The sequence below is a fragment of the Adiantum capillus-veneris genome, chromosome 6 (genome assembly GCF_014529385.1).
Source record: "Adiantum capillus-veneris isolate H3 chromosome 6, ASM1452938v2, whole genome shotgun sequence".
Classification (NCBI taxonomy): Eukaryota; Viridiplantae; Streptophyta; class Polypodiopsida; order Polypodiales; family Pteridaceae; genus Adiantum; species Adiantum capillus-veneris.
In genome coordinates, this window is record NC_140936.1 from 112,454,739 (window position 1) to 112,598,917 (window position 144,179).

The 144,179-nt window shown below is 44.9% G+C and overlaps 2 protein-coding genes across 5 annotated transcripts; both read right to left on the reverse strand.

The window, feature by feature from the left end:
- Positions 1-19,763: 19,763 nt before the first annotated feature.
- Positions 19,764-102,114, reverse strand: LOC147456100 (integrator complex subunit). Of its 4 annotated transcripts, none has more exons than XM_086514667.1 (10): positions 101,942-102,114; positions 101,256-101,837; positions 75,241-75,458; positions 22,567-23,064; positions 22,388-22,484; positions 22,224-22,315; positions 22,007-22,127; positions 20,571-20,656; positions 20,400-20,451; positions 19,764-20,333 (listed from the first exon to the last, which is right to left on the reverse strand). In XM_086514667.1, exons 1-10 carry the CDS (start codon positions 101,954-101,956, stop codon positions 19,782-19,784), a joined length of 2,313 nt encoding a protein of 770 aa, XP_086370793.1. In that variant the 5' UTR covers positions 101,957-102,114; the 3' UTR covers positions 19,764-19,781. The 4 variants fall into 4 exon arrangements, with proteins under 4 accessions (XP_086370793.1, XP_086370792.1, XP_086370791.1 ...); XM_086514666.1 differs by having other exon boundaries at positions 22,567-23,085; XM_086514665.1 differs by having other exon boundaries at positions 22,007-22,315.
- LOC147456101 (uncharacterized) lies at positions 40,984-44,139 on the reverse strand. Its single transcript, XM_086514668.1, has 2 exons — positions 42,996-44,139; positions 40,984-42,889 (listed from the first exon to the last, which is right to left on the reverse strand). Exons 1-2 carry the CDS (start codon positions 43,082-43,084, stop codon positions 42,511-42,513), a joined length of 468 nt encoding a protein of 155 aa, XP_086370794.1. The 5' UTR covers positions 43,085-44,139; the 3' UTR covers positions 40,984-42,510.
- Positions 102,115-144,179: the final 42,065 nt, after the last annotated feature.

Sequence of the window (144,179 nt, forward strand, 5' to 3'; positions counted from 1 at the left end):
ATTTGTAGTGGAACCAGCATTTGCAATGGAACCACCCTCTTTCTTCTTAGCCTCTTTGGCCTTCAACTTAGGACACGACTTGATCAAGTGATCATTGGCTTTACAATAATGGCAACGCATCTTCTTTTTGCCCTTATCACCAGAATTGCCAGACGAAGTGCTGCCACCAGAAGCATTAGGAACAGAATTTTTGCCACTCGCAGCAGAACCATAAGAAGTGGCTGCATTATTGTTACCACCCTTTCTTTGAGAAGCAATGAAAGCCTGTTCAACTGCACGCTGCCTAGTCCTGTTTTTTCTAGAAAGTGACTCTTGCAACAGCAATGTGCATAATGCATCAAACTTGACAACTTCAGGATTTCCTTGGGTCATCAGTCTCCAAGTACTAGCAAAAGTCTGGTAGGAATCTGGTAAGGCATCAAGAAGAGTCTGCACAAGGAAACTGTCCGAAATGACTTCACCTGCAGAAATGAGTTGCTCATTGATATCCTTGACACTAGTAAGGAAAGTGTCCATATCATCTTCCTCATGCATAATCTTCGACTCTAGCTCTTTACGCAGCAAAGCAATTTTAGCCTCATTGCGGCTTGCATAAAGACCTGCTAGAATATCCCAAGCCTGTTTTGCAGATTTTGCTGAACGGATGTGAGGAATAATGGTGCGCTTCACAGACACGCAATCAATGCATGAGCCTGCGCATCCTTAACATCCCAACGAGGTTGTTCTATCGTAGGCAAAACAACTCTAACAGCTGCAATCCTTGCAGCAAGACCTGCAACATCCTCAATATCGCCTCCATCTTCAGAACCAGGACGTACATCAATGCCCTGCACAATGTTCCAGACACCTTTTGACACAAGAACATGTTGCATCATATAAGCCCACATAGGGTAGTTGTCCCCATCCAACTTGTCCTCAGCAGCAAACATCTTGAACACATCTGTGTTGTTGTTGTCAGCCATGGTAAATGCTGCACTTGATGTGAAAACTGCCCGAAAATAGGAGAAATGGAGCGGGAACAACTTGTGCTATATAGCACAAACCGTAGAAGACTATAAGGCACCTGTTATGCAGAAAATGGCACTGACAGAAAATCTGCACAAAATGACGAAATAGCCTGTGCAGTACTGCCTGTAGTGGAAACGGAGGCCGAAATGAGCCCAAATCAAAATTCTAAGCAGACCAAGCTCTTCGAGCTGACCCAAAATATTTGTCGACCTGCGAACGCTCACCAAAGCTCACTGAAATCGGAGAAAGTGAGCAGGCGTGTGCTGGATCAGCTCGCGACTAAGCCCGGGAGGACGTGACCTGCTCTGATACCAATTGTTGGAATTAGGGTTGCAGAGAAACACACACAGCTTGGAGAAGATGAAGGAAGCTCAAGGCACACAATAGAGAGTGTGTTACTTAGTGTGCAATGGAAAGATAGATAGCCCTAGAGTGATGGGTGTATATACAATGCACGGGGGAAAAAACCTCCTAAAGAGGGAAAAAATGCCCCAGCGGTCCTAGTGTGTTCACACACATCACTACCACATGTATATGGTAACAGCGGGATAGATGAGTGTCCATGTAGACTAGCTCACCATTTCTTGGAGGACTTTTGAAAGTGCATGGCAACATGTCATAGCTTAGAGGATTTTGTAAAGCCCTCATCTCCAAAGGCCATATTGAATTGTTGTATAAAAGCTAAGACTTTGTCGATGGCACCGAAGGTACCATCGTAAGTGAGGAAAGTGATGTTCTTTCCTCCCTCTTTAAACTTCTTGAGATTATTGGACCTTTTCCATGTAGCATAGGATTTCCAATGTCTTCTCCTCTTAGGCTCCTTGAAAGAGTAGACGCTACTTTGATTGGAAGGGGAGGATGATGAAGATGGAGAAGAGAGTGACCTCTTTCTCTCCTTTTTCTTCTTGGGATTTATTTCTTCTCTCTTGGAATCAAGATGAGAAGAGTTATGTGGCGGTCTTTTCCTTTGTGACCGCCGTCTTCTTGGAGCCACATCTTCAGAGAGACTCACTTCTATTTCTCTCCATTGGTGTACGCTCTTCATTTGGATCACGACATCTCCTTTTTGGAGGAGATGCATCCCCAACTTGATGTTGGAGCTCTTCATGTGGATTGTTCTCATCACCCATAGAGAGTCCTCTTTTGGAGGTCTCATCAAGGGTCTTTCTAGGAGCTCTCTCTTCTTGGGAAATTGGAAGAATACCATGTGTGTGAAGTTGTTGTTTAACTTCTCCTTGAAGAGGGGGATTGCCCATGGCTTGTTGAAACCTGGAGAATAGATAATTCACAAACCGACAGCCATCATTAGTAGCATCATCATGTGGAAAATGAAATTCATCAACGTTAATCCTACTCTCTTCATTATTTCTAGCCATGCTAAACAAAAATTATGTGTGTTGTTGCAAGACACAATTCCAACCTAAGTGCTTGGTTGGAGTGTATAACAAGAAACAACATTGGTATAGGTGGCCTCTAAAGTGTGTTGTGATGCATGCTCATTTTAATGTCGCACATGTAGTGTGAAAAAATCAGTGATCTCCCTCTGTGAGTGTCTCCTACTGTCTAGTCTCCTCAAGAGGCTCTCCCTACGTCCACGTAGCTCCAGTAAAAATAGCTCAAGGCATCTCTGATATGGATATGGTGGCCCAAAACCCTCTATGGATAGGCAACGGAAATGGCCTCGTATTTCATAGTAGGGTGGACAGTTGACTGATGTGATGTAACTCTATCTCTGGCTCTATATGGCATAGTTGACAAATCCTACCCTTTCTTGAGATTATTGGACCTTTTCCATGTAGCATAGGATTTCCAATGTCTTCTCCTCTGAGGCTCCTTGAAAGATTAGACGCTACTTTGATTGGAAGGGGAGGGTGATGAAGATGGAGAAGAGAGTGACCTCTTTCTCTCCTTTTTCTTCTTGGGATTTCTTTCTTCTCTCTTGGAATCAAGATGAGAAGAGTTATGTGGCGGTCTTTTCCTTTGTGACCGCCGTCTTCTTGGAGCCACATCTTCAGAGAGATTCACTTCTATTTCTCTCCATTGGTGTATGCTCTTCATTTGGAGCATGACATCTCCTTTTTGGAGGAGATGCATCCCCAACTTGATGTTGGAGCTCTTCATGTGGATTGTTCTCATCACCCATAGAGAGTCCTCTTTTGGAGATCTCATCAAGGGTCTTCCTAGGAGCTCTCTCTTCTTGGGAAATTGGAAGAATACCATGTGTGTGAAGTTGTTGTTTAACTTCTCCTTGAAGAGCGGGATTGCCCATGGCTTGTTGAAGCCTGGAGACAAGATAATTCACAAACCAACAGCCATCATTAGTAGCATCATCATGTGCAAAATGAAATTCATCAACGTTAATCCTACTCTCTTCCTTGTTTCTAGCCATGCTAAACAAAAATTATGTGTGTTCTTATAAGACACAATTCCAACCTAAGTGCTTGGTTGGAGTGTATAACAAGAAACAACATTGGTATAGGTGGCCTCTAAAGTGTGTTGTGATGCATGCTCATTTTAATGTCGCACATGTAGTGTGAAAAAATCAGTGATCTCCCTCTGTGAGTGTCTCCTACTGTCTAGTCTTCTCAAGAGGCTCTCCCTATGTCTACGTAGCTCCAATAATAATAGCTCAAGGCATTTCTGATTTGGATATCTTGGCCCAAAACCCTCTATGGATAGGCAATGGAAATGGCCTCGTATTTCATAGTAGAGTGGACAGTTGACTTATGTGATGTAACTCTATCTCTGGCTCTATATGGCATAGTTGACAAATCCTACCCTTTCTTGGTATCCTCTAAATCTACCAATCTCAATCTCTTAACTGATGTGACGATGTGCACATCTGTCGAATAGCACATCGTAATCCATGGGATAGATGAGTGTCCATGTAGGCGGGCATAATCACAAAACCATCATCTATAAGCTCAAGGAAATTGTCTTTGTAGAAAGCCATCTTCGTGCGAAGCACATGCATAGGTTGTATCCATGTCCTCGTAGTGTCTAGCTGAATCAAGTCCTCTCTAATGAGCTGAGTGATCGTCGTCCATGTGAGAGAAGACAAGGAGGTGCGTCCAACGAATACTGGAAAGGGGGTAGTCTATCCATGTCAAAACCATGCAGCCTGAACCAAGCTGTCATTTGTGCATACCAACAAGAGGTGTCTCCCTGTGAGGCAAGCTGTTGAGAAGACTCCAAAGCTAAACATGAATATCTGTCTCTAGGGAGATCCCAGATACTATGCATGAAAGAAATGGATCTGGTGATTGCCTCGATGACCAGTGGTGGAGCAGCGAGATCTGTACGGATAATCTCATGTGGTACAGAGGGCTTGGCCCTAATCATCCGAGAAACCATAGAGACCAGAGGCCTCTCCATGCACTTCCATCCATCAAGCTTGCCAACCTGGCTATTGGCGGTCCACTGATGGCCCCCAAATCTGCACCCCATAAAGCATAGCTGATGTGACAAAAGTGTTAAAAAGCCATAGTTTTGTTTGAGATTCTTGAAACTGAACCTACGAACACATCCTCTCCATCTTCCCTGAGGCAGCGTACGCTCTAGTCAACCTAGTCTCTGCTGCTCTCCTCAAAGAAAACACTAGGCCACTAAAGACCACACCAAGGTAAGTGTATGCATCTGTATACTCCACTGTCTCCTGACCATATGCAAAGGTAGGTGCAGATCGCCTGGCCCATTGTGGTGTGGTGTTGAACACCATAACTTTGGTCTTGGCAAGGTTCACCGATAAGCCACTATCACTAGCAAATGTGTGCAATATATCCAAATGTCGTTGCATTCCCTCTAGAGAATATGAGATCAAGACAATATCACCTGCATATAGTAGCACAATGAGACCCAAGTCCCTGCTAATTGTGCTCCTCTGTCGCCTCTCCTCTCAATGTATTCAAAAACCTCACCCACATATATACCAAATAAAGTAGGGGAGAGTGGAAAACCTTGTTTCACCCCAATAGTGGAGTGAAAAAGATCAAACACCCCCTCGAGAGTGTGGACCTGACCCACAACTGTCCTGTACATGGCCATGATCCCCCAAATTAGCTGCGTGGCTACACCCATCTCCTATAACCTGCCAGCAAGAGAGTGATCGTGCTTTATTTTCCACAAATCCTACTAACGTAAGTTGACAGTGTCCTGTGTTTACAACGCCATGATATTCATGTCTTAATTTTAATATGTTTTTTTTTTTTGCAAAACTCACCGAAAGAAGTGAGTGAAGAATAAATTGCATAACTGGAAAAAATACATAAACATCCCATGCACAGACCGTGCCATGGGAACCAAAAGTATTCACATCCATCAACCCCCACCCAGTCCAAACAGGGGAGGCCAACCCCATGCAACTTGAGCATCAAAAACTAGAAACAAACATAAACCAGAATACATCAGATAACTCGTAGGCAAAGAGAAGATAAATCCAACTACGAGGGGAGCCATGAGCTCTACCACCGAATGGCTGGCACGAGGATGCCACCATGACCTGCCCATCTATCACATGTCCAATCCATGTCCTCCCATCGACATAAAAAAAGAGACATCACAATCAGAGACCCAAGTAGACCAATCAATCACTAGAACCCAAACTAAACCATTGACATCCACAGTCCCATGACATGCGCCACACCCCATCTCAAGGAGCATAACTCCCAGCCACCAGAAGTATCCATGCAGCATGAACCAAAGGTACCCCCAACACGGAACCCCCACAAAGCCAGAACAAAACAGTCCCCGACACAAGATCAAACCCTACAGTGCAGAAACCTCAACTAGAACTAACCTTCAATGCCTTCCCAAGGGGAAGAGGTAGGAAAGGTCATCCACCCATGCCAAAAATACACCAATTTTGAGCTCCCAAACACCAATGCAGAGGTGGGAGGCAACCGGTTGTTGCCTTCCCAAAGCACACCCTATCTCCAAGCCATCACCACACCCTCATCCGTGGTTATAATGCCAGCAGATCACGCTACACCACCCGAGGGCCTGTGAAGATTCTCCAGACAACCCTCCTGTAGGGGCCCCCACCCTGTGAGTAGCCACTGAAGCCAACCTGCAACAAACCAACGAGAGGGTTTGGGAGCACCGAAACATAGGCTACGCGTTAGGGTTTATGTTTAAACATGTCCCTAGCTTTTAGATTGTATTAATCTTTGATTTAATATCTCTCTATTGTGTGCATTCTTGTCATTTGTCTAAGTGTGGTTGTGTCATTTGAAGATTCAACAAGAGTATATATCCTTAGAGAAGAAAATAGAGAGAGAGAGAGAGAGAGAGAGAGAGAGAGAGAGAGAGAGAGAGAGAGAGAGAGAGAGAGAGAGAGAGAGAGAGAGAGAGAGAGAGAGAGAGAGAGAGAGAGAGAGAGAGAGAGAGAGAGAACTTGAAACCTTTCACCAAAGCAACTTTTGTTGTTTCTTAATTGGTAACGTCTTTAATATGTTACGATTGTGATGCCCTAATTTTGAGCCGTGTACCTCATAAAAGAACAAAAAAACATGCACGTCTCCTCGTATGGGGGAGTTCGCACAGTCCTCCCCAATTTTATAATACAAGGGAACGTGTCTAACAATATCATTGTGAACTTTGTTGCCCATATCGGCGTCTTGCGTAGTGTCACATGCCTCCAAGACAAAGATTGCATCTGGAGAGATGTCGTTGCTTCACATCCGCTGAAGGCTTCTTAGTCTTACCACATTTGTCATACATGTTGACCAAGGCAATGCCAATCATAGCGGGTTTTTTCAACAACCCCTGAGTAACGATATCATTGTGAGTTCTTTTTCCCATTCTAGTGTCTTCCAAATTTCCAGATGCCTTCAAGATGAAAGCATAGGTGATTACACTTTTGGAGAGATGCGCTCACTTTGTATCATTTGAAAATAGTCCAAAGCTTCCTAGTTCCATCCTTGTTCTACATATCCCTCATTTAGTAGATGCGATTACATGCATAGATGATTGCATATGGAGAGAGGTCCTCGCTTTGCGTACATATTGACCAAGACAATGCCAAGCACGACATCTATTTTCAACAGCCTCTGACTAACAATATATTTCTGATTTTTTGTGCCCATGTCAACATCTTGTGTAGATCCACATGCCTTCAAGATGCATGCGTAGGTGATTGCATGTGGTGAGAGGCCCTTGCTTCGGATCTGTTGAAGCGAGGGCCTCTCTCCACATTTGGCATACATATTGACCAACGAAGTGCTAAGAAAGACATCTTTTTTCAATAGCCTCTAACAAACAATTGCATGCGTAGGTAATTGCATCTCGAGAGAGGCCCTCTCTTTGCATACATACCAACCAAGACAATGCCAAGCACAACATATTTTTTCAACAATCTCTGACTAACAATATATTTGTGAATTTTTGTGCCCATGTCAACATCTTGCATAGATCGACATGCCTTCAAGATGAATGCATAGGTGATTGCATGTGGAGAGCGGCCCTCACTTTGCATCTATTGAAAACGGACTAGGGCTTTCTGGCCATGCGCCTAAGAGGAAAAGCTTTCATTCCAAGAGAAAGACTCTGGATAGGAAGCTCCTCAAGCACTGGCGTAGAGCCACATGCCTTTGAGATGTAAGCATAGCCTTCAAAGTATAGCTCACTGAATGTGGAGAGATACACTTGCTTTGCATCAATTGGAAGAAGCGTAGATCGTTCTGGCCCTACTCTTGCTGTACACATCCCACAATTAGTGCATTCCAAGAGGCGACATTTCGGACAAAGCATCTTCCAAATTTCCGCATGCCTTCAAAATGCAAGCATAGGTGATTACATATAGAGAGATGTGCTTGTTTCATATAGAGAGAGGTGCCTACCAGAGCTTCTTTGTCTTGTCCCTATCGGGTATACCCCACAATCAATGCACTTGAAGAGACGACATTCTGACAACTAGCTACATCATTTTGGCCCTATCTGTGTTGCTCATATCTCGTAATCAATGCACTTAAAGAGACAACATTCCGAACATCAAGGCAGTGCCACATGCCTTCAAGATGAAAGCATAGGTGATTGCATCTGGAGAGATTTCCTTGTTTTGTATCTGTTGAAAATAGCCCAAGGTTTTTTCCCATCTCAACATCTTCCAATAACTTTGCAAAGAACTCTAACTTGCTTGATCATTGGCACCAACTCCACCATGCAAAAAATGTAAGTCAAAATTTGAGCTTGGATTTGTGTAAACATGTAATGATTTTGTGAGGGAAATTGGAGGCCAAAAGTCACAGAGCAAGTAAGGATTGGCTTCTAATATATACCAGGAGGAAGATTGAGATTGAAGTTGGGAATAGGAAGAGTATTTTTGTGGTGGTGAATGGCCAGATTTGGTTGAGTCTATGTTAGGATCCTGAGCATGACAGCTAGAGGAAGGCAAGGCAAGTCTTGGATTGATCCAAGAAGCATCCCCTTACTAACAATATTCGTTAATTTTGTTGCCCATATCAACATCTTGCATAGTGCCACCTTCCTTCAAGAAGAAAGCGTAGGTGATTGCATCTAGAGCGATGTCCTCACTTTGCATTGGCTAAAAACAGCCCAAGGCTTCTTGGCCTTGCCACATTTGGCATACATGTCAACCAAGGTAGTGCAAGCATAACACTTTGTTTTCGACAACCACTGAGTAACAATATCATGGGGAGTTCTTTTGCCCATTTCAGAATCTTCCAAATTGCTTCGCATTCACTGAACACGGCCCAGAGTTTTTTGTGTTGAGCGGTGACATTCCGGACAGAAAGCTCCTCAAGCAGTTTTTGGTGCTTTCTCGAGAGCACCATATATCATGTATGTGATCATCGCTCCTATGTACTCCCACATGCCTTCAAGATGCAAGTATAGATGATTATATCAGGAGAAATGTCCTCACTTTGCATGTTCAAAACAGCTAGCCAGAGCTTCTTGGCCTTGTCCTTGTTGGGCATTTCCCACAATCAATGCACTTCTAGAGATGACATTTCGACAACCAACCACAACATCTTGGCCCTATCCCTCTTGCCCATATCTCCCAATCAGGGGACTTGAAGAGACCACATTTTGGACATCAGGTCAGTGCCACATTCCTTCAAGATGCAAGCATAGGTGATTGCATCTGAAGAGATGCCCTCTCTTTGCATCTGTTGAAAACAGAACAAGGCTTTTTCCCATCTCAGCATCCTTGAACAACTTTGCGAAGAACGCTAACTCGTTTGATCTTTGGAACCAACTCCTCCATGCGAAAAACGTAAGTCAAGAGTTTGAGCTTGAGCAATCAGTGTGTTTCAAGAGACGACATTTCCGAGAGAAAGATCCTCAAGAACTTTTTGGTTCTTTCTCGAAAAGGCCCAGGGATTTTGCCCATCTCAACATCTTCCAACAGCTTTGTGAAGAACTCTAACTTGCTTGATCATTGGCACCAACTCCTCCTTGCAAAAAAATTTATGTTTGCATCTTTGCATATTCCAAATTGCGACATGCCTTCAAGATGCAAGCATAGGTGATTGCATCCAGAGAGATGTGCTCGCTTCATGTAGAGAGATATGCTCACTTCACATCAACTGAAAATGGTCTAGAGCTTCCTTGCCCCAGTGATGTTCGGCACATCCCACAATCACTGCGTTTAAAGAGGCGGCATACCATACAAGAAGCTCCTCGAGCGCTTTTCATGCCTTTTGAAGAGCACCATATTTGGCATGCACATCAATGTCTCTTTTGCAATTTTTGCAATTGTGTCAAATTTCATGTTCACTTATGTAGGACCAGCTTTTAAAAAGCTTTTAATGCACTTGAGAGTCGATGCTAACAATCCAAAAAGCGTGGATCGTGGCTTCGTATGAGCGGAGAATAGTGTAGAGCTCTTTTGCCCGCCAATGTTTGGCACATCCCGCTACATCCATCTAGAGCTTCCTAGCCCTATCATTGTTAGTCATATCTGGTAATCAATGCCCTAGAAGAGATGGCATTCTGGACATCAAGGCAATGCGACATGCCTTCGAGACAAAAGCATAGGTGATTGCATCTAGATGGATGCCATCCCTTTGCATCTGCTGAAAACAGTTGAGGGCTTTTGCCCATCTTAGCATCTTCCAAATTGCCAGATGCCGAGCATGGTGAGAGTGAGAGGACCTATGTAACGTACACCCAAATGCACAAGAAAGGTATAACTCTGAGCACCTGTCCCTTTTTTAGCATTTGAAAATCTCATGGGAATGCAGGCGCTTTAGAAATGGGCAGAAGGGTACATGCTCAGGTGCACAAAAAACCTAAGCTCAAAAGTGGTCAATTAGTGATGACCATTATAATGAGCATGTATGGAAAATGTGGTAGCCTGGTGGATGCCCAACATGCCTTGGGTGAGATATTAAGAAGGGATGTCACAGGAAGGAATGCATGGGTTGCTGAATGTGCTTGCCAAGGTGACTGCAAGTGTGTCTTCAACATGCAGGAGGAAGGGGTACAACCAGATCAGATCACATTCCTTAATCTCCTTACGCTGTGTAATCATGCAGGGCTAGTGGGTTCAGGCCGTGTATACTTTGAGCTCATGAACAAGTATTATGAGATCATTTCAACCAATGAACACATCAATTGTTTGCTATACCTTCTATCGACGGGCAACGTACATGCTGCTAGATAAGATTTCAAGATCGTTGAACTTGAAGAATCCTAATGCTTTGACTTTTACCTTGATGTCTAACATATATATAATCACTGGTCATGAAAACTGTAATTCTAGGTGAAGAGAGGTCATCTAAATCGACTATGTATATGTATAATGAATATTTTACCAAACACAAAAAACAAAGAGAGAGAGAGAGAGAGAGAGAGAGAGAGAGAGAGAGAGAGAGAGAGAGAGAGAGAGAGAGAGAGAGGTTGTCAACCTTGCTGCTGATTGTTTGTTGGCAATCCCCATGATGCTGGTGATGCTGGAGTTTGATGAGGCCGTTATGATTCTTGCTGATTGCTGGTTGTCAATCCCCACCATGTGGGAGATAATGAAACAAATTGCATGCGAGAGAGAGCTGATGGAGATTTGCTTTATAAAGTTGTTGCATGCATGCTCCAAACTAAAAATGCTCCTACGTGCATTTTGTCATTAAAAAGTATGCGCCTTGTGGACGAACCTCCAACCAGAATTTCGAATCCAAGTCTATGCTAACAAAGTAATGAGGCCAACCAAGCATGACTAGTTTAAGGAGTCATGAGGGTCTTTTGCTTCTTGATATGTTTAGGTGCACAACATTATCCCTTATGATGCCTATGCATCTAAAGTCTCATATACAAACTAAGACAATACAATATAGATAGAAAATCTATATGTATTCTATAATGGCAGAGGGAGTGCCCTTTACACGTGTCAAAGTCTACGAGATGAAGGCTAAATTCTAAAAATGAGAGAAGCTCCTGTGCACTATGCACACAATAAAGAGGGGGGGGGGGGAGAGAGAGAGAGAGAGAGAGAGAGAGAGAGAGAGAGAGAGAGAGAAAGAGGCTGCCAAAGGCGTCCGGCCATACTCGTACACACTATGGCAGACAAAAACTTTGAGGGAGAGAGAACCTTGTAGACAATGATACACGTGTCCCACTTCCATCTTTCTAGATGTGTACGTGATGGTGCAACGCTTTTTAACAAAGACATGAGATGTATGAAAATGATGATATCATCTAGTTTTCTAAAAGGTGATTGTTGAAAATGGGGAATTGTGACTTGTGAAGCTTACGTTGAAAAGGTGTGGACGCTTGCAAGAATTTTCTTTAAGCATGCCTAAAGAATGGGCTTGTCCCTAGGGCAACACAAAATGAGAGACACACATTACACAACTAAGCCCAAAGATGCTCAAACCCCAAGGAATTGGAAAATTATATAAACTATGTGAAACAACACCAGGTGGAAATTGAGGGAAACAAAACAAAATGCCATAGAGACAAAAATAATAATAATAATATAGAGGTTAGTGGAATTTCATTTTACTATGGCTTGCTAGCTTTAGAGAAAGCTCATATCCATCAAAATCTTCAGATAGGAGAAGGAAACTAGGAAAGAATATCTCCTTTCAACTATCCTCATGACTTTTAATATGTTCAAGGCGCGTGTGTGTGTGGTCCCATAAATCATATTTGACCTCTGAGGACGATAATAGAATCTCTCTCTCTCTCTCTCTCTCTCTCTCTCTCTCTCTCTCTCACACACACACACACACACACACACACACACACACACACACTTTCATAAATATATTGTCCATTACTCATTAAACATGACTCTTCTTATGGCATGCCATCTTAAATTCTTTTAACATTCTCCAAGCTTGTTCTAATATATTTCGTGTGTATATTGAAGGAAAAAAGGAGTAATGTATGGTCTACCAAAGAAACCAAAGTAGAACCAACAGAAGACTAAGCTCAAGACACTAGAAAATAGAAGCCTCTACCAATGAAGCAATTGGGAACACCCGAACAACGTGTATGGTAGTAGGATAGGATTGCTTTATCCAAAGCCAATTCAACCTGAGAAATGACCCTCTCAAAATTTGGATGAGAAGGAACAAAACCCCATTCACATTTTAGAATATTTATTCCTCAAATCCTTCTCAAAGCACTGTGAGAAAGATTTAGTATAGTTTGATTTTGGGTGATAGCATGAAAAGGTGGTCAATTTTTAGGACATATCTAGGTAGTTTTGAGGTGCTTCTAAGGTGTCATTTGTTCCCTTGTCTATATTTATTGGAGATTAGAAAAATCTCAAGAAATGCAAAAGGGTATGTCAAGAAGGCAGTATGTTTTGAACCTCTCCCGTCCATGATGCAATAGATTCTCACTCACGGATTGGCTCCTCACATTGCTACATGCGAAGCTACGGAGCAAGAAGTGTTCCATGTGCTACTTCAGTTTCCTGCACCCAACGTGGACATAGCAAGAAAGAAGTGCACGCACTTGCTGCCTCTGTGCCACAACAATATTCACCTCGTATGTAGAGTACACCATGTTGTGTGTGTGTGTGTGTGTGTGTGTGTGTGCATCACTTCAACTTATTTTGATGAGCATTGTGTTTGTTTGTACAGGGAAATGAGGACTCCTCTATGAATGTGCACCATGACAAAGAAGGCAACGTCTGATGTGGGTTCAACTAGTGTGCATTCATCTAGTAGCAAGACTAGGAACACAACATTGGACAGAAAGTCTGAAACTGCCGGTGACAAAAGCATTGGTAGATATCAACTCTCTCTCTTCAACTATAGGTAGAAATGTGCATTTCAATGACTTTTTACATTGTCAAATTTTGTTTGTAGCATTAACTTCATGGAAGTTTCAATACCCCAAGCAAAAACGATTCTGCTATACATGAGAGGAGTTTCATGAGGAGCATGGATTGCTTTGGGGTTCTTTTGTGACATGGCTATTTTTTATGTTATGGTGGTTGTTCCCAAGGCACTTACCATGGTTGTTTCTTATGTTATGGTGGTTTGTCTTTTTGTTATGGGAGTTAGTTATGTTATGGTGGTAGTGCCCAAGGTACTCAACATCGTATTTTTATTTGTTATGGTAGATTTTTTTGACATAGTTTTTGTTTATGATATTGTGGCAATGCCCAAGGTAATTTTTTAAAATGTCTTTTATTTTATGGTGGTTTTTTTTTAATTGAATTTTGTATACTATAGTAATTGTGCACAAGGTACTTGTCATGGTAGGTTGTTCCACCATATAAGGTACTTTTCATTTTTGTTTTTCTTCTGTGGTGGTTTTTTTTTTATTGAAGTTTTTATATTATGGTAATTGTGCATAATGTACTTGTCATAGTAGTTTGTTCCACCAAAATAGGTACTTTTCATTTTAGTTTCTTCTATGATGGTTTCTTTTTTTATTGAAGTTTGTATATTATGGTAATTGTCATGGTAATTTGTTCCACCATAGAAGGTACTTTTCATTATTTTTTCTTCTATAGTGCTTTCTTTTTTTATTGAAGTTTGTATATTATGGGAATTGTGCACAAGGTACTTGTCATGGTAGTTTTTTTCACCATAGAAGGTAATTTTCATTTTTGTTTTTTCTTCTATGGTCGTTTCTTTTTTATTGAAGTTTGTATTACGGTAATTGTGCACAAGGTACTAGTCATGGTGGTTTGTTCTTCTATGGCGGTTGGTTTTTTTTTGGAGAGTGTATGTGATGACCGTATTGAGTTTGAAAGAGACACCTTTAGGTGCAAGGGAGCATAAGAGGATCTTCTCATCCATAGAGAACCTTGCTCCCAAAGGTGGTGCTTGGAAGAGAAGAGTTATAGCTACAAGGTGCATTTTTGAATATCCTATCACATTTCTTACATGTATGAAGTCGCTTCTAAGGTGATTGTTTTGTTTTTTATTCTTATTGTGCAAGAATTTCATCCAAGAGACATGTGGTAGCCAAAGCCAAGAGGATCCCATTCATTTGCTTACTAGTTTCCTTAAGAAGTCAAATATCATAGCACTCCTGCCCACACCAAAAGGAAAACATATCTATTTTGTTGTAACCAAGGAGGTGATGCGTAAGTTTTCTAATCTCGTGAGTGATGTTGATTTGCAGAAGGAATCTGATGAAGTTGGAATTAGTACAAAGGGTTACATTGCACTACATGGCCTCTTCAAGAACGCTTTGAGGGAACGATGAGTTACTGAGAATGTATTCCCAGTGCCACACAAGGTGAAACTTGCTAGAGGGGCCTCCAATGAAGATGTTTTCTCAGGTCTAGGTCACTATTTTCACATCAAGGAGACAATGCCCTCATCTATCTTTGTACAATCTCCACAAAGTGCTAAGAAAGCTACCAATGCAAGGAATCGTGCTGATAATATTGACAAGGGGTTTCCTTACTCTATATCAAATAATATTTTGTCCATTTGAAGAGGCTTCAACAAGCAATGGTTGTCTTTTATGCACTACCTTCTAATGGTGAGGAAAGAATCATGTGACATTTCGCTTTCATTGTCGTTGTATGAACTTCACTTTTTGCCTTTCTTCTCTTGCAGTGTTTGGAACTAAGTTGGTGTTTTTTTTCAAGCTTGAGGCATGCCAAATTATGAATCAATGAAGGCTAGAGAGGATGAGTGTCATATTTTTATTGTTAAGACCTCAAGAATACAAATCTAGCAACAAAAAATTTGTCTTAGAGGATGGAGCCCCACCCTCCAAGCGCTGCCACAAAACAAAGTTTTACAGCAAGACGGGCAAGCGGCACTACATAGGAAACCTTGCATACTGCTTCGTTTAGCAAAACCTTTGCTGATATTCGACATTATTAAAAGTGTGTGGAACTTCTCATCCGAAGGGCTCCTTTTGCGCGGACATGCGGGGAGATTGTGCAAAGCTACAACACCGAGTTACGCATGCAGCCCATCGGCCTCGAAGGACTCAAGAAGCCGCAGAGGCATACTTGGTGGGTTTATTTGAGGATACCAACTTGTGTGCCATCCATGCCAATCGTGTAACTATAATGCAAAAAGATTTGGCACTAGCCCGTCAGATACGAGCGAACTTGTAGCTAGTAATATGTACAACAACACCTTTCTGCAATGGATATGTAATGACTTCAAATTTGGAAATGAAATGATGCTTACTCATTTTGGAATGTATCGCTTCTTATGTCATTTAAGCTCATTGTATTTAATTTGTGTTTAATAATTTTTTATATGTCTATTGTACATTGTCGGGTGGTTCTTGCACACCATGCCATTGAACATGGAGGGGGAGATGGTGAGGGGGGGAGTTGTGGATGAGTAATTTGTTGGCTAGTGCTACAAAACCTTCACAGCGGGCTTTAAGTGCCATTTGTTGAAATGCACACATAATACCTATTTTGGCCCTGGTGGTGCAGAAGGCCCCTGTCCACAAGGCATCGAGTTTGGGCCAGACGGGGCTCTTGTTTGGCCCAAACTTGCTGCCTTGTGGACAGGGGCCTTCTACACCACTAGGGCCAAAACAGATAATATGTGTGTATTTTAACTGGCAAATAAGACCCAACAAAGTAATCACTTATAGTTTTTTTTGCTACTAGTGCCTTCCCAACCTTTTGTACTTGTGGAAGACTGAGAGACAACCAAAATGCCTTTGATTGACATCTGGAAGGCACCAGATATGCTTGTTTTGGCCCAAACACTGTTAAAAACCCCTGTCCACAAGACATCAATTTTGGGCAAAACAAGTGCACTTGTTTTGCCCAAAATTGGTGCCTTATGGATAAGTTTTTTTTGCAGTTTTTGGGACAAATCCAACACAACATTAGCATTAAGAATACCATTTGAAAGCTAATGACACATCCGGTGATAATTACTTGCCTGTACACTAACCCCTCCATCTGGCAAGTTGGGACCCTTGACATCGTCACAGTAGATAGAGATTGACCCACAAAGCACTTGCACAATCATAGCTTTTAAATTGATCTAATGAACACCATGTCTCTATACCAAATAAAGATTTAAGGCAGCTAATAAAACTCACAATAAACTTGCCCATTCAAAACTAGAAAATTAAATTTCACTGAAGTCCATGTATTTACACCAAATTGTAAGTCAAGATAGGAAAGTACACATGGAACTGATATTATATTGATATATGAAATTACAAAAGGGGTTCATTATAGTCTATAGGTTTTCTATTAGGAGGCACTGTGAAACTTCCTTGTGTCTTGCTTCAACATTAGGAAAAATGAAAGTTAGGACTGAGGCCGCCATGGCTTACATGGGTCTTCCACTCCTAAGGCTTGATTGATAGCTACACGGGCTAAGACCTTGCCACAAAAACCTATACCAAAAGTGGCCATTGCAAGGGATTTTTTTACAAGAAGAACTACTTGCATAGTCTGAGGTATAGTAGACAAGCACAAGAGCTTGTTGACAGCCTTCAAGACCCACAAAGAAAAATGTCCATCAAGGGAGAAGTCCTTGTGGATAATGCAGATGTCGCCTATGGGTAGTTTGCTGATGTAGTTTGCAAGTGCTGCTTTTGGGCCAAAAACATTGCTCTCTCCCATCTTGCAACGAGCTGCCCACACCTCCATGTCCAAAAGATCCTACAAAAGTTTGTGTTAGGAAAATACATGGGGATGGCCAATTACACAAGGAAGACAACTACCGCATGCTGCCTGTTGTTGTCATCCATAGTTGGTGTGAGGTAAAGGTTGAGCGACGATCTCCTCTCACCAACAATGTTTGGGGCATCAGAGTCAAGTGATTCAACATGAAGAGGTTGTTGATTTTCCACAAGGTTGGCTTGGGTTTCCAAGAACTCCTCCTCCATTACGTTTGCTTGCTCTGCAACTGCAATATTTGAAGTGACCAAGGCAACTGTGTCAACAACTGTGATCACTAACTTGCATAGTTTTAGAGACATCATTTGGCATTGTAATATGAATGTCAAATGTCACAAGATTACCTTCAAGGCTTTGTAGAGGTATTCATTTCCCAGTCTTACACATCCACCGCTCGTAGTGGAAGCACATATATGAAGTTGTGAAAACTTTTAAGTACCGTATCCAAAGCCCCTAGCTTGTACGATCACTAACTTGCATAGTTTCAAAGACATCATTTGGTATTGTAATATGAATGTCAAATGTCACAAGATTCCCTCCAAGACTTTGTAAGGTATCCATTTCCCTTTCTTACACATACACAACTCTAGGTGGAAGCATGTATACAAAGTTGTGCAAACTTTTAAGTATTGTATCCCAATACCTGAAGCCCCTAGCTTGCATCAAGATCTATCTCCCTAATGCATACCCTCTATAAATCCCCAATTCTCTCCTAACAAGGATTGTAATGCTTCAAAAGACATATTCTTGCATATAAATATAGTGGGCGTGACATTGAATGGCAAGGCCTTAAATAAATGGACAAAAACATGCATGAGACAACATCGACTTAGACCTACAAACCTAAAAGCCTTCTCAAACTTCAACAAGGAAAGAATGTCAAAAACCATCTTCTCCTTTATGGATAAGATGGATGACAAACATCAGGCTGCAACCACTCCATGCTAAGAAGTGATCGCATGTCAATTCCACTGATCTTACCATAGCAATGCTCAGAGGTGGGCACTATTGCGTGTGTGTAGAAGAAGATTTTGCTTTGCAGTAGCATCAATGGTTGCACACTGGGAAGCATAATGGCACCAATGTCAAATGAAAATCTTGAAAGGTTCCAGAGAGACTTCTTAATTGTTATTGCTCACCAAGTTTGATGGAAATATATTTATATAGACATCAAATGGCCCAAAATAAACATACTAGCATACTTGAACACATAGGTCAACTCAATGCATACTAGCATACTTGAACACATAGGTGAACTCAATGCATATGTCTATTGCAACAACAAAGAGAAGCAATTGTTCTATAGTCTTTGAACCCAAGCAGCCTCTGGTTCCAATGTTGATCCAAGTTGTCACAATCTCGAACATGATGAGTCCCGATGGTTGTAGGTTGCATGAAGACCCAAGCGTCTTTGCGGAACACTTCAAACACCCACTCCCCATTAAAATCTCTGGTGTTGTACAAGATAATCCTTTCTACCTCATCTTTTGGCTTTCTGTGAGTAGTAGAGTATGACATTGCTATAGAGAGGAAGGGCTACAATAAGAGGGTTTGATGGTGGTTTTGAATAGAGGGTAATGGCTGAAAAATACAGATTTTGGTGAAAAAAAATAGATTTTTGACCATCTATTTGGTTAGGGGACCTTATGGAGAGTGAAAAGTGAGATTTAGAGATTTTTGGTTTTTTTTGAAATTTTAGGATTACTTTATGACCACCCATGAAAATGGAAAGAACCCCCCCCCCCTTTTTCTCTTTCTTTCTAGGGGACAAAGCTATAATGAAGAAAACAAATAGGCTCCCATGCCCCCTCCTACCCTACTTTTTTGAGGCTATAATTGTGGCCATCATCCTCTTCCTATCGATCCATGTTTAATCACCCCTTAAACTAAAAGACCCTTTTGGGGTTCATATTTTGCCTAATGGTATTAAGAGCGTTATGAAGATCATCGTATTCATGAAAAGGAAATTAGGTCTCCAAAAATCAATTTTTTTCAGAGAACATCTAAATTGTAAAAGTGAAGGATGTTAGTGTAGGAGATGAAAAGCCTTGTCACATTGAAAAATCATGACTTTTGCACTCTATGTAAGGAGGGTGTCCCCTGTCCCATAAGCATTTTCTTGGAGCTCCTATATCCTCTGTAACATGTACGTATTGAATTTATCTTTTGGAAGCCATTACGAGATAGGTAAATATAATTTAGTGTACAAGTGTTAAAAATTACAAACTTTAGATTATTATCACGTGACAGCTGATCTCCCAAACTACCACACATAACACAAAAATATACCTAAATAAATCCAGGACAAGCTCAGATTCACCTGTGAAGGAAAGTGCAAGGTATAGTCATCCACAAGACATTATAACCATCAGCTCCATCATGCATAGCATTGACTAGATACTAAGACATCCCCATTATCGTCGTCAGTACCCAATAGTAGGTATATATGATCCCACACACCCACACCACACACAACACAAGCATACATCGGTACAAAGATCTACATACTGAGTTTCTGTCATAACTCTAGGGATGCAGAGCAGACTCAGCCATAACAAAACCTGGCACTAAAAGAAGAATTAAATTAGGGAAAATCTAAACAACATACAATATTTGATAGGGCATAAGCACCACATAAGATAGAAAGAATAAACACAAACATCCCTAACTAACCATGTAATTATAAGACATCTCTAAACAAGACCGATTTAGCTCAAAATTCTGACTATATGAAAGTCAAGAAGCTTTTCACTGCGTCAGTAATAAGTTCTCGCATACTTGTATCTTCTGTCTCAATCAGAGTACAATGAGGCCTCAACTCTACCTTGGCAGGAGAGGGGGAGCTTATATCTATACAATATTCACAGAGATTTTCAGCACTTGGATTATCTTGTTCTTTTGAAATTACCTCACAGCATAGGCCATGCTCTTGCAAGATGTTCACAAGTTCAGTGACCGTGACTGATCCCCAGCAGATGTCTTCTCTGACTCTCCCAATGAAGCTAGGACCTTCACCCTCAGGTAACTTTGGTACATCCAGAAGCCATTTTCCTTTATTTTGCTGCACACTCATAGTCACTTGGCTAATAGCAATTCCTGAGTCCAGCTGCTTTGGACGAATGCTACATGCCACCTCTGCAGCCATGTCCGCTTCAACACGATCAGGACCAGGAATAGTCAAGACATCCCACATGTTATAGAAAGCGGTGTTGTCAGTGGAGCCCTTACAATCTCCACCTAAGAGAGGCTCAAGTTTGCCTCTCATCATTTCCGAAACCTGTAAGCAAGCCGTGGGTTAAGAGGCCTAACACCATATTCTTTCGCTGAGGCTATACGATCTTACCAAAGACATCTCAGGCTTCAGCTTCTCTATGATTGCTGATACCTCTGTTTCTCTGCAAAATAATTCACAGTTCAAATTGCAACCACAATATTAAAACCTCTTTTTTTTTTGGGGGGGGGGGCGGGGGGGGGGGGGGGGCGCTTAGAGAGAATTTTAGAATCGAAATCCTACCCAAGTTTCCCTCCCCTGTTGTACTGCAAGACTTTCATTTGTAAAGGCTGAAAAGGAGCCAATGCAAGCTTTGCATTGATTCCAGCCTGCAAAACACTCGAGAAACAAAACCAGCTCACAAAAAGAATACCACACCAACATACCCTGATACTTTCTTGCTACTAGTTTATAACTCCACTGACCATCAGCTCTTATCAACAAATTGCATCTTGAACATCATAAATAGGGGATCAGTCATCAACAGAAAGCATCATAAATCGATCACATATACAAAGCATATTTAAGTTACAACCAGGTGATTTCAATGTTACAGCCAGGTATTTGAGTGATTGGAGCAACAATTTCAGGCATGCAATGAAGGATATGTCTTACTTTGATAGAAGCTTATACTGTGAAAATGCAACACAAGTAACCTAAGTACCTGATTGTAAAATCTACGATCAGATAGATCTGTTAGATATGCTCAGTACTCTAGAAACCACCAATCCATGGTGCTTAGTTGTAAGGCCCTTGTTATGAGGGAATCCATGTGTGAGCTTACATTGGTGGGACCCTGACTTCCAAGTTGGATGAGGTATATCACGTGACCACTGATGGTTGAAACACGACTTTTGTGAGCTTAACCTTTAGGTGGGAAAGATTTGCAAGTAGAAACCGAAGGCATGTAGTATTGGGTTCCTCTCATCGGGGGTCTCAAGAATACTCCCATACTTAATAGCGTCTAAAATAACTAAGCGTTTTAGACGCTATTTAAGTGCCACCCCCTGGATGATAATTACTCATCCAGAGCACACGGTGGACCTAGCCATTAGATATAGTGTCTTTTGACGTAGGATAATCTTGTTTCTTTGTCCATTTTAATGTGTCCATTCAACTGTTTCTTTAGTCCACTGCCCTGTGACATTCAGCATAAAGGTGTACAAAAAATGAATCCATACAGGTGGTTATTAACATGTGGCTGCCATGCACCCTTCAAAGGCTATGCTTTACACATGGCTTGTCTATATGTAAGAGGAAGTTCACAGTCTACAAATGCTTCCACATAGGTGGAGGGTGTTCAAAGCTTAAATTTCATAAAATCAAATGAAATGTTCAAAGACCTCCAAATTACCAATCAGCTATGCTATACATCAAATAATAGTACAAGTTTTTTCTCACAGCCCAATCTAGACCTGCAACTTATATCCCATTTAAAGTTTTTGTCTGTCACCACACCTACCGCATACATGAGTTCATAACCTTTCAGCCTTTGAACACGAGAAGAAATCTGTCATTATGAACTTTCATGTGTGCATGTAAGAATTCAAAGAGCAATTGACTCTTGACATTACGAAACTCAATCACTGACGAAAGTCACTGTCGGAACAAGAAAGGAGAGAGACTCTCGTCACAATTTGCTAAGACCAAAAAATAACCCAAAATAGATGCTTCCAAACCTGAGACAGAACGAGAAGACAGCGAGCATCTTGCCTCCATCTATGTATCAGAGGTACAGCTGGCCCCAACCTGAGACCCCAATTTACAGCAAAAACGACACAAGGCTCTTTCCACAGCTTGCTGCATGAGGATAAGTTAGAATCTCTCACATTGTGTGTGTGAAATAAACCAGCCCCACTATGCAGGAAACCACCTAAAGAAGGACAGAAATCATACATAACTTTTGCTGAGTAAATGGAGGATAATTGATGCAGGCGCTTCTGCTGCAAAAGTTCTACATGACGAAAAAGCGCCTCTCCTGCATACAGCTGATGCTTCAAACATTCGCAAACCCCTTAAACGGAATGTAGGCAGTTGACTATTATTCAATACCAGCACACCTTTTCCTGTCTTTCAGCACACAACCACTCTGGAATCGTGTTTGAATAAACTAAGAGCTCTTCAGCCACCGGCGATATGAAGAACAGAGGAACATCACTAGCGTGACCAAAGAGTACTAAGGCTTTAGTTGTTGAAGGTCGATACTCTCACCTTGACAAGTGAATAACTAGCAGCTTACCTTAGACCCGAATTGTCAAAGGTTTGTGCGATGGCCTCCAAAGCTTCCAAAAATGCTCCGATCCCACTGATTAATACCAACACTGATCCTCCAGAAATGACAGCTTCCGAGATTGCTTCACACACTTGTGGTAGTTCTTGAACCAGATTTACCTCATGCCTTGATTGAGCTTCACCCTGGTCCTGCGTTTCTTCTTCCCCCAAAGAGCACGATGGGATAGCCGCATCAACTTCATTTATGCTATCACTCTTCAAGTCCGTAAACAAAAATATTTCACTAAGAATGTGAGAGTTAACATTAAGAGCCATCGAGTGTCCTGAAGTAAAATGCGAAGCTGAAAAATATGACAGGCGTCTGGCTCCGGAAATGATCCAATTAGAAGCTCCTAATTCGGATCCTGAACTGGATGGCTTTATGCCCAAGCAATCATAGATGCTAACTTCTTCATCATAGTGGAGGCATTGCACTTGTTTCATACAAATCTCTACATCCTCTTTCCTGCATTTCCAAAGTAAAAATCTGTGTGTGTGTGTGTGTGTGAGAGAGAGAGAAATGAAAAATCTGTGTGTGTGAGAGAGAGAGAGAGAGAGAGAGAGAGAGAGAGAGAGAGAGAGAGAGAGAGAGAGAGAGAGAAATGAAATGAAATGTTATTTTAACATCTTCGAAAGGCCAAAATGACCTATGAGACCAAAAGTTACAACTGTAACAGATGTGATACCATGATCTGAGATAAAGCGTAAAAGGAAACATCCTAGATTCTATACACACACATAGAGAGAGAGAGAGAGAGAGAGAGAGAGAGAGAGAGAGAGAGAGAGAGAGAGAGAAATGAAATGAAAATGAAATGTTATATTAACGTCTTCAAAAGGCCAAAATGACCTATGAGACCAATTAGTTACAAAATAGTGAATCTAATACCATGTCTGGGTACAAAAGAACTAGAAAAGAACTAGAAGTGGAACAAAATACTACTACTACTACTACAATCTAAAACTACGTGGGTGTAGCAGCTGATACAATAGGTACCCGGTAAACTGGATGTAACAGTGTGTGAAACAAAGATGGAAGAAATGGTGAGGATCCATCCTCATCTGCACTCTGGATGTCGAGAGAGTATGGCTCGAATCTTCTGTTGTAGTCTCCGTCGATGCTGTGTAGCTCCTCTCCTCAGTCGCGGTCGTCTGTATCTCTGTAGCTCCAATGCTCGGTCGATGAGAGTGCCAGTAGTGGTCGAATGAGTGTGGGACGAGCTCTGCAGTGGTGGCTGCTCCTCTGGCTGTCCCATATCTAGTGAAAAGAAATCTGTAATGTGTCTTTGGGACTGCCTCTCTCTAGCTCTCCCCAGTAAAGTGTCTCTATACCTGTGTAACTCAAGTAGATATAGTCCAAGACATCTCTGATCCTCATAACTCATGACCCTAGATAGAGGACCAAAACCCTCTCTGAATAAGCAGTGGAAACGCCCCCGTATCTCATAGAACACTGTGCAATGACATATGTAGTGCAACTCTGTCTCTGGCTCTCTCTGGCATAATCGGCATATCCTGCTGTCTGCTGGTATCCCTCTGAATCTACCAGTCTTAATCTCGAGCTGATGTGAGGATGTGCGTATCTGACCAATGGCACAACACAAACCATGAGACATATGTGTGTCCATGTAGCTGGGTCGAATCACAAACCCATCTCCTGTGAGGTGGAGAAGATGCTCTCTATAGAAAGCCATCTTCGTGCTCAACTCCTGAGGCGGCTCTATCCATGTCCTCCTGGTGTCGAGCTGGATCAGGTCCTGACGAATGAGTCTAGTGATCTCCACCCGTGTAAGAGACAGCGAGGGTGCCTGAAGAGAATACTGGAGAGGGTGGTGCGCACACACGCATGTTGGTGGATGGGGTGGCAGGTGTAGCAGCAACTGCTGGTTGGGGCACGCAGAGCTGGGATGTGTGCTCAACAATACCCTGCAAACAGTACTGTTAGGCGGCACACACGATAACAAGTCTTGAGTTCAACTCTCCTCGCCTCATAGATCTATAAGGTCTCTTGGGATAGTTTCCTACAACGTTAAAATTCTCTTCTTCTTCTTCCTCTCTCTCTCTCTCTCTCTCTCTCTCTCTCTCTCTCTCTCTCTTCTTCTTCTTCTTCCTCTCTCTCACCCCAATCTCTTGCAGTTGCTATTGAAGAGTTTTTTGCTACACACTTTGGCATGTCAGGAATCATGGCTTATGGTGCACATCGAGTTGGAAAACAAGGAGTCCCTCGCTCGGGAGAAAGACCTATTGTATGTACCATGGCTGATGAGGTAAAGAGAAAGATCATCCTTGACAATGGTTGGATCTACCTCACAGGAACAGGTTGTAATGTATATGAGGATCGCACTATTATGCAACAAAATGTACGTCGCAAAGCATATGAGGAAAGAAGCAAGAAGGTTAAGGTATCACCTCAAGAAGAAAAGCCACTTAAGGAGGATGCAAGTCCACCCAACAAATAGGGACACATGATCTATGAGACCAACTCACGCTTGCGAATAAGCTTTTGGAATTGTAACGGGTATCCATGGAATGCGGGAATTGGCATTGATGAGCTTACCAATGACTCCGATGTGATACTTCTTATCGAAACATGGGAGCATGATGCGCAACGAATTCTTGGATTTGACAAATACGATGTGCATTCTTTGATGTGGGCCAAAAATGCAAAGCAACGAAGAGGCCAAGGAGGCGTAGCATGTATGACCAACAAGGGTTTGAAAGATGTTTCCATTGTCAAAGAAGATAAGTATAAACGCTACTTATGGCTGAAAATCAGCCCACCAAATGGTCAAGTCATGTTTGTGGCCGGTTGCTACATTCCTCACTATGACTCCAACTTTTATGCTTGCTTGAATATGGATAGAGATCAGCCCTTTGTTGAACTAGAGAAAGACATTGCTCATTACAAGGATCAAGGTGAAGTCATTGTTTTTGGAGACATGAATGCTCGCACAAATATGTTACAACACGACACACAACAAGTAGACATGCCGCATGTCTCAAGAAGAATGGATGACTCATACATGTATAATCGAAGTTCTAATGATGCAAAAGAAGTAGATCACTATGGAAAGTCACTTCTACATATGTGCAATAGTACCGGAATGCTCATTGCAAATGGTGTATCTCTATGGCAAGGCACCAATGACTTTACATGTAGAAAGCACAACGGTGCTAGCGTGATTGACTATATGTTGTTCTCGGAAGCCACTCTAGAATGCATACAAAGCTTTACACTTGGTGAATGGAATCCGGAATCGGATCATAGGATGTTATGTATTGACGTCAAGTGTGGTAAACGGCCCGAGCATGTAGCCTCCAATCATGATGTGAATCATTTGTACCTACGTCTAGACTTCAAACGAGCACTTATATATGTTGATATGGTGGACCAAATGTTAAGCATGATAGAGCATCAAGAGAGCCCAACATTAGAATGCAAGTGGAAAGTTTTCAAAGAAGTAATTTTCTCTTGTGCGAAGGAATGCTTTTCGGTGAAACACATGTCTTGCAAGAGGTCTAAGAAGGGTAGCACCAAGAAGAAATGGTTTGACATGGAATGTAGTCAAGCCCGAAAACACTTGCTAAGATTGGATGCAATCAAAGACAAGGAAGTTTACTTGGAATGTTCACACATACAAAGCACTTGTTCAAAAGAAGAGGAGAAGGTGGGAAGTCGAAAAACAACTTCTTTTAGCACAAGAGAAAGCACATGCATGTGGCAAGTTTTGGCAAAATCTAAAAGGCAAGCGCATTGAGAGCTTTGGTGACTTGACTCTTGAGGATATATATATGCATTGTAAGAATCTCTATGAGCAACCCAATGTTGATAAGATGGAGTGTTGTAGCTCCCTTCCGTTTATGTCTCCCTTCTTTACCATTGAAGATGTATGCCGCGCGCTTGAGAAACTTGCTACTCGCAAGGCAGGTGACATTCAAGGTGTCAAGGCTGAAATGATTAAATGGACAAGCAAGAAAACACGATATTGGATATGCGATATGTTTAACCTTGCACTTCAGTATGGCATGCCTCATGATTGGAGTGCAAATTGGATCAAACCTTTGCACAAAGGAGGAGATGTAAACAATGTGAACAACTATCGCACTATAATGGTTGGTTCTTTAATGGCAAAGTTATTTGGATGTATCATGGAGATGAAGATAAGTGAATGGGCTGAAAAGAATGGCAAACGTGCACTTGGCCAAGCAGGTTTTCGAAAGCATCATAGCACTATTGATCACCTTGTCACTCTTCGAGTTCTTATGGAAGCGTCTCGATTGAAAGGAAAAAAGTTGTATTGTTGCTTTGTGGATTTCAAGAAAGCTTTTGACATGGTACCGCGAGGAAATCTTTGGAGACGTATGCAAAGCCTTCAAGTGCCGAGAGAATTTATGCATGCAGTCTTTCGCATCTACCAAAAAGTGATATGTCGATTACGTATGGGAGATGGAATTTCAGAATTTTTTGCAAGCACTATTGGTGTCAAACAAGGATGCCCACTTTCCCCAACCCTCTTTGGGCTACTCATTGATGAATTGGAATGCATGGTTCTTGACTTTATGCAGCAAGAAGGCATAGAAGAGGTTAAGATTGGAAATGCGGTGATCATGCTTTTGCTTTATGCAGATGATGTAGTGCTCTTGACACATACCTTAGAAGATGCACAAAAGCTTATGAGTGTCTTGGAACGCTTTTGCCTACATAGCGGGCTGATCGTGAATGGATCCAAAACCAAAGTTATGCTTGTAAAGACCCTCAATGATGAAAATCCATGCATTGTATATAACAATGAGAAACTTGAAGTGGTAGATCACTTCAAGTACCTTGGCCTTGAGGTTCCATCCAATCATAAATGGAAGGATTGTGCAATGTGTCGCTTGGAAGCCGGAAAGAGGGCCTATTATGCATTTGAGAACATGTGCAATGCAGGAGAGATCAAGTGTTGGGCTCTCAAAAAGTACCTCTTTGACACATTGGTGACACCGGTGCTTCTTTATGGAGTGGAGGTGTGGGGTGGAAGCATCGGGAAGTCTACTTGGAAAGAGTTTGAGAATGTCCAAAAGCGTTTTCTCACCAACTTTCTCCAAGTAAAGACACAAACACCCTACATGCTCTTACTTCTTGAGTCCGGATTGCTTCCCATTGAGGTCTTGGGCATGCAAAGGGTTGTGGAGTACATGCGTAAGACACAACGTAGCCCTTTGCATCGACTTCCTAGAATCGCATATGAAGCAAGTCAAATGGTTCAAAAGACATGCAATAGCAAAATACTAAGTTCGGGGTGGATGCTTGATATCAAGAAATGGTTTGGAAGATGGGATGCATGTCACTTGGTCAAGGATGCGTCGATCGACTCCCAAGTTAATGAGGCCTTCTTACAACGCCAATGTATCACGGCTTGGGAGAAATCCGGAGGTTCTCGCTTCAGCCATTACACCACACACGTTGCCCCAAACTACAAATCTCTCTTCTTCTCGGAACGAGGTAACCGAACCCATTCCTACATCCTTGAGCCCATCCCATTGAGTGCGATCCGCACCATTGCCTCCATTCGTCTTAGCTCCCATTCTCTACGCTGCGAGACAGGACGTTGGGGCACTGGCGAGGAGTGTCATCGACTTTGCACCTTATGCCCTCGTCAAGTGCGAGAGAGTGAGTACCACACACTACTTGAGTGCTCAGCTTTTGACCACATAAGGTCCTCTTTTCCCTATATATTCAGCCATGATCTCTCCCTACATACCTTCCTCTCCCAACCACGATGTGGACTCTCTATTGCGACGCTCATTTCAGCCATTTTTGAGCATCGAGAGTCACTTATGAACTCCACTCACACCACGTGACATGTTCATTTGGTCCCATAGGTCATATTTGACCTCCCAGGACGATAATAGAACTCTCTCTCTCTCTCTCTCTCTCTCTCTCTCTCTCTCTCTCTCTCTCTCTCTCTGCGCACACACAGAGAGAGCCTGATGAATGGCGAGACTAACCAGTCTCAAAGACGGATTACAGACTTCTTCAGAGCAGACACGGGACAGCCGCAAGAGCCACTCCCATAGCAGAGCTCCCCCTCCCCCCCCCCCCCCCCCCCCCTCCCCCGTCTCACACCAGAGGCACATTGATTGACCGAGCGATTGAACTGGGGAAATCCAGGCGCCCACGACTGCGCAGGACTACACAACATCGACGGAGGCTTCGTCAAAAGATTCAGAGCACGCTAGCCAGGCATGCACAGTGCCCGGTCAGACTACTAACCATGGAGGAAATTGATGAGATCCGCCAACGACCGATGCTAGATCTTTTGTGATTCAGCTATCCCAACTAGCCGCCCATTCTTGCTTAGTTTTTCGGATTAGCTCACATCGACCCATCTAGAATCCCATAATATATATCTTTGTTTTGTATTGTTGATTAGGTTATTTTGTTACTCTGACTTTGTATCAGATCCACCACCTTGTAACTTTCTGGTCTCATAGGTCACTATGGCCTTTTGAAGACGTTAATATAACATTTCATTTCATTTCTCTCTCGCCTTGCACTTGAGTCCTCTCGACAGTTAGCCATGCAGGGAGATACAGCATGCTGGTATGGGGAGATGACATCATGGTTTCAGCCGCATGGGTTCAACATAGACAGATTGCCTCCCTTCCAGTACTCACTGGATGTGCCCTCTCTGACTCTTACATAGTCCGAGATCACAAGGCTCATTCGCCAGGACTTGACTCAGCTAGACACCAAGAGGACATGGATTCAGCGAGCACAGGAGCTGGGCACAAAGATGGCTTTCTACAGAGAGCATCTCCTCCAGCTTACAGAGGATGGTTTTGTGACGAGGCCCAGATACATGGACACCCACTTGTCTCATGGGATACGATGTGCTATTGGCCAGATATGCACATCCTCACACCAGCTGTGGATTGAGACTGGGAGATACAGCGGAGCACCAGCAGAGGCCAAGACATGCCCCCTGTGTGACATCAAGCCTGAGACAGAGTTGCACTACACATGCCACTGCCACGTCTACTACGAGATACGAGGCCGCTTCCATTGCTTGTTCAGAGAGGGCTTTGGACCATTCTCTAGAGTCATGCAGTACGAGGATCAAAGATGCCTGGGTTTGTTTTTGCTCGAGCTGCGCAAACACAGAGAGAGCCTAATGAGAGGAGAGGCTAGCCAGTCTCAAAGACAGATCACAGACTTCTTTACAGCTGCCACTGGACACCCGGAGGAGTTACTACCACAGCAGAGCTCGTCGCCTCACACGAGAGGCACACTGATCGACCAAGCGACTGAGCTGGGGAGATCCAGACGCCCACGACTGCGGAGGACTACACAGCATCGACGGAGGCTGCATCAGAGGATTCGGATCACTTTGGCTCGACATGCAAGACGCCCGGTCAGACTACTGACCATGGAGGAGATTGATGAGATCCGCCAGCGACCGATGCTGGATCTCCTGTGATCTAGCTATCCCAGCTAGCTGTTTAGCTGCTTAGTTCACACCTAGCAGTTCATGATTCCATAGTATTTTATTTTGTCATTGTTGTCATTGTCATCTTGTTACTCTGACTTTGTATCAGATCCACCACATTGTAACTTTCAGGTCTAATAGGTCACTTTGCGTTAATATAACATTTCATTTCATTTCATTTTCTCTCTCTCTCTCTCTCTCTCTCTCTCTCTCTCTCTCTCTCTCTCTCTCTCTCTCTCTCTCTCTCTCTCTCTCTCTCTCTCTCTCTCACGCAGCCTCTCTCCCCCCCCCCCCCCCCCCCTCCCCCCCCCCCCTGCCTTCACGCAGCCCCAGCCTCCTCTCTCTCGCAGCCCCCCTCCAGCCTCCCCCTCACGCAGCCCCTCCCTCCCCCTCACGCAGCCATCTCTCTCTCTCTCTCTCTCTCTCTCTCTCTCTCTCTCTCTCTCTCTCTCTCACACACACACACACACACACACACACACACACACACACACGGATACATACCCACACACACACTACACACATACACGCATACACACACGTACTCCCTCTCTTCCCCTTCTCCCCTCTTCTTCACAATATGAAGAGAGGGTAGTTACGAAGACAACCATGTCTTCCCCCATCATCAAGACGCCGACATCGACAATGAAGACAACCTTCATGCTCACGAACAAGAGGCTTGCACAATTGGAGAAGGACATGAGAGAATGGCGGATGGAGAGAGAGATATGGAGGGAGGAGAAAGCCACCTTCATCAAGCTATGGAACGAAGAGAAGGAGGACATGAGAGCGGAAATCCAAAATCTCAAAGAGGAGAAGGAGAGAAGGGAACGGGAGAACGAGAAGGAGAGGGAGAGATGGAGGAAAGAGCAAGAAGAGATGAAGGCACAAATCGATCTCCTTCATGCTTCCATCACATCCCTCACTCCCGAGGAAGGAGAGATTAAAGAGGAGGCTAAGGAAGCCCTCAAGGAGGAGATCACCAAAGCCCTCACCGCAAGCATTGAGGACAAATTAGAGGCCACCAAAGAAGGATGGGTCGAAGTGGTCAAAAAGAACATCAAGAAGGTAGCAAGAGAGGAAGCCCATCGAGGAGGAGAAGATGCGACAAGCTCGCCGTCTCAATGTGCGAGTGACCGGCATCAAAGAAGAAGAAGGGTCTACACCCGAGAGCGATGGGAAAGCTTTATGCAAGAAAGTGGGATACAAGGAAGAAGAGATCCCTTTCTCCAAAGTTTGGAGAGCCGGCAAAGATCCAAAGAAGAGAGCTCTCATCCTCCAATTCGCCTCCGAGGAGTCTCGAAATTCCTTCCTCCGAAAGAGGGTCATCTTGAGAGGGCTAGAAGGCCCCCCGATTTATCTTGATGATGACCTCACAAAGATGCAACAAGATCACCGTCGTGCGTGCATGCCTAGAGTCCACCAAGCCCGCAAAGAAGGGAAGAAGGCAGTATATCGAGATGGTAGGGTTATCATTGATGGCAAGACCATCGCATAGGGACTCGCGGCCTGTGGGACACACGAGGAGATTCATGTCACGGTTTGGAATTGCAATGGAGACCTATGGACACACCCAGAGAGACTTGAGGAGGTGATGAGAGGTCGAGACATCATTCTACTTACAGAGACACACGAGAGCCCAGAGAGAGGGTTACCACAGATACATGGATTCCAGTGGGAGTATCTACATCGGGGATGTATGCACCAGCACACCACTCGCGGCTTAGGAGGAGTGGCCATACTCTTTAGACAGGGGCTTCACAGCAGACTATAGATTGTTGCCCGGGACCCACAGGCCCGCTACATGTGGATTCGCCTCGAGCTCTCACGAGACTGGATCGTCTACATTGCCCTTTGCTACTTTGCTCCCACAGGCTCCAGATTCGCCCCTATTGAGTTGGAGTCACCGTACGCATGCCTCACGGAGGAGATTATGGAGTACTCCACACTGGGTGAAGTCTTCCTTATGGGAGACTTCAATGCTCGTACGCGCAGTGAGCAGTGTGAGGCATATGACCACGAGGACCCAGAGGCACTACACACTCTAGATGAGGAGGCTACTATGAGAGATACAGCAAACAGAGCTCCAGTCACAGCCTACGGACGACATCTACTTCGACTTGGCTCCCAGCACCGTCTCGTTATTTATAACGGGATGGTCCAGTGGCCCACCTCAGGGGGCCTGACTTGTATGCCACATGGAGTTGCAGAGGGAGGGGGGAGTACAGTCGACTATATTCTGGGACCCAGGGAGGCTACACACCTTATCACATCCTTCACCATTCCACCCATACCCATCGGAGCCGACCACACATACCTCTCTTTCTCCATCACCGGAGATACCATCCCACACAGCTCCACAGCACACACTCCACACACCACCATCCATTTCACACATGAGCTAGGCCTCTCTTTACTCGGCCGAGGTCGAGCATGGCCTATGCCTCCTCCACCCATCCACACCACTCTCAGTTCTCACATCACATATCTCTTCCGTTCTCCACACTTCAGCTATTAGCTCTTTTCCACACACCACTCACACAGGACGCACTCCCCCCCCCGGGACTATGCCTCAGAACCGCTGGTATGATGATGAGTGCAGTGAGCTATACCGACGCCTCAGTGCACGGCGAGCCTTAGGAGAGATCACAGAGAGAGAGGCCAGACGGCATACGAAGACGCTGACACGCCAAAAGCGGCGAGCATTCGAAGAGGCACAGGAGCTTGAGCTATACCGCCTATTCATGAGCATGGATAGCGCGACGGCATGGCGCACCGTGCGCGAGCCACGTCTGACTACAGCTATTGAGGATCCACAGATATGGCATGATTATGCAGAGCGACTTTATGAGGTGCCAGGGCAGCCTCCTATCCCACAGCCACACGAGCCACGCCCCACGTGCTCCTCCTTCTTTACAGCAGAGATGGTAGAGAGGGCCATACGCCGCATGCAGCACAGACGATCAGCTGACCATACTGAATTACAGAGTGAGCACATCATTTATGCGGCCTCCACTATAGCCCCGTTGATTGCACATGTCTTCAACCGGGCTATAGGGGAGGGCTTCCCAGAGGAGTGGACACAGCACACCATAGTGCCTATCCACAAATCTGGCGACACCCTGGACCCAGAGAACTACAGGACTATCATGATTGGCCACACGATGGCCAAGCTATATGGAGCAGTACTTGAGGCACAGCTCAGCTGCTACGCAGAGATCGAGGGTTTACGAGCTCCAGGCCAGGCAGGTTTCAGACGAGCTTTCTCCACCACTGATCACATCTTCGTTCTGCGCTGCCTCATTGATGGGGCAAAGGCGCGGAAGAAGAAGCTTTACTGCTGCTTTGTGGATTTCCGCAAGGCCTTTGACACAATCCCACGCGAGAGACTCTTCCAGCGCCTTCACAGCATTGGGGTACCAACAGAGATGATTTGGACCATATATGCTCTCTACGAGAGGGTGACGGGTCGAGTTCGTTGCCCAGGCGGTTTTTCAGAGACCATTGCTAGCACCATTGGTGTTAAGCAAGCATGCCCACTCTCCCCGACACTCTTTGGGCTCTACATCGACGAGATCTCCAACTACATACTGTGAGCAGGAGGAGAGGGGAGCGACTTGGCAGGTACTCCGATCCACATCATGTTATATGCTGATGATATTGTGTTGATTTCGGAGTCACCCGAGGGCTTGCAACGCCATCTTGAGGCCTTGGACGAATTCAGCACACACAGGGGGTTGACTGTGAACCTTGGCAAAACCAAGGTTATGATCTTTCACACATCCAGTGCAGTGAGGAGCGCTGCCACCTTCACAACAACAGGAGGACAGGTTGATGTAGTCACCTCCTATGTCTACCTTGGCATCACATTCACCAGCCTACCAGGACCCTTCACTATGAGGCAGGCTGTTGCTGACAGGCTCACCCGAGGATATCCAGCTCTGGCCATGCTAGAGCGGAGATGCCACCAGGCACACTTTCAGGAGCCCCGCACGAAGGGGTGGCTTTTCGACACCTTAGTCACCCCGGCCTTGATGTACTCGGCGGCAGTATGGGCACCAGGATTGACAGCTGACCAATGGACACAGCTTGAGAGGCCACAGGTATGTATGATCTCACGCTTGCTCCGCAGCAAGGAGACAGTGCCACATGACATTATTAGAGCCGAGCTCGCCACACCACCTATGGTTGTAGAGGCACTATTCCAGACAGTCTGCTTCATCCAGAGGATGAGAGAGCTACCTCCTGACAGACTTACTCGTAGAGCATTTGAGGCAGCTATACAGCTATAAGAGAGTGGGCATGAGAGAGCATGGTACTCACAGGTCAAAGCATGGTTTGAGGGACACGGTCTTGACATGGAGAGCCTACCACCATTCCAATACGACCCCCACTCACCATATGTTCACCTCTCTCGCAGTGAGAGGAACTTGGTATTGAGACAGGATCTGTGGCAGCTATACACTAGGAGAGTCTGGGAGTCACCTGGCTTGGGGACGAGGATGTCAGATTACAGAGACCAGTTTCTCACCATATTGTCTGGGGGGTTCATACAGAGACCACGCTACATGGACACATATATGCCACATAGCTCACGGGTGGCGATTGGTCAGCTGAGAGTGGCTTCACACAGGTTAGAGATTGAGATCAGGAGACATATTGGTGTTCCCAGGGAGGAGCGAGTCTGCAGAGCCTGCACAGAGGAGGTGGAGAGTGAGGAGCACTTTGTATGTAGATGCAGAGCATACACTGAGATCAGAGGCAGGTATGAGGCCTTATTCAGAGGACAGCCCACTCTCCGAGAGATCATGGACTCTCGAGATCAGAGACAGCTCGGACGTTTCTTACTAGAGATACAGAGCCATCGGGACACACTACTACAGCCACACACAGCTACACAGACAGAGGGGAGACAGTCGCAGCTCACAGACTTCTTTCAGAGGATTGCCGCCCCTCCCTCACCAGACACTCAGAGGGGAGTGACACTCCCACAGGCGGAGGTGAGCCGAGCTAGACGACGACCACAAGTCACAGGCTACAGGGGCGCGAGCTCCCACCACCGACAGATCGAGGAGATCCGAGCCCGGGAGCGCCGTGCCACTGAGGAGCGAGTGGCTCAGATGAGGGCCGACCCGACAGCTTTCATCCGGGTAGCCTTGGCACCAGACCCGCCCATGTACCACATCTTACATCCCCCCATTAGTACAGGATGGAGCTAGATAGCTTGATGCATTCTCATGATTGTACTACCTTGAGCATATAGACATGCATATACCCCTAGAGATAGAGCTCCATCCCTCCTCAGATACTCCACTACCTACATTCAGTTCAGTTTTGTTTCATTTGTCTTTCCGATAGACGGATGACATACACACCATGTACATTTGATTTGTCTCATAGGCCGATTTCGGCCTGACATAGACGTTAAAAATCTTTCTTTCTTTCTTTCTTTCTCTCTCTCTCTCTCTCTCTCTCTCTCTCTCTCTCTCTCTCTCTCTCTCTCTCTCTCTCTCTCTCTCTCTCTCTCTGTGTGATTACAACAGAGCTAATACTCTCCTCACACTAGAGGCACGCTGATCAACCAAGCGACTAAGCTCGGCGCCCACGGCTGAGGAGGACTACACAACATCGACGGAGACTACATCAGCGGATTCGAGTCACCCTGGCCCGATATGCATGACCCCCGGTCAGACTACTAACCATGGAGGAGATTGATGAGATCCGCCAAAGACCGACGATGGACTTCCTATGATCCTGATGAGGATTGTATCTCTCTCTCTCTCTCTCTCTCTCTCTCTCTCTCTCTCTCTCTCTCTCTCTCTCTCTCTCTCTCTCTCTCTTTGTACACCCACTCTTATTAACATGACCCTCGAAGAGGAACAAAGGAGGATGCGGGCTCTACATGTGAGGGTAACTCGCCTCAAGGACATAAACAATGTGGAAAAAGAGGTCACAAGCCTCACATCCATGAAGGGGGTGGACAAGCCTTCACACACAAAGGCATGGAGAGTGGGCAAGAAGAGTGATGGCCCGGGAGAATCTTCAAAAGGGAGAGCTCTCATACTACGCTTCCCCTCCTTGGAAGAGAAGAAGGAATTCTTGAAAAAGAGGCATACTCTTAAGAAGACAGGTATTTTCCTCGGTGATGATCTCACTCTCTCACAGCTTGCGCATATGAGAGAAGTAATGCCAAAGATTGCGGCGGCAAGGGAGAAGGGAAAGATGGCCTTTTACAGAGATGGTCCGATGGAGATTGTAGAGCGGCGCTCTACATGATGGTGTGAGACCTATGGGACCACATTGAAGATGGCTACTTGGAATTGTAATGGATCTCTTAGGTTGGACGTCGGTGCCTTCGAGGACAGTTTCAGAGATAGGGACATCGTTTTCTTCTCAGAGACTCATCAAGCCCTTGGAAAGCTTATGCCACATGTGGTGAGACACAGATGGGAAACAACCCACAGGACAGTCGCGAGATCTGAGCATGGGAGTAGAGGTTCAGGAGGAGCAGCAGTGCTATTTAGGGAGGAGTTACAAACACTACTACATATTAATGATCATGCTAGATATATTTGGGTGAGGCTGAGAGCTGACGCAGGCTGATTTCTTGGAAGAGGATCTCACTCATGCCCAAATCGCACATAGAAAGGAATGCATGCCATGTGTGATGGAGGCTCGAAAGGCAAATAAATGAGCTGTTTATAGAGATGGGAAAGTAATTTACAGCGAGAAACGGAGCACATAACAGTGCGCGACCTATGGGACCATGCTTAGCTTTGCTGTATGGAACTGTAATGGATGTAGGCGTTTTTAAAGAGACGTACGAAGGCACGAATATTATCTTGTATACAAAAACACACCAGCATGGGACGAGCACCTTGCCCACAGTCCCGGGGTACAGGTGGGAGTCAGTGGCAAGGAAGAGACCTTGCGGAAATACCTCGAGAGGATCAGGAGGGGTGGCTGTTACTTTACAGAGAGGAACTGCACCATATCATACAGGTTATGGGAAAGGATGAACATGCCCGCTATATGTGGATTAGAGTGCAGGCAGAAGACCACCGTCCATGGTACATTGCAATATGCTGCTTTGCACCCTCAAATGCTGCCTATGCTGGTCCGAATGGGCAGTCCCGCTTGCTGGGGACTTTAATGCACGGACAGAATCGTTGCAAGCTTCCTTTTTTGAAACCTCTACAACTGATTTCGAGAATATGATAATGTGGATCTCGGGATTGAGAGAGTCTTGCAAGGTAAAGGCAATTGCGCATCATATGGCAAATATCTTTTAGAGACGGGGGCTACGCATGGACTAGCCATTCATAATGGCATAGCCAGATGGCCACGCTCAGGAGGAGTTACATGTTATACACACTACAATGGCTCCATCATGGTGGACCATGTACTTGCACCGCTTGACCTCATCCCACGCATTCGGGAGCTTTCAGTGTCACCGAGACTTATCTGGGCTGCTAATGATCATGCATATTTGTCTTTTACAATAGATTGTCGCTACTCTATACAATCCATGGCTACCGAAAGTCCCATTGACAGAGTTGACGCAATAACTTATAGATGCTCTTCATGCAGCTGCAAATATAGCCTTTTTCCACTCTCGTACTGCGAGAAGAGAAAGTAAGGTTACTAGACCCCGAAATAGCTGGTATGACGATGAATGTCGAGAGATGAGGACCAAACTTCACAGAGAGGTAGCGGTAAGGATCATTTCACGGCACCTTGTAATTCGAAAGAAGCGAAGCATTCTAGCCCACCTTGAGCAAGAACTATGAGTTGTTCTTAAGTCGGAACTCCAATGAAGCATGGCGGCTCTTTGAAGATCAGCGAGCTCCCATACCCATTACCTCTACGCAGACTTGGGGGCATTATGCGACTAGTCTATATACGGTACCAGATCAGCCCCCTCTACCATTACCATAGGGCATAGTCACAAGGGATGCGTCAGGGGATGGGACCCGGGGCTCAAATGGATTTTTAGTGTAAAAAAGAGGGCGAGACGGCAAGTGGGGAAGGGAAGCCCAAAAATGGGCATCCCCTGTGACTATGCCATCGGGGCCTCGTCCTCAGATCAGTACCTTCTTTACTGAGAGCATGATACACACAGCCATTGATAGACTACATACAGGCAGAGCATATGACCACGAGGGGCTGGTTGCTAAACATTCGCGGCATGCACAAGGTACACTGGCACGTTTGCTAGCAAACATGTTTAACAGAGCTGTAGTTGAGGGCTTCCCGAGAGTTGGAGCTCTAACATCCTTGTGCCAATATTCAAGACGGGGGATCCTACGTCACCTAGTAACTATCGCACAATCATGATATGCCATACATTGGCTAAGCTTTATGCTTTTGTGCTTGAACAGGAGCTCGGTCGTTGGGCAGAGAAAGAGGGTGTAAGAGCACGTGGGCAGGTTGGATTCACCAGAGGTTTTGCTACCCTTGATCACATATTTACTCTTCGAGCCATCATCGAGGAGGGTCGAGCGTGTGGGCAGCGTATCTCATTGCTTTGTCGACTTCCACAAAGCCTTCGACACAATGCCTAGAGCAAGGCTGATGCACAGTCTGTATGATCTTGGTGTCCCAGGTGAGATTACATGGGGTATCCTTGCACCATGCGAGACAATAACAGGTAGAGTGCATACATCTAAAGGCCTCTCAGAGATTATCGACTCTAACATTGGAGTGAAACAGGGCTGTCCACTCTCTCCTACTCTTTTTGGCATGTACATTGATGAGGTTTCAGATTATATTGATAGAGATGGAGACAAAGGTGCATTGTTGTCAAGGACATGGATACCCCTGTTGTTGTATGCAGATGATCTTGTGCTCATTTCCGAATCAGAGAAGGGTTACAGAGCCAGCTGGATACATTGGAGAGATACGCACATGATAGAGACTTGTCTGTGAACCTCAGCAAGACCAAGGTGATGATTTTTAATACTACAGCACAATGGGAGAGGGCATCAGCGCCAACGTTTCTATATGGCGAGGAAGTGGAGCTGGCTGAGAACTACACTTACTTGGGGGTTGTTTTCACACGACCCTCCTTCCCCATGAGAGAGGCAGCGGCCTCTAGACTCGCACGAGGATATGCAGCCCTCACAAGTCTGGAGCAGACGTGTTCACTACTACATTTCCAAGAGCCCCGAACTAAGCTATGGCTGTTTGATACGCTGGTGGCATCCACACTATTGTATGGAGTTCAGATTTGGGGATCTAGTCTTGACCACCGCAGGCGGTTTGGAGAAACCTCTGACGGGTGAAGGGTGATGGAGGAACCACTTGTCACTATGATCTCCAAGCTGATCCGATGCAAGGCAGCAATACCCCATGAGATTGTTAAAGCAGAATTGGCAGCTCACTCCGATGGTGGTTATTGCTCGCCGCTGCTATCGCTCGCCCCTGTCGCCCCCTCTCGCCCTCGCGCTGCCCTGCTGCGAGCAGCCCCAGCCTGCTCTGCTGCGCGCTGCGCCCTGCCCCTGCCTATAGCTGCGCGCTGCTATGACCAGCCAGCACGTTTTGCTCAGCCACTCCCCCTCGCCACCGCTGCTCGCCATTGCCGCCTCCCCCCCTTCGTTCGCTGCCCCCAGCCCCCACACACTTTGTTCTCCCCTCCCCCCCCCCCCCCCCCCCCCCCCCCCCTTGTTGCCTGCCTCACAGCCCACAGTCGAGAACCCATCCCCCCCCTCCCCCGGTTTTGCTCGAAGGACTCGCCCTGCTGCTCATTGCGGTTCGGTGTACTATCTCCAGCGAGGCTTGGCCTCGCCTTCATCACTACCGCTCTTCTGTTAGCAACAGACACAGATGGAGGCTCATGCTCCTCCCCAGAGGGACTCTCCCCCCTCGCCCGACCCTGCAGAGCCCACCATCCGACTTGCTCTCTCGCCGACAAACCAAGCGAGCCTAGCTGCAGAGGTGGAGCGCCTCCAAGCGACCTCCGTCATCTGCTGATCATCGGTACCCGACCTAGCAGAGGAGAGGTGCGTGATCTCCTTCAGGCCCTCCTTCTAGCCGAGGTGGGCAAGATTCTCGATGTTCAGTTTCTCGGGCGCGGCTACTACCAGATAGAGTTTGAGACTCCTGAGATGGCGTCCAAGGTCATTGCGATGAGCCCCCTGGCCATCCGAGCAGTTCGAGCACACTTTCGACCTAGCTACCAACGTTCTTGTCGCTGAGGCACACCTGCCCATCTCAGTCTACTTCCCCGGCCTGTTGCGGGAGTACCTTGCGCTCCTTTCCAGGATAGGCTCAGCGATTGGGAGTGTCTTGGAGACACCTCGCACGGGAACCTCTGTAGCTACCAAGGTGGCCGGCATCCCCACAATACGTGTTCTGGTTCGGGACACCCACTCTCTCCCGAAGGCCATCCTACTGCCTCAAGGGAGTGGAGGTTGGTTCCGTCAGAGCATGGAGTATTCGGGCCTCCCGAATCAGTGTTTTATTTGTCGTCGGATGGGCAAGCCATCTTGCTAAGGCCTGTCCACGGAGGAGACCCCAACCTACACCCCAGGCTTAGCCTCAGCCGTCAAGGGCTGCCCAACAACAACAAACAGAGTCACAGGGTACGCAAGCAGAGCCACCCTCCGAGCCTGGGGCTCAAGCGGAGGAGGGCTGGCAGCAGGTTCGTGGTCAACGTCGACACGGGCCACCACGCCAACCTCGCACTCAGAGTGGTCCCCAAGCTCCGGTCCAGCAACAGTGGGTTCCCACAGGAAATTGTTTCGACCCTCTTCAATAGGAAGAGGTCCTTGCTCCACCCTCACCTCAACCTCACCTCCAGGCTCTGACAGCCCCTCCTCCCCCCGTTTTCCCCTCCGCCCCTCCCTCCCCGCCTCCTCCCTCTGCCGCTCCCCGCCCCCCCTCTCCTCCTCCTCCCTCGAGCCCCCCTACTTCCACATCTCCTCCCGCTCCTTCCCCACAGCCATCCCACGGGGCACGATCATCCTCGACTGCTAGGAGATCTCTTGGCAGCGCTTTTGCCACGAGTCGCTTGGCGAGAGAGGGACAACCTTTCTTGCGAACCCCCCTTCCGGTGCAGACGTCCCCCTTTGCAGCAGTTCCTCATGGAGTGACGAGCTTCGACATTCGTCGTCGTTGGGATTTCTTTGCCTACGACTTTACACGGTTTCTCGACGATCCCTCACCAAACTTTGAGGAAGCTTGCTTCAGAGTTCATGTACTGTTCCTTGCAGCTAGACGGATAGAGACCTTGGACTCAACGGTTGAATCCTCTTTTCCCTTATGTGGCAAGGACCAGCCTGAGTGGACTTAAGGCTCCAGGCACAGGCCCTCGAGTTCTCTCATCCATAGTCACCACCCGAAACGGAAACGGAAAAACCGGCGTTTCGGAGTTTCGTCCGACGCAGAAACGTTTGAGAAACACCACTTGTTTTTTCCAATTTGAAAACAATGAATTTCATAAAACAAATAGCCCAAGAGCCTAGAGAGACCATGGGTATACTCAAAAAGTTAAAGAGGACAAGTCACAAGTCCTAAATCCTAATATTAAACTTCGAAAATTGAAACTTAATGCTCAAAATCAGAAACATCAAACCTTCAAATTACTATTGACAACTTATAACTTCCAAGACATGTCACAGACTCACAGACTCACATGTCAAAATGTATGACCGTGCATAATCTGCAAGAGTCATACTATGCTTAATCCAAACATCAATGTCAAGGCTCAAAACATAGCAAGTTGAAGTGACGAGTCGTGACTTGTAATTTCCAAAATCCAAATCACATAATTTCATAAATCACGATTCACTGGCAATTGGATACATAAATCATTGCTAACTCAAAAAGATAGGGTCTAGACTCCATAATAATATATGATAAATGAGTCAATGACAATACTAAACTGTCATCTATGATCAAATCAAAATGTAAGTACTAAGTAGCAATGAGCATGCGCAAGAATCTGACTCCTATGCCTCATCCTCTTCACTCTCCTCACTGCAAGAAGAGGAGGACTCTTCCGCACTCGCTGAAGATCCAACTGCACTAGTGCCACCAACTCGAGCCCTTCCCCTTCGCCGCCTCAATCCCCTCATATCATGAACTCGAGCAATAGCCTCTTCATAGAGTAAGGCATACAAATCGCGCTCGTGCTGTGGGATATCTAGAATGTCACACACCTTCTCAATGTCAATTTTATCGACATTGACTTGTGTAGGCTTAGGGGAATTAGAAAGCTTCTCAAGCAGCTGTATGTTGCAATTACAAAACACCAATCTCTCAAGTTGTAAGGCTGTGAGCTTATTTCTCTTCTTTGTATGAAAGAGAGCCCAAGTACTCCAATTCCTCTCACAAGGACCAACAACACAATCTTGTGAGAGGACTCTAATGGCAAGGCGTTTCTGCAAACAACATATCACAATAAAGAGGAAAGAGTTTAAAACTTGGTTTTACACAAAAATTCAGAATTTGCAAAGCGTAGGGCTAGAGCCTAGAATGTAGTGTAACGTGGGAGTAGTATTTACAAAAGTAGGTGCACAATTCCCATACTTCTCCCACCATGAGACTGGCTGAAGTTGTGTCTCTCTAAGCTTTGCAGTGGCTTGACCAAAATGGCTGGTTTCATTTCGAAAGGCCAGCAAATCATTTTCTATCCTGCTTGCCATTGTTACATCACCACATGTGTACTTTGCCACATATTCTTGAAGTCCATTGTCTAGCTCTTCTTCCCCAAATTGTTCTTCACTACGCCATAAAGGATGTAGCAAATGCGCCACAACAGGGATTGGTTTATGAAACCAATTCCATCGTGATTCCCACACCTCTCGCAACTCACCAACCCTGTTAACATTGAACAACATGGACATATGACATAAAGAAAGGGGCCAAAGAAATTCAGCCATTTATGACATGAGATTTGAAGTAGTTACAAAGAATATCAACTTACTTCTCCTTTGCCAAGTATGCATTTCTGTTGAGAGCTTCCCCATTTTTGTCCATGTACTCATAGAGTAGGCCTAATGTGCTCCCCTCCATGTCGGTGATGCGCAAAACTGTGTAGATAGGATTGAGGGATTTTACTAGTGCCTCTGCCTCCAACCACCAAGCTTCATTGAAAACATTGCGTCAAAACTCTGTGAACCGTGGCTTTCTAATTTGTTCCCAAGCAAGCCATTCATCACAGCTAATCATGCTGGCCGCACTCTAATGAGACGCTCAAGCACAATGAACATATAAGTAAATCTGGTGGAAGAGGGCTTCAAAATCTCAAGAGTACTGTTGGCCCGAAACATGCTGAGTGCTTTAGGCCTCTTAGTCACAAACTTGACCATCTTCTTAGCAGTAGCAAAGAGCTCATGTATCCAAGGTATCTTGCCAATATCCTCAATGAGCAAGTCCAAGGAATGAGAAGCACAAGGTGTCCACACAATGGTAGGAAATGCAGCCTCCAACAGGAGTCGCATAGACACACAATTACTGCCATTGTCAGTCACTACTTGCACAACATTCTCTTTTCCAATTGCATTGATGACCTTTTCAATTTCTGCAAAAATGTAAGCACTTGTGATAGTGACCACTGACACCTGCACCTGAAGCATCTATGGCCTTCCAAAACATAGTTCCCTTGCATGAAGAAATTAAGACAATGTAGACACTTCTCTTCCGCACATCTGACCATCCATCACAAAGTATAGTGCATCCATACTTCTTCCATGTTTCCTTGAGGAAGTCAAGCTGTGTGTCCACGCATATCTTCTCCTTTTTAAGCTCCTGTGTGTGCAAGGTCTCAGAGGAAGGACCCTCCCACTCACATCCTATGCGACTCACTGCTCTCATTGTCTTCTTCCATTGCTTTGTACTAGACACATTGAAGGGAATAGCACACCTTATGAACAAACGTGTCACCTCATGGGTAGCTAGCCTCATAGCTTGCTTTTAGAGGCCAGATTTAATGCTTGCAGCTTGGAGAGATGGTGACCCCCTGCTTGAACATTTGGCAAAGGAGTCCTTTTTGCACAAGAAGTCAATGACACACCTGCACTTCCTATTGTGGACTCCAATCTACTCCTTTTAGAGCTCACCTGGCTTACTTCTCTGACTTAAACGTTTGAGTCTCTTCTTCAATGTTGACCAAATCCAAGCGTTTTGCTTTCCATACTTCAAGGCCAGCTTTAACATCAGCCGGGACATTTGCACAAGGCGCCATATCCTTGCCAAGGACATGTCCAAGATGGTCTTTCACACGAGTTACACTCCCCGTCTTCTCAATCCCACAAAAGTTGCATCTCCATTTTTTTGAGCCCCCTCCTCCTTCGCAGGCGGCCAATTTGGTGACATATCTCCAATACGGCTCTGTCATGGTGTTTGTGAAGCCCCTGCAAGGTAGGCACATGATGAACACGCTCAGCCCACACATGCATCTCTCTCTCTCTCTCTCTCTCTCTCTCTCTCTCTCTCTCTCTCACACACACACACACACACATCGTGTACGCGGCGCGCGCATAGGAAAGGGGCTTGAGGGCTCACCTGTAGGCGGGTGCAGTCTGCAAAACTGTCCGCGCAGCCAAAAACAAAGCAGAGCCAAGTTTGTTGTCACGTAAATGCTCGCTGCTCGATTTTTTCCCAAAATACCCTTTGGCCAATTTTCACATGGCGAAATGCCGTTTCTTCCGGTCCGAAACGGTCAAGAAACGGCGTTTCTGTTTCGACCACTCAAAACGCCGTTTCGTGTGACTATGCTCTCATCACCTAGGGGTTACGGACTTGGTTCAGACTCTGTGGCCGTTGGCCAAATTTTTAGTGACGCCTCCAGACTCAGCAAGATGTAGACACATTGTGGTTCACTTCTTTGCTAACATGCAGAGCCCGCCATGCTATGTGCACATACATGAGGACTCCTGGACAGAGGAGGCTGCCTTGCGCACGGCTCCTTCTTCTTGGGCTTGGGCTAGACACTCTTTGCAATCATGCCTATCTCACAGACGCTCGGATGCGGATTACTCCCCATCCAAGCCTGCCTTGAAGATAGCACGATCAGCTGCTGTTGCAACATCAATTCTCTCTCGCTCCCCAAGCGGATCGTCTCATGGAACGTGTAGGAATTAGGTGGGCCCCAATTTCAGCGACAGAGGGGCCGACTACGTCAGGAGCTTCAGCAATGCGTTGTGGGAGGAGAGATTGACCTTCTTATGCTACAGGAGCATCATCTGCATGAGAGCCACATTCGACACTGTGGTCAGCTTTTGCATGGATTGTATGAGACATTCTAGTCAGTTGCATTTGGACTTGGTGGCATCCAAGGAGGGATATGTATGACTATTGCGGACTCTTGGCAGCAGGCCATTGTGGACAGAGGGATTATTGTGCCTGGCAAGGCTCAGTGGATTACTATGCAGGTTCAAGGTTGCCTCATGGGCTTCCTGAACATCTATGCGCCCAATGTGGCGAGTGCACGTGCAGAGTTTTGGTCTCACATTATAGAGTCTCTGCCGTAGGCAGAGCAATGGTACATTGGGGTTGACTTCAACATGTTGGAGGACCCCTTTGATAGGATTGGAGGTAGCCATACTATTGTGTATGGAGTTGAGTTGGCAGCTTGGGAGAGGTTACGTATGACTCTACGGGTTTCATATGTGTGGCTGTAACAGACTTGGACACTCCAAGTCGAGAATCTACCACGACAACACCAAATAACCACTTCAAAACAGTTCACAATTCACAATTTCTTCGACACTAGCCCGGCCGAGTTCTGTGCCTAGAGATATTGGCCCCAAAGACTGGCGCCCCTTTCGATATTTCTTTTTGTATTAATCTGAGTTCAAAGTACAAGAGTGCGGATAGGCGCTCACACTCAGACTCTGCGTCCAGATGCTCTGAGTTGTGAGTGGCCTATCCACATATTTATAGAGTTTACAAGGGATGCTAAAAGCAGAGCCCAAAAGCTGGAAATCAAAAGCCCAAAAAAAAAAAGCAAAGGCTCTTTCTCTCTCTTGCTTATAAAAAATAGCAAGTTCCAAAAAGCTGTCCAATCAAAAGCTTTTAAAATAAAGCAGAAGAGCTCTCTCTCTCTCTCTCTCTCTCTCTCTCTCTCTCTCTCTCTCTCTCTCTCTCTCTCTCTCTCTTCAATTTGTGTAGCCTAAAAAGCATGGCCAAAATATGCCAAAAAGCATAAACTGCCGCAGCCTGTTGCTTCCACAAATTCCGCCGCTATTCGCGAGCTGCCACGTCAGCAGGCGTACGGATTTCCTGCAGCCAGCCAACCACGTCACCGTCTGTGTGCTGGGCAGCCACGTCAGCAATCGGCCAACAGAGAGTGTGTATGTGTGATAGGGTTTGCCTCGTCACCATTTTGTGACATACCCCCCTCTTGAAAGCATTGTAATTGCCCTCGATTACGCCTGCAAAACAGACAAAAGCCATAAACTGTATTAGCAGACATTGACTATTAGTACCTACGCACTAGGAACACACATCTAGCACATGTACCAATCGACAGTCACATCACACGACATCACTAGACATCACATGACATTCAACATTCATTCGGATCTTAGACCATGATTTATCGACAATGTAGCTAGCAATCGCATCTAGATCCACTCGGGACCTCATCGATGCCCGATTGACTAACCCCTATTGCAACTATGTCTATTCGAGATCATTTAGACCAAAAATGATGTAGTCATTTCGTCTATTAGTTCCTGCACTTTAAAACAAGTCAAGAACAAACGAGTTTCATATTCCGGAATTCCATTTCATAAAGTCATCCAGCAGAATACTGTCAGCTCTCAGTATCCCTGAAGCTCAAAGAGACATCAGTGACTAGTGTTCAAAAATCGAGGCATCTGTTGACAAAGGAGTGGAGTAACTCCCCTCTTGTGCAAACCCACTGCACCAGATCTACGGCCAAGCTGAATTCTGGGTTCCATTTGGAGAAGACTATGCTAAACCAAAAGCTTCAAGGTAAAGATTCACATTCCGAGGAATATCTGCTAGGTCTTCCCCCTCCATTCGCTTCGCATCCAATGCGAAGGAGGTCTTGAATTTAACCAAGAACCGTCAGTTCGCTTTACCTTCTTACTTTCTTTCTGTGTCAATTTCTAAACTGGAACGAGTATCTGCTTGTTTTCATCCAATTCGGGTTGCACATCTGGCTTCCCATCATCGGGCACATCGCCTTCAAAAAGCTTTAAGAGACTCACATGAAAAACATTGTGAATCCTCCAAGTATTTTGGCAACTTCAGTCCAAAGGAGATATCATTTATCTTTTCGGAAAATCTGAAAAGGTCCACACTATCTCATGCTAAGCTTTCAAAGAAGCCGCTCCTTCCCCCTTTTTTTGTCCTTTCTCAGGAGTGCCTTCCCATAATGTAAGAGCACACAATCATTCTCCTAAGACTTGGGCAATAAACAATCGTGCCCACGCTGTGTTCTCGGGAGATGAAATCCATTTCAATGCTTTCCTAGGGCGGGTGGGTATGGGTAAAAGGCTGTAACAATCTCTGTGCTTTATGCCTGTCAAACTTTGACCTTCTGGCATACCAAGCAACTGCACACAATCTCGTCCACATCCTTCTTGAGTCTCGGCCAAGAGACGCATCTCTCTACCCCTTTCAAGGTGGTAGCAATGCCGCGATGACCCGTAAAAGGCGGACAGTGGCATTCTGTTAGAACCTTTTCCCTCAACGGCTGTGTAACGCACAACATGGTTTTCTTCATCAAGTAGCCATCCCAAATGGAATAGTCCACTACTATCTCCCCTTTCTGTATTTAACTAAATATATGTGCAAAATCTGTTCTGTGGCGAACTGACCGACCATATCCTCGAAGTTCCTATGATGTACCGCAGGAATAGCCAAAGCCAACGGCTTTCGCGACAAAGTATTTGCCACCAATTTCTTCTGTCCCTGCACATGGACAATCCGGAAGTAAACCATGACAAGATGTTTGCCCACCGCATCTGCTTTTTCCGATAGCTGCTTCCATGACAAGAAGTAGCGTAAACTCCCATCATCTGTGAAAACCGTAAAATCAGCTCCGAGTAGGTAATGTCGCCACTGAATAAGAGCATGGATAGCCGCTAAAAGCTCTTTCTCACAAATCTGTGTTGTCAATTTCCGGCCTTGAGAACAATCGGCTCTCGTAAGCAATGACATGGCCTTCTTGCATTAAGACCGCACCCAGACTCCGACCACGAGCATCACAATATACTTCAAATGACCTCTGCAAGTCCGACAAAGTCGAAACTGGTCCCGTAGTCAATTTCTCTTTCAATGTTTGAAAGACAGTCACCTCTGAGGGTCCCCACGAAAAAAGGACTCCTTTCTGCGTCAAGATATGCAAAGGGGAAGCAACCTCTGCAAAATTTCGAATGAACCGCCTGTAGTACGAACACAATCCCAAGAAGCTTCTAACTTCATGGACATTCTTCAAATTGGGCCAGTTACAGATAGTCTCTATCTTGGCCGGATCCATTTGCACTCCTGCTACTGACACAATGTGTCCCAGAAAGTGCACCTTTCTTCGCATTAATCACTAACTTGTGATGTAGTAATGCCTGAAAGACCTGAAGCAGATGATCTCTATGTTCTGCCTCATTCTTGGAGAAAACAATGATTTCGTCAAAGAAAGTGCCAACAAAATAGTCTATACTCTCGAAAAAAAATCATGTCCATCATCCGGTTAAATGTCGCAGGAGCATTGGTTCAACCAAAAGGCATTACTAAAAACTCAAATAACCCAAAAGTCGTCCGAAAGACTGTCTTGTAGACGTCTCCCGACACGATTCGGATCTGATAATATCCACTCTTCAAGTCGATCCTGCTAAAGCACGAGAATCCCTGAAGTCGGTCAAGTATATCATCGATTCTAGGAATCGGAAATCTGTTCTTGATGGTGATTTTGTTGAGAGCTCTATAATCAATGCACATTCTCCAAGATCCATCTTTCTTCAAAACCAAGAACACTCCAGAGCAATACGGTGAAGTACTACGTTGGACAAGACCCTTTTCCAAGAAGTCTTTCACTTGGTTTATAATCTCTTCGTTCTGGGCTCGACTCACACGGTAAGGTGGCCGGTTCGGTGGTGTGCTTCCAGGTATCAGATCAATGGTATGATCTTCAGGACGAGCGGGTGGTAACGGCATGAGTGTGGAGAAAATCTTGGCGTTCTTTTGTTCAAGTCAAAACATATTCGACCTTCATCCATCATTCAGTTCTCTCCCAAAAAAATGAGTAAAGAAACCGAAGTTCATCAAGTACAATCTCTGAGCCCTTCATTTGTCAAAGTCGCTTTCTCGGCCCAGTAGTCAACCACGGCGTTGATGTTGTGGTACCAAAGGATTTCAAGTAGAACGTCACAACCTTCCAAGGCAAATACGTAAAACTCCTCGTGCCCTAAACACCCCTTTCATTGCAAACGAAGTTTGCCAATGCTCGCTGTAATGGCAACATGCCGTCCGGGTGCCACTCGAACTACCTCCGCCTGTGGCCTCAGCCTATCGAGCGTAATTCCAAATCGAGCCGCCAATTCCAAGTGAAAAGAAGTTGGCCTTTGGCTCCTTCAAAAGAGCTTCTTGATCTTTCACTTTGCCCCAAAAGAGGCAAAGTTTGTACTTTCATTCATTTGATTCGGTTCAGGCCCCACGCAATGTGGTACCAATTCTGCTTTTTATCTACCTTTTCTGCCACATCTCTCAGCTGCTTTAGAACTTTCCGGCCTTTCTTCATGTTGTTCACTCGGTGCCTTGTTAGGGCACTTCGCAGAGATATGCCCAGTTTCCCCGCATTCAAAGCACTTCCCCTCCTTTATGTAGCGAGCTCTCTCTTGAGGAGTAAGCTTGGGTCGTGCATCCTTCTTTTCTGGGTTTCTCTTTCTCTTTCTCTTTCTACTTTCATTTGTCAAAGTTTGTTCGGCTCTTTGTGTCATGATCTCATCGGTGGGGTAGGTCAAACTGCCAGAGTGAATGGCAAAACCCCGTTTCGCATGACTCATCAACTCCTGAATGGAAGCTGACTTCTGTTCCAAGCAGTGATCTCGGATCTCTGTAGGAAGACCCAAGGTAAACCGCTCAATCTGTTCCTTGAACGAGATCTTCTTAAATGAAGAGGCGGGTAGAAAAGAGCTCCAGCATCTCTCGCAATAAGCGTCCACTGTATCCTTCTAAGATGGTTCCAAGCAGTTCGTATATCACGTTCATACTCTCGAGTCAGCCTAAGAAGAAATAAAAAGCCTTTTGAATTTCAGCCATTTAATTGGCGCACTCTTGTTTAATAGAAGCGTGGACCACCAAGTTCGAGCATTCCCCTTAAAGTAAGAGGCAACTCTCCGAATCTTAGAGTGCTCTGACTAACGCCCTCCCGCGAAAGCGATGTCAAACTGCTGTACAAAAGACAATGCCTTCGAAGCATCTCTATAGCCAGAAAACATGTCAAATTTAATTGACTGTCCACCTTCCTTAAACACTCGGACTTTCTTGCTTTTGTCTTCCAGAAAGTCATATTGGTTGGCTTTGTAAAAATTCTTCTTCTTTGCGTAAAAGTTGTTGTCATTAGAGTCCGAACTGTCTCTGGACGAGTCCTCAATAGAACTGTCAATCACGGGGCGAGATTTAGACTTCTTTGTCTTTTTCTTGCCCTTTCCGAAGCATTGCTTTTTGCTTCGCTTTTTCTTGAGAAAGATAGTGGCTTTCTCAGTTGGTAGTGCTCCTACGCCTGATTGGATGCCAGGTGAGGGTTTTAGATGGATTCCCCAAGGGACTGCAGTTAGATACTTGGGCTGTCAGAAGGAAGCTGTTACATTGGAGCTCCGCACGACTCTCTCTCGCAGACACAGTTGTAGTGGCCAACCAGGTGTTGTTGGCTACTATGTGGTACATCACATCTTGTTGAATCTTTTCGAGTTCTTGCGCACAATTGGCCTGAGCAGGAGACTGGAGGACCGTTTTGCTGTGAGTCTGCTCTGCTCCCGGGAGCAGTTGCAGAGAGGCCTGGAGCAACACCAGCCTACTTGCACAAGGGAGCGCCTGCGAGCGACAGCCCCTTGTTTGGAACCCCATGGTTAGCACTCAGAGAGGCCACTTGGTTGGTAGAAGGCCTCATATTTCTTGGGGTACCATGAAAGAGGGTACGACACGCACTTTAGGTGACTGGCTACAGTTCTTAGGCTTGTCAAAGGAGCTTCAGAGCATCCAGCTATACAGGGCATGAGAGGGGTGCAAAGCCAGTTGAGTGGCTCACACCTCTCGAGTCAGTAGTGCCCAGATGGATGGGGGTCTTCACGCGATTGGAGGTCCTCATCGCAGTTCGAGGCTTGCTCAGAGACTGTACCCTCCCTGTTTTTCGAGTTACAAGGTAAGGGTTGTTTACACCGAGTTTCAGTAGAGGCCCCACAGGTTGCAGAGTGCTGTTTTCAGAGGATCCGAGTTGTGGGCATCTGTGGGAGCACTTGTGTCATAGATCCTAACCCAACAGCTCTTAAGACTGGCCACTGGAGGTTGTGGGCTTGGGAGAGCTATCCACTGGCACGAGTGCAGTGGGATCCTGGAGAATGGTTTTGGCGGGACCCTTTCGCCTTAGCCGACCATCCAGGTGACCCTTTCTTTCAGTACACTGTCCGACTGGGACATCACATACTGGCAGCACGGAGAGACGCTCGTCTTGCTGCAACACCTCATTGGCAGGAGGGGGTCTCACAGCTGAGTTCTTGTCAGCATTTTGGGCAAGGTTGTGGGACGCCAGATAGCGACGGCGAGTCACTTTGTTCCAATGGCTGGTTGCACATAGAGCTACAACAGTGGGAAGCTGGCTTGTACATAGTGGTCTCTCGGCAGCATGCGCAGCTTGTGACCATCCTGTGGAGAGTCAACGTCATTGTCTTTGGGACTGTCCTATGGCACAGCAGGTTTGGCTTTGTGTCCTTCGGTTGATGCCAACTCTTTCCACAGCACGACAGTACACTTGGGGGGCAGCTACTTGGTCCACTCTCACGGGCCCGGCACTACAGTTTGAGCTATCCTCCACTAGCAGGATGATAGTGATCCAAGGGGGTCGACCTACACTCCAGCCTGCTACAAAGCTTACTCCACAGGAGTGGTGCAGTGAGAGAGAGGAGTGTTGGGAGCTCATCTACGGCCTGACACTCTGGTTCATCTGGCGGGCCCGCTGCCTCAGCATCTTCGAGGCTCACCCTGTACCACCAGTAGAGAAAGTTCGAGATCTTTGGCTAGAGCTGATCTATACTCTCAAGGGACAGTTCGAGAGACTCCAAGGCAGCTCCGACGACATCGAGAGCGTAGAGAGGCTTTCCTTCGACTCTGGCGCCCTGGGCCTTTCTTCACCATGGTCGAGGGTGGGCTCAAACGGCACTACCGTCCACCTGTGTGGCTTTTCCCTCCTCCCATCTCCTAATTTAGCCTCATTGTAGATATGCTGTTTTTTCATTGGGAGAGTCTCCCCTTATGATTGTTGTGCACTCAGATTATTGAGGGGAGATCACGTGGGAGACGGCTCTATTGTTGCTCTGTGGACTTCCGCAAAGCCTTCGATACAGTGCCCAGAGTTAGACTGATGCGCAAACTACAAGAGATGGGGGTTCCAAAAGAGTTGATTTGGGGGATCATGGCTCTATACAAGTCAATAGTGGGGCATGTACGCACTCCAGAGGGGATTTTTGATTTGGTTCCCTCCACTATTGGGGCAAAACAGGGTTGTCCGCTATCTCCTACACTATCTGGCATGTATGTGGATGAGGTTGTTGACTACATTGAGAGAGACGGTGATAGAGGAGCATAGTTAGCAGGGACATGGATCCCACTACTGTCATATGCTGATGATATTGTGCTGATTTATGACTCCCCAGAGGGGATGCAGCGTCATTTAGATGCTTTGTACACATTTGCCCACGATAGTGGATTGTCTGTTAACCTGGGGAAAACCAAGGTTATTGTGTTTAACACTACACCACAGTGGGTCAAGAGGTCAGCACCTATCTTGGGGTAGTCTTCAGTGGACCGGCATTTTCATTGAGGAGAGCAGCAGAGACTAGATTGATGAGAGCTTATGCAACCTTGGTGGGAGGTTTGGAGAAGATGTGTTCGCAGGTTCAATTTCAGGAACCTCAAACAAAGCTGTGGCTTTTTGACACTCTAGTGGCTTCAGCTATGCTCTATGGGGTTCAGATTTGGGGGCCCCACCAGGGCAGATCTGGTAGCACTAATGGATGGAGATGCATGGAGAGGACTCTAGTCTCTATGATCTCTCAGATGATTCGGGCTAAGGTCTTAGTGCCACATGAGATTATTCGGGCTCAATTAGCTGCCCCTCCTCTCTTAGTTGAGGCCCTTACTAAATCAGTCTCCTTCATGCATAATTTATGAGACCTTCGCAGAGACAGATATGCTCGGCTAGCACTTGAGTCATCCCGACAGCTAGCGCTACAAGGGGACACAGCACGTTGGTATGGGCAGATGACATCATGGTTTCATTCACACGGCTTCAGCATGGATAGACGGCCTCCATTCCAGTACTCCTTGGATGCACCCTCCCTTCTCTCACACGGATGGAGACCACTAGACTTATACGTCAGGATTTGATTCAACTAGATACCACAAGCACATGGATACAGGCGGTACTAAAGTTGGGCACGAAGATGGCTTTCTATAGAGAGCATCTCCTCCAACTAACAGAGGATGGATATGTGATCAGACCGGGCCTATATGGACACTCATCTATCCTATGGGAAATGATGTGCTATTGGTCAGATGCGCACATCATCGCATCAGCTAGAGATCGAGACTAGCAGATTTAGGAGAGTACTAGCAAAAGCCAGGATATGCCAGTTATGTCATATAGAGCCAGAGACAGAGTTACATCACATTTGTCATTGTCCGATATACTACGAGATACGAGGCCGCTCTTACTGTCTATTCAGAGAGGGCTTTGGACAGTTGGCTAGAGTCATGAGATATTAGGATCAGAGATGCCTCGGGTTGTTTTTGCTAGAGCTGCAAAGACACAGGGAAAGTCTCTTGATGACCATGCTTCGCAGCAGACTTCAGTGCCCACTTCTACCAGAGGTATATTAGTGGACAGAGCCACTGAGCTCAGGAGAGCTAGACGCCCACGTCTACGAGGGAAACCACGACATCGACGGAGGCTCCACTAGAGAATCAGGACTATTCTAGCACGACATGGGAGACGCCAAGTATGATTCTTTACATAGGCGGACATTGATGAAGCTCTTCAACGACCGATGCATACTTTCTCGGACAATGCCCGATATCGGGCATCCTCGGGCATGGATGAAGATGATGATGATTGTCAGGCTAACGATCTGAGTCTTTTAGTTTTAGTCTTTCACTTTGCTTCAATTTATTTTTATACCCAGACATTGGATTAGATCCACAAGGATTGTATCAGTTTGGTCTCATAGGTCATTTTGGCCTTTAGAAGACGTTTAATATAACATTTCATTTCATTTGATCTCCTCTCTCTCTCTCTCTCTCTCTCTCTCTCTCTCTCTCTCTCTCTCTCTCCATCGCTGGCCTCCCCCCGGCGTGAGGGGCCACCCTATGGTCTAGTTGCGCCCCCTGCAAGCCCGCAGGCACCCACGCTCTACCTCCAACTCGGTTCTCGCCTCGCAACTAAGCTTAGTCGGCATGGCCACGCCTTGCATTTGACCGCAGCTCTTCTCGCCTGGCTCTGCCTCCTTACTCACCACACCTTGCATTTGATCCCAGCGCCGCATTCCTTGCATCCATTTTAGCTTTTCTTATTAGCAGCCTACACACTCAACCATCTTAGCAAGGGGTTCACACACTACAACCCACTCTTCACCACCTCGAGAGACATGACAACCAAAGAGAAGGCTACAATCCCAAAGACCCCTATGAGGACACAACAGAGCTTTGCGGCTATCCTGGCAACTCCAAGCAAGCTTGACCGCATCGGACACCTCCAAGCGGCCCTCGATCAGGTCATGGAAGAGAATGGTAACCTCAAAGCTCGCATTAGCAAGCTCGAGGCACGATTCGACTCTATGATCGGGCTCACCGCTGACAAGGTAAAGGAAGTTGAGGCTGAAGTTACCAAAGTTCGCACGGTCACACTTGCCAAAGTGGAGACGTGTGTCAAAACGGAGCTACGAGAACGACACCTTCAAGAAGAGAATGCCCTCAAGGTCCACATTGGAGGGTTAACCCAAGCCTGGGACAAGTGCGAAGAAGACTTCTCCGAACACGTCAACTTCCTCAACGAAACCCTTAAGCCGGTTCACATCGACTACAACGCAGTAGAAGGCATCACCAACAAGCTCAATACTAAGCTCATACCGAGTGGACATCCTATCCTCGAGTTTGGGAACAAGGAGGGACGACTTCGGCTATTCCAACAATCACCCCTCTTAAAAGACACCGGGTTTTGGATTGCCAAAGAACTTACTGCAACTCAAATCAAACGCAAAGGTGAGGAGCTCAAGAAAGTGCGAGCGGCACAATGCCAAGGCAAGAGGGTAGTATACCGTGGAGGGAAGGCCATCATATAGGAGTTTCGCTCTCTTAAGCCCCCCATCACGCCGCCAAACACCACCCTCTAGCCTCTAAGTTTCCCCCATCTTTTTTATAATAAAAAAATTTATTTTGTATCGCATCCTAAGGTTATCCTTTTCAAACAACTAGACCCTATCCCAGCCCTATCGACCCTTGAGTCGCTCAATGCCAATGTAACAACCATTACCCTCTCGTTCATGAGAGGAGACACCCTTTGTACGCATGTTTTTGGTCCCATGGGTCATATGTGACCTTCCGAGGACAATAAATTCATCTCTCTCTCTCTCTCTCTCTCTCTCTCTCTCTCTCTCTCTCTCTCTCTCTCTCTCTCTCTCTCTCTCTCTCTCTCTCTCTCTCTCTCTCTCTCTCTCGCGTCCCCGCTGCCTGTGCTGCACCCTCGCGCCCGCCCTGCCCTGCACCCCTCCCTCTCTCTCTCTCTCTCTCTCTCTCTCTCTCTCTCTCTCTCTCTCTCTCTCTCTCTCTCTCTCTCTCTCTCTCTCTCTGCGCGCTGCTCCCTGCGCGTTGCTCCCTCTGCGCGCTGCCCCACCCCTGTGCGCTGCTCCCTGCGCGTTGCTCCCTCCTGCGCGCTGCCTCCCCTGTGCGCTGCTCCCTCCTGCGCGCTGCCCCCCCCCCCTGTGCGCTGCTCCCTGCACGCCAAGACGACCAGCCCATCCACTGAACACACACACCCCATCCCCATCCCCTGCCTGCTGCCCCCTGCTCTCTGACCGTCTTGTTTATTGCCGTACCCGCAGCCATCTCTCTCTCTCTCTCACACACACACACACATACGGATACATACCCACACACACACTACACACATACACACATACACACACGCTGAGTGTTCTCTTCCCCTTCTCCCCTCTTCTTCACAATATGAAGAGAGGGTAGCTACGAAGACAACCATGTCTTCCCCCATCATCAAGACGCCGACACCGACAACGAAGACAACGTCCTTCATGCTCACGAACAAGAGGCTTGCACAATTGGAGAAGGACATGAAAGAATGGCGGATGGAGAGAGAGAGATGGAAGGAGGAGAAAGCCACCTTCATCAAGCTATGGAACGAAGAGAAGGAGGACATGAGAGCGGAAATCCAAAATCTCAAAGAGGAGAAGGGAAGAAGGGAACGGGAGAACGAGAAGGAGAGGGAGAGATGGAGGAAAGAGCAAGAAGAGATGAAGGCACAAATCGATCTCCTTCATGCTTCCATCACATCCCTCACCCCCGAGGAAGGAGAGATTAAAGGGGAGGCTAAGGAAACCCTCAAGGAGGAGATCACCAAAGCCCTCACCGCAAGCATTGAGGACAAATTAGAGGCCACCAAAGAAGGATGGGTCGAAGTGGTCAAAAAGAACATCAAGAAGGTAGCAAGAGAGGAAGCCCAAAAAGATGAGGTACTCATCGTACACACAACCATCGAAGAGGAGAAGATGAGACAAGCTCGCCGTCTCAATGTGCGAGTGACCGGCATCAAAGAAGAAGAAGGGTCTACACCCGAAAGCGATGGGAAAGCTTTATGCAAGAAAGTGGGATAATAGGAAGAAGAGATCCCTTTCTCCAAAGTTTGGAGAGCCGGCAAAGATCCAAAGAAAAAGCTCTCATCCTCCAATTCGCCTCCGAGGAGTCTCGAACTTCCTTCCTCCGAAAGAGGGTCATCTTGAGAGGGATAGAAGGCCCCCCGATTTATCTTGATGATGACCTCACAAAGATGCAACAAGATCACCGTCGCGCGTGCATGCCTCAAGTCCACCAAGCCCGCAAAGAAGGGAAGAAGGCAGTATATCGAGATGGTAGGGTTATCATTGATGGAAAGACCATCGCATAGGGACTCGCGGCCTGTGGGACACACGAGGAGATTCATGTCACGGTTTGGAATTGCAATGGAGACCTATGGACACACCCAGAGAGACTTGAGGAGGTGATGAGAGGTCGAGACATCATTCTACTTACAGAGACACACGAGAGCCCGGAGAGAGGGTTACCACGGATACATGGATTCCAGTGGGAGTCTCTACATCGAGGATGTATGCGCCAGCACACCACTCGCGGCTCAGGAGGAGTGGCCATACTCTTTAGACAGGGGCTTCACAGCAGACTACAGATTATTGCCCGGGACCCACAGGCCCGCTACATGTGGATTCGCCTCGAGCTCTCACGAGACAGGATTGTCTACATTGCCCTTTGCTACTTTGCTCCCACAGGCTCCAGATTCGCCCCTATTGAGCAGAGTCACCGTACGCATGCCTCACGGAGGAGATTATGGAGTACTCCACACTGGGTGAAGTCTTCCTTATGGGAGACTTCAATGCTCGTACGCGCAGTGAGCAGTGTGAGGCATATGACCATGAGGACCCAGAGGCACTACACACTCTAGATGAGGAGGCTACTATGAGAGATACAGCAGACAGAGCTCCAGTCACAGCCTACGGACGACATCTACTTTGACTTGGCTCCCAGCACCGTCTCATTATTTATAACGGGATGGTCCAGTGGCCCACCTCAGGGGGCCTGACTTGTATGCCACATGGAGTTGCAGAAGGAGGGGGGAGTACAGTCGACTATATTCTGGGACCCAGGGAGGCTACACACCTTATCACATCCTTCACCATTCCACCCATACCCATCGGAGCCGACCACACATACCTCTCTTTCTCCATCACCGGAGATACCATCCCACACAGCTCCACAGCTCCACAGCACACACCACCATCCATTTCACACATGAGCTAGGCCTCTCTTTACTCGGCCGAGGTCGAGCATGGCCTATGCCTCCTCCACCCATCCACACCACTCTCAGTTCTCACATCACATATCTCTTCCGTTCTCCACACTTCAGCTATTAGCTCTTTTCCACACACCACTCACACAGGACGCACTCCCCCCCCCGGGACTATGCCTCAGAACCGCTGGTATGATGATGAGTGCAGTGAGCTATACCGACGCCTCAGTGCACGGCGAGCCTTAGGAGAGATCACAGAGAGAGAGGCCAGACGGCATACGAAGACGCTGACACGCCAAAAGCGGCGAGCATTCGAAGAGGCACAGGAGCTTGAGCTATACCGCCTATTCATGAGCATGGATAGCGCGACGGCATGGCGCACCGTGCGCGAGCCACGTCTGACTACAGCTATTGAGGATCCACAGATATGGCATGATTATGCAGAGCGACTTTATGAGGTGCCAGGGCAGCCTCCTATCCCACAGCCACACGAGCCACGCCCCACGTGCTCCTCCTTCTTTACAGCAGAGATGGTAGAGAGGGCCATACGCCGCATGCAGCACAGACGATCAGCTGACCATACTGAATTACAGAGTGAGCACATCATTTATGCGGCCTCCACTATAGCCCCGTTGATTGCACATGTCTTCAACCGGGCTATAGGGGAGGGCTTCCCAGAGGAGTGGACACAGCACACCATAGTGCCTATCCACAAATCTGGCGACACCCTGGACCCAGAGAACTACAGGACTATCATGATTGGCCACACGATGGCCAAGCTATATGGAGCAGTACTTGAGGCACAGCTCAGCTGCTACGCAGAGATCGAGGGTTTACGAGCTCCAGGCCAGGCAGGTTTCAGACGAGCTTTCTCCACCACTGATCACATCTTCGTTCTGCGCTGCCTCATTGATGGGGCAAAGGCGCGGAAGAAGAAGCTTTACTGCTGCTTTGTGGATTTCCGCAAGGCCTTTGACACAATCCCACGCGAGAGACTCTTCCAGCGCCTTCACAGCATTGGGGTACCAACAGAGATGATTTGGACCATATATGCTCTCTACGAGAGGGTGACGGGTCGAGTTCGTTGCCCAGGCGGTTTTTCAGAGACCATTGCTAGCACCATTGGTGTTAAGCAAGCATGCCCACTCTCCCCGACACTCTTTGGGCTCTACATCGACGAGATCTCCAACTACATACTGTGAGCAGGAGGAGAGGGGAGCGACTTGGCAGGTACTCCGATCCACATCATGTTATATGCTGATGATATTGTGTTGATTTCGGAGTCACCCGAGGGCTTGCAACGCCATCTTGAGGCCTTGGACGAATTCAGCACACACAGGGGGTTGACTGTGAACCTTGGCAAAACCAAGGTTATGATCTTTCACACATCCAGTGCAGTGAGGAGCGCTGCCACCTTCACAACAACAGGAGGACAGGTTGATGTAGTCACCTCCTATGTCTACCTTGGCATCACATTCACCAGCCTACCAGGACCCTTCACTATGAGGCAGGCTGTTGCTGACAGGCTCACCCGAGGATATGCAGCTCTGGCCATGCTAGAGCGGAGATGCCACCAGGCACACTTTCAGGAGCCCCGCACGAAGGGGTGGCTTTTCGACACCTTAGTCACCCCGGCCTTGATGTACTCGGCGGCAGTATGGGCACCAGGATTGACAGCTGACCAGTGGACACAGCTTGAGAGGCCACAGGTATGTATGATCTCACGCTTGCTCCGCAGCAAGGAGACAGTGCCACATGACATTATTAGAGCCGAGCTCGCCACACCACCTATGGTTGTAGAGGCACTATTCCAGACAGTCTGCTTCATCCAGAGGATGAGAGAGCTACCTCCTGACAGACTTACTCGTAGAGCATTTGAGGCAGCTATACAGCTATAAGAGAGTGGGCATGAGAGAGCATGGTACTCACAGGTCAAAGCATGGTTTGAGGGACACGGTCTTGACATGGAGAGCCTACCACCATTCCAATACGACCCCCACTCACCATATGTTCACCTCTCTCGCAGTGAGAGGAACTTGGTATTGAGACAGGATCTGTGGCAGCTATACACTAGGAGAGTCTGGGAGTCACCTGGCTTGGGGACGAGGATGTCAGATTACAGAGACCAGTTTCTCACCATATTGTCTGGGGGGTTCATACAGAGACCACGCTACATGGACACATATATGCCACATAGCTCACGGGTGGCGATTGGTCAGCTGAGAGTGGCTTCACACAGGTTAGAGATTGAGATCGGGAGACATACTGGTGTTCCCAGGGAGGAGCGAATCTGCAGAGCCAGCAAAGAGGAGGTGGAGAGTGAGGAGCACTTTGTATGTAGATGCAGAGCATACACTGAGATCAGAGGCAGGTATGAGGCCTTATTCAGAGGACAGCCCACTCTCCGAGAGATCATGGAATCTCGAGATCAGAGACAGCTCGGACGTTTCTTACTAGGGATACAGAGCCATCGGGACACACTACTACAGCCACACACAGCTACACAGACAGAGGGGAGACAGTCGCAGCTCACACACTTCTTTCAGAGGATTTCCGCCCCCCCCTCACCAGACACTCAGAGGGGAGTGACACTCCCACAGGCGGAGGTGAACCGAGCTAGACGACGACCACGCCACCGACAGATCGAGGAGATCCGAGCCCGGGAGCGCCGTGCCACTGCGGAGCGAGTGGCTCAGATGAGGGCCGACCCGACAGCTTTCATCCGGGTAGCCTTGGCACCAGACCCACCCATGTACCACATCTTACATCCCCCCATTAGTACAGGATGGAGCTAGATAGCTTGATGCATTCTCATGATTGTACTACCTTGAGCATACAGACATGCATATACCCCTAGAGATAGAGCTCCATCCCTCCTCAGATACTCCACTACCTACATTCAGTTCAATTTTGTATCAATTTTGTTTCATTTGTCTTTCCGATAGACGGATGACATACACACCATGTACATTTGATTTGTCTCATAGGCCGATTTCGGCCTGACATAGACGTTAAAAATCTTTCTTTCTTTCTTTCTTTTCTCTCTCTCTCTCTCTCTCTCTCTCTCTCTCTCTCTCTCTCTCTCTCTCTTGCGCAGTCCTTTTTCACACACCTGCACACACACACACCCCTTGCCAATCCCCACCCTTCAGCTCACGCAACCCGCCTCACACTCAGCCACAGCCAGCCGCCTGCATAACCCTGCACGCGCTCTGCCCAGTCTTTCCAGCCTGCCCCTTATCTGCTTGGCCCTAGCTATAAGCTAAGTCTTAGCCACCCATTCATCTTTAGCCTTCATCCTCCCACAGCCCTTTGCTAGCAGCTCAAACTCGTCGAGACCAAACTTGTGGCTGATTGAGCTTCTTCGAACCATAGTTATGGGAGGAAACAGGAAACTTGTTTGAAATGGGGGAAACAGGAAACGACACGTCATCCCAGGGGATGATACAACTAAACAATTGAATTGTGCGTAGAAGACTGAAGAATGAGACTATAATACAAGCAAAAACCTGATACATTACGAGTCATGACAAATCTGATACAACAAGACATGATAAAAGAAGATTGGAAAACTTAAATCTAAAATGCAAACCCACTGTCTTTCATATGTTAAGGTCCAAGGAACACTAATGGTGGGTATCTTCATTTTGAGACGACTCCTCATCTGCCTCGTTTCCCCTTTTCCTTGAGTTGTAGGGATACAGTAGGGGAAACGGGTTAGTGCAATGAACACAAACAAAGTGGTGAACACTGTGAATGAAGGTGCTGAGACTGAGAGATAGAGAGAGAAGAGAATACGACACCAGATATGTTGTCAAACCCTCCTCCAAGGGCCCCACTCCCTGTGGCGAGAGCGGTCTACTTATGATTGCACAAATCTCTACAATGCTTGGACTTGCCGACGATGTAGACGACGATGAAGACGACGACGAGACGGGCTGAGATCTGGAAACTCTAAGGGCTGAAATCTGCAAATCTTCTATCTGCTGAATTCTGACTCTATGTCGATGACGACGGTGCGACGACGACGCGCTGAAAACGCAGATGCTGAAATCTGCGTTTTCCGGGCTGAAACTGTAAACTTCGCGGGATCTGACCCGTGCGGCGAGGATCTGCTGCGGGAAGGTGAGATCTGCGAGGTTCGGGGGTTCTTCTGCGGGTACTGACTGCTGAAAACTGAAAACGCTAAGTCTAATGGAGGTTCTGTTGCGAAGGTTTGCAAAAACGCTGAGTGTCTTGCAGATGCAAAAACGCTAGGGCTGAAAATGATCTTCTGTTGCAAAAACGCTAAGGTTCCTGCTGTCTTGTGGTAGCCGAGGCTGATCTGCTGTGGTTCTGTGGCCAAGAATCTGCAATTGCAAAAACGCTGGCTGATCTGATGCAAAAACGCTATGCCTTTTGCGATGCTGAAAACGCTAGTGTTGTCACGGGGTTAGTCTTGCTGAGAAGTTGCCTGTTGAGCAAGGTGCTCCTGCTGCCTCTTCTGCCAAAAAGTGCTAACTTTGGTTTGCTTATATATTATCTTACCCAATTTTCCCTACTCAGTTCCCAACAAAAGTCACTTAAAATAATAAGTGAAAAATGTCAAAAATAGGGAAAATAGGTCTATGCACTGTAAAAATGCTACTAATGGGATCTGATGGGAATCTGATGGTCATGTTGTGTGCAACCAGAGGATATGCATCTAATCTAAGTGTCTGGACATGCACGGTTTGCGAACAGACTCACAAAAGTGCTAGATCACTTCCTATTCTAGACTGACTGGACTGACTGAACCCTTGTCGTGCTGTAGCTTGTCCACGGACACATAGGGTTGGATGCGTCACGTGACATGCGAACAGCGGGCTGAAACTGAAAACGTTGGCTGATCTGACGGTGCGACGAGGATCTGTTGCGGGAAGGTGAGATCTGCGAGGTTTGAGGTTGTTCTTGCGGAGTCTAAGTAATGAAAACAGGAAACGCTAATGTGCTTGGGCTGAACTGTCGCCAGAAACTGGAAAACGCCAGGCATTCTGCAAACTGGAAAACGCTAGGCTGATCTGCTGCAAAAAACGTTGGGCTGAAACTGCTAGTGCAAACGCTAGGTGGTCTTGATGGTTTAAAACGCTAGGGAATCCTGCCTATCTTGCTGAGAAGGTGCACTGCCAGTTGGGACTCTGCTGCCTCTTCTGCCAAAAAGTGCTAGCGCTAGATTCCTTTTATAGAGCTTAGCAAATTTGCCCTACCCAGTTTCCCAACAAAGTCACTTATTAATAATAAGTGAAAAATGGATAAAATAGGGAAAATGGGTTTTATGCACTGTAAAATGCTCATGATGGTTACTGTTTGTCGTGCTGATGATCATGCTATGTGCAACTAGAGGATATGCAACTACTCTTAAGTGCCTGGACATGCATGGCCTGTGCACAGGCTCACAAAGGTGCCAGAACACTTCCTACGCTAACCTGAACCCTGGACCAGAAGTAGCTTGTCCACATGCACATAGGGTTAGATGTGCACGTGACACGAGGCCTACTACCAACCAAGTGGCCTCGTTGTGTGTTGACCATGGGGTTCCAAACAAGAGGCTATCCCAAGCGCTCCTCAATGCATGTGAGCTAGTGTTGCTCCAGGCCACTCCGCAGTTGTTCCGAGGACCAGGTTCGCAGCAAAACGGTCCTCCCAACTCCTCACGCCACCTATGCGCATCTCTATGAAAATCCACCTGATGGACAGGCTCCAAGGGCCGCCCATATGAGGGACTCGAGCACGAATCTTGTGTAGCAACAACTCCTTCCGCAGCTCCTCCCTTGGAAGAAGTCCTCTACAAGCTTCCCAAGGAGGGCTCTGCTCTGTTGTGTTGGGTCGATAATCCCCAGTCCTCCCTGAGAACATGGTAAAGCAATGACCTACCAGGACAATTTGACCCAAGTAGACTAGGTGCCGCTTCTTGACCACAAAAAATTCATGATCAGCCTCTCTAGCTAGCTAATGCAGAAGCTCAAAAAGATCTAGCAAGACGCGATGTCCCACATAGTAGCCAAAAGCACCTGGTTGGCCACTACAACCCTGCCAGCCAAAGAGAGTCGTGTCGAGCTCCAATGTAGCAATTTCTTCCTAATGGAGAGGAGAGGAGGAGATAGATCCAAACCAACCTAACAACCCAAGTAACGCCACCTAAAGCCCTCTCCAGGCGACCAATCGGGCATAGGAGCACTACCAACCCAGAAAGCCATTGTCTTCCTCCAATTGATCAGTGCTCCAGATGCACAACAAAACACCTCAAGAGCATGCTCACCCCTGTGCACATTGGTATCTTGCCATCCAAGTACATGCCTGAGTCGTCAACAAACTCAGTGTCCAACAGCTTGTCACAAAGTGATGAGGTGGCATGACCACCTGGAAGAGAAATGGCCGAGTGGACAAGAGAAACTAAACTGACCAACTTGAAGAACTTACGGAGCACAAGTTGCGGGGCCTAAAACCCTAAAGACCAAAAGCTTCAACTCTGAAAAGGATTTCCATAAAATGCGATGGCATGCTGACGTGGCGATCGTACAGGTTGCTGACGTGGCAAGATTGTACGAAATTTTGATTTTTGCGCTACAGTGTTGACGTGGCAAAAAGTACGGATTTCAGTAAATTACACTAGGAGTTTTTGTAGATTTCAGCGCTAGCGTTTGGGGCCCAAAACTTTTGGGGTTTAGTGCTTTTGGGGCTCTGCTTTTGGGCATCCCTTGTACTGTTTATAAGAGCCCCTGGGACCTCACTTTGCAAAGCATCTGGTCGCAAAGTCTAAGAGCAAAGGACCCTCAAGAGTTAGACGGTTGCAAGTATAATAATAAAGAAATACCAAAAGAGGCACCAATCTTTGGGGCCAATGCTTCTGGGGCGGAACTCCACCCTACCATGTCGACACTCTCTCTCTCTCTCTCTCTCTCTCTCTCTCTCTCTCTCTCTCTCTCTCTCTCTCTCTCTCTCTCTCTCTCTATTAAAGTTCAGTGATTTTGAACTTTTTGTTCGTGTGTTGCTATTGATTTCTGGATTGGAGAGTCCAAGCGTGTAACAATGGTATCAGAGCTAAGAAAGATTCTTCTTCTATGGAGGATCCGATTCCTTCTGCAGCACCGTACGCAGGTTCTCGAGGAAAATCTAACAAAGCAGACAAGATTTTGTTTGTGAAAGAATCTTCTTGACCCGACCCGGACTTATTAGCCACTCGACCTGACCCCGGACTTATTAGCCACTCCCACCCTTAGTCCATTGCGCATCGGGCGCGCTCCCGTCTGCATCGCTCTGTCTTAAGGGGCATAAGCCATAAAGAACCCAAGGGCACACATGAAGGCGAAGAAAAGTTGAAGTCCGGTGCAGGAACTAAAGAAAAGAATAAAGAATCGGCTAAATTTTGGGAAGTTTGCCAAAGCGGATGTCAACTGCTGGTTGACACGTGTGTGAATGAAGTTCTCCCAGAACCCAAAATATGTGAAACACCTGAAGAATTACCTGATGAATGAGATTCACTCAAGATGGCGTGAGGCAATTGATTCTCCTCTCAGGTCGCGAAGAAAGCTGAGAGACATGCGGAGTGCAAAAAATTTGAAAATTGTACTCCCAGAAAGAGCTAGATAGAGCTCTCGACACAAAGATGAACCAGATAACAAAAGGCTTGAAGCACTCTCGGAAGAAGAGGAAATGAGTGAATTTCCCCATTTATTAGGGCCGGAAGTCGATTTTCGAGGTAGCAAGCAGACCCGAGAAACATGCTCGTTTCGAGGATGACCCGCATTTTTTTTCGTCTTCAGAGAGTTCCGACAGTTCGTTGTTCTCTAGTTCTAGTGACGATGAGAAAAGGCGGAAGAAGAGGAGAAAAAGCAAGAAAAGTAGATTTGTGAAAGATTCTAGGAGGCATGGGAGGCCATCTAGCAGTTCGGAGGAGAGCTTGTCCTCTTCTGACAGTGAACACATGAGCAAGAAGACCAAGGAGTTCAAGGAAGGGGGTCAGACTGTCAAGTTTGAGACGTTTTCACGCTACCAAGACACCCATCGAGCCCTTGAGTTTGTACAGCAGTTTGACGTCGCCTTCTCTATCTAGAGGTTGGCTCACGAAACACTCCAAGGTGCGAAGGGCAGCATCTTATGTCACATGACGTGGACAAGCTACGGCATGACAAGGATTCAATCAGTCCAGTCAGTCTAGCTTAGGAAGTGTTATGGCACTTTTGTGAGTCTGTACGCAGACCGTGCATGCCCAGCCACTTAGAGTAGATGCATATCCTCTGGTTGCACACAGCATGATCATCAGCATTACCATCAGAATCCAATAGAATCCATCAGGAGCATTTTCCAATGCATAAAACCTATTTTTCCCATTTTCACTTATTATTTTAAGTGACTTTTGTTGGGAACTGAGTAAGGCAATTTGGGTAAGATAATACATAAGCAAACCTAGGCTAGCACTATTTGGCAGAAGAAACCAAGAGAGCACAAGGCAATCTTGCAGCAGGCCCTCAAGGTGGATCCTCAACAAGAACCCCCAGCAGATTCCCAACGTTTTCTTCAAACAAAACGCCAACACCTCAGCAGCGTTTTCAGCAACTAGCCTCATCGCCCATAGCCTCATTCACCAGCGATTGAAGGACCCAGCAGGACCGCATCTTCCCGCCCTTTCTGTATAGCGTTTTTCAGCCAGCATAGCTAGCATTTTCTGCACCAGCAGGCAGCGCTTTTCAGCAGCAGTACCTCAGACATTTGCCAGTGTTTTAGGGCGATTTTCAGCACCTTAAACAGACTTTTACAGCAGCTTATGCAGCGTTTTTGAAGCAGTAGATTGCAGCCCCTAATGGCGTCTTTGGACAGCATTACCACAAGGCTTTTCAGCAGCCTTTAGAGGATCAGTCATCCTAGTTGCCATTGCATCATAGTCATCAAGTGCATCAGAGTTTTGTACGAGTTTGTGCAATCAATAGTAGACCACTCTTGCCATCGAGAGTGGGGCCTTCGGAGGAGGGTTTTACAACTCCCTGGTGTCGTATTCTCTTATCCCTCTTCTCTCAGTCTCATGCACCTTCACGCATAGTGTCCATTCACTTTGTTTGTGTCCATTGCACTCTCTCATTAAAGAACGGAAGGCTCTCCCTTCCATAAGTAAAAGGAACCTTGAGCACAGTTCGAAGCACTCATCTTGAGCAAAGTTCATCATTTATTCCGCTCCACATTACATTGGTATCAGAGCTTTGGCAGTGTTCTATATCACTCAAGGAAAGAACCACAGAATTTTTTTTGCTTGTTGAGGTCGCACGAACCCAAGTTCACTTGGGCGTGTCGATTCCTAATCGTGTTTTTGAAGAGTGACAGGAAACCCAAGAAAGAAGGGCTTGTCCAGCCTCCCCTTGTGCCTCTTTTGACTCATTGAGAGCGGACCGTGCACTTAGCGGCCGGCCAATCGACGTGAGGTTGGAAAAAACAACCTTGGTGTGAGCGCAAGGCCACCAAGGGGTGCGCCCGCGGAAAAGAGCAGAACTCGGGTGAAGAGAAGATCCTTCTCTAACACAAATAGCAAGCGAAAGAAGAACCTCAAGACCCTCAAGAACCCAAGAACCCAAGACCCACAAGAACCCAAGTTCCTCGTGAACTTAAGACCCAAAGATCACAGTGCATGGTCATCACCCGAAGCGGAATGGATACTTCGCATGGAGGTGATGGGCATGAAAGTAGTGAAGAAGAATTTCCTCACCATGGAGGTTTTCCACACCCTCCCCCTACGCCATCTACGCCCAGGATTGCACCAAATCCTATGGAGGCCTTGGTGAAATCAATGATGGACATGATGGCACGACAAGAAGCGGCTCGCATTACTTTGGAACGCGAGTGCGATGCACGAAAAGAAAGAAAAGCACAAAGAAAGGAGGAAGCCGAAGCAAGACGAGCGGCCTTGGAGGCCGATCGTGAGGTTTAGAGGGACCTCCGCACTCAAGAATTGGTTCGACAGGTTCTTGCCTCGAAGTCCGAACCAACCAAAGATGTTGGTAGTTCCTCAAATGGCGCAAGCCGAGATGCGGACTCCAACAACCCAGTCACAGGGAAGTTGACTTTCAGTAAGTATGATGGTAAGATGGATGCTACGGTTATTCATTCTTGGTTGCATCAATTTAATGCTTATTTTGCGACAACTAAGAAAACAGGAAATAGCAAGGTTTTCACGGTAGCTATGTATCTTGACGGTGATGCCATCAATTGATACCACGCATGGCAAGAGGCACAATTAGGCACACACCTAGAGGAAGCCGACGAATTTACGCCCCTTTCCTTCAATTGGGCTGATTTCCAAAACAAGCTCAAGGCGCGGTTTATGCCACCTCAATACCTCGCACGATTGGCGCGCTCTCAAGCAAAATGGTATGCCAGTTATGTCTTTCTCTAATCGGGTTTTGTAGCTCGGCACTCAATTACGCAAGTCGGATGTGGAGCGCAAGGAGGCATTCCTTTATGGATTAGACGAGTATGTCAAGTTTGATGTGGAGGTACTTGATCCAATCGATCTCAATAAGGCGGTAGCGATTGCTCTCGCACACGAGATGAAGCACAACAAGGGAAAGCCTAAGGAGAACAAGACGTCTCAAGGAACCTCTCAAACTTCTCAGAACCCGCAGATTGGTAAGAACGGTAAGAATGTTAACTCTTCTAGCCCATCCTCCTCTAATTCTTCGGAAAAGAACTCTCAAAATGAATCCAAGGGTAAAGCTAAAGCACCTGCTAATGTGCATTGTGCAGCGGAATAAATGATAAAAAACTTTGCTCAAAACTGTATATGATGTGCGTTCTTTTCTTGGTTTATGTCAAGCATATAGTTCGCACATAGAGAATTTTTCACGCATTGCGGCACCTATGACTGATGTTTTGAAAGGGGTAAAGACTCGCCGTCAGCGCGTAGACTTGCCCGAAGCAGCCATTGAGGCTTTCGTAGCTCTCAAGGTTGCGGTGACAGAAGCACCGTGTCTTATCCTTGCCTCTTGGGATGATCCCTTTGAGGTATGGACAGATGCGAACAATGTCGCCATAGGCGCTGTGCTTCAGCAACATGGTCGTCCTGTAGCTTTCCTTAGCCAGAAGCTCAATAGTGCGGAAAAGAATTATTCAGTTTATGATAAAGAACTTTTGTCTGTCATTCACTCTCTTAAGCATTGGAAGCATTTTCTCTATGGTAGAGAGTTTACAGTTCGCGCAGATCATCAAGCCCTCAAGTGGCTCCAGTCTATGCCTAGTGCACATTGGAGTGATCGCCAAGCACGGTGGTCACAATTTTTTGAGCAATTTGGAGGTTTCATTGAGTATGTGCCTGCAAAAGCTAACCCTGATGCGTTGAGTCGCAAAGGACAGATTTTGGCTCTCGAGTCAAGGTCCACATTGTCTATTCAGGGTGTATCTTTCGACAGCATGAAGAATCAGTATGCAGATTCCCAGTTTGGTAAGCATTGGTTACAGGCTCTTGCTTCCCAAGGGCAAGCAACTATCTCATTCGTGATGGTTTGTTGTATTTTCGTCAACATTTATGTGTGTTGCCCTCTCTAAGGCCAACCATATTGCATGATGCACATGATTCTCTCACGGGTGGGCATAGGGGAATGAACACCACTTTGGAAAAAATAGAAAGATTCTTTTATTGGCCTAAAATGCGAAAGGATGTGTTTTGTTATGTCACTCAGTGCACTATATGTCAAAAGGGAAAAGCTCCTTGGGGTAAGCAGCAAGGCCTCTTGCTTCCGCTGCCTATTCCCGATGGACCTTTTCAAGATATTTCAATGGATTTCGTGACTAACCTTCCATCAAGTTTGCATTCAAGGAACACTCAATGTTTGACAATTGTTGATTGTTTCAGCAAGTTTTGCATGTTGATTCCTTGTAAAGCCACAGTCACTGCATAAGATCTAGCACGGTTGTTCATTAAGCATTGGTACCCCCTCTGTGGTTTGCCAAAATCAATTGTTTCAGATAGGGATGTTAAGTTCACGTCTAATTTTTGGCGTCCACTCTTTGAAAATTTTGGCACTAAGTTGAATTTTTCATCGGCTTTTCATCCACAATCAGATGGTCAGACAGAGATTTACAATCAATTGGCTTTTGATGTTTTAAAGTCATATGTGCATGATCAACAGTCTCAGTGGAAGCTCTATCTCCCATTGGTTCAAGCTATTTTGAATGACTCTTTTTCCTCTGCCATTGGTCGAACTCCGTATGAGGCAGCTTTTGGTCGTCCGTTCCAGTCACTTTTGAATCGCTCGATCAGTCAAATGCCTGATGCCAATGCTGAAAGTCAGTCATTGGATGAGATCTCTGAGAGTGTGAAGCTTCGGCTAAGCAAGACTCAAGAATCTTATTCACGGCAGGCTAATAAGCATCGTCAGGATGTTTCGATCAAGGAAGGGGATTGGGTGTATTTAAGAATCATGAAGCGACACGTCTTAAGCAAGTTGGAAAGAAGTGTCCAAAGTTGTCTTTTCGAATCTATGGTCCATTGCCAGTCATTAAAAAGATCAATGAGGTTTCAATGAAATTGCAGTTGCCTAACTCATGGTCAATGCACAATGTTTTCCATGTTTCTTGGTTGGAAGTGTTTCAGGGAACACCTCCAAAGGACATTTCGGAAGAAGACGAACCGGAAATCATAGATGAAGCTGAAGTCATGGAGCCGGAGCAAGTGTTGTTGCATCGGTTTCGACATGGTTCGAAGAAGCAAGTGAGACAGTACTTTTTGAAGTTCAAGGATCGAGGAACCCATGAAGCGGTGTGGGTCGACGAAGAGTTTTTCAGGGATTATCCAGAGTTGTTGGCAGACTACAAGAAAGCCATGCAGCTCGGTACTTGTACCTCACTTTAAAAAGGAGGGGATGTCACGTGACACATCCAACTCTATGTGTCCGTGGACAAGCTATAGCACGACAAGGGTTCACTCAATCCAGTCAGTCTAGCTTAGGAAGTGTTCTGGCACTTTTGTGAGTCTGTTCGCAGACCGTGCATGCCCAGCACTTATGGTAGATGCATATCCTCTGGTTGCACACAGCATGATCATCAACATTAGCATCAGAATCCAACAGAATCCATCAGGAGCATTTTCCAGTGCATTAAACCTATTTTTCCCATTTTTGACATTTTTCATTTATTATTTTAAGTGACTTTTGTTGGGAACTGAGTAGGGCAATTTGGGTAAGATAATACATAAGCAAACCTAGGCTAGCACTATTTGGCAGAAGAAACCAAGAGATCACAAGGCAATCTTGCAGCAGGCCCTCAAGGTGGATCCTCAACAAGAACCCCCAGCAGATTCCCAACGTTTTCTTCAACCAAAACGCCAACACCTCAGCAGCGTTTTCAGCTTCGGTAGACCAGCGTTTTCAGCATCTAGCCTCATCGCCCATAGCCTCATTCACCAGCGCTTGAAGGACCCACAAGGACCGCATCTTCCCGCCCTTGCTGTATAGCGTTTTTCAGCCAGCATAGCTAGCGTTTTCTGCACCAGCAGGCAGCGCTTTTCAGCAGCAGTACCTCAGACATTTGCCAGTGTTTTAGGGCGATTTTCAAACATTTGCCAATGTTATAGGGCGATTTTCAGCACCTTAAACAGCGTTTTACAGCAGCGTTTTACAGCAGCGTTTTTGAAGCAGCAGATTGCAGCCCCTTATGGCGTCTTTGGACAGCATTACCACAAGGCTTTTCAGCAGCCTTTAGAAAATCAGACGATAGCTTTTGTGAGTCCACAGAAGTCAGCCAGGTCAGCGTTTTCCCAGCATCATTGGCAGCAGAATACATAGGCAAGTCGTCGCCGTCGGCATCGTCCTAGTTGCCACTGCATCATAGTCATCAAGTGCATCAGAGTTTTGTACGAGTTTGTGCAATCAATAGTAGACCACTCTCCCCATCGAGAGTGGGGCCTTCGGAGGAGGGTTTTACAACTCCCTAGTGTCGTATTCTCTTATCCCTCTTCTCTCAGTCTCATGCACCTTCACGCATCCATTCACTTTGTTTGTGTCCATTGCACTCTCTCATTAAAGAACGGAAGGCTCTCCCTTCCATAAGTAAAAGGAACCTTGAGCACAGTTCGGAGCACTCATCTTGAGCAAAGTTCATCATTTATTCCGCTGCACAGTACATCTTACTTGAAAGGAACTCCACTGACATGGTGGTCTACTCTGTTGTTACGCAGAGAAGCACCTCTGATGTGGGTAAAATTAGAAAATTTTCACGTCAACTTGGATATCAGACGAATAGAAACGAGATGTCATCACAGTTGGCATCATTTGAGAATGACTAAGAAAGATACATTAGATGACTACTGCCACAGGTTTTGGGATACTTATTTCCCCGTGTCTTCGTTTCGGAAGATTACTTTGAGAGACCAGATTGAGCGGTTTTGTTGTGGTTTGCAAAAGAGATTTGAGAGTATTGTCTGCAATAGAAGTCTGACTTTATTCGGAAACTTTATGGGACATGCTAAGCAAGGATTTGGGATGCATGTCAGCTCATTGACTTATCCTACGGACAGTAGACAGGGCAAGAGTCCTCCATTGAAGAGAATGAGTTAGGGGAACCAGATGACGGCTCATCACAGGATTCTGGAGCAGTAAGAGAATCATATGGTAGCGCAACCGAGGGTTCCGACAAACTAAGGGAACCAAATTGCAAGTTCATTAGAGGATTCCGGAGAAGAATGGGGATCAGACGATATTGCGTCTCAGGGTTCCGGCGATTGAGACTGACGTGCCAATGGGCAGGGGAGGCTAACGACGCTACCCACAAGTCCCAAGGCACAAGGAAAGGATAAAATGGAATCAGCTGGTAGATCAGAGAATTCCACAGATCCAGATTGAGTGTCAAGGACAGGGAGGTCAGCAAGGCTACCCATAGGTCAAAGGGCATGAAAAAAGAACATAAAGGTAAGCTAGGTCCACCGGATAATTTGGTCAAGGGTACTTTTTAGCCCTTGATGCAAAGAGGATGGAGGAAGAGAACCTCGCAAATTCTCTTCAGAGAGAGTTGTACCTTGAAGCTTTTGGGTAATAAGCAGTGTCTATGCCAAAAGTTATCGATGACTCGGTAAGATTGAATTTGGTGCCGTGCGGACTGCACAAGAGGGGAGCCACTCCACTCCGTTGTCACAAATTGCCTAGATTGAATAAAGTCACTAATTTCTCTTTGAGATTTAAAGGTACTGATGGGCTCAAAGTATTTTGCGGAATGACTTTATGAGCTTTGTGCACTAAATTGGAAATTTCCTTGATTGAAACAACATGTGCTCTTTCATGTGTGTTTTTGTTAGAGCCATCTAGAGTAAAATGCAGCATTTTGTCTAATTAATGATTTGAACTTAGTACATCTAGACATCTGTTAGAGATCGGTGAGATCTGAATGTGATGGCTAAGTGAACGAGAACTGAATGAGATCGAGGTGGGTTTATGAACAGGCCGACAAAGGACAAAGCTGTAGGAACGATCACTCCTATGGAAGTTTTTTGCAGGCCGAAGGACAACGAGAACTGCCACTAAGTCGAAGGGAGGGGGAGAAGTCGTATCCATGAAATCTAGCAAGATAAGGATCATTCAGATCGCGCTGCCGAGAGCATGTCTTTTCTACTCTGGCATCAACACCATGGCGCTACAGAACAGCCTCGCCTTCTTCATCTCCTTCGCTGCACAAGCAAGAATCCGCCATGTTTTTCTTTTTCGTAGGGTTCACATTTGGAGGCCCTAAGTCAGCCTTAAAATCAACACTATTCTAACACGACATGGGAGACGTCCCGTACGACCATTTAAAGGGGCGGATGCTCTTTAGCGACCGATGCAATACATCATGGAACAGCACCCAATGCAGGACATCCTCGGACACTGACGTTCATTTTAGCTGCTTCTTTTTTTTTTCACTTCATTGTATTTTGTACCCAGACATTGTATTAGATCCACTAGGATCGTATCAGTTTGGTCTCATAGGTTGTTTTGGCCTTTTAAAGACATTTAATATAACATTTCATCTCTCTCTCTCTCTCTCTCTCTCTCTCTCTCTCTCTCTCTCTCTCTCTCTCTCTCTCTCTCTCTCTCTCTCTCTCTCTCTTTGTGGGTGTGCTAATAAAAAGAGGAAAATGGTATAACCTTTCTATCACCCAAGTGTGGTAGATTGGTTATGCCATTTCCCTCTTGAACAACAGGTCTTAGTTCAACTCTCCTCGTCGAATAGATCTTCATGATCTCTTGGGATAGTTTCCTACTATGTTAAAATTCTCTTCTTCTTCTTCGCCTCCTCTCTCTCTCTCTCTCTCTCTCTCTCTCTCTCTCTCTCTCTCTCTCTCTCTCTCTCTCTCTGAGCAGAGACTCGGCAGCCAGACGAGCGTGCTTCACAACAGACTTCAGAACCAACCCACACCAAAGGTATATTAGTTGATAGAGCCATTGAGCTCGGGCAAGCTAGACGCCCACGTATACGAGAGCGACCACGACATCGACGAGGGCTCCATCAGAGGATCGGGACTATTCTAGCACGACATGGGAGATGCCCAGTACGACTATTTACAGAGGCAGACATTGACGAAGCTCTTCAGCGACCGATGCAATACTTTCTCGGACAACGCCCAATGCCGGGCATTGATGATGATGATTTTAGTCTTTCACTTTACATCATTTTAATTTTTCTTTGTACCCAGACATTGGATTAGATCCACCAAGATTGTATCAGTTTGGCCTCATAGGTCATTTTGGCCTTTTGAAGATGTTTAATATAACATTTCATCTCTCTCTCTCTCTCTCTCTCTCTCTCTCTCTCTCTCTCTCTCTCTCTCTCTCTCTCTCTCTCTCTCTCTCTCTCTCCAAGTTTTGAAGGCTAATAATCTATTTGCTGATATCACAAAGAACTGAAAAGAACATGCACCATATGGATCAGTCCTATTTTTAAAAAGCCTCACCTGTAAAGACACTGCCAGTTTGCCCTACCGACACCGTCGTCATCTACCAAAGCCTTCTTTAGAAACGGAGGATAGCCATTGATTGCTGGTAGGTTTAACCAAAAAGGTTTCTTTGAACAGTCAGACCTTCCAAAACTCTGAACATACTCTTCATGCATAGTAACAAGTTCCTCCATCATCAACTGACCCAGCTTTGCCGTTACACATGTTGCATAAATCTGAACATAGTAGAAGCAGCAACTCAAATTCTTTCCTCAATTAATTGCTTCTTATAAAGGACAAGAAAGTAGAACATTGTTGTGAAAATACATGTTTCAGTATATTTAATATCAAATTTAATTTTTCTATCTTCTCAAGCTCTTGGAATGGGCATGTATCACTAGAAGGTTACATTGGATTCTACTTATTTAATGTTATGATTAAGGGACGCGCGCTCGCTGCTGCTGTCCATACGCCTCACCATTGCTGCACTCCCCAGCTCCCCCTGGTGCTGCCCTCAGCCTGCCGTCCCGCCCCTCCTCTCACCCCTTCGCCCTGCCTGGTGATGGCCGGCGCTGCCTGCTGCTCCCCGCCTGCGCATCATCCCCCCCCTCGCTGCCCTGCACCCGCCCCCTCTCACCAGCGCTATCCCCTCCCGCCTCATGCTGCGCGCCAGCCCGGCTGCGCTCCCCGCCCGCCTTATCCATTCGCACCCCGTGCCGTGGGCTGATTTCAGCTCGCGGCTAACGTTAGTTCCTTCACCCCCGTCGTTCGCCTTCTTCCACAACAGTAGATACGAATGGAGACTCATGCTACACCATAGAGGGACTCTGACGAAGCCCCCTCGATCGACCCTGTAGAGCCCACCATTTGACTTGCTTTGTCACTAGAAGAGCAAGCGAGCCTCACAGCAAAGGTGGAGCGCCTCCAAGCCACCTCTGTCATCTGCAACAACATTGGTGGGAGTCGTCCCAGTCGAGGAGAGGTACGCGACCTCTTGTAGGCCTGCCTTTTAGCAAAGGTGGGGAAGATCATTGACATTCAGCTTCTCGGACGAGGATACCATCAAATAGAGTTTGAGACTCCTGAGATGGTTGTCAGGGTCATCTCGATGAGCCCGTTGGCCGATCGAGCGGTCAGAGCTCACTTTCGACAATGGTGCCATGGGGTCGGTCCAACATTGGAAGTTCTTGTCGAGGAGGCAGACTTGCCTATTTCAGTTTGCTTCCTTGGCCTGTGGAGGGAGTACTTATCGCTTCTATCCGTCGGGACAATCTTGGAGACCCGCGCACAGCAGCTTCGCGTCCTAGTTCGTGACACTCACTCTCTCCCGAAGATGGTCCTTCTACCTAGGGTGAGTGGGGGATGGTTACACCAGAGGGTGGAGTATTCAAGACTCCCGAACCAGTGCTTCACTTGCAGACAGATGGGCCACTTAGCAAAATCCTGTCCTCGCCAGAGATCTGGACCCACAACGTATGCGCAGCCTCCCAAGACTGAGCATGCCCAACAGACAGGTACCCAGGACACAGAGGTTGGTACCTCGACAGAGACCAGCAATCAACCAGCTGACGGTTGGCAGCAGGTTCTCGGCCACCGTCGAAAGGGATAGGCTCGCCACACTCTCCCCCTCCCGGTGGTTGTCCTCCTGCAGCTCAGCATCATTGGGTTCCGATAGGGAACCGTTTTAACCCCCTCCTGCAGGAGTCCCCTAAGGAGGCGCCCTCCGTCGCAGCTGCTCCACCTCCACTGCCTCCCCACCTCCACTGCCTCCCCCCCTCCACCTTCAAACTCGTTCACTCCGCCTCCTCCTCCCCCCCCCACCCCCACCCGCTCCTCCTCTCTCCCCGGTGGAGCCCTCAATCTCATCTCCCGAGCAAGCTAGGGGGTTGCTTAGGGGGTATACTCACCCACACACACTCACAAACACTCTCATTGTGTGCTATGCAAAGTGCAAGAGCTCCCTCTCCTTCTCCAAGTAAGTAGAGGTTGAGAGCCTACACAAACACTCTTGGCTGATCGGGTACAATCACTTTGGCCTTTAGCCAAGTTCAGTGTGACGTCGCCACATGCAGCAAGTTGCAAGCACATTGTGGTACACTTGTTTGCTGACACTCAGAGCCCCCCTTCCTATGTATTTGTACATGAGGATTCTTGGACAGAGGATGTAGCCTTATGGAAACCACGCTGGGCTTCGGCTTGGATGGAACAGTCACTTCAGTAGTGTTTCTCTAGAGGTTGCTCGGATGACGATTATTCCCCATCCAAGCCGCGGCCTCTAAGATAGCGAGGTTGGCTGCTGCTGCAGCATCTGTTATTTCTCACTGACTCCATGAGGATCGTTTCATGGAATGTGCAAGAATTAGGAGGGCCCCAGTTTCAGCGTCAGAGGGGTCGGTTGTGTCAGGAGCTTCAACGATTCCTTGTGGGTGGTGAGATTGATATTCTTATGCTACAAGAGCATCATCTTTGTGAGAGCCGCATTAGACGATGTGGTCAGACTTTGCACGGTCCATATGAGACATTTTCGTCAGCTGCATTTGGACCTGGAGGTATCTAGGGAGGGGTATGTATGACTATTGCGGACTCATGGCAGCAGGCCATTGTGGACAGAGGTATTATTGTGCCAAGCAGGGCTCAGTGGATTACTATGCAGTTTCAAGGTTGCCTCGTGGGCTTCCTGAACGTCTATGCACCCAATGTGGCAAGTGCACGAGCAGAGTTTTGGTCTCATATTGCAGTCTTTGCCGCATGCAAAGCAGTGGTGTGTTGAGGGAGACTTCAACATGTTGGAGGATCCCTCTGACAAGATTGGAGGTGGTTATGCTATTGTGCACGGAACTGAGTTGGCAGTTTGGGAGCGCCTATGTATGACTTTGAGGGTTTCAGATGTTTGGCAACACTCGGGCTTTGTGAGGCCCCCAGACAGCTTGTCTTTCTCTCGCTCTGACCGCACAGTAGGAGGAGTGAATCTATCTCGAATAGATCGCTTCTACGCCATTGATCACATTTGTGACATGGGGGGTTCTATTTGCATCGTGGAAGGTACTACTTTTTCCGACCATGCGCCAGTGATTCTCATCGTGGCAGCAAACAGAGGAGGGGGGGTTGCGATGCTAAGCATCCCTGAGAGGATCTTGTTGGATCCAAAGCTTAGAGAGCGAGTGGAGGCGCTTTGGTCAGAGAGCTTGGACACACAGGACACCCCTGCTAGTAGAGCAGCCTCTGGCCTGTGGCTGAGCTCAGTCGCTTCTTCCTCTAGGTGTCGACAGCTCGCTTGGCTGAGGAGCAACGTCTCCGATGGAGCATTGTTTCCTTGCAGAGGATGAAAGAGCAGCATCTAGACAGTCCTTGGTTGGAGGAGCACATGCAGCACGCTAGACAGGAGGTGGCTAGCATTGAGGAGAGGCGGCTTGAGTTTGCCTTCCATCGGCAGGCATCACAGTGGACCCAGGTGGGTAACAGAGTTACTGGGTAGTTCATTGAGACGGTGGGGCCATGCCATGCGCACACCAATGTCAGCCAATTGAGGAGACCCGACAGGTCAGTTGCTTCAGAGCCTGAGGATATGCGTGCAATTGCTACTAACTTGTACCGTGTTTTCTTGTCAGCTGAGCCTCACTCAGAGCCTCAGGATGCTTGTAGAGAGGTCTCGGCACAAATGCCTTGCCTTGTTACTGAGGAGATGCGACAGAGACTTGAGCTCCCTCTCCAGCTAGAGGAGCTCCATGCGGCCCTCAAAGCACTCCCCCGTAATAGTTGTTCAGGGGAGGATGGTTTGACTCCCAGCTTCTTCTTAGAGTACCGGGAGTTGCTTGGTTCTGATCTTTGCAACACATTGCACAATGGCGAGATCAAGGTTGCATCCGTACGTATGTACAGATTCTATCCGTACAGTACGGATCCGCACAAGTGTTTTTTTTTTTTTAAATTCCTGCCCTATTTCAGCCGATTGGGCCTATTTTCAAAAAACGCCTTCTGCAGTTGAGTCTTGAGAGCAACTGCTTAGAAATTAGCAGTATTGTGCATTGTGCAGTCAACTAGTGTATGCTCCTCTCTTGCAGGTGCCAGGTAAAATGCCTCGCAAATCCAACGCAGTGTGGGACACGCACACCCACATGATCAGAATAGTTACTACGTCGGGTCAGCAAGGGTCGGGTACTCGTCAGTGGCAGTGCAAGTACTGCGGGGAAAGCAAGACAAGTACTATTATTTGTGTTCTCAAGCATCTTATAGGGATAGGTACTACAAATCATTGCGATGATTGTGAGAAGATCCCACCTCAAATCAAGGAAAACCTAATTCTAGAGCATTTCTCCGCATCATCGAGTGCAGCTTCGAGGGGGTCTTCGATTTCACGGGATGCCTTGCAAGATGCATTACTTGGGGACCTTGGTGACATTCCAGGAGATGGAGGGATGGGTTCTGGCTCTCAGACTACTGTGCCCTCCAGTGCCGGCACTAGTAGGAAAAGAGCTCGTGTAGCAGGGCATGATGAGGAGGAGAGTGGGGATGATCCGTCTACAACTCCCACCAATGCACTGAGGCAGACCACGTTGCCTTTACGCGTAGACTGTCAATCTTGGGTGAGAGAGAGACAAAAGATAGCACAGATGGAGATTGCTCGCACTCTTGTAGAGTGCAATATTGCATTCAATGTGCTTCGAAGAGATCAATGGAAGAGGATGGTCAGAGCCATTTCTCAGGTTGGCCCCACGGAGTCGTGGACTGGCTTGGATTACAACAGGATGCGTGCAAGTATGCTAGATGAGCAGAAAGCAGTCATTGACACAGCAGTCACCCTAGTAAAATCTAGATGGCAGACTTTTGGGTGTTCTATCATTTTTGATGGATGGAGTGATATACGTAGACACCACATCATCAATATTCTAGTCTTATCTTGCCTTGGTACGTACTTTCTGAGAGCCGTGGATGCCGGAAAGGCAAGTGAGAAGATCATTACAGAGTTCATCTACAAACATATTCGTCAGGCCATTCTTGAGGTGAGAAAGGAGAATGTGGTGCAGGTAAAGTCAATCTCCCCATCTCTTCTCCTTGTGTTTTTTGTTCGATCTATGCTATTTCAAGAGGACCACCTCTTCACACTTGTATATCTACGAGTCTACATTAATTACAATGTACATTGTTCGGCTACTTGCAGGTTGTTACACATAATGCTAGCAATTACAAGGCCATGGGTGAGATGGTAAAGAGGGATTTCCCTCGCATTGTGTGGACTCCATGTGCCGCCCATTGCCTAGACTTACTCATGGAGGATATAGGAAAATTGCCCTGGGTTCATGAAACCGGCCCGTAGGGCCGTAGGCGTTAGCTTTCACCTGAAATTCTTTACTTTACTTTAGACACACACACAGACCACTTTGCAAAGAGAACCTGCGACGGGAATTAACACTTGAATACACTCACGGCTCGGAAGCTAGAATGCCTCGAGCAGACACCGACAACCTGTAGGCCCCAAAATTGGCGCCCCTATCGGTATTTCTTTATTCTTTATCAAAGGGAATAAAACCTGTGATCTCCCACAAGCTGCCCTGCACAATCTAGGCTAAGAAACACCTGTTCTGGCCCGATTTCGGCAGCATAACTGTACTAGGACGCTTCACAGTCAGTATTCCCACGCAATAGGTGACTCTCCCGATGCATACGGACACTTTGCAAAACCTGGCGAGAATCTGGAGCACGCTGAATTCTCTGTTTTCTACCCCGAAAATGCGCCAGTTCACCTGTACAGCGGTCCCCTTGCGTCCCCGAACCTCCTGGGGGTATTAGGGTCCGTTTAGGGCCGAAACCCTAAACCTGCAAAAATACACAGCAGGCTGTAATTCCCTGTTTTGGGCTCCGTTTCGCGTGCCGGTCGCATCCGTAGCAAGACCTCGAGCTCCCGCACCTGTAGGGCTACTTGCCCTTTGAATCGGACGAGATTTCTGGCGTGAAACCTCTCCGAATTCACCTGTACCTGCGGGGGATTAGCCGCTAGCTAATCCAGTACCTGTGCAAAGAGGCTCTTGCCTCGGCAATCGCGCATGAACCCACATAATTGTACATTGGTCAAATGAAAAGCCCACTAGTGGGGCATAACATACTGCTCGTAGGGGAGAGAGAGGGCAATGCGTAGCGTGCAGGGCATCACTCCTGGCACCGCACTGTACATAAGAGGGAAAGGAAGCACTCCATAGCTCTTAACCTGTGACAAAAGCTGAAATGAGGCCTCTCCCAGCATAAAATTCAGCGCCACTTCTTCTGCAAGAGGAAAGTGCATGAAAATTCGACACTTGGCACATTTACAAGCATTTGCCCGTTTCGGGTTCGCCGCTTAAAAATATCTTGACCGGTTGCCCAGTTGACTTCGCGGCAGAGTTATAAAATGTTCCCCTAGTCATACCGGAGGTAATGACGCAAACACATTTCACGGCCCAAAATAGCAGTTCCCTAAATTTTAGGAGATGCTTCCGTTGGGCTCCCACTGGTCTTCTAACCACCTATCCTCATTGGGACCGCATCCAAAAGTGCAATGTGGCCCAACTGTCGGATACTTTTTGTTGGTAGTCCCACCTTGACTTTACGCCTTAGTTGAGTTCACCTCCTAGTATCCACCAACTTGCTAAGTGCGACGGACGGACCTATATGATCTTGCTCTGAGCCTAGACATCCTCTTACCATACGAATTCCAGTGCCGACCACTTCCCGTCTGCGGGTGAATGTACCGTTCATATTGGCCATACAATGTCCGACCGTTTGCTACTTCAAAAAGAGGGTCTCAAAACAAATAAAATAAACCCCATTGGAAAGAAACCAACAACCAAGGTTAGCAGTTGCCACATCTCTATGACATGATTAATAACTGCCACGTCCTCGTGACATACCCCCTCTTGAAATCGCAAACGTCCTCGATTGCATACCATAAATACACGCCACTGATGATCTTGTGCTATTAACACTCTTTTATCATCGCATGTATCCGCAAGAAAGGTCGTAACATACATAGATACAAATGACTTAATGAGGCCTTCATACTTTCGCCATTTCCATCTATGACACTGAATTCATATGTACATTTGATGTACTAGCTCTATCATTACCCCTCCTTTGCACACGTTGGGTTGGGGCATAAGTAGGCTGTAACCCAAAGGCTTCAAGGTAAAGCTGCAATACATTTGGTGACTCTAACAGTTCATGCTCTTCCATCCACTTTGCATCCATAGGCGGATAGTTCTTGAACTTCACCAAATAGCGTCTTGCAACTTGTCCTTTAACTTTTCTTTCCTTATGTGCCAAAACTTGCTCAGGTACCAAGATCTCATCAAGTTCCTCAACTTCTGGCTGATCCTCAACTGGCATATCTTCTGGCACATCACCCACGAAGGGTCTTAGAAGACTCACGTGAAACGCATTATGAATCTTCCACGCATCAGGCAGTTTCAGCCTGTAAGCCACATCGCTGATCTTGTCAAGCACTTGAAAAGGCCCATAGTAACGCATGCTGAGCTTAGGAAACAGCTGTTCCTTGCCCTTCATCTTCTTTAACCTTGCCTTTTCGAACCTTAACAGAACCCAATCACCAGGTGATAACAACAATTCACGACGGTGACGATCAGCAGCCTTTTTCTGCTTTGCCTAAGTCTTCTCCAAGGCAACTTTAATTTTCTTATACATCTCATCCATGTTCTCAACATATCGATCTGCCTCAAAGATCTTGTCCTTTGTATGCAAAATGGGAGGAACCTTTTTGCCGCCTTCAACAATCTCAAAAGGTGTAGACGAATGCACCGTATTATTGTACGCATATTCAAGCATAGGGAAATATTGTTCCCACTTGCCCTTATTATCTGACACATAGCATTTCAGCAGATCTAAGACAGTAGAATTAGCCTCTTCTGACTGTCCATCAGTTTGTGGATGAAACGAAGACGAAAACTTGAGCGTAGTGCCCATGTTCTCAAACAATCCTCTCCAGAACAAACTGGTTATGCGAGGATCACGATCACTAATAATCGATTGTGGCATACCATGGTACTTAAACACATTGTACATGAACAAGCGTGCCATCTGATCAGATTTTATCTTCTTCCTGACAGGGATAAAATGGGCTTGCTTGCTGAACCTGCAAATAATGGTCCATATACCATCATTCCCTGTTGGCGTCCTTGGAAGATCAAAGATAAAGTCCATAGCAATGCTTTCCCATGGCTTATCCGGAATCGACAGTGGTTGTAACAACCCTGGTGCCTTTCGCCTATCAAACTTGACCTTTTGGCAAACTATGCATGCTCGCACAAAGGCATCCACATCTCTCCTCAAGGTAGGCCAATAGAAGAACGTCTCTACCGCTTTAACTGTTGCATCAATGCCACGATGCCCTGCATACGGTGGGACATGACTCTCTTCCATGACCTTATGTCGAAGTGGCCTAGTGACACAAAGTCTGCCATGCGTCATCATAAAACCATCTCTGAGGAGGTAGTGCTCGTGATGTTGCCCCTCTTGTAACTGTTCAAAGATCCTTGCAAAATCTTCATCAGCAGTATATTGTTCCTTCATGTCATCTAACTCATGATGATAAGGAATTGACACAGCTGAAATTTGCGGCTTTCTTGATAACGCATCAGCCACAACATTCTTCTTACCTTCCACATGCATAATCTGGAAGTGGAACATGGGAAGAATGTTTGCCCATCGCATATGCTTTTCGGATAACTTTGACTGTGTCAAGAAGTATCGCAAGGTCTGATGAACTGTTTGGACAACAAAATCAGCACCTAAGAGGTAGTGCTTCCAGCTAGAAAGCGCATGAATCACGGCCAAGAGCTCTTTCTCATAGACTTGCATAGTCCTCTCTGGCCCTTGCAAAATTCGGCTTTCATAAGCTACCACCCGTCCGTCTTGCATTAGCACTGCTCCGATGCTACTGCCACACGCGTCACACTCGACCACAAATGACTTCCTGAGATCTGGCAAAACAATAACTGGATCTGAAGTCAACTTTTCCTTTAAGAGACTAAAAGCTGAAATCTCTTTTTGGGTCCATCTGAAAGTGACTTCTTTCTTTTGCAATGCGTGAAGAGGCGATGCTATCTCTGCAAAATTTCTGATAAACCTTCTATAGTAGGAACACAATCCCAAGAAGCTTCTGACATCGTGCACAGTCTTCAAGTCTGGCCATGTCTTGATAGCTTCGACCTTTGCGGGATCCATTCTAACACCATCCTTTGAAACTATGTGGCCCAGAAAGTGGATCTCTTCGAGGAAGAATTCACTTTTCTTAGGACTGACAAGTAACCTGTGACTACGCAGCTCTTCAAACACAATGGTCAAGTGACGCCTATGCTCCTCTTCATTCTTCGAATACACTATCATGTCATCGAAGAACGTTCCAACAAACTGTTGATGCGAGCGGAAAATCCGGTCCATCATTCTGTTGAACGTGGCAAGAGCATTTGTTAGCCCAAACGGCATCACTAGAAACTCATAAAGACCAAATGTTGTTCTAAACGCAGTCTTGTGCACATCCTCTGGCCTTATACGAATCTGATGGTACCCACTCTTAAGGTCTATCCTGCTGAAAATTGCAGCACCCTCTAAACGATCGAGAATATCATCAACGCAAAGAATAGGAAACCTATTCTTGATGGTATTCTTATTCAACGCACGGTAATCAATACACATGCGCCATGAGCCATCCTTCTTCTGCACTTGGAGCACTGGGGAGCAAAAGGGTGAAGAACTAGGCTGAATCAGCCCCTTCTCTAATAACTCCTCAACCTGGCCCATAATCTCTTTCTGCTGCGCCGCACTAACCCTGTAGGGAGGTCTATTTGGCAGGCTACACCCTGGCACCAAATCTATCCGATGGTCCTCACGTCTCTCTGGCGGCAATTGCGACAGTAATGAATCAGAAAAACAGTCACTAAACTTTTGCAAAAATGCTGACCTTTCTTTATCTAACACAGATAAATTTGACTAATCACTATCTGAGACATCACGTGCAAAAATCAAGTACACAGAAAGATGATTCTTTATTACAGAAGTGATAGCACAAGCAGATACAATAGGGACTGACTCTCCTTTAAGCTTTACATCCAAGATGTGAGTTTTGCCTCTATGTTATACAGTGATCTTTTTGTTGTAGGCATCCAAGACTCCATGCACTCGAAACATCCACGGGATCCCCAACAAGGCGTCACAACCTTTCAACGGCATGATATAAAACTCTTCAGTGTCCACATACGACTGAATATGCAGACGCAGTTTTCCAATGATGGGAGTAACACACTCTGAGTGGCCAGGACATGCCAACCCTGCCTCTGCTGTGTACCCCATCTCTTCAGCTCTGATGCCCAACTTCATAGCTAACTCTGGTGAGATAAAGTTGGCTTCAGCACCTGGATCAAAGAAGATGAGTGCCGTCTGATCCCTAACTTTACCCCATGCCCTGCATAACTCACTGGCATCTGTGCTGGGCCTGTCACCCACCATGTCTGGCACTAAACCTGCCGTGGGTTTTGGCTTCTTGCCTTTGTGATCTTCTTTATCCTTTGAGTCAGCTGGCCTTTTCCTTTGTGGACAATTGATAGAAAAGTGACCAGGCTGCTCGCATATAAAGCATTTGTTTTCAGCCATTAGGACCTTCTTTTCCTCGAGCAACTTACGCACAAAAGGCTTCCTTTTCTGTTTCTTTGCCTGTGCTCCAGAAGTCCCAGCTGAATCCTTGTCTTTGGTGGCCTTTTCTGACCCATACGACGCATCAGGAGCCGTTTTCACAAAGGGCTTCTTCACTGAATTTTTCTTTTGTTGCCCTCCTTTGTCACTGCTCGGAAATCCACTGTCCTCTCCTTTCAACAAGGCAAGACCAATGTTCGCAACTTCCATAAGCTGAGTAAGGGTAGCCACTCTGTTCTTTGTACAGTAATCGCGAAGCCCTTTAGGCAGCCCACAACAGTACTTCTCTATCTGCTCTGTCAATGGCACAAATCTGTAGGAGGTCACTGAGAGTAACGCTTTACAAAACCTCCTATTGTACTCCAGCAAGCTCTTGCACGAAGCTGCAGTAAGCTGGTGCCAATCTGTCAGGACATCGGCTTCAAATTCATTTGATAGCCAAGCAGATGCAAACATTTGCTTGAAGTAAACCCAAGTGGCGGGTGCCTGTCCTTGCATTAACAATGTCATCCACCATGTAAGCGCATTGTCCTTTAAGAAAGTGGCAGCTTTCCTGACCTTCGAGGCCTCTGTAAAATTCCCTCCCGCATAAGCTGTATCAAACTGCTGGAGGAAAGTGAGTGCCTTTGTCTTGTCCTCGAAACCACTGAAGGTACTGAACTTTACCGCTGCACCACCTTCTTTGTAAGCCTTCGGCTTCTCTAGTGCCCCCAAATTGTCATACGGAATGGTCTGCAACATGGGCACTGTACTAGGCATCATCGGCACGTGTTGGCCATTCACATTTTGCGTCAGAGGTGCGATATCTGGCTGCTGTCCAGAAAAACCAGCCATGCCAAAATGACCCTGTGGCACCCCAAACTGACCCTGGTTGCAGTGGAAACCTTGCTGCATGCTGATACTACCATACATGGGGTTTGGCATGATGCCTTGCATACCCCCGAACACTGTTCCTGGCATGTACGGCTGACTGCCAAACGCATGACCAGCCATACTTTGGAACATTGATCCACCCCCGAAATACCCAGGATATACCGTGGGTGGTGGAAAAACTGAATGCATAGCCTGGTATCCAGCTCCCTGTCCATTCAAGACAGCATGCTAGCTCTGAACAGTGACGGGCTGAACTGGCATAACCTGTGGAATAGGCGTTCTAGCCACCTGTTCAAGCACGGGAGGAACCTGCTTTGGAGCCCCCGACTCCCCAACATGCGAGTGTTCCCTTTCCTCCTGCGTCACATGAAGTACCTGGGCTTGAGCATCAACAAGCTCCATACGCGGCGTAGGTTGCCTATATTGTTGTTGCACTGGTGGCGCTTGCAAGAATTCCATAAACCTCGGATTCTGCACCAACTGCGAAAAGACATTCACCGCGGCAACTAACTGAGTCTTGAACGCATCATCCTCAAGTTGCCCAGTCATAAAGCCCTGTACTACTGGAGGGACATTCACGTTGACAGGAGGTACAGACTGACGTGGCCGTGAGCTCTCGTCAATCTCAAAAACCATAGGGATCTCCTGCCTGTCCTTTGAAGAGGAACCCTCTTCCATAATTCCCTTCCCCTTGTCGGCCATAGTGTAATCCCCGCGTTCCTGCACTCTGTGTCTTTACCCTAAACAATCCAGGTTCACTCTTTGAGGAAAAAGTGATTGATGTCCCGGCGACTAAACCATGAAACCGGCCCGTAGGGCGGTAGGCGTTGACTTTCGCCCGAAATTCTTTACTTTAACTTTAGACACACACACACACACACAGAGCACTTTGCAAAGAGAACCTGCGACGGGAATTAACACTTGAATACACTCACGGCTCGAAAGCTAGAATGCCTCGAGCAGACACCGACAACCTGTAGGCCCCAAAATTGGCGCCCCTATCGGTATTTCTTTATTCTTTATCAAAGGGAATGAAACCTGTGATCTCCCACAAGCTGCCCCGCACAATCTAGGCTAAGAAACACCTGTTCTAGCCCGATTTCGGCAGCATAACTGTACTAGGACGCTTCACAGTCAGTATTCCCACGCAATAGGTGACTCTCCCGACGCATACGGACACTTTGCAAAACCTGGCGAGAATCTGGAGCACGCTGAATTCTCTGTTTTCTGCCCCAAAAATGCGCCAGTTCACCTGTACAATGGTCCCCTTGCGTCCCCGAACCTCCTGGGGGTATTAGGGTCTGTTTAGGGCCGAAACCCTAAACCTGCAAAAATACACAGCAGGCTGTAATTCCCTGTTTTGGGCTCCGTTTCGCGTGCCGGTCGCATCCGTAGCAAGACCTCGAGCTCCCGCACCTGTAGGGCTGCTTGCCCTTTGAATCGGACGAGATTTCTGGCGTGAAACCTCTCCGAATTCACCTGTACCTGCGGGGGATTAGCCGCTAGCTAATCCAGTACCTGTGCAAAGAGGCTCTTGCCTCGGCAATCGCGCATGAACCCACATAACTGTACATTGGTCAAATGAAAAGCCCACTAGTGGGGCATAACATATTGCTCGTAGGGGAGAGAGAGGGTAGTGCGTAGCGTGCAAGGCATCACTCCTGGCACCACACTGTACATAAGAGGGAAAGGAAGCACTCCATAGCTCTTAACCTGTGATAAAAGCTGAAATGAGGCCTCTCCCAGCATAAAATTCAGCGCCACTTCTTTTGCAAGAGGAAAGTGCATGAAAATTCGACACTTGGCACATTTCGAAGCATTTGCCCGTTTCGGGTTCGCCGCTTAAAAATATCCTGACCGGTTGCCCAGTTGACTTCGCGGCAGAGTTATAAAATGTTCCCCTAGTCATACCGGAGGTAATGACGCGAACACATTTCACAGCCCAAAATAGCAGTTCCCTAAATTTTAGGAGATGCTTCCGTTGGGCTTCCACTGGTCTTCTGACCACCTATCCTCATTGGGACCGCATCCAAAAGTGCAATGTGGCCCAACTGTCGGATACTTTTTGTTGGTAGTCCCACCTTGACTTTACGCCTTAATTGAGTTCACCTCCTAGTATCCACCAACTTGCTAAGTGCGACGGACGGACCTATATGATCTTGCTCTGAGTCTAGACATCCTCTTACCATCGAATTCCAGTGCCGACCACTTCCCATCTGTGGGTGAATGTACCGTTCATATTGGCCATACAATGTCCGACCGTTTGCTACTTCAAAAAGAGGGTCTCAAAACAAATAAAATAAACCCCATTGGAAAGAAACCAACAACCAAGGTTGGCAGTTGCCACATCCTTGTGACATGGTTAATAACTGCCACGTCCTCAGGACAGTTCAACCTATTGTGTCTGAGGCAACGAGGATCACCACTTTTTTCCGCAAGAAGCACCAAGCTCTGGCCATCTTCAGGAGCCACAGTACATTGGATATGGTGCGGCCCTCGAAGACCAGATTTGCATACATGTACCTTGTTCTTCAAAGACTGTACATGTTGAGGGACCCACTTTTGCAAACTGTTGTGGATCCAAAGTGGCGTCTAATGCGCCATGCAGGACAGGAGCCTACCAAGGCCATTCAAGCCTTCTGGACAGAGGTGCATAGCTTTGCCGTGGCTCTTCAACCACTCTTTGTTCTCTTACGCATGACAGATATGGAGGGATCTACCCTTGGTCTAGTATTTCACCTTTTCATGCAGACGAGAGGACACATTGAGACGTGTAGGACACTACCTGTGGAGCGGTAAGAATCATTACGTTGCTTAACTTGCTTTTTTTTTTAATTATGATAGGCAATCTGTCAATCTCAGATTCAATGATTGTTCTTTTTGAACTTGCAAATGGAACAACATTCTGGCTATTGTAGATAGTCGATGGCACTATATGCGTCGACCCATTCATGGGACATGAATGGGACGGCGGCTATACTCCACCCTTCTACAAGAAGCCCGAGCTTTTTGGAGACATGGCCTTGCTGACCCTCTGTTCGGAGTATCTCAATCTCATGTTCAGCGAGGGTGAGCAGTTGATCATAGATGAGGAAATGTCGAGCTTCATGAACAACTTGGGTCCTACTTTCATGAGGAGTGTTGCAGTGAGACCCGAGGCTACCAAGCTTCCCCTCAATTGGTAGCAGAACTATGGAAGAAAAGGTCTTCCACAGCTTTGCAAGCTAGCTCTATGTATTCTCTCTCAGGTACTCAAGTTGTAACATGTTTGTGAGTTGTGCCTAAAATGTTGACCTTGTGCACTTTTGTCCTCTAAAGATTTGCACCTCGTGTACATTGCCATCAGGATAGTTCAGTTGGTGCTTGTGAGCACAATTGGAGTGCATATTCCTTGGTGCACACAAAGATCAAGAACAAATTGAGCACGAACCAAATAGAGAAGCTGGTGTACTGTCGAGCGAACATGAGGCTAGTGTGCTCTTTCCATGCTTTGGGAAATCCTAAGCAGGTTTGAACTTTGTTCCATGCTACAATCCACTAAAGGCTCATAGATAGACTAGGTTGAATTACTTGAAGTATCTTTAAATCTTTAAGGAATTTTGTCAATGTTGGTGCAGGTGGATCCTACGTAGGTGAAGATGGTTCCAGACCCTACAATAGAGGAGATAGATACTCGTATCAGAGACGAGCAAGAGGAGATACTGTGAGAGCTTCATAGAGAGTTGGAGAGTGTGGATAGGCGAGTCACCAGGTCATGCGCTCGGGCCTTGAGCATCCCTCTCCAGCAGGTGGCTGCAGATCCTGAAAGGGCACGGCGAGAGAGCATTCGGATTGGGAAGCTTCAAGTACGCAAGCCTCGCGTTCGAGCGAACCCGACTATTCGTCTCCTCTAGCCTTCAGAGCAGGGTGATCCACACGAGGATGATGCAAACACACCAGGGGACCCAAGATTTACAGGGCCAGAATATGATGAAGAGGGCAATGTCCTCACAGAGGAAGAGATCATAGATATCATCTTCATCGTCCTCTGATGATGATGATGGCTTTTGAGTGCAGTGAGTGTGCGGTTTGTAGTACTTACTAGTTATAAGAGTCGGGACTTCAGACTTCGGTCTTGGATTTATCATTTTCATGATTCATTATGTATTTATTTTGATGCTCTTAGTTTTATGTGACCATGGCAGCAGACATCTAATATTATTTGTTTGTAGACATTGGTTAATGGTTAGCTAATCTCACCTTTGTGTTTTCATCGTTCGGTTAGAGTCGTGGACTCCAGTTTTTGGCATTTGCAACAGTGTACTGTTGATTTGCTAGTCTTTATTTGAAGTCTTGGTGAATGCATATATAAATGTATGAAGTACTCTCATTTTCGTGCTTTGTGAAAAAAAGTACAAATTTTTACGTACCTAAAAACTCAATCCATTCTGTACTACGTACCTTACGAACCGAATTTGTACCGAACACTACATGCCTAACTACCTTGGGCCAGATGCTTGACAGCATGGGTGAGGGCATGATCTACCTTATTCCCAAGGAGAGAGGCTCCTTGGATGAGATTCGACAGTGGCGACCCATCACTATCCTCAACTCATCCTACAAAATTCTAGCAAAGGCTCTGAGCTTGAGGATTCAACCACTACTCGAGAGCATTACACATGGGACCCAGACAGGTTTTGTCAAGGAGCGTAGTATCCTTGACAACATCTTCACTTTTTGGGAGGCATTTGCATCGCAAGTCTCCGAGGAGAGGATTTGGTGATACTCCTCGTCGATTTTGAGAAGGCCTACGACAAAGTTGATTGGGACTTCCTGGAGGGCACTCTACGCAGGATGGGTTTGTCAGATGCTTGGATCGGAGGTGTGTCAGCTCTCTACACGAGTGCGCACAGTCACGTGCTCTTGGCAGGGGGAAGAGGGAACGCTTCATGCTCACGTGTTCGATCACACAGGGGTGCCCTCTAGCCCCCTTCCTTTTTCGGTTCTATGTTGAGGCGATGAGCAGATTCTTGACTTCTCAGTAGGTTGGCTTGCGTGGTCTCGAGCTTCCTATTAGGGCACAGTCACGTGCAAGGGGAACCCTTCATGCTCACGCGTTCGATCAGACAGGGTTGCCCTCTAGCCCCCTTCCTTTTTCTGGTCTATGCTGAGGCGATGAGCAGATTCTTGACTTCTCAGCAGGTTGGCTTGCGTGGTGAGCTACTTGACGCTGAGTTTGCCCGACGACTCAGCCTTGTACTTGGAGGGTCGGGAGGCCAATCTGCACAAGTGTGAGCAGCCTCTTGAGTTGTTTTGGTGTGCATCAGGTGCACTGATCAACTGGAGGAAGACAATAGCTTTTTGAGTTGGCAATGCCCTTACTCAGATTGGTCGCCAGGTGAGCGTTTTAGATAAATTCCCCCAGGGCCCAGGGACTGCAGTTTGCTATTTGGGTTGTCAGGTTGGCATGGACTTGTCCCCTGAGCAACAAACTGCTCCCCTTTTCTTGTCCATTAGAAGGAAGTTGTTGCATTAGAGCTCGGCATGGCTCTCTTTGGCAACCAGAGATGTAGTGGCAAACCAGGTGTTGTTGGCTACTATGTGGTACATCACGTCTTGCTCGATCTTCTCGAGCTCCTATATCAGCCAGCTAGAGAGGTTGATCAGAAACTTTCTTTGGTCAGGGCGTGACACCCAGTCAGCCCGAACCAAAGTAGCTGGCAGGTCATCACCTTACCATGTTCCAAGGGGGGCTTGGGATCATAGACCCAGCACAGCACAGCACAGCCCTTCTAGGGAAGTTTGTTGTCAGAGGACTGCTTCCAGGGGAGGAGCCCTGGAAGGATCTGCTACTTCACCGGCTTCGAGATCGAGTCCCTTAGGCAAGAGGCCCTTGGAGCCCTTCCCTCAAGTAGATCTTTATAGAGATGCGCAAAGTTGGTATGAGCAGGAGGTTGGAGGATCGGTTTGCTGCGAGCCTGCTTCAGTCTTGGGAGCAGCTGAGGAGAGGCATGGAGCAGCACCAGCCCACTTGCACCGATGAGCGCTTGAGACAACTCCTAGTTTGGAACCCCTTGTGCTAGCGCTCAGAGAAGCCACCTGGTTGGTAGTAGACCTCATGTTTCTTGGGGTCCCATGACAAAGGGCCCAGCTCGTACTCTCGGCGACTGGCTCCAGTTCTCAGGTTTGCCCGAGGAGATTCAGAGCATCCAGCTACGAAGCATGAGAGGGGTGCAGAGTATGTGCCAGGACATTACAGAGGCTTTACCAGCTGATTGGCTCACCCCTCTAGAGACAGCAGCTCCAAGATGGATGGGGGCCTTCACACGATTGAAGGTCCTCATTGCAGTTCGTGCTTGCTCGAAGTCTACACCCCCCATGTTTTTTGAGATCCTGGGAGAGGGTCGCCTTCACATAGTCTCGATAGAGGTTCCACAGGTTGCAAAGTGCTATTTTCAAAGGATACGAGTAGTTGGCATCTGTGGGAGGACTTGTGTCATAGATCCTGACCCAGCAGAGCTCAAGACAAGCCACTGGCGGGCGCTTGGGAGAGTTGCTCTTTGGCACGAGTGCAGTGGGACCCTGGAGAGTGGTTTTGGAGAGATGTCACAAGACGAGCACCACGTGCCAATAGAAAAGAATAGACTGAACAGACGTTTAGCACTTCAATAACAACTGAATTGAGAGAGAGAGAGAGAGAGAGAGAGAGAGAGAGAGAGAGAGACGACAAGTGACACGAAGTGGCGGAATTGCACCCCAGAGAGTATTGGCCCCAAATCTTGGCGCCCCTTTTGGTATTTCTTTATATTGCATCAACACAGTACAAGCCGGTACTCCAGACTCTACCCTTTCTCCAGAAAGCATGCCAGAGAATGAACCCATGGCCTCATATTTAAAGGCCCTAGGTCCCAAAAAGCAGTTTTACATGAGAAGCCTTCAAGCTCAAAAGCATCAGGTCCAAAAGCAATGCCCAAAAGCTTTCAACGTAATTTACGAAAATCCGTACAGCCTGCCACGTCAGCATGTCAGTGCAAAGCGCGAAAATTTGTACGGCCTGCCACGTCAACAATGTCACTGTAATTTTCAGAGCGTTCGTATTGTTGCCACGTCATCAGCTGCGCGTGTGGGTGGGTGGGTTCTGCTTTATTTTAATTCCTTTGTCACTGGGGCCCCATTGGACGGTTGGTCCCCATGAGTTAGTAGGACTTCTTCTTCTGTTACTAGGTTCTTCTTAGGGTTTAGGCCCCTTGGCCAAGATCTGCAAGTTGGCTCCATTCTTCAGGGCTTTGACACGTCAGCAGTTTGTGACATCCCCCCTTCTTGAAAGAGAGTAATCATCCGCGATTACAGCATATCTACAAAACAACTCAAGTTAGCTCAAAAATTTCCGAGGGACAATCAGATTGCTTTTATTTTTTGTGTTAAGGAGTTGGCTTTTCCTTTCAACTCTTTTGATCAAGGAATTGGCTTCTCCTTTCGGCTCTTTTGATCAAGGAGTTGGCTTCTCCTTTCGTCCAAATCGCAACTCTTGATATTCCGGTGTAGTAAAATTAGCCCTCACACCTAGACCACACTGATCTTCCACGGGTGTCTTGATGCACTAAAATTACATACCCAAGCAATCTCATCCAATTAGGAATATACAGTGGTTGGCACATCACAATGCAACACAAATGCTCACATATGCATGTTACAAGACATAGAAACATAAAGACGCCGATGAACACTCCTCCCGCATAAACTAACAAGGTCCGGGCCAGGAGATATTCAACCACTCCCTCATCACTCCTCCCGCATAACCTAAAAAGGTCCGGGCCAGGAGATATAGAGGCCTTTTACAACCAAACGCCCGCAACCTACGTCGTTTGAAGGTGCTGAGAGTAACCACTGCTCAGACTTCTTAATACTCCTCCCGCATAACCATCCAGGTCCGGGCCGGGAGTAACAACAATAATATTTTTCAAGCATACAACCAAACGCTCCCCAGACATCCCGTCTGCGTCGTTCAGAGGTTCAAACAATATATATATATACCTAGATGAATCCAGGATAAGCCCGGATTCAACCAAAACAACATTTCTCACTACTCCACCCGGGAGTAAAATCACCAATCATTGAAACCAATATTAAAACCACAATCAAACATTTCAAATCGGCACCAAGACAAGTTCAAAACAGATACCATCCATTTCAAACAAATTCCAAACAGGATCACCAAACAAGTTCTCAAACAAAACTCAAACTTAAAAAGCGATCTCGACATTAGCCGAGCTCGAAAAGTCAACTGACTTTCCTAAAACCTGCACTAAAAAAATTAGGGTTAGGTTCCTTCCATAAGGTCGTAGCCAACCATAGCATGGTCCATCAGCTCTTGGACAGACAATGTTCCTCTGGCGGCGATGGTAGTCCCAAGACATAGCAATTACACTAGACCTCTAAGGTCATCCCCGCTCGTGAAGAGACATCTACTGAGAGATGTCGAGAAATTTCAAGTTATAATCTGCTAGGGTTTCCATGGCAAGCATTTTAGGATACCCCACTCTGCCATAAGTTGCACTCCGAAGGAAGATGTCAGAAATCATATAACTTCGGGCAAAAAAAAAAATCTTGAAAGCTTGCCAACGGCCACCAGGAACGGGTACTTCTGATGCGTCACATCAGATGGGTGACAAGGAGCATTGGGAAGAAGTATCTGACCATCCGGGAATGGACATCTCTGATGCGTCATAGGATGGGTGACATAGAGCATCGCGAAGGAGATTGTACCGTAAGTTCGGTAGGAAAGGACTAGGTGATGGGTATTCTTGATGCGTCACAAGGTGGGTGACGGGTGCATCGGAAAGGGAATATCCATAGTCAGGAGGAAATTCCGAACTGTGTTAAAATTGTGCACAAGGAAAAGCAAGCACTTGAATGAAGATGGGTTCATAGGAAACTTTGAGGAAAAACAGATGCTTTCTAAGAAAGCGGAATTGCTTTTCGGGAAAGCAGATGCTTTCCCGCGAGGAAGTCTATGTCTGCATTGCAACTGTGCATGTGATTGCATCCAGGGACGCTTGGGAAGTGTTGTGACAGCCGCCCACTTAATAAGAGGGCAGCCTATGATTAAATAAAGCAATATAAACCAGCCAGCGATTTTTCTCTCTTTTTTTTGTGGCAGAACAGCGCTATTAAAAAAAAAACGGTCGCGGTCTCTACATGAGCAGCCTTCGCTCAGCTATTTGTGTCGTGGCCAAGAGCTATAAAAGCATCACATGCCCTCACTCAGAGGAGGAGATCAGTTGTTACAAGAAAAAGATGTTGCTGCAGATTTCATCCGCAAAGATGTTGCCGGTGATGCCCATGGCTGCCCCAAGTGTACCAGATGTCGCCAAGACCTAGTGCACAAGTTCCCTTGCGAAGAAGTGCCTACGGAGCGTGTTTCCATCACGACAAGTTGCTGTTTTTCTCTGTTTTCAGCCCATAAACGTCGTAGACGGGGCTGATTTACGAGAAAAAACCCGAGAGCACCCCTCTTTTGTGTGTAGGATTGGAAGAGAGGATTTTTCTATGTAGAGATCTCTTCCAGGGAATTGCTTTTCGAGAACCGAGTTGCGTTTGGAGCGTCAAGACTTTGCAGGTAACGATTTTCATGTTATGATCTCTAAGTATTTGTTTGCAGGTGTACTTCCTCGTGGTGAGGGAGTAGGAGTAGAGGAAGGCATGAGCCTCTGCAGGAGAAAAGCGCTCTGAGGAACTAGAGCCAGATCAGCCCAAGGGTTTTGTACCCGAGTTTGGGAAGTAGATCCATGGATCGGAGAGAGGTAGTCTCTCGAGTTGTGATCCGGAAGTTGAGATTCCCAAGTAAGGACTCCGTGTCCGAGAAAGCAGAGTTGTTTTGCAAGAAGAGGGCTCTGGAAATAGAATCAAAAAAAGAGTTGCAGGAATGCCATGCCCTGAGTCTGGAAGGTGAGATCCAGAGGCGAGAACCTTGATTCTCGAGGATTTGGAATAAGGAACGGAAGTTCCTAGGAATAGGGTTTTGCCCTAGGAATAGGAACTCGAGGCTTCCACGAACCATCAAGTCTTATTCTAGAACGAACGTGGTAATACGTTCGGTTCAAGTGCTTGTATAGACTTCTCCTCAGTAATAAAGATACTATTACGGGGGGGACCAGCCCATCTTCTGGTCCCAGTACTGTGTCGATCTTCTCACTCTATCTCTCTCTCTCGCTCTATCTATTTCTCTCTATATCCTCTGGCTTCAGTATTAAGTGATAAATTCTATTTAACCAAGCATATTCTATATTGCTATGCGCTCCCGTTTGTAACACTCCAGGGCTTTGACAAGTCAGCAGTATATTGCTATGAGCTCCCGTTTGTGACACTCCAGGGCTTTGACAAGTCAGCAGTTTGTGACAAGAGACCCCTTCTCTTCAGCCGATCACCCTGAGATCCCCTTCTTTCAATACACTTTTCGACTGGGGCGCCACATACTGACAGCACAGAGACTCATTGTGCTGCAGCACTTCATTGGCAGAAGGAGGGTCTCAGCTGAGTTCTTGTCGATTTTTGGGAGCGATTGTGGGACTCCAGACAACCGAGGCGAGTCACTTTGCTCCAGTCGCTAGTTGCACACAAAGCTACAGTAGTGGAGAGTTGGCTAGTACATAGTGGCTCTTCGGCAGCTTGTGCAGCTTGCGACCATCCTTTGGAAAGTCAACGTCGTTGTCTATGGGACTAACCCATGGCACAACAGGTTTGGCTTCGGGTTCTTCGTTTGATGCCAGCTCTCTCCACAGCACGTCAGTACACTTGGGTGCTGCATCCTGGTCCGCCTTCTCGGGCCCTGCGCTCCATTTCGACCTCCACCAACAGGATGATAGTGATCCAAGGGGGTCGTCCTACACTTCAGTCTGCCTCAGAGCTTACAACCTAGGAGTGGTGCAGTGAGAGAGGTGTGTTGGGAGCTCGTATGTGGCCTGACACTATGGTTCATTTGGCGGGCCCGTTGCTTCCGCATCTCTGAGGCTCGCCCTGTTCCATTGGCGGAGACTGTTCATGATTTTTGGTTGGAGTTGATTCACACTCTCAGGGGTCGGTTCGAGAGACTTCAGGGCAACTCCGACCGCATTCGGGAGCGCAAAGAGGCTTTCTTGCGACTCTTGCGCCCAAGGCCTTTCTTCACCATGGTCCAGGGTGCGCCCAGATGGCATTACTGGCCACTTGTGTGGCTTTTCCTCCTCCCATTTTGTGATTTAGCGTCATTGTACATATTTTGTTCTCTCACCGGGAGAGTCTCCCCATGCTTTTGATGTAGCCCTCTTTTGTAGAGGTGGTTTGTAGCCCTATGGGCAGGTTTTATTAACTAATAGAAGGATCTTTTTCTCGGAAAAAAAAAATGTTATGGTTAAGAGAAGTCTCGAGCAAAGCATGGCAAAGTATAAAACAAGCAAGGTAGTGGGCCACAGGGGTGGCTTGATGTTTGGTCTAGTCGGCACTAAAATCCAAGGCATGTGCTTCAACTTATGAAGCTTGAACAACCTTTTAAAATATAGATGTCAGGAGCACCTGACAGTAAAAGCGTGTACAAAAATCAATTTCACACACTCGCACAAATCTAATTCTTGCTCAGTTGTCTATTTCCTTTGGTACTTTCTACTTACAGAACACCCTTTCAGAGAAGCTAGAGAGAGATGAAGGTTATCTTTTTTTTTCAGGGGGACTGACACCATGATGGAGTCCCAACCAACCTCTCGATACCGCCCACCACCCCCCCCCCCCCCCCCCCCCCCCCCCTCAAAAAAAACCAAAGTGGTTTCTTTACTGCAAAAATTGATCGTACAAGGAATCATACCTGATGTTCATGTAATAAATGTACTTTCCAACCAATAGAAGACTAAATAACCGGCCAATTGCTAGCTTGAAAGCTCCAAACTCCTTCCCGATGGCTCCAAGTCACTTCTCCAAAGAGAAGGCTGGTGTGGGTGAGGATAAAGGGCTTAGATGCTTCAACTTGGCTACGCACTAACCTTCAATGGGCTGATTTCATTGCTACAGCAGACCAATTTTTTCTTGAGCGGATCTAGGCTACTTCCGAACACTTTTTGAAAGGCTCCAATGGCTAGCACACCACAAAGCAGGGCCCCATGGTAAGACACCAAAAGCGAATAGAAGAAGGATTTTTGGGTCAACTACTTGCGAGCAATCAAGCCCCTATCTTGTAATCCACCTAGTTAATGTGCTGGCTAAGATGTCGCAATTGCAACAGGTTGTATGAGCACCTCTTTGGCTGAATCCACTAAATGCATAGGGCCAGTATCAATAGGGGGAATCGCACTCAGATTCTGAGAGTGCTCTCTTTGAACGGAGAGTAATTATTGTGCTTGCTTGACATTAATAAAAGAAAAAAATACTGCCGAGGACGCCCACCTTGGCAACCCATCTCAAAGGAAGTTTGTCATTGCTTACAGCTAAAAGGATTCCCAATTTGAAACTTTTAGGGTTTGCCCTTTTGAAGTCTGTTCACTTGTAACTCGTTCACCACTTGTCCTTGAGTACCTGTCGGATTCAATGGTATCAAAGCTAAATCGATTGTTCTTTTGTGGACTATCCAATCCAGTTATTTAAAATTTCCACACGGCCTCAATTCCAACCCGTGAGTTGCGAAGTGCTTATACCCTCGCCATCTAGCTTAGAATCAAGTGTTAATACTAATGTTTACGACTGCAAGGCTCAAACTAAGTAAACAGAAGACTAAATGTTTGATTCATTGAACAATGTGGTAAAAGAGCTCCTTTATATAGGAGACGAAGAGACACAGCTGAAAAGTCATGTCCCATCATGTAGAGACAGTTCACATATTATGATAGTGATCTCTGTAAACACACTTGGGAATGCCGAGGCACGTTTTTCCCTCTTTAGGCGGTTTTTTTTCCCCCACCTTGTATATACACCCATTACTCTAGGCTTGCAAAGCCTTATCTTTGTATTGGCACACTCAGTAATACATCATCCTGTGTTGTGTGCTCTTGAGCTTCTCCTTCATCTTCTCCATCTTCCCGTGCATTCTTGCAATCGTATTTCCAACAATTGGTATCAAAGCAGGCTTCGATATTCGAGGCAACGTTGTCACACCTCGTTCTCCAATCAAGGTGATTTTTGGTGAGCATTCGCAAGGCGACACAACCTTCAGGAAATATTTTTTACTTTGAGGTCACGAGAAACGCATAGTGGCTGAAGAAAAGAGGGCAGCTATGGAGCTAGAGCATGAGGCACAACGAGACCAACGCATGAAAAAGTTGGTTCTACAAGTTCTCTTCGAAGAACGAGCCACTCAAGGAGGCCGCAACAAGCACCCCTCAAAGGGCCAAACTATGGAGAATCTGTAGACAGGAAGCTAGGTGCATTGCTCTTTGTATGCAAATTTGCCTCATCACAAGGATATACAACCCCGATATCCCACATTAATTGAAACATCTCACTACAAGCAGTCATGATGACCCAAGAACAAAGACTCCACACCCACCCAAGATGTCACACGGCAAGGTGTCACAATTTGATGCCCAAAGGAGATCATAGCTAGTCAGAGGCCGAGGACTCCTTGAGCCTTAATACATAGCCTCGATAGAAGAGAGACAACAAGAGCTTCACAATCATCCCTAACGCCTTTTAAGAGATTCACGATAAAATCTTCAATGTACCAGCTTCTCCACCCACACATCATCAATGGATGGAGCTGATTAGGATCATACAAAGCATACTGGACATAGTCTGGCATAGTGAATCGTGATCTATATTAAGAGGAAAGTTTCTACCCATTGAGCCAAGTTATTGTAGCATTCCAAACAATAGAAAACAAAAGCGCTACTGGAAAATCCAATAAATATCTGTTGGTAAAAAACACCCCTTTAAATTCGGAGTTTTCAACTTTCAATAAAGCTCTTAAAGTCAAGGCCCTAAGTAAATAGACAAAGTAACCCTTTGAATATGCAGAAATACCTAATGTATTAATTATTCAGAAACCCTGTGAGGACAATGATATACCTAGATGAATCCAGGATAAGCCCAGATTCACCCTTAAAGGAAAGTGCAAGGTATAGACCCATGGTAGTCACCCACAAGACAATATAACCATCAACTCCATTATGCATAGCATTGACTAAATACCACGACATCCCCACTAACATCGTCAGTGCCCAATAGTGGGTGTAGAACTAGGTACTAACATATGCTCCCAAACACAACACACACCACGCGCACACACACACGAGCATACATCAACACAAAGTTCAGCGTACTGAGTTTCTGTCATGACTCCGGAGATCAAGGGCAGACTCAGCCACAATGAAGCCTGTGAGGACAATGATGTTGTAAAAGAGAGACGGATTCAAAATCGGACAGAGGCGCACATCAGCATTTAAATTAGCACTTGTTTACATAAAGTTGATATGACAAACATCAACAAGCACGTGTATTGGTACATTGATAAAGAGAGCTTACACACGCATGTGTTTTAGCAACATCACCTTTCCTGAAAACTCCTCCATGTGAGTAAGAAACGGTAAACCAAGCATGCCCTCTGGATTGGAAATGAGCACTGCATCTAAGGATGAAACGTCAAGGGCGGCAAATTCTGCAGTCTTATACCATGGCTCCACGTCCAAGAAGGTCTGCCCATCAATAACACATGTAAAACCCGAGTAAGAACTATTTTCAGGTGGCCCATTAGAGCGAAGCAAAAACCCTGATCTTTCCTCTTCCCTGTAATTTCTTTGTGGTATATGCCGTGCGCATTGCATGTCATCAAGGTGGAACCAAGATATCTGGTCGTCATTGTCATCTTCATGATAGACTGCTAAGCATTGCCGTTTCACATTGGAATGGTGAAGAGTGTCTATGGTTGTATCTGCTCTTTTGCTGCCACGTGTAGCATCACGCAAACGGATGTGTTGGTGGTTCCGCATGGTAATATTGGCAGCAGGTAAGAAGAGATGAAGCATAGCCAAATCAAGAGGGCACTCCAGAAGAAGATGGGCGCCTCCAACTTGTAGCAGGTGGCAGGAGGGGCCAGCCCATGTCTCTTGGTCCTTACCAAGCCCCAAACAAGTCTATACACACGGTCGCGAGCGCCAGCACAAGCACAAAGACTCACACAAGGTCAGAGATTCCTAACAAAAGAGGCAGAAAGCAGAGAGGGAACAATGATCGTTACCAGCTCCATTGCCATTGTTCCACCTTCAGCTCGTCCTTCCTTGCATAGTGCCAAGCAGCAACGAGGGTAGGCTCCGTCCCGTGGCGCGCTAGTAGACTTCGTTTAGTGCGTGTCACGTGACGGACGGGGGGGGAGAGAAGGAACTTCACACACAGAGAGAGAGAGAGAGAGGGGGGGGGGCGCCTCATTAGATGTTGAAGTTTTTGGCCTGCCGAATGAAGACCCGGCCATGGGATCGACGGCCGATGGCGAACGGCGAGGATCTCGAGGAGATCTGACGGTGAAAAAAAAACCGACGAGTCTCTCATCGCGATTCGAACCCAGACGACGCTGTGGCAGCCCAATGTGCTGACCGGGCGCGTGTGACCATTTGGTTGTAATGGGGGTGAGTTTATGCGTATTTATGTTTGTCTTAGTTTACACCTCGGATATCCGAGTTTACAAAAGTTGTTCGAGTTTACTTTTTAAAATCTTACGATGCAAAGTGTCTCTGTTTTTGTGCATGGGATTCTCCTCCGTGGATCCCATGACGGGGTCTTCATTCAAGACCCCGTGTTCTTTAGTCCTAAGGTGCCAACGGGGACCGTAGTATTTTCTTGGGTTTGATTCACATCTTACGTGGCAGGGGCCCTTTTAGAAACAACACAGAAGTAGGGAAAGAAGCATCACAGAATCGTTAGCCCCCTCTTTCGCGCAAGCTGAAAGCGGCTCTCCCTGTTGATTCTGGCTGATTTTCATTACGGAGTATATCTTACACATCGTTTGTCTCGAAAGCGGTTCTCTCTCTATCTTCCATTCTCATTGAAGCAGCATCTTGATATCTTCGCTCTATCTTGTTTTCAACACATTCTGGTCGTTGCTACCGAGGCCAACATGAGTGAGATGCATGTGGGTGAGAGCAACAACACAAGTGCACAGAAGAAGAAGCAAAGGGAGCCTGGAGCTCGAAAGAGTGTCAATGGGGAAGCGGTAGTAGGCTCCACCAACAAGCAACATAATGTGAGGCAGATGTGGCATATGCAATAAGCAACAGGTGCATATAATGAAGATGAGGAACACTTGGAAGTCAAAGAGGGAGCTTTGCAACAACAACATACAAGCAGTCCTACACTCTCGACACCCCCTCCTGAGTCATCAAAGTTTGTCTTTGCTTACCTTACATTTTAGGATTATTGAGTACTAAGTAGCAATTATAGTGATGTACTTAATGGAGAGAGATAAAACATACACAAGAGAGATAATAGAGTAGAGAGAGAGCACACACAAGATATACGTGGTTCACCCAAGTGTGGGTTATGTCCACAAGAAAGTAGCCACTCAATGGCTTTACTCTTCAAACTTTAAGTAGTTTGCAAAGATCTCATAAGCTCTTAATGGTAGTCTTTGATTCTCTCTCGAACTTGCACTTCTTGCTTCTTCTTCTCACTTCTCCTTGCTTCCCTCTAGTTTTATGTGTAGAAAAGGCCTTCTTTTATAGATGTGAAGGAGCCTCTATGGGTTGCCCTCTCGCATGAGAGACAGTCATCCATGTATAGATGCGTCCATGTGTAGTTGTTCATGTGTAGATGAGTCCACCTAAAACTCCGCCACACCGGCCATTGACTATCTGCCACCAGCAGTACAATGGGATCATAGTTGCATTAATAAGTTCAATGCCCTTGCAATTCTTCAATGGTTGATACAACATGGTACTGGCTAGTTGTAGCAAGCTCGATTACTATCAAGTCAACAACATGTTCTTACTCTACATATTTATTGAGGATGCAAAATGAAACAATTTTTCCTATCTGATAGTTGAGCATTACATCACCTTGTTTTGTTGGTTTTGCATTTTGCAAGAGTCTAGTGAAAGTGGCACACAAGCCACTCCTTGAAAGTTTTTCCCATGTGTACAAAATCTTCTATGGGGAAAAATAGTTGATTATGGGTAAGAAAGGGTTTAGCTATCTCATGATGGCCTAAGGAAAGGGCAGGGGTTACGTGCTCATGACATTGTTGTGACCATGTAAGATTGTTGTGACTTAATCTTATCTCAAAATGTGACCCTTCCTTGGGTAGTTTTATTGCTTGTAGAAGCTTTAGAAGAAGTTAGCTATATTTGGGCCATGTCATCAAAGGCAATATGTGGATAAAGTTTGCAAAACCACCATTTGAACTGGGAGGGTCCTGTGAAAAGATGTCTCATACATATTTTAAAGAAAAATTAGGGCAAAGCATAGGTTTTGCGATGTGGTAGGTCACATCATGCTAGGCTTCATCATGGGTGGACATTAGGGGAAGTTTGAGGTCTCTTTTTTTCCTTTTAATGTTTAAAAAGAGAGTCCTCTAGGCCAATGAGGGAAGGGCTTTCGTTACGGAATCTTCTTTTAAAAAACTGAATCTGATTTTTTTAAATGAATTTTCTATCAGCCATAATTTGAGGTAACTTTCAAGTATATCTTCCTTTTACCTCAAGAAGGTCTCTTTCACCAACCCAAAAGATTTTTTGAATCTTCTCATGGCCTTCTTTTCCCTCCTTTTCCCACCTTTCTCTTCGTCTCACCCTCTCCTTCTCTCTCCTCTTCCTGTTGTCCTCTCTTCACCTTCATCTTCTCTGCATCATGTTCTCCTCAAGCAATGGAGTCCACCCAATCTAAACACCCTAGCACATCCATTGAAATCATCACTACTTATGTCACATTATATGAACACAACCAATGGATCCCAATGTCCATAACCAAGGGTAGATGGATTATAATGCAACAGAGCAGGAGAAGAAAAGCCTCATCCAAAAATCCATTCTTGTCATGTTGGAAAGGAAGGGTGAAAGACTTCTGACTTGTTGGAGCCAAGAAGACAGTGAAGGAGGTTTTAGTGTAGCATGTTTACATGCACAAGGAGCTTCACCTTGAACTTAAAAATTGGTTCATAAGTACACACTAGATCATTTGCTTTGGCTTGTTTGTGATTCTCTTATTGTTTATTTTTTGTACATGTTTTTGTATTATGCTCATTACAACCCTCTATCCTTAAAGCATAGAGGAATGGCGGCTGGTGGAGTGTGTCATAGATATTTTGTATGTCTTGCATGGATCCATCGATGAAAATCTTTACAAAGAGAGAACTCATGGTTCTCTGGCAAAAAAGGGATATTTTTTTATGATCATTTTTATGTTCCACCAAAATCCATGAAGGATTGGGGCACTGTCACCAAGGTTGCATTGCCTAGTTTTAGAAGTGGAGAGTGGCCACTACCAACCTCAATAACAAGTGAAAGTTATAGATGTAAGATCTTTTATGAGATCAAGAAATGTTTAAAGGCCAACATTGCAAGAAATTAGAGCAGAGTGTTAAATTTTATGCCCATCATTGTATTTGTGGATTTCTTTGCAAAGGTAGATGTGAAAGTGTAGAACAATGATGCCGGCTAAGTGCTTAGAGAGTGAAGATGTATTAGAATTTTTGGATGAAGGTTGGGGTCAAAAACTAGTGAATGGAATCCTTTGCAAAGTTCAATATGGATCCATTACCTATAAATACATGATGGATACCCAAAACTTCATTAATTCATTTTTTAATAGTCGATGGCATCATGTGGGGACGGGAGGAGGAGGGGGGGCTTTAGATCAAAACATGGATGATTTTAATGAGAATCCCGTTCAAGACATTGATGTATGGATAAATAGTGAACACTTGGCAATGTTGAAGATAAGAATCAAGTGCACATTGCACCAAGTGAGGCAAGACTTACACAATGAGGAGATAGATTTGCCTACAAATTTTGCTTTTTAGATAGCTAGAAAGAAGGTGTGTAGTGTTAGGTAAAGGCGGTGTGCCTCACCGTGCTTTGCCTGTGTCCGTCGGCCAGTGTTTGGCCGCCCACATTTATCTCCTTATTCTTTATACATACAAAGAATAAGGAGCTCTCACTCATTCTCACATTGTGCTTGTACAGTGAGATTTGGGAGCTCCACCCCACATCCCTGTGTCATGCTCTCTCTCCCTCTCTTCTCTCTCCATCTTCCCTGCACACACACACGCCTTCAATCCATTCCTTCACAATTGGTATAAGAGCGCATGGTGATCGAAGAAAGCACGACGGCTTCGAGAGCTTCGAGGCGATAGCTCGCTTGCTCTCAATGTTGGAGAGATCAAGAAAGCTTGAAAGCTTTGTGAGAATGTAATGGGAGCTTGTGATCTCAGTTGAGAGTGATGTATGCTCTTGTGGAAGCTCAGAAAGGAGTGTGGAAGATTATGTGTAAGTGAAGGTGCTGCCCTATAAATCGTGTGCGCAGCATCACTGTTTTCAGATTCGTTTTTCTCCTTGTAGAATGAAGATTTGAGAAATATGTCCCGCACGCCCATTCGTTTCGATGTGGTCTACAACTTTGCAGAAGAAACTTTTTGCAAATTCCTCACCGTTTGCCTGATATTCAGCTCAGACTGACAGCACACAGAAATTGCAGGTTTTTTTGTTTTTGCATAGTGTGCGAGTTTGATGCACTTTTGGAAGCACGGCAGGTGCTCGAAGTTAGGTGCATAAATTTTGAGTTGAAGATGCAATTTCAACTTGTGTAGAGCTTGTGGTTTGAGGGTTTTTGGTCGATTTAGACAAAGAGTCACAGAGGCGTCTATACACCATCGAAGTGGTCTCTTGAGAGACACGGTTTTTTTTGGAGCACATAGGTGGAGCTTCTTTCACAGGTTTTCATAGGATAATTTGGCAGTGATTTTGTGCTTGGATTCATGGTCTTTGCGGATGGTTTGCATATGGTGATGGCACATGGTTGATGCCCATTGTACATGCATTTTGGTGAGCAATTTCAAGTGCCGGTGAGCTCTCTTCAGAGCACTGTTTTTGCATTGATCAAGTTTTTGGATTGCAACTCTTTGGCGCTTGCTTATGCGCAGTCACTCCGTTGATGTACGTTGAGTGCAGATTTCCATTGTATGTGAAAGCCGTTTTGGAATTTCTACTCATTGGCATTGAGTAGTGTTATGGTTTATGGTAGAGATTGTACTTGAGTTTTTTCTCAATTTATAGGGATAACTCTGTCGGATTTTTCCTAGATTCTCGCCATGGTTTATGCGTGTTTCACTTTGCATTTTTTGTCTTGAGCTGTGAGTGCTTGGCCATTTGGAGCTTCCAATTTTGATTCCCAGCTATAGGTTAAGTCTAATACTCCCACAGGTGTTGCCATTTGCAGTTGAGGACATCTTCTGCAGTGTTTTGGCTTGCATACCGGTTTCGACACAGCAGGTGTCTTGAGATTTTGCTTTGTGTATGCTTTTGTGGGATAGTGGCTGGAGTTTACTCGCCATAGTTTGTGATTGAGCTTAGCTCTCACATTGACAAGCTTACAACATGCAGGTTTGAGGGTCATTTGTGAGCTGAATTTTTCAGCCATCGTTACCTCTTTGCAGGTGCCTATGTATGGCTCAATTGTAAGCTAATTTGCGGCACAATTGTGACCTGTTTCTTCAACTATTTGAGAGTTGAATTTGGGATTGTTTTGAGTTGATGGATGAGAAAGAAATGCGAAGACAAAAGTGTGGGAAGCCTTGGATGCAATCCCTTCATACTATGATAAAAGTCATTTGGAAAAGAATGACCTCTCCAACTTTAAGAAAGAGTTGAACAGATTCAAAAAATCCATGACAAGTGCTTGGAGCTCAGAGCACTTCACACACTACATGGTAATAATTATGAATTTTGTTTCTTCTAATTTGCTTCAATGCTTGCATAAGTTGCTAAAGAAAGTATCTTTTTTGTGCAACACATTATCTACAATCACACTCCTTGGTCTGTAAAGAGGTATGGAAGCTTGTCAATTTGGTCTACTCAAGGTATGGAGAAGTCCCACTATCAAGCAAGAACCAAGTTTTCAAACACACAAGACATGGTGGCGGAGCTCAAAAAGCTAATATCTTGCTTGAAGTATTCTAGTGGTTTTACAAGCAATTGTGGCACAGAACAAGATCACAAGCGGCTAAAAAATTATTAAACAATTGTGATATTGCTATAGTTATACAAAGGAGTATACAAAAAAGAAAATTGCATACAATAGGTCATCTGCAGTTGAAAGGTTTTTATAATTGCTATCCACTAGAGAGAGGCAAGGCACCAAATGGGGGATAATACAAGGATCCATTCTGGCTGCTTGAGCCAACATCAAGCTTTTCATTTTTCCCTCTCCCCTTCAAGTACTCTGGCTTCTTGTAACCCTGCAACTACTTGCCTATGTCATTAGAAGAGGCAAGGACATAACTAGCCATAGTGTCAAAGTATGCACTTTTTGAGCCCATAAATCCTAGAGCAAGTCCAAAAACTCTAATGGCTTCTTAATTACCAAGAAGTATGATTTTTACCACTCCAAGTCGTATTGGATGTGAACCTACCACCCTTGACAAAGCCAATAGTGCAAGTATGGTGATTGGGAAAGCTTTCTATTATAGATATCTATTGTCTCCTTATTGAGCTTCCCAATGTAATGGCCCAAACTCGGATCCCTATTCAGATCCAAAGGTCTGGATCCCTTTCCTCTCCCTAGAAACTTATCAAAGCCCAAAATATCAATATGTGCAAAAAAACCCTCAAATCAATTAAAGAAAATAAAGTTCCATTTTGTAATTTTTGATGTATGTCGTCCTTGCACGAAATCTTTGTGTTTGGATGCTCTTCCTTGCCTTCTAAAATCACGGAAGGACGACACAAGTATATATATTTTTTGAGTTTTTTGATGTATTTCTTCCTTATTCCTCTCCTCTTTTTGCAGAAAAGATGCATGGGAGGAAGAGTTTGGAAGGTGTGGGCATTGAAGAGGTTGAGGAGACAAGTGATGTGACAGGTTGATGGACCTACTCTACCAAGTGAAGTAGCTATCCAAGTATGCCTATGTAAGGGAAATGTTTAATGTTCCCTTTGAATTGGAGGGATTTTTGGAATGATTCAATAATGAAAATTTTGATTGTCAAAAGGTTTTTACTGACTTTACAAAGGATCACAAGGTTGGCATCTTTGTACACTTTAATAATATTTTTAAAGCAGGAAATTTTATAAGGAGCACATGCTCCAAGAATTTGGGGTTACTCTAAGAGGATTGGAAAGGTTCATAACCCTCGTGAGTGGCATGGAAAGCATGGTTGTAACCTTGTGATTGAAGAGATTTCATTTTTACTCTTTTTAAGTCTTATTCCAATAAAGGAAGGAAAGTCTGAATCTCTGCAAATCACAACAATTGTGAATGACCAAGATGATGAGAAAACACCTCAATATTTCAGAGAGGAAATGGAGAATCTTCAAAGCGAAGAGATTTTGGATGTGGCAGAGTTCAAGGTAAGGAACATCACCAAGGTGGAGGAGTCTAGGAGCATTTGTTGCTACATGATATACAAAATCTCTTTGATCTAAAAGAGGACTATTGCCTTGCTATTTTGGCAGTGATGAACAGAGCATGATAAAGGCTTTGTGGACTACAATACACCATGCCCATTTTCATTACTTGATAGAGAATCCGAAAAGTTCATTGATTAGTCCCATGCTAGAGAGCATGTACTAATTGTTGTTCAAATCTATGAAGAGCAAGGGCTTCCCACAGAGGAGGAGTTTGAGAAAAATAAAAAAAGATTGAAGATTTAATATCCCATCACAAAGCTCATGGATGACATGAAGGTACGGTGTTGGTAGGTTGTAAGTAAATACATTTTAAATATGTGTATTTATGCTTCCCCTTATGTTTGTGTAGGCCCCTTTGCAGGATGAATCTTTCTGATGTAGATGGAGAGTGATAACAAATGCAAAGCTAGTGTTTGACTATACCTATAACAACCCAAAAAGGAATATTAGGGTAAGTATTTGACCATATAAATATACCTATTACTTGAAATATTCTTGTTGAGAGCTAACACACTAATCTTTCTTGGTCATATTAATAGGAATTGCTACACCCCCAACCATGTTTGATGAGTAAGGGCAAAGTTGATTAGGTATATGGTCAGTGTCCAGATGACACTACCCACAGCAACACCAAAGCCCCCAAAGGGCCAAAGAAGCCAAAGGAAGAGACCATGCACCACAAATGGCAAGGGAGATCCACAAAAAAGAGAAAATGCAAAGAAAGAGAAGCCTGAGGCAAAGGAGGTTCCAAAGGAAGAGAAGAAGGCAAAGGAGTTTGTTGCCCCCATAAAGAGCCCCAGAAAACACAAACACATGCCAAAGAGGATCAGAAGAAGGAGACAAAGAAGAAGTAGAGAAGGACATCAGAAGAACCAAAGCCCAAGAAGGAGGAAGATAAGCAAAAGAAAACGCCAAAAGATTCTGAGCTCAAGGAGGAGGAAGAGAAGCAAAAAAAGACATCCAAAGAGATAGAGCCCAAGGAGGACAAAAAGAAAGAAGAAGAGCCAAAAACACCAAGAAAGAGTCCCAGAAGAACAGAGGAGGCTAGCACAAAAAAAAATCCTAGGACTCCCAGAACTCCCAAAAATATTTTGTGAACCAACATTTTGTAAATAACAAAGTAGCACATATTCTCTCCTTGAGAACATTACATATTTTTTTCGTAAAGAGCAAACCTTACATATTCTCTCCTTGAGAGAATTATGTAAACCTTACTGAAGGGGAGGAGTCGGGAGCACAATGGAAGAGGAAGAGGAAATGCACACACACACTCACACACTCAACACCATAGCCACACACACAGGTTGAAGGGGAGAGCCAACATGTACTGTGTGCCCCCTTTCTTTCTTCTCTTCCTTATTCACTAAGGCACAATACATATTGTACTTAGTGTTAGTGGCTCACACAAGTGTATAGCTATACACTTAGGGTTAGTAGCAGCTAGTGATGGGGGGTCAGCCACATGGCCATTAAACCTAACATTCTCCCACTTAGTGTACTTAGTGTTAGTGGCTCACACAAGTGTATAGCTGTACACTTAGGGTTAGTAGCAGTTAGTGATGGGCGGTTAGCCACATGGCCATTAAACCTAACATTCTCCCACTTGATGGCCAATGTGGGAGACCATAAGAATGGAAGAGAACCACTCTTCACCCAATGCCCATCAACGCACAACAATGCTGCCCCAATGCTGAAACTGATGGCTAGAGAGACTTTTAGTCAGTGCATCTGCTTTGTTCTTTGACGTAGGAATCTTCACTAAATCAAGGCTCTTGTTTGCCAGGCATTCACGACTGAAGTGATAACGCACATCAATGTGTTTTGTTCTGGAATGAAACACTGGATTGTTAGCCAAGGCAATAGCACTTTGACTGTCACAATGAAGAACTGGTACATGCTGCTCCAATTCAAGATCTTTCACTAGGCGAGCAAGCCAAATAGCTTCTTTGCATGCCTCACTCAATGCAACATATTCAGCCTCTGTGGTAGAAATGGATGTACAGTCTTGAAGAACGGATCTCCAAGAAATAACAGAACCAGCAAATGTGTAAATCCAACCTGTTGTTGATTTACAATTGTCAACACAGCCTGCATAATCACTGTCTACAAATCCCTGAATGGATAACTCTCCATGACCATAGCATAATTGTCTATCTGCAGTGCCACTCAAGTATCTGAGAATCGACTTGACAACATCCCAATGCTTTTTACCAGGGTTAGACATAAATCTGCTGACAACTCCCACTGCATGTGCAATGCTAGGTCTTGTAGCCACCATGGCAAACATGAGACTACCACAAGTTGAAGCATAAGGAACCTTAGCCATCACAGCTTTTTCCTCAACAGATTTGGGACAGTCTTTCTTGCTAAGTTTCAAATATGTAGGCAATGGAGTACTCAAAGCCTTCCCCTTCTGCATGTTGAAACGGTCAAGAACCTTGTGCGCATACTCCTTTTCAGAAAGATACAACAACCTCTTCTTTCGGTCACGAGTAATGCGCATACCCCCAAACTGTGATTGGTTTCACCCAAATCTTTCATGTCGAATTGACTTTTCAGCTTGGTTTTCAAGTCAGCAATGTCCTTCTTAGAATGACCAACAATAAGCATGCCATCTACATAAAGGATAAGCATAATAAGTTGTCCATTGGGTTGTCTTTTCACGTAAAGACATGGATCCTCATTACTACACTTATAGCCTAGGGAACGCATAAATGCATCAAACTTTTGATACCATTGTTTGGATGATTGCAAGCCATAGAGACTTTTCAGAAGCTTACAGACCAAATGTTCCTTGCCCTTTAGCACAAACCCTTCAGGTTGCTGCATATAAATCTCTTCCTCGAGATCACCATGTAAGAAAGCTGTAATGACATCCATTTGATCAAGCTCCATATCTTCAGTGGCAACCAAAGCAAGCAACATTCTCGGTGTGGTCATCTTGACCACTGGAGAAAATATTTCCTGGAAATCAACACCATATTCTTGCTTGAAACCTTTGGCCACTAAACGAGCTTTGTAATTGTCAATCTTCTTCTTGTAAACCCATTTACAAGGTAATGCTTTCCTACCTTTTGGCAATGGAACAAGTTCCCATGTTTTGTTCTTTGAAATATTGGACATCTCCCTCTTCATAGCATGTTCCCACTGAACCTTATCATTGGCTAGCATAGCCTCTCTGTGACAAGAAGGCTCACCACTATTTGTCAGCAAACAAAATCCACACCTGCAACAAAACGTTCTGGCGGATGTGAGACTCTTTGAGATCTCTGCAGCTAATTAGAACTCGTACTAGCCTCTATAGTGAGTGGCTCGGGAGCTGTCTAGATAGGAGGTGATACATCGGAGAATGTCACTCTCCGGAATTCAACCTCTTTCACTGGTTGTCTATGCATCTTAGTCTCATTAAAGACAACATCACTGCTATGGATCACTGATCAACTTTCCGGATCCCATAAACGATAGCCAAATTGACCATCTACACCATAGCCAATGAAGATGCATTTCCTGGACTTAGGATCTAGCTTAGCACGCAACTCCTTGGGTACATGTGCATAAGCTTCACAGCCAAATGTTATGAGGTGTGACATGCAACGAAGCACTCGAATCAAGAATCCATGTATGGGATACTTCACCACTAACAAGGAGTTCAGCTGGCATAGAACTCTGCAAAGATAGAGTTTCCTGTGCATCATAAAAGACATCATTATTTTCAGCCAACATATTAATGTCTTGTGCATCATTGTCATCTTGAACTATGTTCAATTCTTCAAACTTAACTGAACTCTTTGGTTTCTCCTCTTTATCATCATGATATTTGCCTTTACCTTTGCCCTTCTCTTTGTCACGCTTCCAAGCATAATAATCCTTCTTTCTGTGAACAAACTTATCACAATAATGGCATTGAACATTGCGGCGACCACGAGACTTTGATCTATCCTTTGATGCATCTCTATTGCCCTCTTTCTTGGACTCACGTTGCGAAGAACGGCCCTTACGTTGCTTATCATCCATTTGCACATAATGATCTTCGCCATAATGCGAGCTAGTCATGGTCTTTCGACGCATCTCCTCTGACAAAAGTACACTAGTAACATCATTGTACTTTAGCGTACCATTAGGAGCAAAGTTACTAACAGATGTGCAAAAGATATCCCAAGAGGGTGGCAACGAACAAAGCAAAAAGATTGCTTTCATCTCATCATCAATGGTCATGCGTTGTGCACGAATCTGGGTAAAAAGAGAATCAAAGTCATTGATATGGCTGGCAACGCTAGCTGACTCCTTCATACGAAGGTTGAAAAGTTTTCACATAAGGAAAACCTTATTGCTAGCCGTGTCCTTTTCGTAAGTGTCGCATAATTTCTACCATAAAGCATGAGCAGTCTGGCATTCTAACACTGAAAAGTACACCGACTCACCAAGGTGCAATCTAATTGTAGACCTGCATAGCTCATCAAGCTCCTCCCACTGAAACTGAATCATGTGCATATCTTCATCTAGCCGCATAGGTAATAGGCAACTTTTGCTTCTTTTGGACAAGCACATCATGCATTTGGTTTTTCCAAAGCTGAAAATTAGTGCTATCAAACTTCTTATGTCATAAATGTCACAATATTTGCTAGTAGACATGGTGACAAAACTACCAAAAGATTCTAGGAAAATTTCGGCAGAGTCTTCTTTGTATTTGGGACTAAGTCAACCGAAATACGAGACAAAATGACCAAGTATGTCACTCACAAAGCATAAAAGAGGGCAATGCCTCTCAAACGCACACTATATAGAGATCAACTGAGGCGCATAAACCGTCAAATTGACCATATACCGCCAACTCGGCGTCAAAAGCACCTATACCACTCTATACATGTCCTATGGCGAGGCCTTGTGAGGGATGCTCCAGCTACCTGTATCACCGAAGGTATCTCCACATTTGAGAATAGCCCAGCTCAATGAAAACCTCACGCTATCAACCCTCAACAACGTAGGTTATGCAGCAAAACGTATAGCCAAGTCTAAGAAATGGCTATCTTCTGGACCAAGTCTCAGAAATGGACGAGACTGCCGTACTAGCCAAAAGATGACTCCACAAAAGCGTACAATGGCAGCATCCACAAAGACGTACAAGTCTGTCACAATGCTCAAACAGGCATCAAAAGCATGTGGATGCAAATAAACATCCCTTTGGGGAGTCAAACCGCTCTCAAAAGAGCTCAAACACTGTCAAAAGTGTCAACATATGCTTGTACGCATAAACAACTGCTGTTGTAAAAATTCAGCACTCAGAATTTTAAAATTTTGATATGAAGAGCGCGTCTGGAGAGTGCCAAAACCCCAAGGTGGACTCCTCGATCACATGTATCCGAGTCCAGGTGTGAAAGATATACCAAAAACCTCCGTTTCAGCCCAAAAACGCAGCATAAACTGCCAAAAGAGGGCTGAAAAATGCAGCTCCTCAACCATAGCTCGAATTAGGTTTCTAATGGCTCAAATGGCTTTGAAAGGGGGGTAAAATTTAAGACACCTACTGGAAACGCTCTCGAAAAGCTAAATTTGCCGATGCCGAAATCGGAATCTTGTTTGCACTCTTGAAAGTGTGCGCGCATGGAAACGATTTCGGAAATGAGATGGCTCTGATACCAGATGAAGGGGAGGAGCCAGGAGCACAGTGGAAGAGGAAGAGGAAATGCACACACACACTCACACACTCACACACTCACACACTCAACACCATAGCCCCACACACAGGTTGAAGGGGAGATCCAACACGTACTTTGTGCACCCTTTCTTTCTTCTCTTCCTTATTCACTACGGCACAATACACATTGTACTTAGTGTTAGTGGCTCAGACAAGTGTATAGCTGTACAGTTAGAGTTAGTAGAAGTTAGTGATGGGCGGTCGGCCACATGGCCATTAAACCTAACACTTACATCCCTTGTAAATTTTACAACTTTCATTGGCTCCATTTCTCATGTAGCTCTGGATATAGTCTTTTAGTTTTTGTTGTAATTGTGGCAGCCCTTGCTTCTGTCTCTGCATGTTTTTCCCATTCCAATTGTGTTGACAAGAACATGTCAAGGCCCAACTCATAATCCATGCCATCTTTCAAACCTACTCCTGAAGGACCTAAATAATCTGCTAGTTGGGGGAGTATTTTTCAACTAAGTGGTGGAGATAATGAAAATTGGCTCAAAGTCTACCTCTTCCTTCTCTTCTACCTCAACCTCTACCTTCTCCTTTTCATGAGTTGTTCTCGCTTTTTTCTTTTCTTGCTTGCCCACAAGAAATGAAGAAGGGGACCTAGAATACTCTTGGCCTATTGCTCATTGTAAGGGTGACAATCGTAAATAGGGTTGGCCTATTTATAGTGTTGTGAAAGCAAGGCTACAATTTTTCTTTTTAACATAAAATATTGAGGGCATCAAACAAGACATTTTCACCAAACAAATGAAAATGAAAACCAACAAGATGAGACATCTGCACCAAACAAATGGAAAAGGAAACCAACAAGACAAGACAACCAACATTTGTCATTGGTATGGAAATATTGTACAAAATGCCAGTCTGCTACAATTGATACAATTTTCCTACAATACGAGCATAGGCAACAAGGTTTAGCTTGGAAGAAGATTCGCTATCCCTTTTGGCACTTCTTGGCATAGAAATTTCTTCTCAATCCTTCTTGGGCCTTGCAATCCATATTTAAAATAGGAAAAGTAAGAATATGTCTCATAGAAAGAAGCAAAGAATGGTAAAATAAAGAAAGCATTATCTACATGTGATGGAATGGATCGAAGGCGTGTGTGTGTACAACAAAGATGGAGAGAGAAGAGAGGGAGAGAGAGCACGACACAGGGATGTGGGGTGGAGCTCTCAAATCTCACTATATGAGCACAATGTGAGAATGAGTGAGAGCTCCTTATTCTTTGTATGTATAAAGAATAAGGAGATAAATGTGGGTGGCCGGCTGACAACTGGCCGATGGACATGGGAAAAGCACGATAAGGCACACCGCCTTTACCTAACATTCTCCCACTAAAGGCTGTGTGCTGTTTTAGGGTCCCCCCTCCCCGGACACTGGCCAGCGGGACACGGACAAAGCACGATGAGGCACACCGCCTTTACCTAACATTCTCCCATTAAAGGTTGTGTGCCAGTTTAGGGTCCCCCCCCCCCCCCCCCCCCCCCCCCCTCCCTCCCTTATGGTATGAAGATCTCTATTCATGAGAGTTTTTGATACTCTTTCAAGCTTTCTACCCTTCATAATTTCACTCTCATCTAATTCGATCACTTGCCCATTCACCTGAGTATGATGAAGATCATAGAATTTTATCATTGCCCTTTGCAAAGTTCTCAAGTCAAAGAACATATTGTTGAAAGAGTTAACCTTGAGGTCTTTTTTCTTACCAGAATATATATCATTGATGTGGAAAGGCTCTCCAAGCATCTCCATGACCTTGGAACTAATTCTAAGTGTGGTATGTTGAACAACTAATGGCTTTGGTAGAAAGGACCCTTCACTCTTGACTGCTTTAGGGTTGTATTGATAAGCTTGAATAGCTTTCAGTAACCTACTCTACTAATTCCAACTTTGTGCATAGTGTCTTGAAGTTCATCCTTGCTAAAATAGAACTTTGCAAAAATCCATTGATGCATTTCTGCCTAGCAACCCTAAATCTTCTTTCATCCAATAGGTTGTCAACAACAAAAGGTGGAATCACCTCACAAAATGATTGTGATGCACTTCTCATGTTTCCTTTGAACAGTCTGGCTGAACTAAGGACCTGAGGTAAACACAAACAGAGTCTATAGGATCCAAAGATACCAACTTGCAAGACAAATATACCAATTTGAAAAAAAATTCAATTTTACATCATTGCTTTGATTCTTCTGCTATAGCCTCTACCTCCTTGCTTGAAAATCTCAATATTCTTCAATTTCCTTTGTATTTGTCTAAGCCCAAGCTCTTTCCTCTTTCTTTTGACTATATTCAACAATGATTGGAGGTTCTTCACCTTCTCCATGATTTCTTGAAATTGATGATTAAGAGAATCCTTCAACTATACTAGAAAATGATTTTCCACCTTAAGAATGTCCCTCTTTGATGCAAGATTTTGTGTATAGCTTAATAGCCCTTTCATACCATCTCCTACAAATCTTATCAATGAAGAACAATTGAAAAATTGTGGGTCACATTTGGTGATGGGGTCTATGGGATACAATCTACCATCCATCCATAGATCAATGTGCTCCTTCTCTTCTAATCTCAATGCTTCTATGGAAGAAGGAGGAGCTTCACAAAGCCTATTCCTTTTTTTGGAGAGGAGAATATTCATCTTCCAACTCAACATAGAGATGATAGATATATCTTTTAACAAGATTCATGGTCAAAGCTTGGATATGGGAAAGATGATTAATTGGATATGGTGTAGAGAAAGGTGTAGAGAAAGGACAGAATGAGCAGAGGGGAATTTGAAATTTGGACCAAAAGAGAAATACGATGCATTGGGAGGGAGGATTGGTGATTTGAGACTTTGCTTTCCACTTTGACTTCCATGTGTTGATTTAACTGACAATGAGTGACAGATCTTTGAACTTCCTATTTCTTCTTGATTGTTTGCAACCTCAGTCTTCTTAAGTTCTGGTTTTGATGGATTTTTTTTCTCAATAGCTTTCATGGTTGTTGTTTGCTCTTCTTGATCTGCACTTGTTGTTGCTTGATCTGGTTTAAGCTCTTCTAAGGTCGGAGATGAATCATCTTCAATAAGCTTCTCTTTGGCATCGGTCTCCATTTCAAATGTGCTTGAGGACTTTGTGATGTCTTCCACTGATGACCATTCCTGGTCTTCATTCTTTGTTGTTTTTGAAGACTGCATCTTGTTGAAACTTTGTTTCTATTATATGATGTTATCTATTATATCTTTTTATGTGATCACATGGAATTGAGCTATGATTGTCAGGCCAAGGGCCCAACCAAGGGGTCACGGACTCGGCCAAGGGCCGACTGCCAGTGGGAAGGGGTCCGCAAGTGGCTAGGAGCCTATTAAAGGGAGGTTGGGCGGATGGACCAGGACATGGCAGTCCCTTGGATCTTACACTGGTATTAGAGCTAGGCTAAGAATAGCAAAGACATGCAAAAAAGCGTGGACGAGAAGCCGAAGATAGAGAGCGTGTGCAGCAACCCCGAGTGGGGGGAAGAGAGCGTGGGTCGACCTGCTCCAAAACAATCGAACTCGGGCTCAGTGGGAGAACAAGTGGAAGGCCGACAACTGCCGTCTCTTGCCCGGCTTCAAACGAGCTCGCCATCGCGAGTTAGATCCATCACAGAGCACGCAGACTGCCGCACTGTCTCAGAGCAGAGTTTCAAGTTTTGTTTTTCAAAAAAACCCTTAAGGGTTGACCGTTCACACCCGACCACCCCTCGTGGGTCTTCAACAAGGGCCGTGCACTACGGAATTACATCACCGTGCAGCTACAGCTCTCTTTTTGGGATAGGGGATCCCATCAATCATCCTTTAGGTTGATTTCACTGAAAACCCTGAAGTTCGAACTTGCTGAAAACAGTTTTTTGAAGCTTCGACAAGCCACCGATTGGCTTATTTTTTTCATCGTTTTGGCGATTGTATACGATGCAAATCGCATCGGATGTGTCTGGAGGTTGAGTCATATATTTCAATTTCTTGAATGCTCAAATCCTCGTTGGCCAAGGGCCAAATTTAACTGGTGTCTTGCATACAACGCAAACCAGATTCTTGGCAATTCAACCTTACTTCGTGCTTTCGAGTGAATCATCGATTGACGATTGCTCAATATTTTCAAGCTGCTCTTGTGTGCAATCGACTTGGTGCTATTCCACGGAATTCTTTATTGCTAATTAACGACTACCGTGCAAGCTACACCTACGGGAGTCTTTTTCGGAAAACAAGGCGGATTTCGCACGACGCTTCACTGCTACGGCAAGGAGTAGCTATACTTTCCAAGTACTACGGAGATCATGTATTTTTTTTCTGAGTACTTCTTACACTGCACTGTGTAGCCATGGATTCGGATACAAACATGAATTTTGATTTTGAGCAAAGTATTCCCGAACCTGCCAATGATGGCTCTCGGCCCGATACTCTCAAGGAGAGTATCCGCGACGCTACGGCAGAAGAAGATACTTATGAACTGCTCGATATTCAGGAATTTCGTGCTCTTCAAACACGCATATCAGTCATGGACGAAAATTTGAAGGCTTTAAATGAAAATGTTACTAAACTTTCTAATTTAGTCATTCAATTGCTGCAACAGCAGACCAAGGGTCCGACTGACACTCACATGCATGAGCACGTTGGATCACAAGGGCAAGGCCCAATTAATGAAACAATGCATACTCTCACTGCCAAAGAGGTAGATGATTTATTGAAAAATTTCAAACCACCAGTTTTCAAAGGCGAAGACCGGGACCGCAATAAGGATGCAGTGACCATCTTTCTTAGTAAATGGGATGGAATTCACGCCTTACGGCGCACTCCGGATGTAGTAAGAGCTCTGCAAACGAGCCTAACTTTGGAAGGCAAGGCCTACAAATGGTGGATGTCTCTCAAGGAGAAGAACATCATACCACAGAGCTGGGCAGCCTTTGAAACAATGTTCAACAAGGAGTTTTTGCCTACCAACGAGGCAGATCGGAATTGGACCGATTGGGACACATGTTCCATGCGCCAATATCCATCACTCCTTGAATATATCTCTCACTATCGGGACGTTATCCTCAAGTTGGAAGGATTGGATACCTTTCAGCAAGTACGAGGGTTCATACGCGGTCTGACTCCAGAACTTAAGAAGTATGTCAAGACCCAGGACCCTAAGACACTTGAGGAAGCCATAGTGAAAGCACATATTCATGATGATCCTGATGATAAGAAAACACATCACAGTCACGTGCCTGCTAGTACACATAATAATACATGCACTCAGTACGGGCACAATAAAAGAAAATTTATAGTTGCTAATTCAGAGGCATCTAAAAAACCCAAGGGGTCCAGAGGTCCTCTCTCTCCTGACGATTTTGATAAGGCCAAGAAAGAGAAGCTATGTTTTCAATGCTTAGGCAGAGGCCATGGAAAAAAGGATTGTCCCAAGGGGAAATCTGCTGCTCAGGGGAAGGAGAAAGCAGTGCACACGGTGCAACTGCTGCCTCTCGAGTCTTCCTCAAAGTTCTCTACAGTAGAAGTAACACACACTAAGGTGGTGCATGAATGCTGTCTCACAGCTTCCATGTGGCAACAAACCTTTGGACCACATGAGTTAGTACGTATGCACGGATATCTGCAGGGGCACAAGGTGCGCATCTTGGTAGATGACGGTGCTACGCACAATTTCATCAACTATGGATTGGTGAAAAAGCCCAAACTGCCTCAAACTCTGAGTACCCACCGCTACAAGGTAGCAATGATGAATGGACATGATAGTGAAATCTGGGATACTCAATGCCGAGCTGTTCCATTGGAGGTACAAGGGTACTCTACTTGTTTGGATTTTCAAGTTATGAACATGTAAAGGGCTGATGTGGTTCTTGGTAGGGAGTGGTTGCATAGCCTAGGTCCATCACTGAAGCGTAGCTATGAGCACAACAGTTTGATGTTTGATTCCGATGGCACACATGTGTAGTTGTTAGGAGAAAAGGATATCCCATCATCACCACTGATTTGTAATGCTGAGCTGATGTAGCTCATTTTTGATAATGAAATAGATCAAGTTTTCTTGTGTTACTCACTGTCTCATTTTCTTTCCAATCTTGAGTCTGTTGACCATTCCTCAACGCCGCATGATTCTCTCTCCTCTATTCCACCAATTTCTAATTCTACACAAGCAAAAGCTGCAAATCAGTTACAAAAGTTGTTAAAGGAATTTCAAGATGTTTTTCCTAATGATTTACCACCAGGGCTACCGCCGACACGTTCTGTGCAACATGGTATAGACGTGGTTGCAGATAGTAAGCCAGTGAGTAAACCGCCTTACAGAATGAGTCATTCGGAGGCTGCTGAGGTGGAACGTCAGCTTGCTGACTATCTCAGTAGAGGATTTATTCAACCAAGTTCTTCACCATGGGCCTCTTCCATTCTCTTGGTGAAGAAAAAGGACGGTAGTATGCGCATGTGCGTAGATTACCGTGGATTAAATGCGGTTACTGTTAAGAACAAGTACCCATTGCCACGAGTGGATGAGCTGTTTGATAAGCTCACCCACGCTCGTATATTTTCAAAGATTGATTTAAGATCTGGGTATCATCAAGTACGCATCAGGCTTGCGGATATACCCAAAACAGCATTCCGAACAAGGTTTGGACATTATGAGTTTTTGGTGATGCCCTTTGGGTTAACCAATGCTCCAGCTACGTTCATGACACTCATGGATAGTGTCTTGAGACCATACTTGGAAAAGTTTGTTATCGTTTTCCTCGATGACATTCTTGTATATAGTGCCTCAGAGGAAGAGCACTTAGCACATTTGAAACAAGTGTTTCATTTGTTACACCAAAATCAGTTATATGCTAAGGAATCCAAATGTGATTTTCTCAAGGAGGAAATTCACTACTTGGGGCATGTTATTTCGGCTGCAGGGTTACACATGGATCAATCCAAGGTGGATGCCATTCGGAGGTGGCCCTCTCCCAAAAATTTGGAAGAGCTCCAAATTTTTGGGTTTTGCAGGTTTTTATCGTAGATTCATTAAAAACTATGCCCATATTGCTGTTCCCATGACAGATCAGCTGAAAGCCAAGGGCAAACCCTTTCAGTGGGGATTAGAACAACAACAAAGTTTTGACAAACTTAAGGACACATTAGCGACATGTCCTGTTTTGGCTATTGTGGATCCCTTAAAGCCATTCGTTTTGGAAACGAATGCTAGTAATCGTGCGATTGGAGCTGTCCTTTTGCAGGAGGGAAGGCCAATTGCATTTGAAAGCAAAAAGCTTGATTTAGCATAGCAGAATTACTCTGCTTATGAACGAGAGCTCTATGCAATAGTGTCTGCTTTAAAGACACGGCGACATTACTTGTATGGTGCACAGTTTGAGATTGTGTTTGACCATGAAAGCATCAAGTGGTTCACACAAAAAAGTGATTTGAAGGGTCGAAAGGCCAGGTGGGCTGAGATTCTTCAGGAGTATGATGCCAAGCTACGATATCGCAAGGGGCGGTACAATGTAGTGGCTGATGCTCTCAGCCGAATGCCAGAGATCAACTCTCTCCTTTTCATGGAATTGCGGAGTGAGTTTTTGGAATCTCTCAAAGGTAAGTGCGAGCATGATACTGCATACTCCAAGGTGTGGAGCTATGTTAGAAAGAGGGATCCTTCTCACTCCAATGCTAGTGGTGGTTTTGTTTCCTCCACACCCAGTTCTCCTCTTTCGAGTGATGAACTGCAAAGATGGAAGAATTTTTCCATAGATAATGGGTACCTACTCCACAAGGGGAGAGTGTGTGTACCGACGGACACAGACATTCGGTGCCAAATTCTTTATGAATGTCACGATAGTCCAAGTGCAGGGCACCCGGGAATTAAGAAAACTTATGCACTCGTAAGACGACAATTTTATTGGCCAGGTTTGCATGGGTATGTTCAAGACTATGTCTTGCATTGCCAAAACTGTCAAGTTAATACAGCAGAGCACCTGAAAGCAGGAGGACTCTTACATCCTTTAGAGATTCCCAATGGTAAACGGGAAAGTATCTCTATGGATTTTATTGTGGGTTTACCAACCAGTATTCGAGGACATGACTCGGTATGGGTGGTCGTAGACTGGTTGACAAAACTTTGTCGGTTTATTCCAACCAAGTCAACCATTAAGACTCCAGAATTAGCTAAGTTATTTGTGGACAATCTTTACAGGTTGTATGGATTGCCAAGTAACATTGTGAGTGATCGTGATCCCAAGTTTAATAGTCATTTTTGGAGGGCTGTTTTTAAACGATTGGGTACACAACTTAATTTAAGTACGGCTGATCACCCTGAAATAGATGGTCAGACTGAACGAGTCAACCAAGTGCTAGAGGATATGCTACGAGCATACGTTAGCAAGAAGCAATCAGATTGGGAAGATTATCTTCCTATTCTTGAGTTTGCATATAATAGTGCTAAGCATGTTACAACTGGTTTTAGTCCATTCATGCTTATGTATGGTTTTCAACCTAGATCACCAGTGACGGTGGGGTTGGCCACTGAGGAGCTCCAACAGGTCAAGGAGTTTCTCCAAGATCATATGGAAATGCTGAGACTTGCTCGTCAAAATGTTCGACAAGCACAGGATTGGTATAAGAAGTATGCTGATGAGAAATGTCGGCAAGTTACCTTCACGGAAGGGGAAGAGGTATTTTTGCGTGTGCCAGAACATTCAGAAAGTTTGAAGATTGGGCCTACACCCAAATTATCTCCACGTTATTGTGGGCCATTCAAGATACTCAAGCGAGTTGGAGATAGGGCCTACAAACTTGAGTTACCTGCGCACTCTCGTGTCCATCCGGTATTTCATGTAAGTCGTCTACATAAACGCTTGCATGGGGACGACAATGTTATCGGCCAGCAAATATTGGTTGATTTCACTGAACCACCCATTCAACCGCATGAACCTGAACGCATTTTAGATTTTCATGAACTCCGTACTCGTCATCATGTACGTAGTCAAGCTTTAGTCAAGTGGAAAGATCGCCCTGACGAGGGTGCCACTTGGGAAAACATTAGTGTTCTTAAGAAGAAATTCCCCACTTTTGTTTTCGAGGACGAAAACGCTTCTCCAAGGGGGGAGTAATGTTAGGCCAAGGGCCAACCAAGGGGTCACGGACTCGGCCAAGGGCCGGCTGCCAGTGGGAAGGGGTCCGAAAGTGGCTAGGAGCCTATTAAAGGGAGGTTGGGCGGATGGACCAGGACATGGCAGGCCCTTGGATCTTACAATGATGGTCTGTGAACCTACTTGAATGGTGGTGGAAATGATTCTCCATCATTATGCTCTTTTGTTTTCGGATATGCTAATGAATTTAGGAGTATCTTCAAGTTGTGGTCGGCCACATTTTTGCCAAGTGTGAAAAGACATGAGGTCCTTGTCTAGCTGAAAATCTAGCTTTACTTCACTTGATAGCTTTTCTTCGTGCTCACTAGTAATGTTGCAGTTGATTCTCTCAAGATTTCTTTCTAAATTGACTCACTTTGTTATGGTTGTGTCCCTAGGTTGAGCTTTTTTTGCATCTTCTTTGATTTGACCATTTGCTTCAGTTGATGTTGACTCGTATGACTGTGATACTGTAGCTGTTGAGCATTGTCTACTTGCATGTGAGTAACCTTTGATCTTAATTTTGTTGGTGAACTTTGTGTAGATTTTTGAACTTTAGCTTCAGTTGACTTTGACCTATCTGTCACCTATTCCGATAGCTTGAGGCTTTGCATCATATGGAGATAATCTTTGACTTTAGTCTAGCCATTTGTAGGGGTTTGTAAACCTGTTGGTATTCATTGCCATCTGCATCTTGATATGCATATGTGAGCTTGATCACATGCAATTTCTTGAACATTATTGGGTTGGTTAGCTTTTGACTTTGACTTATGGAAGTCAATTGAAACTAATGTCCTTGATGATCTTGGTAATGGCACTTGTCTGCAGATTTTGATGGAATCTGGGTCAACTGGAAACTTCCAACAACCATATGATCTTTCAATGGTTTATGCTTTGAAGGGGTCTGCTAGCTAGAGGCTCTAGGGCTTCTAACTGCTATTGTGTTTCCTGATACATAAGTTGCGTTTGATGGATTTGCAGCTCCCACCTTCCTAGGGTGATCACTAAGCTTTCTCCATGATGAGAGTTCAAAACTATTTGGCTCTGGTTTAATCTCACTTTTTGGGATTTTCAAGGCACACTGTGGGTAGCACTATTGATGTTTGGCATCTGTAAACATTCTGCATAGTTTTCTATGTACCTTCGTGAAACATGACAAATAATTCCCCAAGTCAATCTATAGATAGCATCATGTTCACCCTGATATTGTCTATCCCATGGGTCTTCTTTGATACGAGCCTCTGTGGTTTCAAGACCCAAGGAATCATAGATTATAGACTCTTGTCTATATCTACAACTATTTTGGTCAAATTATATGCTCCTTTGGTCACAACGTCGAAGCTTGATTTTTGATGGGAGAGAGTTTGGCTCTGAACAGATTTTTGGGTTCAATCGAGTAATGTCATTCAGCTCTAGAGAGGATGGGCTATAATAGATTCTTTCTTTTGAGATAAACATCCTTCGCAATCTATTACTGGGCACAATTCTATGAGATGGTATGTGGGTCTTTAAAAAACTGGTCGATCCTTTTTGTATAGTTTGTTGGGGTAAAGGCGTTGCGACTTTGCCCAGGGCCGGACGTCCAGTGTTCAGTCACCCGTCTACTGTGTGTACACACCCTTATTCTTTGTATATGAAAAATAAGGAGCTCCTCACTCTTACTCCTGAGGTTGCTCCACCCACATACTCTCGTGCTTCTCCCCTTTGCCGCACGCACCTCACCGCACTGCGCACATACGTATCCGTGCAAACGTGCACTCACAAGTGGTATCAGAGCTAGGATGGAAAACCACGCACTTGATAGCTTCCCAATGATAGAAAAAAGAGCGACGGAGCTTGGCCATGCCAGCTTGAGCTCGACGACAATAGATTTGGCACAGATCAGGGCTTGATCGACGTGGATCGACGAGATCTTGGACCTTGGCTTCTCCTGCGTGCGCATCCCCTCTCGAGGAGAGGGAACCTTGAGGATTCATAGAGAATCTCAGCAAGTGAAGGAGATCTGCAAGTCATGGGGCAGTGAACAAAGCACCAAGATAAGGTAAGGTTTGCAAATGAACCAAATCGAGATCAAGGCAAGGAAACTCGGGCAAGAAGGTCGAACAAGGTATCAAAGGCAAGCTTGGGAAATCCTTGAAGGCTTAAAGTGCAAGGTGAACCGAGTAGAAGCTTTGCCAAGTCGACCAAGCAGGAGAGAATTTGGGGAAAGCATAACATCTGCAAAGTTGGGCAATAAGCAAGGGAATACGTGCAAGCCTTGAAGGCTTGAAGCAAGCAAAGTGGTCGAGCATTGGAGAGTTCAAGTGAGCCATAGCCAGGCAAGAGTAGCAAAGGCATTCAAGAAAAGCCATTAGGGCTGGATCCCTTGGGCAGGAGAGCAAACCGAGTAAGAGCTTTGAGGGAGTGTGCGGGTGAGTGATGCACGACAATCGAGGAAATCAAGACACCATTAGTGATGAGCTACAGACTGAGCAGGGTTGAGGCAATGAGCTCGTATAATTAAAGCCAAATTGAAGCCGATAGAGGAGTTGGAAGGCATGAAACAAAGGAAGGCTGAACACACAACACACACACACACACACACACACACCGCTCATCGACTGGTCATAAATTGTAGGCTCGTCAGTTTCAACAGAAGTTAATTAAAAAAAAAAGATTGACTTTGACCACACACTTAAGTGTGTGCAGGGGTTTGTTCCCACCGCCAAGAAAACTGGAAAACCAAACTACGGGATAAAAAATAGTGATAAAAACATTGGTGAATTGTCCAAACTTTTGAAACTCATTGTACAAGCTTAAAATCACATGAAGAATCCTCTCCAAGTCACAATAGCAAAAAATATGCTGAAATAGAGAAGTTTTATCTTAGGCGCGCCGAAGATAAATCTTCCACCAGGAAAGCATTTTGACCTTTTGACACCAGGATTGACTTTGTCAGGCTGTGGAAGCCCCAATTATTTGATAATAATTGCGATAGACCCTACAGATAGGTGAAATTATCGTAGGTGCGCCTAAGATAAAATTGAGCAGAATTTCTTTTTTTTTTGCACATAAGGTCTATTGGACATTAGAAAAAGGAATTTTGTATATTTTGTGATCGAGGATTGACAAATTGTGGAATCACATACAACTTTAAGTGTTGTTGTGAAAGGAATTGCGACTTTGTGAAGGACAAGAGAGCAAACGACAAAAGCATTGCGCTTGAAACCAAAGACAACCTTCGAGATTTGAAGTATCAGTTCAATTAAGTTGGGTAAATCCATATATGAACCTAAGATCTAGTAGATTTTTGGAAAACTCGATTGACTTTGGAGAGAATAGGAGCAGAGCATCCATAGAAGAGAGTGTAAACCAAGGGAGACAATTAGAAACTATTGCGGAAGAAGTGCCAGGCACTTACTCCAATTCAAGCTCAAACATGTCTTCTTTTTCAACACAATCAGGAACTGGGACCTCTCTCAAGTTCAAGAACATCTTGACTTTTTTCAATACCAACAAGTATGAAGCCCATATTTATTTGGACCCAAATGAGGAGTTTGCAGTGAGGATAGACGACCATACCATTGATTTTGAAGAGGAAGTTAGGGCAAACAAACATGATGACCTGTATGTAGACCAAAATGGAGTACATTATCGCAAGATACAAGACCCTGATTCAGTAGATAAATGAGGATTTGAGGTTGATACTCTAATACCATATAAGGTTTTAAAGGAGGGACCTCCAGTGTTAGAATTAGAAGGGTATGAGTTAATAGATGCTAAACCATTGAAACGCATCCCCAATGATAACCCAAGACTTGGAGTTTATTGCTGGGAAGAAAACAATATTAAGGATTTGGTATGGACTATCCATGCCAGATTAGGATAACTGACACCCTTGAAAATTATGTACATTTTCAAAATCAAGGAGAAAGGACTAGCAGAACTTCTCGTTCATCTCTTTAGGGATTGTTACAACAACAATTTTGTCATGATGACTCTAAAGGAGATTGAATAGACCAAGTACAAGGGACACTCAATCCATGAAGTGATCATGGGAATCATATAGGAAATTGATCGGGATGTGGATCTAAATGCTAGTTCTTATGGCAACATGGCCAACCAACGAGGAAGCACAACAAGGAATAGTCACCTCAATGGTGCCAACAGAGAAAGAAAGGCGGAAACCACCTATAAGAGGGGAGAAATGGGTGACATGAGGACAAAAAGAAGTCCACATGAGTCACACTTACCAAACAACTGGTTTGAGGGATTAATGGAAGAAACACTAGCTCGAAGGGAGAGAATGGGGGCCGAACACAATCGTAGAGTCAGACCAGTAGATTTTCAAAAGTGGGCTCAAAAATATAGCGGGACAGGGGACCCATATGACCATTTGGGCAGCTTCAGATAGGTTTTGAGAGATGAGTGCATAACCAATTTCCATACACAGTGTGAGGGATTTGGGATGAACTTGGAGGGCAAAGCCTTGACTTGGTTCCAGACCATACCTCTTGGATCGATCACTGACTTGCCAACTTTGGCCATGAGATTTGTCTCTTCATGTTCTAAAATGGGCATAAAGCATAGAACTATGGCACAAATCTATATTTTCAAATAGAAACAAGGAGAAACTATGAGAGATAGTGTGAGTCAAATGGGACACTACATTGATAGATGCCTGGAGTTGGAGATTCCAACCGAGGAAAGACTAGTCTCACCGTTTCTAGAGGGATTTTAAACAAAGATTTGCATGCAGTTTTGTATAGTAAGAAACACATGACTTGGGAGGCATGTAGTTTAGATGCGATTGACTTAAGTGATAGTTGTGAGATCTTCATTGAGGAAAGCAAAGCTAAGGATACTCAGAGCGAGCGAAACACGTCCACTCTGCCAGCACAAGTAGGATCAACATATACAACTCCTGCCAATGCGATAGAGGACATGCTTAAATGCATGAACGGTATGATGAGCAACATGCAAAGAATGCCAATGCGAGGCCCAATGCAGGGACAAAATCAGGGACAACCTATGGGACAATAAAGACAATTAAAATGGTATGCTATTGAAGGGAAATGGACAAATCATGAGACAAATGAGTGCTACTACAAATGAAAATATGATGGAAATGTCCAGTATGTGCCAATGAGGCCACATAGGCAACCCATGTATAGATACCCTCCAAATTTGGCACCCATGCAAAGATCACCCATGAATGTGGAGCGACCTCAACCAGTATTAGGTCAACATCCTCCACTTCTAGGGAATAGATCTATAGCAATCAAGTACATGGTGTCTGAGGAACAAATTGAGGAACATGCGCTAGTACCCATCACTCCATATCTTGAGACTAGTTCAGTAACAATGGGGATAGAAGAAGAGTGGTATAACCAACCTACTCCAGTTCCTATTGAGCCGATGTGTCAAGCCAATGCCCAAATGGAAGGAGCTAAATTAGAAGCTTACAGAGACCTGGTGCAAATCACACAAGTCGTGATGGAAAAACAGAATCCTCAACAGGGAGATGTAGGAGAATCAAAAGAAGCTAATACCAAAATCCTAAGAATAAAAACTCCAAAAAAGGAAAGGTAAAAAATTGGGGGAACGAGGAAGTACAACCACCTATAAATGGAAGTTCTAGATAGTGAAGAAGGATGGGACGGGGTGCCGATAGTAGTTGAAGACGATTGGCCAAACTACCTGTGGAAATGGGTTAGGGAAGCAACAAATGGGAGCTTGACTCTGAAATCAACACCAATAGAAGAGGTTTAGTTTGACAGATCACCCATGAAATTAGATGAACAATCGTTATATGGAGATTGGGGATCGGAACAATCAAACTCTACAAAAGCTGAAACCTTGCAGACACTACCATTTTACTTAGGTGAGAATGAAGAGAAATCAATGGTCTACAAAAACAACAAAACTGGAAAGGCCAAGACAGACTTTTGATGTGGCTAACATACAATTCATTATGTCGACACCAATTCAATGTACAATCTCTTTGGGTGAACTGCTGAAACTGAGACCACACCTATGGGAAGATATACAAGTTACCATGGGAAGAATGGGATTGAAAGGAGTATCTCAAATGGACCTAAAAAAATTGGAAAAAGAAGAGATATATTCTAGATTTGTGAAATCAATACCTATGAATAAGGTCGGGGACTATTGTGAAGGGAATGGAGTCTTACAAGATGGCGAGCGTGTTTTTTCGAGCAACAAAAAAAATGAGCAAGTCCCTTAATAAAGTTATTTGTGAATTACAGACATTTTCAAAAGTGATAAAGAAAAAGAGACAAAACAAGCGTGATAACATTGTGATAAGTGGTCATAGAGTATGATGAAGAGAATTCAAGAGATATAGCAAACCACAAATACATACCAAAAGAGACTTACACAAAAATCAATGTATATTAAGTCACATGATAATGCATTTTCAAACATTAGTACACAAGAGCTATAGAGCACAAGATATTGCAAAACAGACTACCATCCCAAATCATCTCATCGTTGTTTATGGTTCCACATAATTTAACTTGAATCACACCCATCATCAATAAACAGATGCCGTCTTCGAGGCCTATCTTTCAAGAAATCATCGTATAGTGGGTCTGACATCATGTGGATTACATTTGCCTATAGGTATATTTGCAATGCACTTCATCCAAACGAAATACACGGCATACACTTTAAGAGAACATGGCTGCCACACTCACAACTTGAAATGTATAGACACTTAAAAATGGTGATAGCAATGTCTGCTAATGAATTATAGAATGAAATAAAATGTAAGAAGAAGATATCCAACAAAACAATGGAAGCATAAAAAACAAGTACAAATTTATGCAACTCTCAAGTGATAGATAGAGACGACTTAATTTTCTCTAGTAAACTAGCAATATCTCGGTTTAGTACATCTCCATGGTGAAGCTAGGCGGGATATCAATCCCTTGAGGAAAATCAATGTAGTTAACAAGGACCTTGCTAGATCTATCTAAGATTCTATCTCTTTTCAACCAACTCTGAGAACAACACTTCTATTTGTAGCTAGCACCTTTATTTGCTTATTATTGATTACCTATCAATAGGGTTTCTTTTGACATCTGTGCACTAAAACAATAAAATCTCCTTTCTCTTTAATGTAACACTATTTGGCAAAAGCTATCTTCAGACCCAAAACATCTGATCTGAGACCACGAGCACACGCGTATGGATTAAGTATGCATAAAGACACACCTAGACACTCCAAGTAGCTAAAGACCTTGTTGACTTGAGGATGTCCTCATCTTTGTCCACATTTAAGTGGCTATCATCCCCCTCATCCACACATGAAGCCACCTCAGGCACTATGTGAATAGGGACAAGCTTCAAAGTAGCTTTTTGACTGGCCGTCTTTGGGACTTCATCCATTGAATCCAACTCAGTGTTTGTACTCTCACTCTGATCTACATGATTATCGAAATCATCAAAACTTGTGGAAATAGACACTAAGTTGACTTGATCATTATAAAGAGGATCATCAATCAAGGAAGCCCTTCCCCAGGAACCATGATTAGTTGCTAGACTACATAATTAAATGCCCTCATTGTTACAGAATTTTATTTTTATGTGTGTGAGAGATACACTTTCATTTGGTAAATAACGTGAATGCATTTATATGAATGTATTTATAATGGATGAATGTATTAAACTTGAGAGAAACTGGATTACATTTGGAGAAGTCAGAAAGTTGTCTAAACATATTAGTGGCATAGTATTTATGTGTATGTATTTTTGTCATTGAGGTAATTATAATTGTAATTGATGGGGCTTCGATTGATGTGGTACCATAATTGTAGTGGGCCATGGCTTTATCATTGAGGTTATTATCTAAACTAACATAATATGGCGGAAGGGGGAGCCCTTTACACGTGTCAAAATTTGCGACATGAAGGCTAAACTCCAAAATTGAGAGAAGCCCATGTGCACGCGATAAAGAGGGAGAGAGAAAAAGAGAGAGAGGCCACCGAATGCGACCGGCCGTAAATTAGTAATTATAATGGTTGTAATCATGCTTCACATAATTGTAGGTGTGTTTGAATGGATGATGCGTGAGGATATGGCTACCAAACTATGAGGAAGGTTTGCTATAGTTGTAATTGTTGATCTCGTCGGGCTATAAGTACTCCCATCATCTGCATCATATGATGAATGATTGTGAAACTTGTTAAATGCTTCTAGCAAGAACTCTGCCCTTTTTCCTCTACTCCTCATAGCTTTCAAAACTTTCCTCTTATCCACATATTCGAGTACTCTCACTTTGTTCATTCTTATGTCAATATCAACACTATCTAATATATGAAAACAAAAGCATCTTAATTCATTTTAATAGAAAAGTGATCCAGTTTACCAAGGAGCCGATTTTGTTTTTTAAAAAAAAAATCTACCATAGTACTGCCCGGATCCGTCGGCGATGGCGGTGGCGCCGCCCCGTGCTAGAACCCGTCCGCGCCGGCGCGGAATGGTTTGGACTACTTTCACCAAGGACATATGTGGTGGTTATCTGGCTTTGTATAGCTTGTTGGAGCTAATTTTAAAATTAAAAAAAACAATATTTTTGCTTTGAATAGTGTGCAGATGAGCTGAGTAGGTGTCTCAAACATTTTTTTTAACGTGAATCTGAAAAGATACCCATTCCCGGCTGAAAAGGAAAATGTGTTTACTGCCAGATGGTGGCGAGGGTGATAGTACTGCATGAGAGGCCAGGAGTGCAGCTGAGCAGCGTGAGTGTGCAAGCATCAGGCGAGGGGGTTTTATTTGTATGTTAAAGACATTGTATTGTAGGTAGCATTGTCGTGGTGCTAGGATGGTTAGCGCAGAGATATGGTTCGCTAGGTTGGTTGGTGAAGTTTCGAGTTCATGTCCTGCTCGCGCATAGCTGATTTTAGTCATCGTCGACATCAACCATGGGGAAGATCAAGAGGGGATCTGCAAAGATTCTAGATAATGAAATGAGGAGCGAGTCATAGTATTGGAATTTGTATAGCATGCTGAAACCTGCTAGAACCAGTCCGCGCCGGCGCGGACTGGTTTCAACAGGTTTCACAGGGTAGAGACAAAGTGGACTGGGGTGGGCTAGGCGACGCTGCATCTGCAGTACAGGTAACTTGGCAACAAAAATAACTATGTGTGATCTCTCAGACTCTACAATCAAAAACTCGTAGCTCCGGCCTGTATTCGACCCTCGGCTCCGGAACGCGTGAGGTATACTCTCCTTTTGTATCCCAGCTCCTTTCTTGGTGATGCGCGTGATGATGATGCTGGTGAAAAGCAGCATTGACCCTGCCGTGCGATCATAGGTCAAGCCTAATCTCCAATTTTCTGTCGTGTGTAGCTCAAGCCTGAAGTTCTTCCTGCACCCTCGTCACGATCATTCTCTTCTATTGGAACCTGCTAGAACCAGTCCGCGCCGGCGCGGACTGGTTTCAACAGGTTTCACAGGGTAGAGACAAAGTGGAGTGGGGGTGGGGCTAGGCCCATCATCATGAGCTAATATGGACACAACCCACGCTGCATCTACAGTACAGGATAACTTGGCAGCGAAAATAACTATGTGTGATCTCTTAGACTCTGCAGTCAAAAACTCGCAGCTCCGGCCTGTATTCGACCCTCGGCTCCAGAACGCGTGATGTATACTCTCCTTTTGATCCCAGCTCCTTTGTTGGTGATGTGCATGATGATGACGCTGGTGAAAAGCAGCATCGACCCTGTCGTGCAGGCATAGCTCAAGCCTAAGCTCCATTATTCTGTCGTGCGTAGCTCAAGCCTAAACTGCTTCCACCCTTGTCACGGCCATTCTCTTCTGCACCCGGTGGAAAGCGGCTTGCTAGAAACACTGTCAAAAACGATGTCAGTTTCGGGGCTGTCACAAAACGACGTCAGTTTGGGCTCCATTAATTAGTAGTTTTAACTTTAGTTCATTCTTTTCTTAGTGACGCTATGGCTGATCGGCTCCAAAAGAAAATCTAGGAAATTAGGGGAAACTCCATCTCTCATCATTCCCATGGTGATCATGTGAGGAATCCCGGTCCTCCTCGAAGCTACCTCGGCCATCCCTGCAGAGAATTTTGACACAGAGAAAGCACCGGTTCATGCTAGTCAGAATATTGTGGAAGATTAAATAATAAGGTAAACCATGCAAGTTGGGCTTTAGAATCTCCTTCCTTCGTTATGGGAAAAAACAATGTGCACGTCGATATAGATCCATGTGCCTTGTAAGAAAAAAAGTAATAGTATTGCTGGATGACTTATCTACATCTTTCGTAGAAAAATCCAGCGAGAAAGTAAGAGAGCTCGTACAAGCCATGCTCGCGTTTAAGATTCAGCAAGTCTCTCCCAATGTCTCACTCTCCCAAAGAAGACAAAAACACACACACATTCATCTCTATCTCTCTCTCTCTCTCTCTCTCTCTCTCTCTCTCTCTCTTTGTGGGTGCACCTGCATGTACAATAGGTACATTAAAGTTGCAATTTGCGAGCCCAAAAAGAGTTAAAGAAAGCTAGCTGCTCATCCAGATGGCTCCCTCAATAATGACTATTGTCGCCAGCTTGCAAGAAAACCCACTTGGTTTACAAGTAAAAAAGAACATGTCCATTAGACTTTAAAAAGTAAAGGATAGGTTTGTATGAAGCGACATGTGCAGCTATGGCTTTACCTGCATTGCAAAGTGCGAGGTACAATGTGTACTTAAAAGGAACTCACACATGCACTTCACCAGTTGTGGTAGATTTGGCTGCAAAGTTTATGAGCTAGCGGGTAGTAGGTGGCTTGGGAAAGAAGCTTATAAACATGGACCACTATTCCTTGCATGAGATGCCAAGTCTAGAAATGAACAGAGAACCCGTGAGGGAGAAAAGTGTTCGAAGATCTAGACCAATACTAGTGGACACTAGGGAAATATTGAAGGAGGACAACCACATGCTTGAGTATACTACAATCCCAAGAGAGGTTAGCGTATTTAGGAGTGGTTAGCATGAAGCTTGCACTTTGCAGTATATGTGACCTGACATACTTGTGCCCCAAACAGTGTGGGCAATTAGGCATATTGAGTCTGGAAGGAAAATGACATGCTTTGGTGTTCTTGTGGAGGAAAATCTTCCTTGTGGTAGGTTCATAAATGAGATGGAAGCAACTGTGAGACATGGAATCCCTGCATCGTGCTTTTGGGGTAGGCATAACTATCCCGCTAAGAGATCCAATCCAAGAGGTTTGGTTGAGAATTTTGTATGGTTCTACAATAGTAGTAATACTCATAGTCGGAATATGGATGCCATGGTTTCCTAGAACTTGGGTAGTGGTAGAGGGCACTAACATGCAACCATCCAAGGTTGAAATGTTAGAGCACAATGGGTTTGTTCTTAAAGACATTGATGCAAGCATAAAGTGCAACCACAATGTCAAAGTCGATGGATCTGTATCGAGTGTGGTTCACCCCAAGTTCAGGGACAGTAAGTTTGTTAGATGGAGATCAAAGCTAGCAAGAGATTTTCAAGGTAGAATTGCATAGGAAAGAAGCATGGATCCGACATTGCTGCAAGAGGTAATACTCGTCCCCATCACATCACATGTGTTCCATGTGAATACAATTGGGTCATTGGAGAAAGAAGTTACTTATGTTGTCACCCTTGCAAAATTCCCTCGTTGCACGTCGTGTGAGAATTTCCAAATGTGGTACAACAAACATGCTACATTTGTTTCTTATAACACATCTTCTTTGTATTCTTTTGCGTCCTTGGTTTGAACTTTGTTGCCCATGAGGTTGGGCATCATGTTACACTCACAAAGTTGGAGTTGTTTCAAGCCTTGGTAGGTACCTGAGTGGCCTCATAGACTTGTTGGTGGAAGTTTGTTAGCTCTAACCTTTTTTGGTGTTTTGGCTGCATCCATAATTAAGCACTTTATATTGTGACTGTTACAGACTCAACATGTAAGAAGGTTTGAGATTTTGAAGCCTCTGCTGCTTTGTGGTGATTTTAGTGGTATGAACCTTTTGTGTTGAGATTCTGGGTGGCTGAATCTTGCATGACATGATTATTTCTTCAGTATACCTTGCGCTTGCATCATTTTGTCAAGGGTGTTGCTCATATTTGCTCAGAAATTGACTTTGCTCGGTTCTTTTTGCTCGTGGATTGGAAACCCTCAAGGGAATGAAAGAAACACGATCCTTTCAATACAATACAACGAGATAACAACTATGGCTATTTTAGAGAGTGGAGCGGACATAGCTATAGCAACCAAAACTGTTTGGCAAGCTTGGGGAAAGCCAACAATTAAACAAACAAGGATAAAACTACAATTGGAAGATGGACACATAAAGAAACCAATGGGCCTACCAAAAAATGTGATAGTCATCTCCTGCGAGATTGATTACCAGCATACTTTTGCCATTTTAGACTTTGGGAAGAAACTTAATAACAAAATCATCTTGGGAAGACGTTCATGAGGCAAATACAATTAATCCAAGACTAGGGCAATAATCATCTCTACCTGAAACAAGTAAGAGCAGTCACTTAAATGAACTTGAAAGACCATTCTTACAAGGATTTCATGAGGACACCAGTACAAGAATTGGACACTGAAACTTGTGCAAAAACTGAATGACCATTTTGGGTACATAAAAACACTCCAATTTGGATGTATGGGGCTTCTCAATTAGGAAGCTTACAAAAGGAAGACTGTGTTCTGGATGACAGAGATGTAAATGACACAGATTACATACCAAAACCATTCCCTGAACACTTATTTGAAACCTTTGAATGGCCTCAAATCTTGGCCACCATGGATGTATGTATTAATGAATCTATACCTACACATTTTTGTGACGATGAGGGCTATGATATAGTCCCCATACAAATGGTATCAATTGAGATGATCGAGGAGCAATTGAGATGAGACTATATCAATTGAAATGATATAGTTCCCATACAAATGGTATCAATTGAGATGATCGAGGAGCAACGGGTTTGCTCTGATCACTATTACGAAACTACATATGAGTGGGAAGAAGAATCAATTACAACAGAGGGATTGCACTTTGAGAAAGAGCAGGTAAGAGCTAAACTTCTAATCAGAGGAGAGGAAGAAAGATTTTTTGAGTTTCCAAACCAACACAAAGACATCAACAAAGATACCGAAAGAAACGAGACCATAACTTAAGGAAAAAAGATACAAAGCAGCCATTGGAAATTGAAACTCAATTCTTGATGAAAGTGAACGCAATGGACTGCATAAAAGACAAGATAACTAGAAGATATCCAAACGCGAAGCCTGCAAAGTTACAACACCAAACGGAACCAAGGTCGATTAATCCAGATAAAGGTAAAGGGAAAGAACCTTTGATGACCAAGACGAAGTGACAAGCAAAATACAAAGAACTGAAAAGAACGTTAAAGGAAGTATGGACCACAAAAATGGATTTAGACAGTGATAAATTGGATAAAATTAGTGTTCCAACACATTATAAAAAATACACTTTACAAGATTGCAGGATCATTGTAGAGCAACCATTGTGCCAATCTACAAAACTGAGAAAGTCCTATGAAGGGCCGGAAAATGCAAAACAAATTGACCTTGCTGAGCCTGGAGAAGAGCCAAAACCGGCATACATAGCCAAGGATCTATCACAAGAAGAAGAGGAGATTCTCACGAGAACATCAAAAGAATATAGGGGTGTTTTGAATGGTTTTATAAAGATCTCAAAGGGGTGGATCCTTCCATATGCCAACACCCTATCCCTATGAGAGATGACGCTAAGCCAAGTAGACAAAGACCATACACCTATAATGAAACCTTTGCCAAGAAAATCAAGAAAGAGATAGAGAAACTCAAGGAGGCTGAGTTTATCTATGAAATAGAATGCAGTGATTGGGTATCACCAATTGTAGTGGTGTTTAAAAAGAATGAAAAACTTAGAGTGTGTGTAAATATAAAAAAGGTGAACTCCACCACCATACGCAATAACTATCCTCTTCCCATAACCTATCACGTGCTAGAACGAGTAGCTAGCAAGGAAGCCTATAGCTTTTTGGATGGCTTCTCTGGATACAACCAATCGACTATTGATCCCAAGGACCAACATAGAACAACCTTCTCCACAGAGTGGAGAATTTTTGCTTATCAAGTAATGCCTTTCGGGTTGACCAATGCACCAACAACATTCTAGAGGTTAAAAAGCCATGCCTTTAAGGAGTATCTATGGAAGTTCTTGAAAGTCTACATGGATGATCTTTGTATACACTCCACAAAACAAGAAATTCATTTTGAACATTTACAATGTGTCTTTGAGAAATACCGTCTGTATAGGATTTGCTTAAATCCTAAAAAAATGTGTTTTTATGGTTAGACTAGGCAAAATTCTTGGACATATTGTGTCAAAAAATGGTATAGCCACAGATATGAAAAAGGTGGAAGTGATCTCGGAAATGGCTAGGTGGACAACCGTGAAGGAAGTATAGGCATTCATGGGACATTGTGGTTACTATCGTAGATTTATCTACATGTATGCGGTAATTGCTCGGTCCATGTTTAGTCTTATCACTTACTTCAAATGAACTGATGAATGTGAGGAATCCTTCCAAAAGCTTAAGCAAGCTTTAAGCTCAACATCAATCCTGAAAGCTTCAGACTAGAATAAAGTGTTCCACGTACATGTTGATACTTCAAGTTATGCCATTGGCAGTGACCGGGAGAAGGAACAATGGATTTTCCTATCTCCTATGCTAGCAGATAGTTGAAATTGGCAAAAAGAGCTATACAATCACAAAAAGAGAAGGTCTTGATATGGTGTATTCAGTCAAAAAATTCCGACACCACTTGTTAGCTAGCAAGTTTGACTTCTTTGTAGACCATCAAGCCTTACTCTACTTGATGAATAAGCCATGCAATACCAATAGGATAGTAAGATGGTTTATCATCCTACTTGAATTCAACTTCACGGGTGTGGTTAAAAAAGGCCCGACTCACCAGCATGGAGATCACCTGTCAAGACTCACCATAGGGGAAGCACCTAAAGGGGTAGACGATGACTTAATAGATGCATATCTATTCTCTGTGGAAATGATTCCAAGATGGTCAGAAGAATTTGTGTCTTTAATGACTATAGCACAAGTGGATTCTTAAATACCAATTCCTATTACACCACGATTGATTGAGCAATCTGATCAATATCAATTGTTGGTGGGAAGATTGTATTGCAAAAACAAGGATTGAATCCTACTCTTGTGTATCAATCCTGAAGAGAAAGATACCTACTTGAGTCAAGCTCATACCAGAATCATAGGTCTATACTTTTCACGAGACCAAACCCTACAAAGGCTAACATGGTTGGGTGTTTACTGGCCTACCATGATGTGAGGTCCCTGCTCCTTGTCGAGAGGAACAGAGCACCTTTGATAGGTGTCCAATCCTGAGAAAGAAAAACCAATGGACATTGCCTTAGCTACTACGTAGCCACGAGCATGAACCGTTAGTGAAGGATTGGTCCTATCTCTCTATGGCGGAGCGTGACCACCATAACCCTATCTAAAAACTATCTATAATCAATTATACCTAAAGATATAAATCTTAGAGTGATCAGCCTGTGCGCTTTTTTCCCCATGTTTCAGAAGCACAGCCGCCAAGGTTTGTCTATTTTAAGATTTATGACTATTAAAAAAAAAAAAATCTAACATTGGAAAGTTACCCGACTTATCGGGTCCACCCATCCATAGAATGATACCATGAGGGTATCATTCTCCCACTTTCCACACCGCACTCACCCTTTTTTTGTTATTTAATTACTACCACACTGTTTAAACATACATGTTTCTTTACTTTATTCATGATACTCGTTCGTTAAAACAACCCTTTAAACAATATTACAAAAAAAAGTCAAACAAGAAGTCGTCCAATTTTAAACCAACAACCCTTGGATTAGGTTCACTTAAGAATCTCTACTGACGCTATTATGTCCGATCGGTATATACATTATTTATAAAAACCCTTGTCATCATGAGTGTCCCATACCGCTCGACAAGTACTCGTTGTGCTAATCTGGATGTACTCCTGCCACAACAACAACGGTGCCAATCTGGGCGTCATCCTCATGCCACGAAAAAACAAAACTGCAGTATCTAGCTGGGCTAATCTGGGTGTACTCCGACCACAGCATCAGCGATGCCATTCTAGGCGGCATCTCACGCCTCAGAAACTGCCACATAATGTTAGTGCTAATAAGTAGAGTCTTGAGAGAAACCATACCGAAGGTTTTGGACAAAAATTCTTTCCTATAGAAACCAGTTTAACCAGACATTCTTTCCTACTTGTCAAACATATGCCGAGTTTCCTTGGGTTAAGCCCCTTGGTTTCGGTCCGTGTTTTCTTTTCATAAGGTGACTAATATATTTCTAAAGGCTTGCATATGCAATGCATGCATAACTTGAAATTACTATACTAACGAGTACCATATTTTTGATAGGTTCAATTGGTGGAGACATAGCATGTTTCGTAGGAGTTCTCACGTTACTCGTGCCGGATTCATGATCATTAGCACCTTGGGTTCGAGCACGCTTTGAAGCCATTTTTTTGTACTACACTTAGGTTATGCACTTAGAACTTTAAATTGTAATTTTCCTAGTAATTTCCTTGAAATCTAAGGTCATTTTTACATTTAAGTAACATTGTTATTTTTCTTGAATATTACTTTACTAAAATTTTCCAAAGAGAGTCTGTAATTTGAATCCTCGCCAATTTGGATTTACACTTAGTGTCACTGCACTACACCTAATTTCTATATATCAAAATATTTCCTAATATTAATTAATCAAAAATTAAGTGTGTAAATTACAAAATTGAAAATGTGGAGATGTATTACTCTTATGTATGACATTTCTACTACAATTCTAACATCAATTTTTACTAATGTATACTTTAAGTAAGTCAATTCCTTAGTGCTATTCAGTTTACTAATTCATGTAGCTAATAATGAAATTGATGAATGAAAATCTCATTATACCTACTAAGAGTGTAATGAGTACTCTTATGTATTAGTTCCAATTAACTATGCATGAGTTAATAGTTATGATGTACTTAGAGTAGGAGTACTTAGAGAGATTAGGTAAGAGAGAACACACACATCTTTTTTAAAGCTAATTGAATCTTACTAATCCCTTAGAGAGATTAGAGTACCAGAGAACATACACACATCCTTTCTAAAGCTAATTGAATCTTACTAATCCATTAGAGAGATGTAGAGTAAAAGATAATACACACACATCCTTCCTAAAGCTAATTGAGTTTTCGTAATGCACTAGAGAAATTAGAGTAAAAGAGAACACACACACATCCTTTTATAAAGCGAATCAAACTTTACTAATCCGCTAGAGAGATTAGAGTAAGAGATAGCACACACACACACATATCCTTCTTAAAGCTAATTGAATCTTACTTAATATGCACTTTACTAATCCACTAGAGTTTTTGCTCTCTTAGTGGTTTGTGGACGCCTTCTCTCTAAGAGAAGTAGCAGCACTTCGTGAGCGCTATAGAGGCAATCTCTATGTCTAAAGTGTGAGTATGGATGCTCTATTTATAGCAGAAAAGAAAACGTCCATCTTTTTTTTCCCAATTTTTTTAATAAATTTGTTTAATTTTTATATTTTTTACTAAAATTCATACCCGCATTTTTTGGTCCCCTTGTGGTACCCATCAGCTTGACCAATTTGTCCTCATTATCAAGAGATAAGGCCACACAGCCCCCCCTCATTAAGATTAGTCAAGACTAGCCTCTCCTTTTCATGTGACTGTGTGTCCCACTTTGTCCCCTCCTATGTGAGTCCATGTGCCTTCACGTGTCATCCATGTGTATTCTTTTGTCTTTATAATTATTTTATTTATTTCTTTAATGATAAATTACTTTACATTTTTAAGTTAAAATTTACAGCCTTTGACTAGCTTTACAGTAGTAAGAGAAAATTCTACAATCAATAAATAAGTCTTGCAATAGTTAGTTAGTGATTCGTATAGCTAAACATGTCAGAATTTTGTACCGTAAATTTTAAACTCTAGGTTTTCTCACCCTACGGTTCATAATTTGAACTTGAATATTTTAAATAATAAGCGATGGTTGAAAAATTCAAATGCGTAATAGAACTTGTGTGGAATTCAAAAGTAGAGACCTTACAATCTCCCTAACTTAGAATTTGAGATGCTCTCATCTCAAGAACAATGAAGGGTAATCCTGAAGAAGGGTTGTCTCATCTTCCCAATAGCATCTTCTACAGGGAAATCCTTCCATAAGATAAGATGTTCTTTGATAGATCTATAATTCCTAAGCTTTCTCTCTCGAGTTTCTAGGATAGTATCAAGTTGGAGCTGTAAAACATCTTGAGCAAGTAAAATGATTTTCTCATCATCAAGGACATGATCAGGGTTATATACATAAGGTTTTAACAGACCCTACATGAAATACATCATGCACTTTGAGATGGGAAGGGAGTTTCAATTTATAAGCTTGATCACTTACAACCTTGACTATTTTGTAAGGTCCACAATATCGGTAGCTAAGCTTCTTATACCTTTCGAGAGACAGATTGGTCTTTTTGGGCTTTACTCATAAGAAAACTTTGTCACCTTCCTTGAAAATTCAATCAGATCTTTTCAAGTCTGTGTACTTCTTTTGTCGATCTTGAGCCGCTTGAATATCCCTTCAAATAGCTTCGGTTTGAGCTTCCATTTCTTCGAGCATTTTCTTTGAGTATTCTATCCTTATAGTGGGGTCAGAAACGTTAAGAGGTGATAAAAATTATTGACCATAAAGAGCATTAAAAGGTGTCATTCCAATACTTCGATGAGTAGAGGAATTGTATGCATACTCTACCAAGGGTAGGTATTGAATCCACTTGCGAGGTTCTCTATTGCAGTAGGCTCTGAGGATGTTCTCAATTACTTGATTAACTCTTTCAGTTTGACCATTAATTTGAGGATGATAAGTAGTACTAAAACATAAATGGGTTCCAATAGCTTGAAACAACGATACCCAAAACTTTGAAGTAAACTTGGCATCACGATCACTGACAATCCTCTTGGGCAAACCATGAATTCTAAAAACCTCATTCACAAACAGACGAGCAATATCTGAAGTTGTAAAGGTTGTCTTGACTGGGATTAAGTGAGCCACCTTAGTAAGCAAGTCAACTATGACCATGATTGAATCATAGCCAGCTTGAACAAAAGGCAACCCGGTGATAAAGTCCATGCTAAGACATTGCCATTTCATTTGGGGAATATCTAAAGGATGTAATTTACTTGGCATCTTTAGTCTCTCTCCCTTAATCCTTTGGCAAGACAAACATTGCTTGACATAGCGAAGGACATCACCCTTCATACCTTGCCATAGTAACTTCTACGAATTGCATTGATGGTTTTGGCATAACCTGGATGTCCTGAAGTTGGGCCATCATGTGCTTCATATAGGATAGCATTCCTTAGGGTAGAATCCTTAGGTATGCATAGTTGATTCCTATAGTAAATTTTCCCATCTTCTAAGGAGTAATGTAGACATTTATGCGGATTTGATGATACCCTCTCTTCACGTACGATACTAGCAAGCATCTGGTAATCTGCATCTCTGACAATAGCATCCGAGACCTTGTCTAAAATAGGGTTTGTTAGCCATGGAAATTGCCCCCAGAAAAGCTTTACGGCTCAGGGAATCTACCACAACATTATCCTTACCTGGTCTAAATTTAATATGAAAATCATATTTGTGGATGAGCTCTATCCATCTCCTCTGTCTCATGTTAAGGTTAGGTTGGGTAAAAATCCACTTAAGGCTCTTGTGATCTGTTACCAATTGGAATTTGCATCCCAATAGATAATGTCTCCATAGCTTGAGAGCGTGAATAACTGCTAGTAATTCTAAATCATGTGTAGCATAATTCACTTCATGAATCCTAAGCTTTCACGAAGTGTAAGGTACAGGCCTTCCTTCTTGAGTAAGGACTCCTCCTAATGCAACGTTACTAGCATCTATGATCACCTCAAATTCTTGGGTGA

Excerpts from the sequence above, each read along its gene's own strand:
- LOC147456100 (XM_086514664.1), bottom strand. Across the intron at positions 22,316-22,387 it reads GTGCTGAAAGACAGGAAAAG|CTGTATGCAGGAGAGGCGCT; the intron begins GTGTGCTGGTAT and ends TTGAAGCATCAG. Across the intron at positions 20,334-20,399 it reads TGAAGCCTGAGATGTCTTTG|GTTTCGGAAATGATGAGAGG; the intron begins GTAAGATCGTAT and ends GCTTGCTTACAG.
- LOC147456101 (XM_086514668.1), bottom strand. The coding sequence starts at position 43,084 with ATGGAGGGGAGCACATTAGGCCTACTCTATGAGTACATGGACAAAAAT. Across the intron at positions 42,890-42,995 it reads GCATACTTGGCAAAGGAGAA|GGTTGGTGAGTTGCGAGAGG; the intron begins GTAAGTTGATAT and ends CAATGTTAACAG.